The sequence below is a fragment of the Ziziphus jujuba genome, chromosome 11, assembly GCF_031755915.1.
Source record: "Ziziphus jujuba cultivar Dongzao chromosome 11, ASM3175591v1".
Lineage (NCBI taxonomy): Eukaryota > Viridiplantae > Streptophyta > Magnoliopsida > Rosales > Rhamnaceae > Ziziphus > Ziziphus jujuba.
In genome coordinates this window covers 20,191,680-20,335,858 of record NC_083389.1, presented here as the reverse complement: position 1 = coordinate 20,335,858, position 144,179 = coordinate 20,191,680, and the positions used below count along the sequence as shown (strand labels likewise).

Here is a 144,179-nt window from a genome sequence, read left to right as displayed (position 1 = left end):
GAAATTTTGGGGAAAGGTCAGTTTTTGGTGAATCAAAGGATGGTGGTGGCAGTGAGGTAAGATGGTGGTTGAAAAGGAAAAAATCAACCAAGAAAGTTGACAGACATTGCCTTTGGAAATGGCTCGATCTCGGTGTGTCGCCTGCTATCTCATCAAGATTTTTGGTTGCCGACCCAGTTCGAGGCCAACTTCATGGTGGGGCAGCACATATGGCAAGGAGGTGGCTGTAGGTGGGATATTTTAAGGGTGGCCAAATCTCCCTTTTGCTCTCTCTTTCCTCTCTCTACTCTTTCATAGTCAGGTGGCCCAATTAAAGCCCTCCTTAGTGCCATTGTGCACTCATATGAGTGGCTCTCATGCTGACAAATGGCACATGTTAGCTAATGCCCTTAATCCCATATTTTATGCATGTTGTCCAAAAATACCTGATAAAGTCAGTCCTAGAAAAATAATTATAACTTTATAGATCCGTAACTTTTCAACCACAAGTCTAATTAAGCATATCGCTAGTCTATGCACTCATATTGATGAGTATCATACAATGGTACATAAGTAAAAGTCATAATCCATAAAAGTCAACCTTGGGCTAGCTCAATCTTCGGACCTTACTTTATTCTGATCATAGCTTTTTAATGTCGACTCTAATTTTGGTATGCTACTAGTCTACGAACTCAGATGATGTGCACTTTGCAATGTGCCCTGATTAAAGGGAATTTCCACCAGTATCAAAAAGTCAACTATGATATCCATTTGGTCAACCTCAATCAATTCGATCAAAATACGAAAAATTCCGGTAAACTTTCGTACAGGGTGCCAAAACATCTAACATACTGAATCCTAATGAGTTCAAAATATCTGCATTATGTATCCTAGACGACTACTTTATGCATCATTTATTTATGTTTGAATTATATAACTCGATCAAAATAAAATACATCGGATATATAGAAACCAAACAAGGTTTAAATTATCTAAACTAAGTATTCCAAACAACTACCTCACATATTGTTCATTTTCCCCTAAATTATATAATGTGGAAGAAATATTAACAATGTGGTATATAGAACCCAAACAGGTTCAAATCATTTAGGTATATATGCTAGATGATTACTTGATGTATTATTCATTGAACAAGATATATCTGGTATAAACTGGAGTTCAAATCATCTAGGCTATGTATACTGGATGGCTAAATATATTGTTGAAGCAATCATTTTCTCCAATATACCAACCGATTACTTCATATATTATTCGTTTACATCGTGATTACATAATCTAGATGAAAAAAGATACATTCTATATATAGAATTCGGATGAGTTCAAACTATCAAGGTTATGTACTTCAGATGATTACATATATTGTTGAAATAATTATTTTTTCCAATATATAAAACCTAGATCTGTTCAAAACATTCAACGAAGAAAAACAAAACAAAAATTAAAAGAAAAATGGAATAAAAAAATACAAAGAAAACAAGTAAATCAATAAAAAAAAAAGATAATTACTTACTTATATTTTCAGGGTTAAAATGAATGATTTGCTTATTATGTTTGTGTATTCTTTTTCTTCTTTATCATTAAGCTTCATTCTCTCCATTGCTAAAGTTTATTATTTTTCCTAAAACTTTATTGTAGTGTACATAGTAATTTATTTTTATTCTTTTTTATCTACTCAAATGTATCTATGGCCTTTTAACAAAAGATATTTTTTGAATATTAAGAAGTAACTAAAATACGGTATGGTTATTAAATTTCGTAGTATAAATAAAATTATCCTATCTGTTTTGATGTAAACTTAATCTCATTATTAATGGAAAAGATGTTGAGTAGATAAAAAGAAAAGGGCTACAGCAATTGATAGTCAGTTTTGATGTTAACTTGTCTCATTATTAAATGGAAAAGATGCAGAGTAGATAAAAAGAAAAGGGCTACAGCCTCTAACATTTAGTTTTGTTGATATGGTTTGTCACTAATTATTAGGTGCCACACAATCAACATGAATATATATGACACAATACACTAGAGTCCGAATCCAATAATTTTTTTTATTTATAAAATATCCAATGATTTTATTAGGTTATAAAAGATAGATGAAAATCGTTGTCATATATTTCATTATTCATGTATTAATTTGTTATCTAACAACGCATATTTCTTAATCATGTTTTGAGAGATATTTAACTTAGCAAATTTGTAGGAGTAGAAACAAACAGTGTCAAGAGGTGTAGTGACTAGTATGTGTTTACCAAGTTCTACAAACGAAACACCTTTCGGTGTCCAAAAATTATAATTTTGCACCAAGTTAATATAAAGTAATTATAAACCTCACCCGAAACATTAAAAATAGGTCAAAGGTTATAAGTTCACCCTCATAAAAGGAAACTTAAAAGTGAGACAAATAGCGCTCCCAACTCGAAGGAGCAAAAACTGAAGGATACCATGAGATATCCCCTGAACATGCAAGTCGACGTGTTTGAACCAATATTTTCGACATTAAAAAAATGAAAAATATAAAGAAGGGATCGGAGGTTTTATCCAACATGGAATGGAACGTAAAAGCAAATTGGGTTTTACAAATTTGATGAAGTCACTTTATCAAACCCCTTTGTGGGTAATGTCTTGTAAAGTTTTGGCCCGCAATGTCTATTGCAAAATAATGCCATGTCCCTTTCTCGAAATAATAGAAGAAGGTGATGAACATGCCCAACCTTCTAGTCCTGTGGTGGAGTGGGTGAGTCGTGTCCACCATATTACAGGTTCGAGAAGAGGCAGGCACAAATCAACCAGAAGAAGGTGATGAACATTTATGACCTGTTTTTCTTGCTGAAAGACGTACATTTATGACCTTGTCTCTTCTTTGAGGGGACCTTTATGTGATCTTTTCTCTCCATTATTATTGCCTTTTTCATCTCAGCTGAAAAGTTTGTCATTTCCATTTTTTGTTTTTTGTTTTTTGTTTTTTTGGGGGATAAAGTGGACATAAGTATCCTTAGCTGTATATTCAATTGAAATTTTAAAAGATTTTTATGGATGGGAAAAGTTTGAGTGAATGCAATATAAATTTTTAAAGACTATGTAATAAAATTGAAGTATTCAATATAAATTTTTAAAGACTATAAGAATATTGAGGTATTTAATATAAATTTTTAAAAAAATTTTAAAATATATATATATATATATAGATATATATATATATATATATATAATTATGAAATATTGAATTAAGACATTTTAAAAATTTATAAAAGTTAGTGTATTCAAAATGATAACAACTTTTATAGATTTTTCTAAATCCTATCTTTTATAGATTTTTACCTTAATAAAATGATATATTTGCTTTAAAAATTTTCCACCCTTTACCCCCAAAACTTTTATAAAATTTTGAAGACTTTTTTAAATAACTCCCATTGAAATTAATTACATATTATTTTTCAAATCTTCTCTCTCCCTATTATGCTTAAATACCGTATAGGACTTTGATGATTGCATTCAACTTTATTTTTTTATTTTTTTTCTTGTGTCTTTTCTATCTCATGTGAAAGAAAACTACATGAATTGGAAAATTTTCCTTTTACTTTTTTGTTTTTGATCTTGGTTTGATATTGTTATGGCAACAATTTACTCATAGTACCAATTAAATTTTAATAAACTTGTAATAAAAAAATATATATTAAAACATGAGGTAATTCAATATATTGTTGAAATTTTATAAAATCATTATAAATTTCTACTACTGGTTGTTTTCGTAAATAAATTTTCCTTCTTGATATGATTTATTTATTTATTTTTCTGTTTTATAAGAAAATTTTTATTGATATAAGAACCCCAAAAAAAAAAAAAATCTTCAAATCTTTTAAAAATGAAATCTATAATGTTCCATAAAAGTTTTTCCTAATTTTGTAAACTCTAATAAAGTTTAGTGAAATTATAAATATAAACTCTATAAAAGTTTTTTAAAATCTTGTAAACTTTATAACAGTCCATAAAAATTTATAAAACTCTGCAAACTTTAGTCACTTAAAAAATTTACAAAAGCCTATTAAAATACATATTAAATACACCATCCTAATTATTGTTTAGGAAAAAAATTCGGCAACCTCTACAGATTTTATCAAAATACACGTACTTTAAAATTTTAAAAACCAACGCTTAAAATTAGTTTGCATTGATGTAGCTTTTGAAAGAATCAATTTAGTTATAGTGAAGAAAGATTCACTTAAATGTTCGGTAAATAGAGCTTCAAAATTGTTATAAATTTTAATAACAAACATTTAAGCTAGGGGTGGAAACAAAGCGATCCAAACCGATCAAACAAAACTAAATTAGTTTGATTTGTGGTTTATGGTAAGTTTGATTTGGTTCGGATAATTTTCAACGCAAACAAAATTGAACAAAATTGACTATATATATATATATATAAAATAATTTTTTAATATGTTTATCATAATTAACTATATTTTTATATTTTAAAATTATTTAAAGATATTAATAATGATAAATTCAAATTATTAAAAATATTATTAGTTTTGAAAAAATTATAAACAAAATTTTAAAAAAATTATTAAAAATTAGAAATATTAAAAAATTTAGAAAATATTAAAATTATAAGTTAACCAAATCGAATTGAATCAATTCGGTTTGATTTACTTTTTGCCATTAGTTTAGTTCCATTCAATTTGAAAAAACAAAAAAACAGATCTAACTGAACCAAGCATTTGATAAATTAAAGTGCATAATTGTTGTAAAGCATATAATGGTTAAAAAGGACTTGTTTCCTTAATAATATTATTATAATAATATCGTAAGGCTTTTTTTTTATTTTTATGACTATATATATGTAATATTATTAATAAGTGCTCATTTAACACAATATTATTTTATTCACCACAATTATATTAAAGGGGAAAAGTATTTTATGTATCAAAATTAATTTACTATAATATTAGAAATTAAAAAAATATATTCGCTTTATTGGAAGTTAAGTGACAGACACTGACCCCCATCAATTTATTTTTTCTTTTAATAAAAATTTAATATCTCTTACTTTTCTTTCTTACAATACCGTTAGTGCCGCTCCTCATTTTCGTTTTTACTTGAAAAAGGTTCTTCTAAGTTCCTTCTTATTACATTTTTTTCAATATTATTTAAGTTGATGGGATAGTTTCAATTTAGTTGATATATTTAATAATTAATTTATTATTTAAGTGTTTTTAGGTCATCTTTTGTTAATTTTTTTTCTTCATTTCCTTTTCTTTTTCAGATTTGTTAATTGTATAATTTTATTTTGGCTCAAAAAGTTTTTTTTTTCCATTAACAATTGTTTATGTGTTATTATTTAAGATAATAATTTAAAGTTATTCACAAAAAATAATTTATTGCTTCAATATATAGTACCCTCTCTGAAATTTTTTTCTTGATTATCCACTGGTGATAGACAGTCTAAGAAGCTAAAATTTGCTTCTCAATGTCAGATTTTCAAAACATCCAAATTCTTGAAGAGGTAGAATTTTTTTTTTTTTCTCTAATTTAACTAGACCTCTTAAACCTTTTAGATTTGGAATATCATCATTTACCACCTTAAAGTTGATTTTTGATTAAACTAACTTTTCTTTTTTTTTTTTTTTGGGTAATGTCTGACTAAACTAACTTATAAATGATCTATTGCAGTGTTTTATTGCTATCAAACTTCAAAAGATAAAATTTTTCCTTTAAAAAAAATTGATTTTTTTTTTTTTTTTGGTGATAACATATATAAATCATCTTCTTTCTAAGACCAAAATTTTCATATGCCAGACATTAATTTGAAAAGATACTAATCTTATTCACTTCCTACTTAATGAAGTTCAAGAAATACTCTGTTCCACTTCTTACTTTTTTGGAAGACCTTTTCGATGATATTAAGCTGATTTCACTTATTGAAGTTACACATTTAAATTCTCTATTTTCCCCTTCTTCTTTTTTTGGGGCAACAAAAAAAATTACCTAAGACATTTTTTTTTAATTTTTTTTACTTTTCTGTATTCGTCCCTGGACCTTAAGACCTATACTTGACATTTTGGCCCACCAGCCTTAATATCACATTTATTGAGTTATATATAATGCATTGCAATTTTAGTTAGTAATTTTATATAAATATATATATAGATATATGTTCAAAATAATATATATAGATATATACACACACAATTATACTCAAATTAGAATTTTAGAATTTTTTTTTTCAATTTTTAATTACATCATAAATTTAAAATAATATTTATTAATTATCAAATTCCGATAAAATTTAATTTTTTTAAATGATATTTTAATATATTAACAGATTTATATTTTAGCATTTTTAAATTTAAAGCATAATATTTAATATCATCCTAGAGCAATTACAAGAATACTTAATACTAAAATTTTCAGATCTTCTTTTTTTGAATTTGAATATATATATATATATATATATATATAAAATCAGATAACAACATGAGGTCCAAATAATTTTCCGAAAGATAGGTTGTAACCAGGATTGAACTTGAAGTTGTAGCTCTAAATACCATGTTAAAGCGTCAGTGTATTAATTTCCCAAAAAACTAAAACTTACAAGAAATGGGTTTATAATGATTTATATACTTTATTAGTTGGTACTGTTTGTAGGAAACGCTCTCTAATTGAAATGGTAAGTATACTTTAATGAAGATCTATAATTATTTTAGGCTCTCATTTTTTTTTAAAATGTTAATTACATCTAGATAAACAACAGGAAAAGAGATTTCCCCATTATCATGAGCCATGGATATCAAAACTGTAGTAATTCTTAAATATAAGTGTCAGACAAATTCAATCTACTACAAACCTTTGGAAACTTCAGTTAGATTGAGGGATAAAAAGAAAATAGAGGGAAAAAAAAAAAAAGAATTTTAATTTGTTTTAGTTGGGAAAGTTATTGTCCATAAAGGCACATGAATGTGTTAGCATTTTAAGTTAATATGGATGTAAATTATGGATTTTTTCCTGATAAGGTATTGGGAATTTAAATTCTCTAGAAAAGTAAAAAAAAAATTTATTTGAATAGTTTTTTAAAAGAGAAATTTATGAATCCCATGAAAAAATAAATATCACAATATGAAAAACTGAAATGGAAAATAGATCCTTTCAAAGAAGTGTCATTTTAAAATTCTTTAGAGATTTGATTTTATTTATTTATTTTAAATATAATTTTATCTTTTAATTTTAATTATAAATTTATTTAATTACTTATAAATTTTATTTTTTTTTATTTAAAAAATAAAATACCTACAGTTTTTTTTTTTTTTCATATTTATCATCGCTATAAATAGGTTTTCGTTAGACTTAATATCACTGATATACTCATTTTGAGGCAAATTAATTATTTTTTATATTTTAATATTTTTTATATAATGATGATACTGTTAAGACTCGATATCACTCTGAGTGATCATACCAAATAATATGTTCATGGTAGAAAAAAGTGAACAGCACTCCCTCCTTTCCTCACTCTTACGCCCCCTTCCCTTTTCCCTACTCTCTTAAAAATAAATAAATAAATTTAGAATGTTTATGGTAGAAAGAAGAAGAATATGTACGGTTAATTGATATTCAACGTGAACAGAGGCCCCTCCCTTGTCCCCACTCTTCCGCCCCCTTCCCCTTTCCCCATTCTCTCAACAAAAAGAAAGAAAAGAAAAAAGGAATGGAGCAGAAGAACCTTCCAACGTGAACCCATCTCCTCCATCCCTTTTCCTTTCCCACTCTCCAAAACACATAATAATAATAATAAATAAAGAAGAATTTTGTTTATTGGTTATTGAATAGCGTGTAGACATGAAATGTCAATCTGATTTCTTTCATACGGGATATTTTTCCCTTTTTTCATCTTTTGTTTTTTTCTCTTATTTGTTTTATTTTTATTTTGTTATCTTTGCTAGAATTATATGTATAACTAAACATATTTTTTGTGTTATAACGGTGCATTTAAACATGACAAGATTAATGTAATCGAAGATAAAAAAGATAATTTTAATGGTAGAGGATTTTAGATTTTTATTTGGTTATTAATGTCTTATATGTATATTTTTTAAATTCAATAACTTAGACAATTTTAATTTATAGGATTGATTAAGTTGGTTCATATATGTGTTTTTTTTTTTTTTTTTTTAGATCAAACTTATATATGCTTTAATGATTTAATCATGGATACATATTATTTTTTATTTTTTATTTTATTTTAATTATTCATATTGTTGATATCATATAATTTATAGCAATATATTTTTTATTTATTATTTTTTTATATTAGGATATTTTGCTATTATTTTTTATTTTGAAATATAATTTATGAGATGCCATATTATGGGTTGCAATTAAGATTATTTATAAAAATATTATTTATATATTTTAGTTGAAAGAAATCATATACTTTAAAATATAATTACAATAAAAAAAAATAATATGATTTTATACATATATATAACTTTGAAGGTATTTTAATAATTTATATTATTTTTCTTTTTGTTTTTGTCGTATTATCCAAATAATATTAAAGGAAAAAAGTAAAAATTGTATTAGAATTTGTATAATTAACCAAATACTATAAAAAAAATTCCAAAAAAATTATTTTCAGAAAAACTGATTCCCAAAAATCAATTTCCTTCAATTATTTTCTTTTTTACCAAATACTCCATAAAAATAAATACAAAGTAAAACCAGATGTCAATCTTTGTATAACAGTGATGAATATCCCCGACAGCCACATCTAGAATTGAAGGAAAACTGATGAACTAGTCCTTGCCTTGATCAACGTCTAATTTTGCTCAAATAACTCAATAACATATATTATGAAGCTGTTTCAAATATTCTATTTCTTGCTTTTGATGCCTGCAATAACCATATAGATCAATAATTAATTATTATTTGTTTTTATATGCTTCAATATAGTATTTTATAGGTTGATGATATAAATAAAAACAAACAAAATAAAAAATTAAAAAAATACCTGTTTTGGCCAATTGGTGAGACTTGTTCTGAGAGCAAGCAAGCCAACTTGCACCGTAGATCCTGTGACCAAACCAATCCAAAGACCTTTCCCTTTTAAATGTACAACGAAAGCCAATACAGCACCCAGTGGGGTTCCAACCAAGTAATATGCTCCAAGATTTACAAAGGCTCCAACATTTTGCCACCCTGTTCCTCTTGCAACCCCTGTTTCAAATTACACATGAATTATGGTTTAGACAAAGATTTTTTTTTTCCCCCTCTTTTTTTGGAAAGTTTAGAGGGAGATTAAAAACACACACCCATATCTCATAAATTAAATTAAATAAAGAGTTAATAACACTTTAACCTTGAAATATCATAAATCTTGAGTTTTGTCCCCTACACTATATAAACCCTCCTTTTTCTCTTAAAATATAATTTCGATTTCTTCAAACTTTGCAATTTTCGCTAATAAATTTGATAAGAAACCAGTGGTAAAAACTGTATAAAAATGAAATATAATTGTTTTAAAATAAAGTTGTTTTTGGTAAATATTGTTTTTAAATAGAGTTAAAGAGTAATATATAGTTAATTTCATCAAATTTATTTATTAAATGCGCTAATATAGACTAATAGATTGGAGTTCACAAAATATTAATAATAGTAATAATAATAATAATAATAATTTAGAATTAATAATGCAAGAATTTTTATAGTTTAGAAGATAAAACATAAATCAGCACCAGTATTTTCAACGGGACAGTGTGTTTGATGATGAAAGTGGAGAAAGACTTACCTGAGAGTACAGCTTGTAGGCCATCCATTATAATTGAGAGGGAGATCAAAGGACCCATATCACCAACATGATCTACAACCTTCCTCTCGTTGCTGAATGCATATCCCAAAACGTGGCGACAAATGAAGAGAGTTGAACTTACTATCACAATCTCCACAACAGCAAGTAACATCACAGCAAACACTGCCACTTTTGCTGCCTCTGAATTCCCACCTCCTAATTCATTTGAAACACGAGTGCTGCAGATATTTACCAAATTATATTTTGCAAACAGACAGATATTAGAATATACACAACTTTTTTCACTTTGTCCCGGATATTTTAAAGCCCCACTTATTACATCATAGAACTATTACTTTTCAGTCTAATCATGCATTTTAACAGATAAACTTGATAAAATAGCATGCATTACTAAGTTTTCCATATCTATTAAGAATTGCATTATTGGACTAAATTGACAAAAAAGTAATAATCCAGGGGGTGTAATTTAAGGAATTTTGTAGTATTGGAGGCAAAGTGAAAAAAGGGAGATACAATATCTTATAGAAAAATTGTCTATAATTAATGAAAATTACCTTGCTGTGGCCCCAAATCCGTACGGTACGAAGGAATGCAAGTAGGTGATTGAAAAGCTGTTCAAAATTATGGTGATGAAATTTAGAAGCATTCTACTTTAATTTCTCAAATTTCATTAACTGCATGTTAATATTGTAGAAATTTCAATAAAAGAAGTAATGAAGCATACCATATTGAAATAACTGAAGTCTCTAGTTTGGGATTTGGAAGAAGCCCAGCAAGCAAAATGATAACCTCATATGACCACCATTCAAGACTATTGATTGAGTTTGTCCCCATATGCAAAACAAAATAAATATATAAATAAGGAAAATTATTTAAGAATGTAGTTCATTAATATTATTTGTCATATATACTATATCTATGAATTATTTGTTATTTTTTTATTTTTTATTTTTTCACAACTTTGAGGGAGAAAGGATTTTTATCCAAATTGAGGTTTGATCTTAGATTTTGATGTCTATTTTCAATAATTTTACCATTACACCAAACTTAAGAGTACATCTCTTGTGATTCTTTGGTAAATTATAACTTTGTTTATGGATTTTTCTTTTTTTCTTTTTTTAATAAAAATGAAACTAAAAATGCTTTTGGTAAGAACTATCTTTTTTAGCCATTTTAGTTTATAAAAATGATAAAGGAAGAAAAGAGATTGTCTTATAGGACAAAATAAAAAATGAAAAAGAAAAGTAGAGTTTTTTATATATAAATTAAAAGAAAAGAATTTGGTTGATTTTTAAAACCATTAGATGTGGTTTTCAATGTAATATATCTAGTGTTATTTTTTTGGTATTACTTTTTTCCCACAAATTATAGTCTTCCTCATTCTTCTCTTTTTTCCTTTTTTGTAAATTAAAAAAAAACCATAAAAACTACAAATGCAAAATATTTACTAAACGATTAAGTTCTTTAATATTTCATTTTTTCCTATTTTTTGAAACCTCATAAAAAAAACAAAAGCAAAAACAAAAACAAGAATTCACATTTTCTTACCAAACCATCAAAGCCGAAGGAATACCGAACCGAAAGAACTCCTTGATTTTCAAGAAAACCTCCATTGAAAAAACAGGTCGAGTTTTTTCACAAGCTGAAGAAAACTTGATGTAGAATCCAAGCAAAATGACATTGATCCAATAAGATATATTAATGGCTAATGCCGCTCCCGTAATTTCTAATTCCAATTTAAAAACCAAGACCCAACAAAGAGGTATATGTAAACACAGAGCTGCTAATGTGCTATACAACATTGGAAGTATCAAGCTCTGGGTTTGTAGATAGCGAATCAAAGATTGAAGAATTGCATAGCAAAATAGGTTAGGGATGAGATAAATTGAATATTTTTGTGCTACTACTGAAATCGAGTGGTCTTGGCCCATCAGAATCAGTATTTTGTCTGTAAAAATCCATATAATTGAAATTGGAAAACAGACAAAAATGAGAGAGATAATGGATGTGTAAGTATAAATTCCAAGTTTATGATACTGTTCTGCCCCATATGCTTGTCCACATAGCGTCTCCAATCCATTTGCTAATCCAAGCTGCGTGACAAAAAATGTTCATTTTATCATCAGGATTGAATAATATCTATATATATATATATATAGATATAATTTCCTTAATTTCATAAAAATTATTATACTTGTAGTCATTAAGTCATTACATGATAATGAAAATTACTGAAATAATAAAACTTTATGCAGTTCATAAGCAACAGTGGTGGATCTTAGTGTACTGTTACTTAGATATGAGACTCATAAAAATAATTCAATAATGTCAACTTTTTGTGACACAGTGAATGGAAATATTCCATAAATCTAAGGAATAAAAGCTGCGGAGTCCTTTTATAGCATCAAAAGTACACAGCATTGGAATTATCCATCCTAAGGAAAAAATACAACCAATAATTCAAACACGCATATTCGATTCATATAATCTTTTTTCTTAAACTCTTATTGACGCAAGTAAATGAATTTGAGAGCAATTAAATCTCATCAAAGTTTTCTTTTATTCTATAATTATGAACTATTACTAATTCTATATATATACATTTATATATATATATATATATATACAGAAGTTCCAAGAATAATGACTATTGTGCAAATGAAATATTAACATGCATCTAATTGATCCGATGAGGAAATAAAGAAGGAAATTTACAAGAAAGCTGAAACCAGTAACACTAGTGAAAGAGTTAGCCATGGAGGCTCCAGAAAGTGCGAGTTGGTCGATGTGTCCAACCATCATAACTGCAACAACTCGAAAGAGGTAATGCATCACCATCAGTCCCACCATTGGAGCTGCCATGAAGCTCACCTTCTTCAGCTCCTTGGCAAACTCACTAATTCTCCAATTTCCTACCAAATTTGCCATTACAATTCTCTCCAAGACCAGTACTATACTCCAATCCAATCTCCTTATTGCGTACCTCTTATCTTTTTTATAATAAAAAGATGCATGACAAGAGAGGTCATCTCTTAATCTGAATGAAAGATTCGCTCAATGAAAGAGAAATGCAAAGAAAAGAAAATTAAAGTGCTTCATTTTTCACTTTTTTTTTTTTCTTTTCTTACTGTCCGATTATTTTCTTATCTCTAGTCTTGCTTTGCTATCAAATGGAATTGCTTTTCGTAATCAATTATGATGCATGGATGTATGATTTTTTGTTTTGGTGGGTGGATCTTCCACCGTTGATCTCATCCACAGAGTTTGTCGTATCCTACTGTATGAGTGCGCTATCAAGGCTAAGGGGAAAAAAAATAAATAAAAAGAAAAAAAGAAAAAAAGAAGAAGAAGATAATCTTATGTTATTTTGAAATTAGTTCTATTCTATACTAATAATTAATCTGTTTCAACCAGTTGTAAATGTGCAGTCCATTCTAATAAGTCCAAACTCAGTGGACATTAGTTTGATTGATAAGTTACTTCAGAACAAGACAAAATCCACTAGGATACTATCTTGGCCAAGCTATGAATATTGTACATATATACCATCTTCATAGGCCGGTTGTTGGTGTTTCTTACCACAGGGCTACCTCACGGTTTGTATCAATATTATATATTTTAAACTAAATTTCAAGCTTTATTCTAATGTATTTAAAATTAGTTACTACAAGTAAGATATGGTAGGGAATTCTTTGGGAATGTCCACGAGAAATAATCTTGAATTTCGAATATCTCCATTTCGAATTTGGCATGTCAAAAAAAATTATGGAAAAATACAATATATATCTATATATATAACTAGCTAATTAGCACACCACATATTGGGGCAATTTAATTAATGGAAAATCTTTTTTTTTTTTTTAATATCTTTGGATCCTTAGAAAACAGTTCAACGACAAAATCTATGTTTTTTTTATAACGATTCCAAATTGAAATTCTTATATCCCAAAAATCAAAAAAAAAGAAAGGAATATATATATACTAACGGTGCAGAGAGAGACTGAAAATTCATATCCAAAAAATCAAAAAAGAAAAGAATATATATATGCTAACGGTTCAGAGAGAGACTGAAAATTCATATCCCAAAAATCAAAAAAGAAAAGTATATATATCTACTAACGGTGTAGATAGAGACTGAAAATTCATATCCCAAAATCTCAAAAGAAAAGAATATATAACGGTGCAGAGAGAGACTAAGAACTCACAATAAATTTTAAATGGCCCCATGTTATAGAGAGAGAGAGAGAGAGAGAGAGAGAAACTAATACGTATATCCTAATAATATCAAGGTCATGTTTTAATTAAATTTATGCGATTAAGAATCTGGATGACCATATTTATCATATCTTAATCTAACAGTCGTACCAAATACTCCTATCTAGATATTGCTTAGACCCACCTAAGATATTGTCTCCAATTGATCATAACCACCGGACAAAGACAATATCTGTAAACCGTGAAATTTTGGAATATTTTGTAATACTACTTAATTAGTGTTATCTAACACAAAATTGCGTTAAAAAATTGCAAACTGAAATTTAAAAAAAAAAAAAAAAAGTGCATATATAATATTCATATTGGTTAAAGATTATAGAGCTTATATAAATGAAAAGGAAAATAGTGTATAATAAGAAGAGAAATTTAATTACAAGAAGGGTGAAACCAGTAACACTGGTGAAAGACGTAGCCATGGAGACCCCAGCGAGAGATAGTTCGTCAAGGTGACCAACCATCATGACCGAAATGAAACGAATTAGGTAATGGCTAACCATGAGCGCCACCATTGGAGCTCCCATGAAGCTCACCCTTTTTAGCTCCTTCACTAACACACTGCTTTTCCATTTTCCCTTCATTGATGCAAAATTCATTTTGTTTAATTCTGATCTCCAATCTTCCATTTACCTTCATATTTATAAACATATATATGTATAATAGAGGTAGAGATAAAGTCAGAGCTAAAGAAGAGTAGTTTTGATGGTCAAAAAAATACATCCCCGGTTTGTTTGAGTTATCTTCTCAAGATATATGGGTGCATATTTAGTGCAGATGGGGACGAGAGTGTGACGGTTAAAATTGAAATTAATGGCTTTCAGTCATAGGTGGCAAGTTTCCTCTTCTCTTCACTTAAGGCGGTAATAAAGCTTTTCATCCTTTAAGCCAATTTATTTGACCAAGGAAGTGGAAAGGACAGCAAGCATCAACTGTTGACAGCTTGCATAAGAGTTCAAATTTCTTTTCAACTATTCCACCGCCTCTTTCTACCGCCCGACAGACTATATATATGTGCATCTCATTTTAGAAGAAGATTGATCCCGATTTTGGTGTGAGAAAAATATAGAAAACAAAAGAGAAATAGGAGTGTTAGAGAGAGAATTATTTCTCCTAAATATTTGTTTTTTCTTTGTTAGAGAGAATGTGTTTTTCTTCTAGTATAAAAAAGAATATTGTTAATTATGCTATTTTTATTTTAAAGATAAATTATTTTATTTTTTTATTATAATAAAATCCTTCTACAATTGTCAATTATTTTATATATATTATTTGAATAATTTTACATACAAATTTCTCATTTTTCATTTCCATTTCAGCTATAATTGTGTACTTTGTACCTTAATTTCCTAACAAGTGGTATCAGAGTTTCGGGTTTATAGTCGATTTTTTTTTGTGTGAGTCAGATCGTGGAAAAGAGGCATCTGCAACAATGATATTGCAGCTGCGGTTCTTGAAGAAGAAAGTCGGCGCAAAAGTAAAGAAGATAGATCGGGAAGCTCACAACAAGTTGAAGCTTTGACGATGATAAAAGGGAGATCAATGGAACGTAGCCCCAATGGGAGTCAAAATCAGAGTAGATCAAAATCCAGAAGTAAGAAGAATGTCAAATGTCATTACTGTGGCAAGAAAAGGCACTACAAAATGGAGTGTTCGCATCTCAAGAAGAATGAAGAGGCAAAAGAAAAGGTGCTAAGTCATCAAAAGTTCAAGGTTGTGTGGCAAGTACCTCAGATGATGGTGAAATCTTATACAGCGAAGCAACAATAGTTACTGAAGGCAGAAGAAAATTCGCTGATGTCTGGCTTATGGACTCCGAAGTAACATGGCATATGACACCCCGGAGAGAATGGTTCCACCAATATGAACCTATCTCAGGAGGATCTGTGTTTATGGGAGATGATCATACCTTGGAGATCGCTGGTATTGGTACCATCAAACTGAAGATGTATGATGGCACGGTTCGCACCATCCAGAAGGTATGGCACGTGAAAGGCTTAAAGAAAACTCTATTGTTTTTAGGACAATTAGATAATAGTGGGTGCAAAATCCATATTCAAAATGGGATCATGAAAATAGTTAAAGACTCGTCTGTGGTGATGAAAGCGGAAAAGATAAACACTACAAGAAGGAGAAGCATCTACAGCATCAACAAATTCTACAAAAGAATCAACGATGATGTGGCACCGTAAGCTTGGCCACATGTCGGAATGAGGTTTGATGATTCTTGCTGAACAAAAGCTTCTTCCAGGAAAAAGGTTTCATTACCATTTTGTGAGTATTGTGTTATTAGTAAATAGCACAGATTAAAGTTTGACAGTTCTAATGCTAAAAGCAAAGCTATCCTAGAGTTAATCCACTCCGATGTTTGGCAATCACCAGTTCTGTCCCTAGGAGGTGCAAGGTACTTTGTATATTTTATTGATGATTACTCGAGGAGATGTTGGGTGTATCCAATCAAAAGGAAAGCGGATGTATTTTCCATTTTCAAAATATTCAAAGCGCGGGTAGAACTTGAATCTAAAAAGAAAATCAAGTGTTTGAGGACAGATAATGGAGGAGAATGTACTGGTGCAGAATTTGATATTTTCTGTCAACAAGTAGGAATCAAGAGACAGTTCACGGTAGCGTACACTCCACAACAATATGGGGTAGCAGAGCGGATGAACAGAACCTTGTTAGAACGGACAAGAGCGATGTTGAGAATTACAGGGATGGCCAAGTTATTTTGGGCAGAAGTAGTTAAGACCGCCTGTTATGTGATCAATTAGTCACCATCAACCGCAACTGATTTAAAAATGCTTATAGAAATGTGGACTGGTAAGCCAGCTAATAATCACTTACATATATTTGGAAGTCCTATTTATGTTATGTACAACTCCCAAGAAACATTAAAGCTGGATCCAAAATCCAGAAAATATATTTTCTTAGGGTATATTGATGGAGTTAAGGGATACCGCCTGTGGGATGCCACTGCCCATAAGGTGATAATCAGCAGAGATGTGATATTTAAAGAAGATAAAATACAAGAAAATAAAAATGATAGCACTTTGAGAGAAAAACTAGAGACTACTATGGTTTAAGTTAAAGAAAGGCAAGAACCAAATTTTTTGGACTCTTCTAAAGTAGCACCGGAGCACAAAGAGCAAGAGCAAGTTGAGTTTGCAACTCCAAAAGTTCAACGTTCGACTAGGGAGAGAAAAGAACCAGCTTGGCACTCAGAATATATTATGGAGGGGAATGTTGCATATTGACTTCTAATAGAAGATGGAGAGCCATCAACGTTCCAGAAGGCTACAACAAGCCCAGAAGCTTCTTTGTGGATGGCAGCAATGCAAGAAGAAATTGAAGCTCTCCATAAAAATAAAACATGGGATCTTGTTGTACTACCATAAGGAAGGAAAGCTATCGGCAACAAATGGGTTTATAAGATCAAACGAGATAGCAATGACCAAGTGGAGAGGTATCGTGCTAGATTGGTAGTGAAAGGATTTGCTCAGAAAGAAGGTATTGATTTCAATGAGATATTCTCTCCTGTTATTCGACTTACAACGGTTTGAGTGGTCCTGGCGATGTGTGCTACATTTGACTTGTATTTGGAGTAGTTGTATGTCAAAACTGCATTTTTTCATGGAAAACTTGAAGAAGAGATTTGCATGCTCCAACTAGAAGGTTTTAAAGACAAAGGAAAAGAGAACTTGGTTTGCAGGTTGAAAAATCTCTATATAGTGTAAAACAGGTGCTGGGATGTTGGTATAAAAGATTTGATTCCTTCATCATGAATCTTGGATACAACAGACTTAGTTCAGATCCTTGTGCTTACTACAAGAGATTTGGTGGTGGTGATTTTATTATTTTGCTACTGTATGTTGACGATATGTTGGTAGCAGGCCCCAATAAAGATCGCATTAAAGACTTGAAGGCACAATTGGTTAAGGAGTTTGAAATGAAGGAGTTGGGACTGGCAAACAAGATTCTAGAGATGCAAATCTACCGAAATAGAAACAATAGGAAGATATGGCTTTCTTAGAAGAATTACTTAAAGAAAATTTTGCAGCATTTCAACATGCAAAATTGTAAGCCAATTCTTACTCCTCTTCCTATTAATTTCAAGTTATCCTTAAGTATGAGTCCTAGCAACAAAAAAGAAAGGATGGAAATGTCTTGAGTATTGTATGCATCAGTAGTGGGTAGTTTAATGTTCGCTATGGTATGTACAAGATAAAAAATTGCACAAGCAATGGGAACGGTTAGTCGGTACATGACGAATCCTGGTAGAGAGCATTGGAATGCTGTGAAGAGGATCTTAAGAAATGTGAAGGGCACCTTAAATGCTGCATTATGTTATGGAAGATCAGACTTTACTGTTAGAGACTATGCTGATTCAAATTATGCAGGTGATCTTGATAAAGGCAAGTCCACCATGGGATATGTGTTTACAATTGCTGGAGGAACTGTAAGCTGCGTTTCAAAACTACAGTCTGTCTGTCGTGACTATGTCTACAATGGAAGTAGAATATATCGCAACTTTGCAAGCTAGCAAAGAGGCAATTTGGTTGTAAATGGTACTGGAGGAGCTTGGACACAAACAAGAGAAGATAACTCTGTTTTGTGATAGTCAAAGCGTTTTGCATTTAGCAAAGAATCCAACATACCACTCGAAGACAAAACACATAAGAGTTTCATTTCACTTCGTTCATGAGAAGGTGGAAGAAGAAAGTGTAGATCTACAGAAAATCCATACTAGAGACAACCTGGTAGATTTTCTAACAAAGTCAATCAATACTGACAAGTTTATGTGGTGTAGATCCTTCATTGACCTAGTAGAAACATAAGCAAGCATGGAAATAAAATGACAAGTAGAAAGGATAGCATGTTATAGCAAAAGTGACTTTAAGTGGGAGATATGTGGCGGTTAAAGCCACTCTTTGGTTCTTAATGTAGAAATTGACTTGATCAAAGAATGTGAAAAATGTAGAGTTTTCTAGCTGTGATTGACAAGTCAAAATTGCCAATGGAGCATTAATGGCTTTCACACATAGGTGGCAAGTTTCCTCTTCTCTTCACTAAGGCGGTAATAAAGCTTTGTATCCTTCAAGCCAATTTATTTGACTAAGGAAGTGAAAAATATAGCAAGCATCAACTGTTGACAGCTTGCATGAGAGTTCAAATTTCTTTTTAACTATTCCACCGCCTCTTTCTACCGCCTTACACACTATATATATGTGCATCTCATTTTAGAAGAAGATTGATCCTGATTTTGGTGTGAGAAAAATATAAAAAACAAAAGAGAGAGAGGAGAGTATTATAGAGAGAATTATAAAGGGATTTTCTCCTAAATATTTGTGTCTTTTCTTTGTTAGAAAGAGTGTGTTTTCTCCTCGTATAAGAGAAAAAATATTGTCAATTGTGCTCTCCTTATTTTAAAGAGAAATTATTTTATTCTTTTATTATAATAAAATCTTTGTACAATTACCAATTATTTTGTGTATATTATTTACATATTTTTACATTTAAATTTTTTATTTTTCATTTCCACTTCGGTTGCCATTGTGTGTTATGTATCTCAATTTCCTAGTAAAGGGCGATGTCAAAAAGTTCCTAAGTGCAGGTGTCATACATATTGATACTGTCCTCATTATTAATTGATTGTTGTTCAAAACTTTGGCCTGTGTACGTTATCGATCGGATCAATTTTTGTATTTTGTAATGCTTGCATTATTAATACTAGGTTGGACATGGCACAAACATCCACGCATGGTCAATATCTCATATAGAATACAATATAAGGTTTTTTTTTTTTAATATTTTATATGTATATAAATTCTGAAATAAATATCACAAAAATATAAGGGAAATATTTTATTTAAATCCCCTTAATTTTATCCTAATTAAAATTAGATTCGTAATTTTGGAAAAAATTATTATTAACGTTTACCAGTTTTTACAGTTAATTTTAACAATTAAAACTCAAAAAATATATTTTATAATATTTTTAATTATAAAATATTAATTTTTAATTTCTTTTTTATTTTTAACTATTAAAATTAATTAATAAAAACTGGAATCTTTCATGACAGATAAAAAAAGAAAAAAAAATTAAAAGGAGATTAAATACGGTTTTTTAAAAGTATGGATTTAAGAGTAATTATGAAAAAAATCAAAGAAAATTGAAATGAAATTTGTTCATGTCTTCGGAGAGAATTGAGATTTGTTGTTGTGGGCAAATACATAATTATCTAGTAATAGGTCTTTCACAACGAAACCCACCGATACAGTAATGATATTTAATTATGAAGATTAGCTGAGTAGCTGACCCTGTTAGTCCATTCTTGCAAACGTGCGAAATTTTTTGCATTAACAAATTTACAAATTTACAAATTTATATTATTATTTTTTAGAAGTGGTCTAAAAATTCCAAACCCTTTCTAACACAAAGGCAGTGGGTGTGTGATGATTCACTGCAAATTTGTTTAAAAAGGCTTTGAAAACTGTTCACGTTCCTCATAAATAAATTTGCAAGTTTGCATTATTGGTTAGCAAAGCCCTAAAAATTTTGGTATCCAATCTAAACAAATCTGCAAGTTTGCAATTCCGTCTTTTAGAAGGGGTTTGAAAATTTTCATACTCCTTATAAAAGCATTTACAAGTTTTCAATTTAGTTTTTAGAAAGTGTCAGAAAATTCTGGCACCCTTTTTAGAAAATATTTATAAGTTTGCAATAGTCAGGGGTTTACTTGGCAGAAATGGTACAAAAGTCGTTAAAATTATCAGTTTTTCAAAAAATGGCTAAATTTCAATTTTACCTCTAAAATGTGGTTAGGACATGCAATTTTCGTTAATTAGTAGTATTATTATTAGCATTAATTGTAATTTAATATTTTTAATTTTAAAGAAATTGTACCTTTGAATTTTAAAATTTAAAACCTTATAATTTAGATTTTCAAATTTTAATTTGTTGTATTTTGTCCAATTTGACTTTTTGATTAAGGATTGTTACTACTCAATCCCACTTAACCAATGTTAAAATGCAATTGAATATAAAGCTGTTGCAATTTAAACCATTTAATTTAAATTTGTTACAATTTAAACCTTCTAGTTTTATAAAAAAATTTATTTTAATACTTTTTAATTTAAATCTGCATTAACAGTTATTCACTAGAAATTTTTATTGGACCAAATTAATTACAATAACCGAAATTTGGAGGGTCCAAATACAATTCATCAAAACAAAATGGTATGAAATTTCCATTAAGCTAGTTATTCTTTTGGAGTAAGATTTTAAAAGATTGATTTAATTTTTTAGTAAAACAAAAGAAAAAGAAAAAAAAGCGATAAATTAGATGCTCACACGATCTTGTACACGTTGGTATATATTGGACTCCACCAATTGAAAAACCAAACAAAGGGTGTGCGTATAGCGGTCATTGACCACTCATACTATGGTGGACAATTAATCACATGAAATATAAATTAATTTACAATGGTGCACAGTATAAAAAAAATTGTAAACCTTATAAAATAATTTTTGAATATTCATAGTCAATTATGGATGATCGGTTTCATCGCATTATTCATGCATAAAAAGTGGCATATAAGTTTTCTACTTTTGAATTATTCAAAAAAAAGTTCTATACTTTTTTTTTTTAAAAAAAGAAAAGAAAAACTATATTGAATGGTTGTTGCATATAAGTTTTCAACTTTTGAATTATTTAAAAAAAAAAAATTTTACTTTTTTAAAAAAAGAAGAAAAGCTATATTTAATGGTTATACCATATGCAACGCTAAAATAAAATAAAATATATGGATATCATGAAAGGGTTAATAATTGTCCAATTAATATTTAATGGTCATCTCCAGTATTTCCCCGGCTTCTATCAGACAGGAAGTCCAACTGCAGATGGAGCAAAGAACTTTGACATGGGTGAAGGTCGTATCCATCCCATATTCATATATTTGGATGCTTAAATATATTTATTTTAATAAATATAAATAAATAATAAATATAAAATATATTTTTAAAATATAATATTTTCATTCTTTTCTTTTTTTTTTCCCCTTGTGTTATGGAAATGGGGACCAATCCCAAAACAAATGGGATATAAATTAAAGGGTGGGTCAGGATAGGAGCAACTCCGGCTTGCCCTACTCATATATTATAATATCATTTAAAAAAGAATTTAAAAAAAAAAAAAAGGTCTCCATTAAACAGTTGAGCCCTAGTCTGAATTATACATAAATATAAGAATAAAACAAAATTATAAAAAAAAAAAAAAAAAAAAACAAAATTAAAGTTGAGCCTTGGCCCAATGGTGACCCGTTTAGGATAAAAAAATATAATAGATTTATTTAGCACAAAAGTTTCACTTTTTTCAAAATTAGGTAATTTCTGACAACATTTTAATTGGTAATAACAGAAAGTCACAATTGGACTTTCTTCCAATCAGTAAAACTTTGGACCTTACAATAAATTGCGTCTCGGGCTGAGCAAAAGCAATGCACAGCGAGCTACTTTATTTGACTGTCTTAGTCTTTTCCCTTTTTTTTAAAATAATAATAATAATAATAAAAACGTAAAGAAGGAAACTTTGTTTTGGTTGTCTTCTTCTTTTTCTTTGTTTTTTTCTTTTTTGTTAAGTCTTTGTTTGACTGTCTTATATAGTAAAGAACAGACCCGAGTCAGTCTTATGAATTATTTGTTCCACCATATTTCCTTCGTCAGCAAATCTTGAATGACCAAAAGAAGGAACAAATCTTCTCTTTCATCGATAATATTGTAACTTTATTCATAAAAAAATAAAAAATATAATAAAAACAAAGAGAAAAAGAAAAACAATATTGCAATTTCAACAACACACATGCTTTAAAATTATATATAGTTTGAAGTTTTGTGTACAGAAATTACACTAAAGAGCTTCATCTGTTTTATGGATTTTGCACAAATGTCCTTGCTTTTAAGCATTATAAAAACATTTTCTCATATTGTAACCTTTTTTTTTTAAATATATGTATAGCTTTATCTTTATTTGGGTCGTTTTATTCAAAAATATTAATAAACAATTTCACTAGTAATATAATGGGGTCACCTTATAATGCACAAACATTTGAAATTTGGGATGAAGATCTTCACCCATAGTTTATCTTCATTCATGTTCAACTAGTGATAGACACCTATTTCATTTAAAAATAAAATAAAGAAGTTATTATTATTATTATTATTTTTTAAATAAGGTAACATTGCATCAATAATTAATGGAAGTTGACCGGAAAAAAGAGATAAAAATAAAATCCTTATTCTAAAATTTTCCTTGTAAATTGTTTTCATTTGAATACAATCAATGAAAGGGCAATCGATTATTTTACTTATAAGAAAAAAGTTGGGACAAACTGCAAAATTCAAGATAAATAATTCTTTCATATATATTTATTTATTTATTTTTTTTTTCGATCCAGAAGGTATATAAAGGTACATATTTATGCAGAATAAGGAAACAAAATCAATTAATTCGTAGAATCATTCTATCAATTAATCTATGATCAACTAGTCTCACACACCAATCACTCATTAAAGTAAACGATTATTTATAACAATTAATATTGACACCTCATGCTGACACTCCCCCTCAAGTTGGAACATAAATCTATCATGCCTAACTTGTCAATAGAGACACTAAACATTTTTCTAGATAAAGCATTTGTAAGTAGATATGTTCATTGGTCTTCTGACTTAACAAATGAAAATTGAATAATTTTTTAATCCAGATTCTATTTGATGAAGTTACAATCAGCTTCCACATGTTTAGTACGACCATGTTGTATTGGATTGTATGCAATTTAAATGGCTATCTTATTATCATAATGCAAATCCATTAGCTTTCGATATTTAAATCCCAAATCTTTCAAAATATTCTTAGCCTAAAATAATTCACATACATCATGAGCCATGCCTTAAAACTCCACTTTTGTGCTGGATCTTGCTATAACCTTAAGCTTTTTGTTCTTCAGGTGACTAAGTTCCTTTAACAAATGTGAAGTATTTAGATATGGATAGTCTGTCAATTTGATTTCTTGCCCAATCAAAATCCATATATCTTGCAATATCCAAAACATCACTCTTGGAAAATAACAAACTTTTTTTTTTTCTAGAGCATTCATCAAATACCTTAGGATTCAATACACATCATTCCTATGTTCTTCACTTCATGCATGCATGAACTAGCCTACTACACTTACTGCAAAAGCTATATTCGGCCGTATGTGTGATAAGTAGATTAGTCTTCCAACTAATCATTGATAAGGACCCTTATTTGTAGGAAAATGATCCAGATATTTCCCAAGTCTGTGATTCATTCCATGGGAGTCTCTACTGATTTACAATCTAGCATCTCAGTTTCAGTTAGAAAATTTAACATGTGTTTCCTTTGTGACAAGGCAATTCCACGTTTTGATTTTGCAACTTTAATCCCTAAGAAGTATTTTAATTGACCAAGATCTTTCATTTCAAATGTGGTGGCTAAATATTCTTGCAATGCCTTCATTTCATTTGGATCATCACCTGTCAAAACCATGTCATCTACATACATAATTAAAGCTGCTACCTTTTCGACTTAAGTTTTATAAATAGAGTATGATTTGAATTACTCTATTTATAACCAAGCACTTTCATTGTCTTTAAAAATCTCCCAAACCAAACTTTTGGTGATTGTTTTAGCCCGTATTAAAACTTCTTCAACTTATAACTTTACCTTTACTTGAGGGTCCACATTTACTTCTTAATAGTAGGTCCATGTATACTTTTTCTTCTAAATCCCCATCAAGAAATCATTTTTCACATTGAATTGTTGCAAAGGGCAATCTTGATTAGCTGCTAACAATATAAGAATCTGCATTGTATTAATCTTAGCCACTAGATCAAACTCTCTTGATAATCTACTCCATGTCTCTGTGTACATCCTTTTGCAAGTGTTCTTTTATAAAGCCTCTGTTTCTTCATTCATTGCACTTTCCAACTCCGAATCTGTCAATGCATCCTGCACACTTCAAGGAATATTCATAAAGGATAATTGATTAACAGTAAAGCATCCGATTCAAATAACTTATGACTAGACACATGGTTGCTAATTGGATATTTAGTCTTGGCTTTAAGGTCAGGTTCGTTATGTTTCTTTGGTACTCCTTTGTCTGATCTTTGTGGGTATCTAGATGCTATGTCTTCTACATCCAATTGTCTTTTTTTCTTTCGAGTAATGGCAGAAGCTCCTAAGTAGTGTTCTTTTATAAATCCTCTGTTTCTTCATTCATTGCACTTTCCAACTTCGAATCTGCCAATGCATCCTCACACTTCAAGGAATATGCATAAAGGATAACTGATTAACAGTAAAGCGTTCGATTCAAATAACCTATGACTAGACACATGGTTACTAATTGGATATTTAGTCTTGGCTTTGAGGTCATGTTTGTAATTTTTCTTTGGTACTCCTTTGTTTGACATTTGTGGGTATCTAGGTGTTATGTCTTCTACAGATAAAGTTAAACTATCAGACTCATTAATAATGGGATTTAAAATTATCTTGTGATAAACATTCTGGATTGAATATTTAATTACCATAGTAGACACAAAAAACTTTAGTGCTGAACAGAGGATTTAGGACCATCAAATTCAATGATGTCAAGAGCATCGAATTTGGGATATTTAGATCTATCACTAACGCCACATTCATCTAATGGTGCATGGTGAGATTCGGGTTCATCCAACGGTACATTGCTGGATTCAGGTCCTCCATACTTCCTACCATGCCAAATTCGTTTAGTGAAGCACCATTTTCATTAAGTGGAACATTGCTGGATTCAAGAACATCCAGCAAAACATTTCTAAATTCAAGGCCTTTGGATTTCCCTAACCTTTCATTTATTTCATCTAATTCCATAGACCCATCACCACCATTCAACATGCTTTCTTCGCCATAACTCTCCCCCTAAATTGGAGACTTAGAAACTCCCAATGAATGGTAAGGCTCCAATTTATGAAAAGAAACATCCAGTGTTACATGTATCTTTGGATAATAGCATCTATGCCCCTTTTGAAAAATAGAATACCTAACAAAGGCACAATTTTCGGAATATGGATCCAACTTACTTTGTTGACTTTTAGGGATATAGACATGCACAATACAACCTAATACACTGGTTTAAGATAAGGTAGATGAGGAATGGAAAGTAAGGGTTGTATCTTTTTTTGTAGCATTTGGAAATCAATTGCTCTTGATGGAGTCCAGTTAATGAGAGGTATAGCAGATTTTGCAGCTTTTCCCTAATAATACCAAGCCATGCTCATATTAAATAAAGAAGCATGAACAACCTTTAATATCTATTGATTCTTCATTTCTACTAATCCATTATGAATCAGAGTATAAGTGCAAGAGATTTGATGACGAATCCCATGACTGCTTAAAAGCTCGCTTAGGGATACATCACAAATTCTCTACTACCATCAAACTGAAAAACTTGAATTTGCTTATGGTATTGAGTGGAAACTATACTATGGAAATCCTGAAAAACTGTGCACACATCACTCTTATTTTTAAGAAAAGACATTTAAGTAATCTGGGTACATCCATCAATAAAAGTAATAAAATATCACTTAACAAAAAAAGAAAAAAAATTTACAAAGCCTCAAACATCAGAATGAATAACCAAAAAAGGTTCAGAACATTTATCAAAGCTTGGTAATATGAAATTTGGTGGCTTTTAGCCAATTTACAAACTTCGCACTTAAAATCTGAATCATTTACATCCAAAAACATATATGGTTGCAATTTCTTAAGACATCCAAATGATAAATGTCTTAATCAATAATGCCATAACCATATTTTCTCTCGAGCTTTGTTTACTTCATTAGTCTGACTTGCCTAACATATCTTCAATCCTCCATTCTCCACTGAATCTAGATGGTAAAGTTTTTCTTATCTAAGACTATAACTAAGAGTCTTTTTGGTTAAAATGTCTTGAAAAACAACATATGAAAGTAAAAATGTTATAATACATGATAGTTTCGATGTATTTGGCTAACAGACAACAAATTATATTCAAGAAACTAAACAACAAGGACAGTATCTAAAAGGATGATAACACACTCTTCAGTAATCAAAGAGGTACTACCATTGACCATGGACATGATAGACTAATAAGAGGTAAAAATGGACTGTAACTGACTTGAGTCTCTAGTCATATGATCTGATGCACTTATATCAATAATCCATGCACTATTCTTTTAATTTATAGAAAAAATAGATGCTCTTCCAATGATACTTAGATAAGTAACATTCTCTATGGGGTATGACAATTCATCTTTGATAGTAGCTATAACAACCTTTCTTGTTATGTGTTTTTGAGCTTTCTTGGTGAAATCCCACCAATCAAGATAGCCAATAATCATGGCATTGCTGTTTTGAATGATCTGTTTCACCATAATGAGAACATGCTAGGCCACTTGATTTTCCAGTTTGGTTTTTTTAAGCTCTATATCTAATTTTGTTGCAGGCACTAATGTGCATCTCCTTGAGTTAAGACTATAATGAGTAATTGGTCGCATCAAGAGTGATCCTAATCAGTAATACAGAATTATCTTTGATAAATAATAATTTGTGATGGATTGGCTGTTACAATGAAAGTGGTCTTTTGAGAATCAACGATTGGAATTCTGGATGAGTGAATATGTAGCAAATATGATTTATTCAAGGTACAAACTTTAGAGTTCAACCTTCAATTCAAGATACAAACTTCAAATTAAAAAAAGTGGTTTGCAAAATATGTCCTTTAGGATCAAACGCTTGCTTTAATACCATGAAGAAATTCAAGATAAATAATGTTTTTCTAATATGTTTACTCTTTTCCATCCAGGATGTTTATAAAGGTACATATTCATACAGATTCAGGAAACAAAATAAATTAATTACAAATAAATATTCCAAGAATCATTTTATCAATTAATCTATGATCAACAAATCTCACACACTAATAACTCCCAAAAATAAACAAATTATTTACAATAATTAACATTGACACCTCATGCTAACACAAAACAATAACCTTGGCAGCATCAAGCTCAAGCTCTAGGACACCATACCTAGCTACTCTCATCTGTAGAGGCCGTCCTTTTCTTGAGTCTCCAATCAACAAAAAACTAATCAAGAGTATATAAAAGAAAGGGAAGAAAAGGCAACAAAACAACAAATCACTATATGGTGATTAGAGCACACTTTCTAAGTAAAGAAAACACTAACACAAGGATTAAAAAAAAAAAGAAAAAGTCTGCTAAAGGCATGGGAAAGAGCACTGGAAAAGAAAAGATTAGCTTCCTGTACATATAGGAATAAAACTAGCAGAATGAAAGAAAAGTTCCATCTGAAGGGTCAAAAGTGATAAAAAAAAGTTATTAATTTATATAGTATAGATCCTAATGAAACTATATGTAAGACACCTTAACCATGCCACTTAAGTCGAGCATAATTAATGTGACTACCATTTACTAACATACAAAAATGTGAAAATTTTTAAAACTTCATTAAAAATAAATAAATCCTATTCAAAAACCCTAAGCTTGAATAAAAATCAATATTCAAAAATATAGAAATCAATATTCAAAAATATACCTTAAGTAAATTCCAAAAAATAACTTAAACAAATTTAAAACATTACCTACAAAATAGTAAATCTATTTAAAAACCTAAACAAACTAATAGGAGTTCATCCTTAAGCAACTTATTTTCTAACAAAAAATTTATCATCTAGAAGTTCTTAAGTGTTTTGGACATACTCAGACAATCCATTAAACGAACCAATAAAGCTTACTGATTGTTATCACTAAAAGATAACATATAAAGGGTGAGTTTACAAGTAAACTTCATAATTTTCTAAGCTATGAAGAATAGCAAAAACTCAAATTCATAATCCACACTTATACATACGTCATAATCCATATCTTATAATCCATAAATCATTAACGTACTTAATAGTTGGCTTCCATATTGATTTACAAAAAAAAAAAAAGTACCTTATGTTTGAAACATGACAATATAGATAATATCCACATAGCTTAACATATATATCTCATCCGAGAAAAAAATTATATCAATAATACTTAATAGGATATATTAACGTAAAAAGCATATCAAACGTAAAGTTGGATTTTCAGTGCGCATGAATTATATATTTAGGTGTAGAGCACCATGGTCATCCATGAACAACTGAGACACAATATCAAAACTTCGTATCTTGTGCTCAATTCAATTTTAATAACATAGTTCACTTTTATTCACATAAATTTCATAAACAACGGTTATAAAGAGAATAATTAGGTAAAACTTAACAGTGTTGAATGGAACTTAATAAAATTAAAGTAAATGTAGTTGAGGTTCTCTACAAAAATATTTAGACCTATATTAGCACAAAAACATACTTAATTATATTTTAAAAGCTCAAAATAAAATATGGGAAAGATGTTTCTACATCGAACATGTGGCAATTAAACATCAATTACTCTCTTAATATACATGACCCAGACCTAATAATTTACCACAAACTAATAGAGTTATGGAGAACTAACATACAAAATTTGAAGAATTTAGGTGTTTAATTGACCCAATAAAAATAATAAACAAAATTGGTTCTAACCCTATTATAAATTTTAGCAGATTTACCTAGATTGTAAAATTTATCAAAAATTGAGTATAAGTCCAAAAGATATGAAATCAATTTTTAAATTTTCCTCAGAATGTCTAGATTATGCTTAAAATTTCAGATCAAAACTGAATATATATGCATATCAAAGAGATAATTCAACATCAGTTATTCAAGTTTAGTGTTTTTTCCAATTTTTTAGAAAGTCACTTAAGTTCCAAAAATCATATGTAATTCTGTAAAATCCAAATTCAGTGATACCTCGCTCAAAAGAAAGATTTTGAAGTCTATTTTTGAAAAATAATTTACCAAGAGGTCAAACAGCGTGTTAACTAAATCAAAACCCAAGTTTACATATTTGGTATAGATTTGCTAATAGCTTAGAAATATCATTTTAGAAAATTCATAACTAATTATAGAAATATTGTTTCAAGTGATTCAACTTGGACAATGTTCAAAAGTTCATTAATGAGTCTAATTTCTAGGATAAATCCCATTTTGAGAAAACATTTCCATTAAGGTTGAAATAGGGTTTGTAATGTGTTTTATTCGGGTGAGACAAAAAACTGTTTTTATACTTAAACTTTGAATCTAACCAAGAAAAACTTTATAAATAGCATATAGAGATCATCATTTATCAATTTATAAGTTCATATGAACCATAACTCGACATAAGTACACATATTAACCATATAATAATTCTAATCGATACATGACAAACAAGGTCACAAACATAACAACATATTTTAATGTTCTGCATAGAAAAGAAAGCTACCTTAATTTTGCCCATAAATAAAAAAATCCCTTCCAAGTCTTGATTTACAACTAAAAGAAACAAATAATAGAAACCTAAAAAAAAAAAAAAAGAAAAACTTTATTTCTATACTAGATTAAAATATCTAGAACCAAGCTAAGAGAAGATTTTACCTTGGTCTTTCAAAAGCCTTCAAGCTTTTCTAACCTTCACTTAGAAGCCCTCGAGAAGCTATCGTTATTTCTTTGTTTTCTCTTCTATGAAGTCTCTCTTTATTCCCTTTTAGGTTGTACTTTGATAATAAGAAATGATACTATCATAAACCTTAAATACTCCTTGCGATTTCTAGAAAGCTAAATCAATTAATGTTAGGAAAAGATAATTAAAAGAAAATAATTGATATCCCCCTCTATATAATCTTATCCTAACTAATTAAATAAAAGCTGAAAACAAAAATCCTTTTCCATTCAAAATTCATCCACCCTAATACCCACATACCCATGGATCCTTCAAAACCAAAACCACCTCTAAATCCATCAAATCAGGTATATTCGTTAGCTTAAACATGCACTCACTAAAACCTTCATAATTTTCTCTAGAAAACTTAAAAAATTGATCTGTTAAATTCTTTGAAAAGCTTATTTCCAAGCTTTTCATTCATAACTTATGGGTTCTTAGTTCCTCTTGTAGCCTTCTAGAGAAAATCATAAAGTTGACCAATCTGCAAGGCTTAATCTTGCACTACTCTTAATGCTTACTTAGCAGTCAAGTTATTAATCTATCTATTATAGTTAGCCACTTAGCGCTCCTTTGCACCTCAATAAATCTAATTTCTATAATCACAAAAATATTTTATAAATAATCAAATAAAAAATAAAAAGACCATCATACCTTTACTATGTGTCAAATAGATAAGGACGAACTAGTCTTTTCACACAATCATACACAAAAATCCTAATTTAGTAATTAATATTAAATAAATTTAATGATTTTTGTTTTACAACCTACAAGGATGGCGGGTCTCACGCTATACACATTTTTCTATAATGTATAGTATCTTATAAGTTTATCCATTTATTAATTTAGTATGTTGGCCTCAAGTTGGGACCAACCTAAAAACAATATTTAATCAAGATTATAGTGTAATACTATTGATTGTGCTATTCCATGTTAGCCTACTAGCTTTTACTTGTATTAGTGTAGTACTATTAGTTTTTTTATCTTATTAGTTTATTATTGATTATCCTATTCCACCTATTGCCCCATCTTTGTTAATTGATAAGTTATTTTTCCACAGTTCCCCCAAAAGAAAAAAAAAAAAAACTATAAACAATTTCTTTATACATTTGTTGGAATTTTTTTACTTCCAAAGTTTTAAAATGGGCTTTAACTTTGGTGTTAGAATTTTTTGAATGAATTGTTAGTTTTGGTTTTTATTTTGGCTGTTATAAGTTTTAAAGGTTAGGTTTTATAGCTTGTTTTAGGAAAAAAGGCTTTTGTAACCCCTTGTATCTAGATCCTATATATATGTCCATTTGCCTTCTATTTGAGACCAAGAAAACAAAAAATACTCAAGATATCCCTAGTATTCCTAGCCATTAGTGTGATAGAGTAAATATACAATTTCAAATTCGAAAGTAAAAGTTTCTGAAGGTGCACAATTTCATAATTCTTGTAAATTCGTTATATCCTTGAAGACAAATGCTGTAAAAACACTTGCACCGTGTAAGGTGAATTTGTCTTAAGGATGCTATGGAACACAAGCTTCAAATCAATCTCTATGAATTTCTTCTTGCATATACCAGGTTCCTACAATATGTATTTGTAATCTTATTTGTAATCTTATTGATACATTTTTTTTATCTCGTTCGACTTTTATGAAATAAAATAAGTATCTTTATCTGTTCAATATTATTTTTCTGCACTTTAATTTTAATTTTTTTAACATTCTTAAGATAAAATAATCATTCCTACATGAAGGTTGAATAGATAAAAATATTTTTATACCATTTTATTTATTAGAAGAAAATTTGTTGTAATTTTTTCAAAGTTTTTATTCGAGGTTTTAGCTGTTGATATGCTTTTTGTGATAATTTTATTTTATCATTTTTTATTTAGCACCTTTATTTTTTTATGTTCGGGCCTAGTGATTTAATTTCTGACCGATATACTTTACTAGAATTTTTTAACTTTCTGTTCATTAGCTTCATTTATGCATATAGATATTTATTTTATCCGTTGCCATGTCAATTTATTATGTTTTAAATCATATGTATTTTTCTTTTTTATATGTTATACTTTTTATACTAGTTTTTGTTGTAGGTTGATTTGTTTACCTTTTGTCTTGTATAATATTTTACCTGATTATTAGTTCAATTTCTCAATTGGTGTCACACTAATAAACCCAGACTTCATACATCAATTTTTGAAAAGAAAAAATTCCTTCCAAAAAGTTAAAACCTAGGTATATTTGTATGTCATTTATCTTAAAAGAATAGAATTAATTTTGGAGTTGAATTTGGCCTAAAATTTGCCCCTTTTTTTTGGAACAAAGTTTCATAAAACTTGGTAAATATATTTTAAAGGCATGTTTTAACCAAATTGACCACAAATTTAGATTTTCCATGTCAAAACAAAGAAAAAGGGACTTGTCGGTATGAAAACAATGGTTGGAATAGTGAGAAAAGGTTGTTTTTCAACTGGGTTTGCAACCTACCAACTAAGAAACCAGGTCAACCCATGAGCTAGTTAGAGGTTGAAAATGGCAAGAATTGGGCGGGGTTGTGAGGGTTAGGCCTGGGTCTGGGTCTAGGCTTAACTGAGCTAGGCTAAAGAAAGAGATGCGGGAAAGTTGCTAGCTCGGCAACTAGGCTCCTAGCATTGGGCCTTAGCTTTTTGGGCCTAAGTCAGCTGATGCAAGAATGCTAATTGTTGACATTAGCATGTTGACGTTAGCATGATGATTCAACATGAAAAAATAATGACAATTAATGCAAATGCTACTTCTAAAGAGACAACAATTGTCCCTAGGGCAAGTACCAACTCCTAAAACTGTGGCATAATGCCTAGTTTGTTGTGACGATTCCTGTGAACCATCAAAAGAAACCGAAGAAATTCAATGGATTGAATTTCAAAAGTTAGCAATAGAAGATGATGTTCTACTTGACCACCTTGAACCTTGCAAGGTTCTTGGCTAATGACGATCAAATAATAAATGGATGATATGTAAAATCAACTCATATGTGCACAAATTATTTTTAAGTAATAAAAATGGAAAAATAGGGTTATCGTACTTAGGGCACGTTTGTACTCAGTATTAGATTATATTGGATTGTATTTATATGAATTGTATTGTATTGGATTGTACTAAAATGTATTATATTATATATATGCTATGTTTGGTGCTAGATTGTATAAAATAATATAGTGTTTGGTACAACAGTGTATTGTCTTGTATTATTTTTTATTATTTTTTACTTTATAAATTATTGCTATTTAAAAAAATACATTACAAAAATATCTTATATTCCTCTTTCCATATTATTTTCATTTTTGAAAAAATAAAATATTACTTTTAAAAAAACATAAAAATTACTAAATTAGCAATTAAACAAAAACAAAAGTCTTTCCTCATATATAATAATTAATATCTCCAATATATATTACATATCAAACAACATATAATTAGTTAAATATTTTTGTAACTATGTTCATAACTATTGCTCCTACAATGCATCCAATAAGAAAGATTTTCCATCCACTGTAATTATTTTCATAAATTGGATGAGATTGATCATTCTCATTTATGCATATATTTGAAAGAGCCTCTCTTTGATGTTGAAGATATAATATATACTCTTCCTGAGCTGCTTGAAATGAAGAATATGATTTATATAAGTTTCCTTTGAATCCATTAACTTGTTTTTGACATTCAGGTCATGAATGATAAATTTCTGTCTTTCGACCTTTAAAAACAACATAAACTGTTGCATGGGCCATATACAATCTATAAATATAGAAAAAAAAATTGTATGTTATCATATAAATCAATTTAATATATATATGTATCTATAATTATAATAACACAACATAATAATAGTCTACATAAATTTTCAAACATATCTCATTCAATCATAACGCCAAACCACATAAAATCAAATAAAAGTTAACATAGTCCAAACTAAACACAAAACACTCTAACAAATAAGGTTCACACAATCTAAATTGTAGCTAAATAAAGTTCATAGAATGTAACCATAAAGTAATACAATAAAGTTAGTCATCCAAGCTTGATGAATCTCTTCTTAATTGGCTAAGTAACCTCCTCACAAACATCTCCGTAATGGGACCATGAGTGGACCTAAACATAGTAAGATAATGAGGTTTCCGTACTATGATACCAAATACATCTAATTGATCCTCAATAGATAGTCCCACATCTTTTAATTCATTAGAAATATCATATCTATCTTCATGACCTTTCACGAGGGTATCTGCTATCACCTTCAATTGATCAATAGATTTGTCAAACATTTGCTGAAATGAAGTCAATGGAACGTCCTCTGTATTGCTGGAACTTGCTCTCTCTTTTTTGTTTTATGGGTTGAAGTAGCAGTTGAGTTATTTTGCATAGAAGTTGGAGAGCTTTCTTCCATATCAACAACATTTATGTTATCATTTTCTCTATTAACCTCATCAACTATATCAATGGGAGTTTCAGTTGCCTTTCCAGTTGTTCTATATTTTCCAAAGACATTGACCAATCTATCAAATATAAGAAATTATTTTCCTATCCATCCTTCAACATTCTTATTATGCTACAACACAAAAAACTAAAATTAATTATATTGTTATACTATAAATATTATATCAAATAAATTTTTCTATAGCTTTAAGTTAAACCTAAACAGAATTATCCCACTCATCATTGCTATCCACCTCAACGCTTTTGAGCACATCATTCCATGCAAACCCACTTGAATTAAGCATGTCAAAAATAATTCCATATTGTTTCTTCCAATGTGTCAATCTTGAATCTATATAATGATTAGCTTTTATCCCTGAACCAGGAAATTGTGCTTTCAAAGCCTTCTCAACACAAGTCATTGATCCAGGTTTGAAAGATCCATTGTCACATCGAAATTCAGATGCTGCTACATCTTCAAGTATAGATAATAAAGCATCTTCTTCAATCCTACTCCATGACCATCTTGATTTTGATTGACTACTTTGTCCCATCATTCATATATATATATATATATATGCATATTAATAATTTCCATCACATTTACAACAAATCATAGATAAGCAAATAAACAAGTACAAACATCAATTTGACTAATATACAAGAATAGTAAAAATATACATAATGTTAAAATATCAAACAATCTTTCCATTACTACATGTCAAACATTGAGAAATACAAGTTAATGTTGCCTATTCCCTCTCCACTTTTCATACATTTGACTTGATAAGTTGTCCCTCCAAGTTGACCATTCATTTGAAGATTCAATTGTACTAATTGTACCTAATCCTTCACTTTCTTCATTTTCCAAATTTCTACCATTCATATTTGCTTCACTTTCATTGGATTGGTAAACATTTCACCTCTAATAAGGTTATGTAACAAGTAACATCAGTAATTATTCGGCATTAAGTTTTGATAAGGTAAAACATTAGACTCCTTAAAATGCCCCATCGCATCTTAAGCAATCCAAAACATCTTTCTATAACATTCCTTGTTAAAGCATGTTTCATATTAAAGTACTCCATAGGATTAAGAGGCTAACCACCCTCTTTCCATTCCGATAAATGATATTGAGTTCCTCTATAAAGTACAAGAAATCCCTCCCCATTTGTGTACCCACCATCAACAAGGTAATAGTTTCCTATATTATGAAGAAATGCATTAGTTTCTACATGCGTTTTTTTATTTTATTACTCAATCACTTAAATTACATAAATCTTTATATACATGTGGGGACTCTTAACCCATTCGGCCTAGTTACTGCATCCCGAAGTACTCTAGAATCAGAAGTAGAACCTTCCCAACCTGGTAAAACAAATATAAACTTCATGTCACGTGAACAAACCCCTAGAACATTGGTGCAATTTCTCCTTTTCTGGTTCGAAAACTTGGTTTATCATGTTTAGACACACGAACCTTAATATAAGTTTCATCCAATGCGCCCAAACAATTCTATGGAAAATATAAATAATTAATATAAAATAATATAGTGCAAATATGTTAAAAATTTTCTACACTTTTATTTGCTTACCTTAAACCATCTCCATCAATCATTGGTATAATTTTCAGGAACTGATTCTAGAACATGAAATAATTTACTTTGCAGCCGTAAGACACCATGTAATATAGATTTGAAATACCTACTAATTGTTTCTCCCAATCTCTTAAATCTATTGCTAACTGTACGATTTTTCACATGGTGAGCAAGTATATGTAAAAACATACACACTTACTCCTCTAAGGATACTATACCATCTTTTTTTATCCTTCCATCACTACAAAGTAGCTCACATAATATTCCAAAAGTTCTTCTATCCACTCGGAGTTCATTTACACATTCCAAATCACTATTGCCTATTATAGTATCTAAATAATTCAATCTTGTCTCATGCCTAACAAAACTTTGGTCTCTAAGCATATGATTGTTATAATGCGTTTGTCTTCTCTTTAGTATCCACAACATCATCATTAACATTAAACCCATCATGTGTAAATGCCACACTCTTATGATAAGAAACCCAAATACTTTTTTTTGATCCATATCTATCCATAAGAAAAATAAAAGTAAATTAATATTATTTATTTATTCTAAATTAAAGGTCAAAGCTAAAGTAAATCATAAATAAATCAATATTATTTATATTTTCTAAACTAAAGAGCAAAATTAAAGTAAATTATATATAAACTAAATCATAAATCACACACATCACATAAATCACTTTCTCATTGGCCCAAAGCACCCTTTCACTCTCCCTTTGACCCAATTCACACTCCTTTTGGCCCAAGGCACCCATTCGTTCTCCACTTTCTCTTTGGCCCAAAGCACCCATTCACTCTCCCTTTGGCCTAATTCATACTCCTTTTTGGCCCAAGGCACCTATTTACTCTCCACTTTCTGTTTGGCCAAAAGCACACCCATTCACTCTCCCTCACATGGCACCATTCACCCTCTGTCTCTCTCTCTCTCTCTCTCTCTCACACACACATATATGGCAGAAGGCATAATTCATTGATTATTGTGTTTTTCTTTTTCTTTTTTTTTTTCAATTTTCTGATAATTTCATTCATTTGAAAAGAAGGATAGAAGATGTAAGTGAAATAGTTAGTTTAAAAATAGAGAAGAGAAGAGATAAGAAAAAAAATATGTTAATAACATTCTTTTTCCTTAAGTATTATGGAATTATATTTTTCTTACATTCCATTAAATTTCAAACACTGATAGAAGAAGCAATTGGTCTCCATTAAGAAAAAAGAAAAAAGAAAAAACAAGTGTCAAACAGTTAAAAGGAACGAAATGACCAGCTCACATGAGAATTAAAGTGAGTGGGTCATAATGCTTTGCAATTGCAAGTCTTCTCTCTCTCACACACACACACGGGTCATAATGCTTTGCAATCGCAAGTCTTCTCTCTCTCTCTCTCTCTCTCTCTCTCTCTCTCTCTCTCTCTCTCTCACACACACACACACACACACAAGCACACACGGCATAAAGCCAAGTAAACAAGCCACTCTCACACACGGTAGAACTTGGCAAAGTAAGGAATTGTCATAGACAATTTATCAAACAACTTGCATGTAGTATTAAACAATTGCTATCACTCACATTAAATGCTTTTCTTCTTCCCAATAGATACAAAAGACAATAAGAAATAATAAAATACAATTGAAACAATAATAAAAGCAATGCTTTAATTTTCTTTTACGGTTATGTAAGGGAAAAAAAGAAAAAAAACACCGTGGTTGCAACCAACCCAGTCGGCAAAAGGAAAAGAAACACATATGATCAGCAGCTGCCCATGAAGAAAGGAAGAAAATGAGAAGACTTACTTGCAATCGACGTGAGATAGATCACGAATAGTCTTGCTACAAATCAAAAGAAGGAAAAAATTTAAGATTAGAGTGAGAAAAAAAAATTCAAAAACGTCTTTTGAAGATAGAAAAAAAATGGGGTGAAATTGGTGAAGAGAAATTCAAATATAGATGAGATTTGAGAAAAAAAATTAATACAAGGAAAAAAAAAAGAATCCAAAAATACAGATTGAGTGAAGGAAAAAAAATGGAGAAGACTTACCAGAGATAGAGAGGGAGAAGAAGCGTAGATGGAGAAAAAGCTGTGTCATGTTTTTTGAAGATAGAAAAAAAAATTTTGGCTGAAATTGGTGAGGAGAGATTGCATATAGATGAGATTTGAGAAAAAAAAAATTAATACAAGGAGAAAAAAAAAGAATCCAAAAATACAGATTGATTGAAAGGAAAAAAAATGGAGAAGACTTACCAGAGGGAGAAGCGGCGTAGATGGAGAAAAAGCTGTAGGCTATGAAAGGAAAAAGAAAAAAGCACGGAAGATAGATAAAATGTGAGAAAGCAAAATAATACAAGGAAAAAAAAAAGAACAGATTGATTGAAGAGAGAAAAAAGAATGGAGAAGACTTACCAAAGGCAGAGAACAATGGAGGAGGAGAAGCGGTGTAGATATATCGTTTTGAGCGTTGTATTAGATAATACAAGGAAAAAGCTTTGTATTAAGTTATATAAGGGAAAAACCCAGAAGGGTATTACATAATACAATACCCTTCACGTGTCTCTGTCACCAAACACTGTATTATATAATATATTATATCCCAATACATCCTAATACAGCCTACTAAACATGCCTTTAAGGAATTAATCGCTAAGGACTAAAGATAATTAAGTTTTGGTAATATTTAAACTAGCAATTAAGATGACAATTGAAAATTAATTAAACTAAAGCAAGTAGTTTCCACTCACATTGATAATGATCACATAACCTGATTTATTCCTTCTGACCTATAAATTAAATCATACAAATTCATTAAGCATGGATTAAACGAAAAATATGGCATGAGGCATAATTATTTTTCAATCAATTATGCATTCATGTAAATCATTGTAGTTCCATAATATTATTCTTTTTTCAAGCTCAAATATTATTAAAATAATTCATTTTTTCCGGCCTATGAAGGCATCAAAATAATTAAACGTTTATAGTTAAAGCTACGTCATAGCTCTAGCTATAAAAATTAATTCATGACAAAAATAGATTCAATATCCATAATTATTAAAAGAAACAAGGATCACTATTAAAAAGATAAGAGGAAAGAATAAATACAAGTGAAGAAATACTCTAAAAGCTCTCCAAGCAAACCTACATCTATGTCTTCTCCAAGCTATCCAATTGATCTCCCAACATTTTAAAACTCTAAAAATTTAAAATCTTTAAGAAACTTAAAAAACTCCCAATATTTAGTCTGTTTCTATTCACATCTCCTAAAAGCTCCTAAATAACTCTCTAAACTTATATGTCTTCCTTCAATGAGGTGGGCCTATATATATAGAGGACCTTGAAAATCTTTTTTTCTCTCTATTTTTAATATAGGACTCTTGCAAAATACCTTTTTTAGACCATCAAAAAAGTTGGACGAATTTCATATGTAAAATGAAATTTTCTTGATATTATTTGCACCCAACAACTTTCCTTTTTAATTCCTTTTAGAATAAATGTTAACTAGTGTAATATACCCGTAATGAAGCATGTGACATACCATGTACCTCATTAATAATAAATTAACCAATTATAATCACATGTAATGTTGGCCTTCGGATTGCCTCGATTTCCTCTCTTGATCAATGATGTAGATTTAATTAGAATTTTCCTTTTATAAATTCCAAACTGCAAACGACTATATATTTTTTTCTTGCATCTCGGAATCCAACATAATGTGATGTTTGAAACTGTCATATCACCTCAACTATGAGATTCCCAATGGAATTTTTATGGAATCGTCAAGGAATCTTTTTTGGAATCTTTAATAATTTTCTCAATGGTTGGTCCGTTTGAGCTCAAATCTTGGTTTCCACCATAATTCGATCCAATGAATCATTTTATGATTGTTTTCTTAAAATTCTTCCCCCTTCACCTTGATTTAAAAAAATATATAATTAAGTATTTTTCCATAACAAATTAACACAAACTAACAAATACTCAGCTTTATGACATAAAGTCATCAATATTTTAGACCTAACAAGTACCTTCAAATTTAAGATTTGCTAGTCCTTAGCAAAGAATGAAGAATAAGAAATTAATTTTTTTTAAAGAACATAAGATATTTTAATGGGGTGTCTCAACGATTGCATAACATATCAATTCTCAAATGGTTTCAAAATAATTATATAACCCAGTACCTTATTTTTCATCCAATATATATGATACTTCGATTGTTTGCATGCGAAAATCAATTTATACACTCAATATCATTCATTTGAATAAATCTACAAGAATTAGAGAGCAATAATAAAATATAAACTACCATACGCTTGATTTAATTATCACTCTCCACTAATGTAGGCTAATGCACTATCTTGAATCATTAGGACTTTATGGCTTCTATTGTTAAGGCTAATAAGTATGGCTAAAAGAAGGAAAGGAAAGGATATAATAAATCAAAAAAAGAAAGCTAAAATTAAATATCAATGAATAAATTACTTATTAATCTCAAGAAAACGTAATCCTCAAGATAATCTCTAGGAAGACCTTGATTTTGAACAATTTTTATGTGTATCGGAGATCTGCAAGAACCTTATATCTAGTTCATTGTTGAATAAACATGGATTGCACATGGTGTGTCAAAGTTGTGTTGTCTAAGTCAAAAATGTTTGTGGAACAAGGATATGTGTCCAATGAATTATTTAAGTTAATTGTTCTGACTGCAAAGCCTAAAGTTATGAATAAAGCAAATTTTTCTTCCATTTATTTACTTGAGTCTTCTTCTTTTATGATTCTCTAAGGAGATTAATTAATTTGAATCATATTCTCACATTCTAAATTAATTCTAGACATAAGTCTGGGACTTATGTTAAGGCTCAAATGATGAGATTATCATATTTTGTTAGTATGTTTTTTTTAAAAAGTAAAAGACTTATCTTTTAATGTAGGAAGCAGGTAAGCCTCTCCGCTGGCTTTATAAAAATAAACGTACAATGTTTTTTTATCTGATACTCCTATTCCAAATTACTTAAAGGAATATTGAACCTTTAGATTTAATTCGTAATGATATATGTGATTTAAAGTTTGCACCAACGAGGGGTGACGATACATATTTTATTACTTTTGTCAACGATAACACAAAATACTGCCATATGTATTTGCTAAAGAGTAAGGATGAAATTATAGAGAAATTTATTCTATATAAAATTGAATTTGAGAATCAACTCAACAAAAAGATTAAGTCAATTTGGAGTAATCGAGGTGGTGAGTATGTAACACCAATTGGTGAATACTATGCAGAACATGGAATTAAACATGAGGTAAAGCCACTTTATTCACCATAATCAAATTGTCTGGATGAAAGGAAAAATCTTACCTTGAATGAAAGGATGAAGGCAATGTTAAAAAGTTCTGGATTACCTCATAACATGTGGGGAAAGCCATTATATCGACGAATTACCTTTTAAATAAAGTACCCCATAAGAGAGAATAAAAGACACCATATGAGCTATGGAAAGGAAGACAACCATCAAATAAATGCCTATGAATATGGGAGTGTTTTACAAAGTGGCCATATCTACATCAAAGAAGGTGAAAATAGGTTCGAAAATCATTGATTGCGTTTTCATTGGCTATGTGCAAAGTGTAGTGCCCATCTTTTTCTTATGTATAAGTTTGAAATACTTTATATACACCAAAATATGATAATGAAATCAGGTAATGCGTCATTCTTTGAACATGTTTTTCCATGTAAGTCTGAAAAGGGACCAAGTGCATTGAAATGAACATATGAGACTATGAGTGAAGATATTCAAATGAAGAACAAGAACAAGAACAAGAGGTTAAGGATGAACTTAGAAGCAGCAAAAGGATAAGGACAAGAAAAATCTTTTGGTCTAGATTTTCTAACTATTTATTGGAAGGCGAATCTTAAAACTTCAAAAAGGCTATGAACTCTTTTGAAGGTCCCTTGTAGATAGAGGCCATTAAGAGTAAAATTAATACCATCTTGCAAAATCATACTTGGAAACTTGTGGATTTTCCTTTAGGTAGTAAACCACTAGAATATAAATGGATTTTCAAAAGGAAAATTAAAGTAGATGGAACAATTGATAAGTATAAAGATAGACTTGTAATTAAGGGTTATAAGCAATGAGATGTCTTAATTACTTTGATACATATTCTCCTACGATGAGAATAAATTCAATAAGGTTGGTACTTGTAATTGCCTCTTTGCAATTTCTTAATATCCATCAAATGGATGTAAAGACTGCATTTCTTTATGGAGATTTAGATGAATAGATCTACATGTAGCAACTTGAGGATTTTGCTGTTCCAGAGCAAAAAAAGAAAGTCTGTCAATTAATAAAATTCATGTATGGCCTAAAACAAGCATTAAAATAATGGCATCAAAAGTTTGATAGTGCTATGTTGGTTTAAAATTAATTAGTGTAATAGAAAATGGCAAGCCATTTTATGTCTATACATTAATGACATACTCAATGTTAGTAATGATGACAAGATGATGAAATCAACCAAGACTATGTTGAGCTTGAGGTTTAACATGAAAAATATGGAATTTGCTGATGCGATGCTAAAGGTTAGAAAAATCTTATGAACCCTTGATGGACTAGTTTTTAGTCAATCATATTACATAGACAAAATATTCTAGAAATTCAGTGAAAAGGATTCTGGTGTGACTAGAACACCTTTAGATGTAAATCACTGGTGGCAAAAAATAAAGGTGAGGGTGTATCTGAAGTGGAGTATTCTAAGGTAATTAGAAGCTTGATGTACATAATAAATTGTATAAGACCAAAAATAGCCTACAAAATTAGTAAGCTGAGTATAATCCTAATGATGATCACAAGAAATTAATCATAAAAGCATTGAGATACTTGCATTATATTTGTGATTATAGGTTGCACTATATTAAATAGCCAACTGTTTTAAAATGATACATTGATGCAAATTGGATATCTGATACTAAAAACCCAAAGTCTACAACTGGATATATATTCACACTGGCAGGTGTCTTGTCATGAAAGTCCTAAAAATAAATAGTTATAGCTAGATCCATTTTAGAATCTGAATTCATAATTTTGGATAAATATGGTGAAAAGGCATAATGGTTATGTCATTTCTTAGAGCATATTCTAAAGTGGCCAAAGCTTGTGCCTGCAATAAGCATTTATTTTGATAGTTAATTAAGTCTAGACACATATGACATAGACACAATACCATTAGACAACTAATCTCAATTCGAGTTATATATATTTACTATGTAAAATTAAAGGATAACAATGTAGATATGCTAATCAAAGGGTTAAATAGAAAACTAATTGAGAAGTCATCAAGGGGAATAAAACTAAAGCCCATAAAATAGAAATGTCTATACAATTGAAACCTAGCCTAGTTGATCGGACATCTAAAGATAAGGGTTCAAAGGGACAACCTAATTATGAAGATGAGTTTGGATCACTATGGAGGATCAACGTCTTGTCCATTCCTACGATGAAACATTGATATCTATTGGGAAATGTTAAGTTATGCATTTATTGATTCTTATGTATTAGGAAAACCGAACGATGTAATGCGAGTTACTTTTTAATAAGAAATCACCTATATTATAGAGAAAATGAGCCATTTCAAATGAGAATTAAATAGGGCACAACCACAAAGATGTTCATAACCAAAACGAACGTAACAGTGAGAATTAAAATGTGCCAAGAAAGATTCCTATATGAGGTATATCATCATTTGCACAGATAATAGAATGGTTCAAGGATATTGCATCTTCCATTTAGTCAGTAAAGTAGGAAAAGGTTCAAAGAGTAACATCTACCTACTCTAGCAAGCTCCAACTATAGAACTCTATCACAAATGTCGAGCATCATGTACTTTAGTTAATTCATTCATGTAAGGGATTGCTGGAATTTATAATTTCCAAAGTTTTAAAATGGGCTTTGATTTTGGAGTTACAATTTTTTGAATGAATTTTCAGTTTAGTTTTTAATTCGACTTTTATAACTTTCAAAGGCTAAGTTTGATTGCTTCTTTATTATTTAAAAAAAGATTTGTAACCCTTGTATCTAGAGAATATATATGTGTCCATCTGCCTTTGTGTTTGAGACTAAGAAAAAAAAAATAGAAGAAAATACTCAAAATATCTCTAATATTCCTAGACATTAGTGTGATAAAATAAATGTACGATTTCAAGTTCAAAAGAGAGAGTTTTTGTAAGTGTATAATTTCATAACTCTAATAGATTCATTGTATCATGGGAGACAAATGTTGTAGGAACACTTGCAATGTGTGGGGCAAATTTGTCTTAAGGATGTTGTGGAACGTTGGTCACGAATCCTCTTTGTAGAGTTCTTTTAATATGTACCAGGTTATTAAATTTTATCTTATTGGTATATGTTTTTTTCTTGTTTTGTTTATATAAAATAAAATACATATCTTTACATGTTCAATAATATTTTTACATATTTTTGTTTCTGTGTTTTTTTTTTTTAAACAACATTACCAATGATTTTATACAAATTATATATATGTATACACACATATATATATAAAGTTATATATACACTTTATACATTTTTTTCATAATACCTAAGTGAAAAAGTTTCTTGAACCTCTCTAAAAGAAAATTCTTTTAGCTCCTAAGATTTAAAAATTTATCAATTACCTCCAAGGTTTAAATAATTATCATTTATCACTTTTAGAGTTGATTTTTGAGTAAATTGATTTATGAAAAGTTTTAGTTGACCCTTCAATGTCAAAATAAACATAAAAATCGTATTTTAATCATTTTTCTTATTTAACAATATATATTAAAAATATTATTTATTTGTCTTTCTATTTATATTGTTAATCACTGTATAAATGTAATATTTGGTAAATGATATTTTTTAAAATACATTATTATAAAGCAAAACATTATTGACCTCCTTTTAAATTTATTATAGTTATATATGAACCTCAGCAACATTGTTTTTCATTACCCCATTTATCTTCTATCTCTGCTAGTCAAAAACAACAATTAAGCATTCATGTGGCAAAGTTGTTTTGAATATAGCTTTTGCAGTCAAGCTCTCGTCAGTAAATCTTTTTTAAAATGAGCTTTTTTTCTAGAAGATATTGACTATTTGGTTGTCAATTAAAAAAGTGTTGTAAATATTAAATTGGGTATTTGGCAACATAACTTAAAAGTGCTTTTGACTTAAAACTCTACAACATTAGTTTTTATTATAATAATAGCATATATATATATATATATATATTTTGTAAACAATATATATTAGAAAAATGTATCATCTATAAAAATTAACATTAATAAAATTAATTTGGTAAAAAGAGTTGTTTATGATTTGTATTATTTAAATTTTGTTGATTAGATGTTATTTATATGGTTTTGAAAATATATTTTAACTCATCATCATATAATATATATTTGACACTTTTATATATAAAGAGCATAATAACAGAAGTAAAACAGATGCGTATCATATTAGTCTTTCATAAATTCGTTAAGTTATTAAAATAATGAATATATATATATATATATATATACATACATATATATATATATGTATGTATATATATATATATATTTATATATATAGAAAATTTGCTATACGATCACACTCATCATTCATCACATGTTCATATAAAACACTATAATTATTTGCTTCATCAACTTCTTCATCTCCATTCATTTATTCTCCTGTAGGTAGTAGCTTCCCATCAATACCATAAAGGCTAAATTTTTTATCTATGGTAGCATGAATCTTTATGAAGTTATGTAGAGCCATTAAAGCAAGCACAATTTCTACTTGCTTTTCAGAAGGAAAACTTGGCATTTGACGCAATATTTTCCATCTATTTTCCCAAACACAAAAAGTTATTTCAATTGTATAACTTAACTATGAATGTGCATGATTAAATACTTCTTTATGTCCCCCTTGAAAGACCAGCACGTCTAAAATTAGAAAGATGATATCACTCACCTTTATATGGTCCTAAATAACCCTTCATATAAGGATATCCAACATCAACTAAATAATATTTACCTACATTAAAGAAAAATAGTCAAATTAAATAATTTTTTCAAAATATAAAAGTAAATAAATAAATTAGATATGAAAATATAAATCATAATATAAATGACAATTTTTTAATCACAAACCTCTTGGTGGATGATGAAAATGTAATGTTTCTCTATGAAAAGCTTCTAAGAAAATACATGTATCATGAGCAGTGCCATCCCATCTAGCCCGTGCAAATGTGAAGCATATGTTAAAATTACACACGGCCATCACATTTTGTGTAGGAGTGCCTTTCCTTCCAATATATGGTATTTGATTTGCTTTAGGAACCACAACTGGTATATGTGCCCTATCAATTGCTCTAATACAATCCTTAAAATATGGCCAATATCTTTTGTCATCCTTAATTTTTTTTTTTTTTGGGAACTGTTTTAAATTACGGAGCACTAGGTTTTAAGAAATCAATTGCCATATGTGAAATAACATCTAGCACAACTTCAAACAATCTAGATATAGTTTCACTTGAATGTTAAAATCTCTTTTGAACCATTCTATTACCAAGTCCATAGCCTAAAATTATTTAAAAGATAACTATTGTTTCTATTAAATTTATATTTTTTCCATTGTTTAATCCATAAGATTGATTCAACAATTTACACAATTTCATAAATACATGTTTTTCCATTCTAAATTGTTAGTGACACCTATCCTCATGATCATTTAATATTTCCATCACAAACTTCCATCCCGTATAAAAAGATGTCCTACATGGTTCTTTCACATAATATTTAATAAAATGATCTATAGTTAATACTACTCTTGCAACTATCATATCCAAAAGTTCTTCTTCAACTTCACTATCATCATCATGATATTCAGAATCACTATTAGAATCATTACTAGAAGATGTCATATCTATATCAACAAGTATGCTAAAACATGTAAGATAAACATTTAGAATTTATAAACTTAAAACATTTTAAGATTGTAGTATAAAAATTAAATATATAAATTCAGAATAATTAAATGTATATGCAACCAAAGTAAAAACATTACATCAAGGAAATAACATAAATTTTTAGAAAATACATAAATCAATTTGAAGATCCAAATCATTAAGGGCAACAAACATTTGCCTATTCTCCTTCCTAAGAAATAGTTTTGTAGCAGCCATAAAAAGTTCACTTCCTCTCTCAATTCCTAGTATATTATGTAGCATGCTAAGTACTTAAAGAATATTACAACCAAGATCATCTTTATTTCTATTCTCAAGTGCAATACATATGTCATCTAATCGTTTTGATAATTTTGCTGCAGCTCTACTTCTAGTGTCATTATTTTGTTCCTTTCCTTTTCTTTCCCCTATCTTGTGTGGAAACTCCAAGCACAGAATTTGATACGTCAAATTCTTTACCAATGTCCTCAATTCCTTCAGTAAAATTTAAATCATCAATAAAGTTCATATCTAAACCATCATATATACCAAAATCATTTACTCTTTCCCTAAATGATCCATCACCAACATCATTTGGTACATATCCTGAAGAAGGTGCCCAAGCTCCCTCTCCTGTAGCAGCAACATCTTTAAACAATATATCCCACTGGTCAACAAATTTTCAACCTTTGGTTCGAAATGTTGATGCTTCAGAATTTTCCTACAATAATATTAAGTCATATACATGTCATGATATAAATTAAATCTAAACTTATAATATATTTAAACACTAAACAATAAACTGTTAAACATCACCTTCAATTTTGTCTCCCACCATTGGTCACTAACAGAAATTGTTTGTTTCAATGGATTCCACCCTATATCAAATTCATGATTTTAAAATTTTTCCAAAGCTACCAATCTTTTTTCATTGCATCCCAATTATTTTTTAATTGCTTGTAATCATAATTCTTACTAGTTACTTGAGCAAATTTGCTAATGACATTTTTCCATCCAGCCTTATTAAAGTGCCCTGTTGGTCAATTTCCAGCTAATGTCTAATTCACACAAATTTTGATAAATGACTCAAGAGTAAAATCATTCCAATCTGTTTTTGTCTTTTTCTTCCCATTACCACCTCATTGAGTTTGTTGAGTTGGATTTGACATTTTCTACTAAATTGAATAATTAAAATAAATTAAACTTTAGCAGTCAAAAAAACAAACACAAATTTAAAAAGAATGGTGTAAACCATGACAATAGAAAATTAATAATAGCATTGTATGTATGCACCAGACAGCTAATTTATTTATTAGCAAACTATGAGAAGGTAAAAAACTAACTTCAAATCAAACTAAGTGCCAAATCAATCTAAACTCAATTACTCAACTTTATATTTACTCTAAAATGCATCCTTTTCTAGTCCCACGTGAAGCCCTTAGAGACCGGACCTATCCGATATCCATCATATAATTATGTGTCTAGTTCTTTTATCGTTGCAAACTAGGTATTCACAAGAAGGATCCTTGAAAAACTAGTCTCAAATAAATCTAATAATTCAATATTTGGTGGGATGTGATAATCCACAGTATTACCAAAAAAAAAAAAAAAAAAAGAAAATGTGATGTGCCACAATACAAGTTGTTACTATTTTTATGGCTTCAACCCTAATAGATTAAGAAACTATGTTGGTATATATTCAAGTAAATAACAGTTTTAAAAAATAATTTTTTTATAGAAATATGTTTCAAAAATAGAGAATAACAAATCTGTTTCAATAATTGCCATTTTCCTTTTTTAGGTTGATTAATGCAATGGAAGAAGGGGAAACAAAAGTTAACACAAAGGGAACCAAAAGTTCACACAAAGCAAAATCAATTAATTTGTAGAAATTGTTTTTTAAAAAAAATGTATCTCTATATTCTTTGATTATTCTTTAGCTTTTCTATAAAAGTGGTTATGAGGAAACTTTTGTGGAAGAAAATGAAAAATGATCTAAAAGAGAGAAAAAGCTAAATCATTTTTCACTTAGGGTTTAATTTGGATAAATTTGATATTTTAAAAAAATAGTAAGGATAGAATTGTGAATAAAAAATATTATTAAATGATCCATTAAGCTTCTCATATAAGCTGAAAATAGAGCTTTTTAAGAAAAGTTCAAAATTTGGGTTACTCTAAAACAACTTAAAAAATTCATTTTTGGATCAACAAATACTTATTGATTTTTACCAAACAATTTTATTTTTTGACAAAAGAGCTTTTGACCTTTAAGTAGAGTTTATGGACAAAAAAAATATTCTGCCAAACAGAGGCTAAAAAGTATATGATCAACACTTCACTTCAAATAATATCATTTGACCTCTTGTAACATTTATTTAAACCAATTAATAAAAACGTATAACTAAAATAAATTTGATATCGATTTAAAAGTTAATATTGAAATAATATGAATGAACAAATTTCCTAGTATGTTTACATAATAATTTCTTTTAAGATAGAAACTTAATGAGTCTTTACTCACTTTTGATAATGGGAGGGAGCAATTTTAAGCTCCTAGTATTTATAGAAAATTTTCTCTCCATTGGAGGGTGGAAATTAACAATGCTCAAGAATGGGTTAAAATTTATGCAACAAACAAATTTATTTCTATTAGAAAGTAAGTGACGAAAAACAATTTTGCGTGGGTTTGTGTATTATAGCAAATCTTAAGAGAAATAAATGATATTACTCAAAACAAAATATCTATTGTACCCTTTGATCATTACTTTGATCTAACGACGTAGATAGGAAACAAAGGGCCAAGTCATAAAAACGATTTTATCGGGATCTATATGTATTTACAGCAAACTTTAGGGGAAGTTAATGATATTTACCCTTATTATAAAGAGAAAAAAAAGTTAATTTAATATTAAAGAAACTATTTTAAGTAGGTATGGTGATAATTATTCATATCCTAAGGAATAAATATCTTTCAAATCTCAAGTTATAAATAAACTATGGATAGATAAATGAAACTTTCCCATTTAATAATTCAATTTTTTGATATTAGAGGATTTAAAGTGCAACGAATTATATTTTAATATTTGTAAGAATATCTGCAATGGACTTTTATCTTTTGATTTTGGAATTTTCGGATACTCTTTTTGTTTTTTTTTAATCAAGAATACTTTTTTGTCAATTCCAAAAACGAAAGGAAAAAAATGGGAAAAAAAAGTTTTTTGTCAAAGAATAGATATTTGGGAGGGACACTGGGATGGAGAGGGAGAAAGTGAAGGAATGATTTTGTACATGTGTTTGTTTCTTTAGAGCTCCTCTATATTTTTCACAAAAGAAAAAAAAAATGGAGCTTCTACGTAATTTGGAATGCTAAATAATGCAAGGAACCCAAAATTTTGGTTTTTTGTTCAATAATGCAGTGAAGCCGGCTTAGTAAAACTAGTGTAAACTGAAATTCTTTTCTTGATTTATATACAGGTTATGTTCAGAACCAACCTGATGCTACTGTATTTGGTCAAAAAATGTGAAAAAAATATGTGGTTGTTAGATGAAAACAGATGGTTCCGATTATACCCTTCCTCTTCTCATTCCAAAGCTCTCTCACGTGCATTCCCTTTCTCCTGTCCTCTCCTTCCACCTTTCCTCTTCTCCTCTGCTAGAGATCTTTGAATCCTTCATCTAGAAAAATTTCTACTACTCCAGGAGTACTGACCATTGTCATTCTTTGAATGCCATGAGTATCAAATTTCCACGTCCAAAGTTGTTTCGTTTTTCTTTTCTCTGTCCAAAACACCCTTTGTCTAGTGTATCTATTTCTTAAACAAAACCCACCACCAAAGAGGGCAAAAAAAAATTAAAGTCTAAAGGTTAGTTGTTTCTCGTAACAGGTCTTTGCTCCTTTTCCATATCTTACCTTCTCCAAAATGAGTTTCCAATAGAAGTTTTTAACCCTAAGCATATATTTTCAATTCTGCAGTAGAAAACTATCAAAAATTATTAGTATGTTTCAAATAGTTTCCTCAATTCTAGGTGTTTAATTTAATTAGATGACGCTGCCATTCTTTGCCACTTAAAAAGAATTATAAATGGTCTTAGATTTACATATTATGAAAATGGTGAAGGCACCAGCGAGCAAACTTTAAAAAGTTAGATCCTTAAATACCCAATTATCAGGACATAAGGAGATGAAGAGACAAAAAACAACCAAACCACAATTACTTTGCATTACCAACATCATCAAATCAAATAAAACACCCAGAATTTTTTTTTTTTTTCTGTTTTATGAAATCACTTTCAAGGCACAATCTTAGAAGCTTTAAAGTTGAGAATTCAAAATTAAAAATATTCCTAAACTTTCTGGAACCCAATGAAGTCATGCTCTTTATGAATTCATGCTACCCAACAGAGCTTCCTCAAACCCATAATTCCTGGCATAGAGTCCATTGCCACCTCAATTTGATGCTCAACTACCAGGTCCGCATCAAAAGTGGACAACAACAATCCCAAGCCGCCCTTTTCACTTGAATTTCAATTGAACCTTTCCAATTTTTCCCCTCTTCTATGGTGGGTTTCATTTCAGAAAAATAAATAGTAAACAGACGGTGTTTTGAAGAGACAGAAAGGAAAACGAAACACCTTAAGGGAAGAAGAGGAAGGAAAGGCACGTGAGAGCTTTGGAAGAAGAAGAGGAAGGGCGTAATCTGAACCATCCGTTTTCATCTAACAGCCATACATTTTTTCACATTTTTTGACCGGATACAATAGCATCAGGTCGGCCCTGAACATAGCCTGACCCTATATATATATATATTAGTTTATTTTATTTTTATATGTAATTAAATTGAATATTTTATTTTATTTTCAAATGCATGGATTTATGAACTCTAAAATATTTTTTAACGATTTATTCTCTTTTAACATTTGGAAATATTGAATGTTAACCATTTTTTTTATTTTTACATTTTGGAGAAAATTCTTTCAGATAAATGAAAGAGAAAGGGAGAGATGGGCATGTGTATTAGTGTTATTATTATTATTTATTGTATATCGAGGACATGTATATTTATTTTGATTTTTAATTACTTTCTTTTGCACTCATTTTCCCCTAACTAACAATTAAAATTACAAAATAGTGTGTATATATATATATATTATTGTCAATTTTTTTCCTAAATTTTCTTATATATGTTTATATATTTATACATATATATAGATATTGATAAAAACAAAAATGACCATTGATTTTATCTATGTTTTTCTTATTGATTTATCTCATTCATATTTATAAATTATATTATATAAAATTTAGTTTATTTATCTTTTTGCTTTTATTAATTTTATTTTATAAAATTCTTATTTAATATTTAAATTTTGTTGATTTGTTTCTTTAGTTATTTAATTATTTATATAAGATAAATATTGAATAGAGTAAAAAAGTGAAATTTTTGTGTTAAATTAATATTTAAATTAAAGGAGTATAAATGTAATTGCAGCTGCTATGTAGGATACTCATATAAACGTATGTTTAAAGTAGGAATTGCATTTGAAATATTGAAAGTTGGGGGAATAATTTGAATTAAGGCAAACCTTAAGGATTACAGTTGAAATTAACTTTTTAATTTTTGACCTTAGCATTATATTCCTGACACCATTCACCAGCTACTCTCATGTAGGCTTACCAAAAACCCATCTTTTGTATTTATGGTACTGTATTGTCTCACATAGTATAGCTATCATGCTCAATCCTTTGTTCATGCATCAACATATCTGTGATCCAAGGAAAGAAGACTCACTTCTCTAGACTTTTCTAGAATAGTTAGAACAATTGCCCTAGTGGAAAAAAACAATCCAGCATGTCATCTCCACTCACAGCTTATGGGCAATGACTCTAGGATAAAGAGAGAAGGTTGTCACCACCTTCATTATCTCTTGACCACATTTCCAACATCCATAAACAAGACAATATTGGACTCAAAATTTGGCATATGAATGGGTAACTGTACACAATCAGTCGGACAAAGAAATGATGAGGCCCTTGTTGAAACATCTTTGTGAAATCAATAATTATGAACCTCCTTCAGTCATTATTAATTTGTGTACAGCTGAAAATTCTCTAGTAGTTATTAGTTGGAGCCCAACAAACACCCTATGTCTATGTCCTACCAAAAGAACACAATGCCTACCCATCATCCACAGAGCTTGCTAGCTCATCATCCACTCCATAGAAAAGAAAGTTTGTCATCACTGATGAAATGAGAAAAGATGGAAAGATGAACAAGGCAAGGAAATTGAAGTCCCTAACGACATAATCAAGGAAATCATGACATGATAAGATTCTCATGATCCATATGAATAAGGTGGGTGCCTTCCACTCTTGAGATGAAAATCTATCACCTAGCCATAAGCCCATTTATCCATAAAGTTATTTGTTTAGTTGTAAAAAGTATTTTGAAGTGGTGTGTTTAGCTTTTGTAGAAAGTAGATTCCCTCTGCTTTATGTTAGTCGTGTGCGCTTGAATTATTTAAGCTTTTGTAAAAGCATATTCCCTCTGCTTTATGTTTGTCATGCCTATAATCCCTCTTCTATATATAGAGGTCTCTTCAATTGTAATCGCCAAGCCTAGTTTGAAGAATAAAATATCAGTATGTTTTCCAAATATGAGTTTCTACATTTCCTTTCTCTTCCCAAAAGTCTTTCCTCATGCTTACATTAAATGTTCTTTGAGTATGAGTATTGGTCTATCCTTGCCATGGACTCCATGGATCCTAGGTATCAGAAAGTACAAGATGCTCATATGATCCAATATGGACTATGATATAGTGTGGTTCAAAGAATAGAGCCCGATGTTTACCCTAAAATGGATGAAAGTGGGATTGTTTGTGGGCAAGCTCTTTGTGTAGTTCTATGTTATAGGCCTTCTTGGTATCAGTACTTTATTCTCAGTATTTCTGAGCCTGTAAGAACACCCGTAGTGCCAGTAGTTCTGGACTTAGTAGAAGTATAAAGATTGATGAGTAAGGAAGAATCATTAATCATCGAAACTTCTTCAAACACCTCTTTAACTTCTTCAAATAGCTCTCCTAGATTCTCTTTTTTCTGCAACTGTTCTCGATCTCCTATAATCAAAGGATCCAATTTTGCAAAAATTGACCAGTTGGTAGAATACACCTATATTCCACCTGATGCTTAGATCAATGCCACCAAGTTACCCTTGTTAACCCTTACAAGTTATTCCAGAAATCAAATTATGTCCAAAAAAGTATCAGATAGTTGATTACTTCCAGGAAACCTCCTATAAAAGAGTATATATGATCTTTACAGATGAATAGCTGCATAATTCTACCCACTGAAAAAGAATAGTTCCTCAATCTTAAGATCTCATAAGATCACACAGAAGCTTGGAAGAAAGAACGATATACCCATCTACTTTCATGGATGGAGAGGTCTTCCAGTAGTAACAAGACTTACCTTACTTAATAGTATCTTTTTAAGGTATGAGCAAACAGTGATGGGGACAATGCTATCAACTCTCAACGCAGGAAGCATATAATTATCATTTTATCCTAATTTCTGTCTTTCGCTCTAAGATCCTAACCTGTCCAAATTATTGAAGGTACAGATCCAACTCACTAGTGCTAAACAAGTTGAAATAGCCTATGCATTGACTCTGCACATTAAATTGCCTTCAGATTATACAATTATGTTGTTGATCTAAGCAGACCAGGCATATATGACGATGCAATTTACATTGAAGCATAAAATCAAATCTCCCAACCATTATTCAAATCCCCTAACAGATTGTCAGGAATAAAGAAATTGATCCCTCTTAGCTAGGTAACAAATTATGAAAAGATACTGTAGTTTAACAAACCACTCCATACAATGGATTCCACTTGTAAAACTCTATCAAAAAGTATAATTAAGATCAAGTTCAAAGGCTTTGAAGAAAACTCCAACATAAGTCCAACAGGGAAGCCCATATTCCCCTCCATGGTCATCATCACTTTTACTAGAGGAATATAAATAGGATGACATTCCTATTAGCACCTTCTGGCCTAATGGAACTCACTCTTATATTGCAAAAGTTGATGGAAACTTCATATGGGATGTAGCTTTAGATATGTGTGAGTGTGGATGTGATTAATGGCTCCATGATGAAAACTCAGATGACTCTAACTATGAGAAATCTAGACGGAGAAGAAGAAGGAAAAAGAAATCTACATTACCATCTTCATGCAAGCCTCCAAAAAGAACTTACCATACAAACAATCCAGATTCTCCATGGATTGGTATACATAAGATAAAGACATTTACCAATCTACAAAAAAAAATTGAGAATCCTTATGTGGAGAGACCTGGGACTACGAAAGATGCTTATGTAGAGAGACAAGCAGACATAACCATTAGTAGTATGAAAAAATAGAAATAGAAAATTTTTGAACAAGAGATTCTTCCATGCATGATGTTCTCTTTAGGGAAGAAAAACTTATCCAACACACAAGGTTAACTCCCAACTATTTGTGTAGTCTAAAGAGATTCTCCCAAATGGATCCTGCAAACCTCTTTCTCAGGGAGAAGAAGTCTTGAATTGGCACAACTTAAACTCTCAGGCACAAAATTAAGCTTTGAAAATGATTGATATAAAGGTTGATAAGATAAAAGCACAAACTGCAATTATTGATACAAGGCTTGACTCATTCTCCACTAAAGTAAGGAAGATGCATGCCAACCTGATAACTAAGATCTCAACTCTTGACACAAATCTCAACTCTTAATACAGATCTTAGAGACATGATTGATAGACAAGATATAGGTAGAGAATTCTTTGAAAAGAACAGGAAATCAAAAGATAAAAGGTGATGTTGAAGCAAATCAATGACAATCTCAATTCTCCAAATTATACACCCTTTAAGGGTATGTCAATGTTTTCTACACCATCATACACCCCTACAACTGATTTCTCCACAATGTTTCAAATGACACATGAGCTCTTTGAAAAGCCTAAACCAAATAAAACAAGGGAGCAAGCATCTACATCTTCAAGCACACCAAAACCTTTAGTCTTACCAACATGAGATTATCAGCCAACCTTATCCTCAGCAAAGCCATCACAATTAATGGATATCATTCTTTAAATGGACATAGTTCTTGAAAAGAAGAATTTGGCATAGATACAAAAGAATCCATCACACATTCTGAAAAAAGGTTATGATATGAACAAAATCTTCATAGTTACACCTTAAGCATCAACCTCTCAAGCTCCTCCGCCTACAGATGAAACAATCATCATTAAGCCTAATGAAGAAGAAGGTGAAATGAAGTTAGGCCTAATGAAACTTCAAAGTTTACAATAAAACCAGTCCAAGGCCCAGGTTTATGTTTGATTATCTAGATTCGGCCCAAAGAAGGGATAAGGTCCATGAATTCATAGCATAGATTGGCACTTAAATGACAAGGCCCAATGCTAATCTTGAAAGTGTCTTAGAAGATTTAACATCGAGATTTGTAGGTATTTTAAGAGATCGGTTATAAAGTTTGGGTCTATATAGGTAACTCCAATTGATCAGAATTTAATTAGCAAGTGATATTTTAGGATCCATTGATGTTGAGTTTGTGTGAGACCCTAACCTCATTGTTGCCTAAATGAGAAGAGACTATTTTGACATGATATGTTGTTCAATAAAGAAAAAAGACCTCGACTTCCATTTCAAAATAATGTCCCTCGGATTCTATGTGGCATCTTTTCTACAACAATTTCAGTTAAAAGTTGTATGAATGATAGTGGCTTCAAAGGAAGGAATAAAATCCTCTACATTTGATCAAATAAACCATATAACATTTAAGGTAGCAGATAAACTTTGTGAACGGGACAAATTCTTCAAGAATTTTTTGCACAATAAGCCTTATATAAAAAAGGCTTGTTCAAATCATATTTGAAGAACAAATGCAAGAAAGAAGGATATAACTGTTTCTCTATAGGCAAGAAGAAGATATCGCACCTCAGAATCAAGATCAATAAAAGAAATCTTTCCAATAGAAAATACAAATACTTTAGACGAAAAGTAAAAGAGAATTCTTGAAGTCTATTGTATGTAACATATGTAGAAAGAAAGGATATTTCTCAATAAACTATCCGAAGAAGCAGAAGAAAGCTATTAAGGTTATACAACAATTGCAAGTCTCAATTCTTCATCCAAAAGATGTAGAGGCAGATCTTGAGTCACTGCTCTCAGAGTAGGAAGTAGTTGATGAAGATACCATCTTTGCATTTCCTGAAGAAGACAATGACACAGAGTTAGTCTTTACATCAGATATATCAGAAGATGATATACTATTTGTATATCAATCCCAGCCTTTGCTTAGCATTACTGCTATTCCATCACCGATTAAGGCAATAACATACATGGATACTGATGCACACAAGACTGCGATAGATCCTTAAATCCTGCCACCTTATGTGTGGACTCCATGTGGAGAAAAGTTCAAAGCAGTTGATGATAAAATCTTTTGCATTGAACTAATCTCAAAATAACCAATTGGCATAAAGTTTTTTCCAGACTGCACCATATGGAAAAAGATGATTAGTTTCTCACTGCTAAACAAAAACATCCTTGTTAGAATAGATGGATATTGTTAGGCAAAATATATGTTTACATTGCCACAAGGAACTAAGTATAAGAAAAAATTCAAGCCATATACTCAAATTTCAAAAATATATAGTATATAGCAACAAGTCCCCCCAGTCTTTGTGAAGGTGAAAAAAAACTCCTGATCGCATGTGCAGATGATCATAACACTTTTGATCATCCATCTCTACTTCAGAAAAATAAAAAAATTCTTCATCAAGTTTCCATTTAAAATGAATGAAGATATCAATCCAACCAAGGCTACTCATCGAGGAATGTCTCCATTAGATCTAGCCTTAGCAAAAGCTGAATATGCCTCACTCTTGCAACAAAGACTAATAAAGCTTACTTCATCTTCATGGGCATGTTAAGTATTCTACGTGGAAAAAAGATCAGAGAAGATCAAAGGAAAAAAGATATTAGTCATTGACCATAAACCTCTTGATCATTTCCTCCAACATAACAAGTTCTAGTTACTTAAGATCAATTCTTTGTTTGTTCATCAACAAGATGCTATGATCTTCTCTAAGTTTGACTTGAAAGTAAGATTTTGGCAAGTAGGCATCCACCTTAATGATAGGTAGAAGAAGGCATTCTGCATACCTAATGCCCAGTACCAATGGACAGTTCTACTATTTGGGTTGAAAGTTGCACCTTCGTTGTTCCAGATGACCATGACCAAAATTGTAGAACCTAAACTTCACATAGCCATAATCTCCATTGATGATATTCTTTTGTTCTCAAAAATAGAAAGAAGCCCACAATGAGTTGTTGAACAAATTTTACGACATAGTTTCATCTTATGGAATTATGTTGTCAAAGCCCAACATCCATATTGGCGAGGCCTTAATAGATTTTTTGGGTGTGTATCTCGCAAAAGAAAAGATTGTACCAGGAACCCACATAACAAAAAAGCTACTTAACTTCCCAAATGAAATCTTGGTCAAAAGAAAATCCAACAATTTTTAGGAATTGTAAATTATATCAAAGATTTTATTCCCAGTGTTTCAAAATGAACAAGCAAGCCATCACTGCTTTTGAAAAAGAACTCTTTGTCATGGAGAGCAGAACAGACACTAGCTGTAAAGAAGCTAGAAGAAGTGGCTCAAAACCTTCCACTTCTAAAGATTCATGGAAAAGGCAAAACAATACTCCAGACTGATGCTAGCAACCTTTATTGGGGTGTGATTCTGATTGAGGAAGATGAGATTGGACAACAACACTACTGTGGTCATACAAGTGGTCATCTCAAACCATCCTAGCAATATAATCATTCTATCTACAAGGAGATTTTAGCAGTTAAGAATGTGATTAAGAAATTTCAATTCCATTTGATTGGCTATAAGTTTCTGATTAAGATGGACAACTCCTTATTACCAAGGATAATGGAGTTTAAAAAAGGCCTTACCTATTGCTCAACTTTTGAGATTAAAGGAATGCTTTTCGAGGTATGATTATGAGGTAAAGTATATAAAAAAAGTACATGAAAAGCTCATACCAGACTTACTCTTCATACCAAAACCAATCCATATAATCTCACCGGTCTCCCCCTACCACCTCATTTTTATGACTACTCCTAATTATTATTTTCCACTCCCTTAGAAAGCAAAAATTCAAAAAACATTTCCTTCTGGCCTAGAAATCCAAAATTAACCACTGAAATTTAGAGCTTTACAAAAGCTTGGCTTTTCTACTATGTTTCCCAAATAATCCAATAATTTCCTAATTGCCAAACAATTTTCATGTTTTACTTACTAATTTTTATTCTTTCTATCTTTTAATTATTAGTGAATGAGAGGAAATTCAAGCAAAGAATTAGGAAAGCAAATATAACAATAAATATTTATAGTAAAATAAAAAAAAGCATTGTTGGAAAACTTTTTAAAATTTTACTCTTTATTTATCGTTGAGGACATTCTCTTTATGGGGTGTGGTAAAGTTAGTGTGAATATAAAATTTCCTAAAAAAGTGAAATTTTTTCTTATTTGGATAATTTTGAAGATAAAGAATTTGTGAGGTCTAGTGAAACATAAATATCATAATATGGAAAACTGAGTGGTAAAGTAGATCCTACTAAAAATGTGTCATTCTAAAATTTTTTAAAAAACTGATTTTACGTATTTTTTCTATAATTAACCAAACACTATAAAAAAGATTTCAAAAAAATTCTTTTTTAGAAAATTAAATCACAAGAAACTGATTCTTAGGAATCAATTTCTTTTAATATTTTTCTTTTTACTAAATACCCCATTAGTTTAAAAATCTTTTTAAAAATGTTTATAAATTGTAATTTGCCAACAAATTTAATTGGCAAGCAAAGTTGGCCAAGTGCTATGACCATCTTACCTGCACTTATAGCCCCTTCTACCTTTTCAAATTAGAAACTTAGTAATCTCCATAAAAAAATAAAAAATAAAATCCAATTGGATGAGTAATGTACAACAAATTAATTTCACTAGAAATATACAACAAATTAGAATTTAAGAATCTAAATTATAAAATTTTAAACTACAACTTTTCCATGGTGGAAGTTAATAAATGTAATTAATTCTAAATAAAACCTTTAAAACATTTAAGAAAAAATAAAAAGTGCAAATATAAATTAGTAAATTTCATTTGCACATTTTAAAGAGATTAGGTGCTTAGTCTACTTTTCACATCTATACATATAAGTTTGTGAATTCCTCAAATTGAAAATGATTCTGTTTTACACATTTATGCATATAAGTTTGTGAATTCCAGATATTGAAAATGAAAAATTATAATAAATGATTAAAAAAAATAATAATAAAGAAAAAAAAAAAAAAAAAAAACTTGAAAGGAGGCTTATAATTGGTACTTTTCAAATAAACAGGGGTGTTGAGATTTGAAAGAAATGCTGGCAGGAAAATATAGGGTTTTGTTTTCGATTTTCTTTCCCGGACATAGGAAAGATTGGCGATTTTGATAGTAGAAACTAAAAGCTAAAAACGCTTCGGCAACCATTTTCCACTCTTCTTCTTCTTCTTCTTCTTCTATAGCTTCTCGGAGCATAGCATTTTGAATCCAAACAGGAAAAATAAAATAAAATAAAAAGGCATCCATGGAGGATGGTACTGAACCTGAGTCAAAGACATCGGCGAGTAATAAAGACATGGATGATAAATACAATGTTGAGGCCGCCGAAGCTCGAGCAAACGAGGCTCTGGTAACTGCTATATATCCTTGAGCCATCTCTGTTTCTTTTTTTCCACTCTTCGATTGGCTTTTTTCCTCTATTTATTTATTTATTTATTTTTCAATCTCATATTTTGTTCTAACGTCCCATTTAGCGTTTGCCCATTACCGAGGCCGCACCGATATACGAGCACCTTTTGACAGTGTTCCCTACAGCTGTAAGCTCTTTCTATTGCTTTGTTTATTCATATATATATATATATATATACATATTTTGGATGACCATAGTTTGTAGTAAATTATAGACATGGCCGTTTTAATTTTACGTGGTACAGTTTCTGTAGAAAGTACAATTTTGGTTTTGAGTCTTTGTATATGAAATAATTTGCATAACAATATATGGGTTCGTTTTGTTATTTGGTTTTGTCTCTTTGGTGTTACAGAGTTGAGTCTCATATATTTTTTTTTTCTGTTAAGTATTTATTTAATTTAGTGTTGGCAATATCATTGTTATCGCTAAAAAATACTGTTAATATTATATTATTTTGTAGTGATATTTTATTAGATATGCTGTTGATCTTCTGCTTGAGACCATGCAGTATTTTCTACACCACTGAGGGAAAAAAAAAAAAAAAAAGTTTGTTTCTTGGTATAGTACTTTAGGTAGTGCTAGAGCATTGGTTTTAACCCTGGAAAAATTAAAAATGTTCTTGGTATGCACTGATGAAGCGATCACCTCTTTTCCGCAGGCAAAGTATTGGAAGCAGTATGTGGAGGCACACATGGTTGTGAATAATGATGATGCCACTAAACAGATATTTAGCCGGTGTTTATTGAATTGTCTACACATTCCACTTTGGTATGTCATTTTATAGAATTGTGCTTTTAGTTTGATGAGCTATACTAGTTTCATATTGATATAGGTGTAATTTGTATGTAGATATTCATTGCACGGCATGTGTTTGATTTATTTATGTTAATTGCACAATAAGTGTTACAGAATCTATTTTTTTGTTTACCTTTTTGCACAAACTGTCAATTAAAGTAAATGAAGATACAAAGGAGAACTAACAATCCTACCTCACAGCAGTTTACATAGTGCTATAATTGGTAACATTCAGCACTTGATGTTAAAATCCATCCTTCACTTTACAAACGTAAACATTCAAATAACTTAAGCTATACTAAATTTTCCTGTTATCCATAAATATACATGCTGCATCTCTTCAAAAGACAATGGTGTAGAAGCCCAGAATGATGTACAATGCTTAATAGAATTCCACTCAAGTACCAAACCCTTCTCTTTTCCATAAAATTCCTCTTTGTTTTCTTTTTTTTTTTTTTTTGGGGGGGGGGGGGGGGGGTGAAGGGGGGGAGATAAAAATATAACCTTTTATGAAAAGAGAATGAAATTACAACATTTTCAAGAGGATGAGATTTTATAGGCGTTTTTCCATCTTGTTCATAATTGATGATCAGTACTTTTAAAGGTCTTGGGGGTAATGAAAGAGGGAATTATACTTGTAAATGTGTAATGTGGGCTTTATTTTGGACTATATGGCTGGAAATAGTGTGTCAAAAATGCAAGTTTCACAAGACGATTTGTATCTTCTCATATGAAGATTAAGATTACTGTACTTCTCCAGCTTCTAGCTTTGTAGTAATCCTGGTGGCTGAGGGAAATCGTCTCTGTTAGAATTTAGTGGCCATGCCAAATTGTGGTATAAATGAAGAGTGTCAGAAAGAAAGTTTCTTTGTAACTTATCTTGATTCTGTTTTTCTTCTTCTGTTTAAGCATAAAATGATATTTGTTAATAGCTGTCTACAGTATTCTTCTTAGCTTCATATATGCAGTTTGTCAGCTTTGTATTAGCTTAAGTTTTTGGAGTCAATGTTAACTAAAAACAGTATTAGAGCTTTATTAGCTTAACTTGGTATTGGAGCTTAGTCCTCTTTACTTAGTGGGCCTACAAGTTAGGGCTGTGTTAATAAGTTTCTGTTATATTCTATGGTAGCTTGATATACATGGTCCACTTCCTGTCTATTTAAACTTTTTGGACCACTGGTATCTTAACAATATTTCTTACTGAAATGGAAAAAAATGAAGCTGAAATGATTTAAAAAACTTCTTTTTCCCAAAAGCTTAATTAAATAAAATTATGAGTAAAATATTTAATTTTTCTTCATGAGTAGGGCAAAGCTTTCATTTTATAATTTATGGTTTACTTTCTTTTCATTTTTTCCCAGTACTTTTTATGCTAGTGTATTTCCTTCTCCTTCATGCATTGACTTTTTCTCTCTCTGCTTGCCTCCTTCTTACTCCCCCACTGATCATATATGTCTCATTTTTGCTTCTATCTACTTTATAGGCGGTGCTACATTCAATTCATTAGAAAGGTCAATGACAAGAAGGGTGTAGAGGGTCAAGAAGAAACTAAAAAAGCTTTTGATTTTATGCTCAGCTATGTTGGTCTGTCTTATCTCTATGCCTTTGGAATGATTTCTGATGTTTATCCTGTAATGTTCTGTTCTCGATTATTTTTAATTTTATTTGTTGGACATTTAAATAACAAAATTTTCTCTTGTCTGGGAAATTCTGGACAAATTTGGGAGACCTTGGATTAAATGTTATCGGGTAACAAAAGGTACGAAAACACAATTAATCCGAGATCTCCTGAACAAAATTTGTCCAGGATTTCCTGAATGAGAGAATAGCTATTTAATAAGTTTGCAAATAATTATGCTGCTTGTATAGAAGCTTTATTAACTAAAGTGGTATGTGGTTTCATCTAAAGGTTTCTGGGTGCAACCTTTTAATGAGAGGCATGTGATGTTTCAAGGCTAGTTCTAATAACTAAGCCTTAATTTGACACAATCCACGGCTATATGTATTTTTATAATTTTCAGGTTTTCTGTTTATGTGCTACTCTTTTGGCTCTTGGGTCTTACCTTGGGATATTCATGTTTGATTCTTTATAGAATTTTAAGACTTCCCCATTTAGAGTTGCAAGTCTTAATATGATTAAGAGTACTTGAGGCTTATATAAATAATATAGATTCTAAGCTTATATATGTATATACTTTTTCCAATCAATGATAACAAGTTTGAGAATACTTTTTCCAGCGATTTGGTCTTTTGTCTTTGTGAATTTTCTTCTTTTTCTTAAGAGAGATTTTCCTCGCCCATTCCATTTTTTAGGTGCTAGTGTTGTTGAGGCTTGTGTCATATGACTATCACGTAAGTGTACAGCACATTGGGGGACATTGTGCAAAACAAGTACCTAGGCCAATCTGGCATTTTACTACATGATACTTGTATGCGGTATGGCTCTTGAACTGTACCATCTTTGGTAATGAGAAACATAAGTTTTATTGGTTGTAAAGATTGACAAGATTTCAAGATAAATCATTTTGGAAACTCGAACATAGATCACCAAATTAACAAAAGAGAAGTTCAGCTTAATTGAGAAATAATAAGAAAGGGGTTTCATTAAATTTAAGTAGAGGAATCCCACAGTAATGCCAAAAATCTAATTTTATCCCAAAAGAGTAAGTTTTTGAATCCATGTCCAGAACAGCTTCCCAACCAAAAGACCCATAAAGCATCCACTGTGCAAGATCCTTCCTCAACTACTATCCAAAAACCTTTATTCTTACAAAATGACTAACAATTTCAATACTAAGGGATCACCTAAAAATGCCAGTTTTATTTAATAAATCATGCCACAGCTTCAGTCATCTCTAAATAATAAATAAAGGAACACATGGTCTTGCAATTCTCCAGACTTCCTACATGATACCACAAAAAGGAGACACTTTTTTTTGTAGCCTTCATACATACATCTATGAAGCCATGTCCACTCTACAGAAGTAAGGGCTAATAGTGATGAAAGGAACACACTAATTTCTATGATGCTTCAGTGTGAAGCTGTAGTGAGCAGCATATAATTTAATATGCTATTTGTTATAATTTTTAACTGTTATACATCTTGTAAATGTTTAATTATGCTACATGCAATGGGGTTTGATTCTATTAGATCCAATTTTTGAATTTGATTCCAGGAGCGGATATAGCATCTGGGCCTGTTTGGATGGAGTATATCAAGTTTTTAAAGTCATTGCCGGTTTGTTCTAGATCCTTTTTTGTATTCTTATTTTTGTGATAGATGATCTATATGGATTAATTAGCATAAATCATTTAATGCTTCTTTTCATCTTTCTTTTCTTTTTCTTTCTTTCTTTCTTCTTTTTCTTTTTCTTTTTGCCGTTTTGAATTCTTGCATGGTTATTTCTTATTCACATAGTAAGAATTTGCAGGCAATAAACACACAGGAAGAGTCGCTGCGGATGACTGCTGTGCGGAAAGTATACCAAAGAGCTATTGTTACTCCTACCCATCACATTGAACAACTCTGGAGAGAATATGAAAATTTTGAAAATTCTGTCAGCAGACAACTGGTAACTTTTTGGTTCATAATCAACTGTGAGTTTAGCTATTTATGTTCGTGAACTGATGTTCTTATTCCTATTTATTTGTGTGCTGGTGTTTTTATGGTTTGCATTTAAGATAAAAATCTGATGATATCCCATTAAACAGGCAAAAGGGCTTATTTCTGAATATCAACCCAAATTTAACAGTGCTCGGGCTGTCTACAGAGAGCGGAAGAAATATCTTGATGAAATTGATTGGAATATGCTTGCTATACCTCCAACTGGTTCTTACAAGGTAAATTTCTGCATTTTTTAGTTTTGGTGGTGTAATTTGTGATTACCGGCTGTAGTTGTAATTTTTAGTGGCTTCATATCTTATTTGGTTTTTATTATCAAACATGCAATCAAAGTGCATGAGTCATTTGAATTAGGTTATCCAAATGATTTAGAAGATCAAATGCTTCATGGATTAATCTTACATTTTCTGAAGTGGAAATTTCATGCCTATGTCAACTTGTGTTTATAGTAGGGGGGTTTATTGAAATGATTATCACTGGTTCTAGCCATGTTACTGATATTATTTCCTATTGCAGTAGGGATGTTAATATTGGAGGTCCATATAAGATTTATATATCAGCTCCCCCCCCCCCTTTTTTTATTTTTTTATTTTTTTTGGATCAGGAGTATAATTGTATGCATATTTTAGTTTTCATCTATAGCAGTTATGGCGGATCATTATTTCTCTTGTTACACTTGCAGGAAGAAATGCAATGGATGGCATGGAAAAAGTTGTTAGCTTTTGAAAAGTAAGCAGTGTTCATCTCTTTTAGAAGATATGCATTTGCATTGTCTCAGACAGGATTCTTTGTAAATAATGTGTTATGTACGACTATATTTTTTACCACTTCTCTTAACTAAACCTTGGTAATGTAATTTAATTTACTCACCAAAATTTATGTATAACTTAAAATGGGATCCCTTATGGGAATCGTTGTTACAAACAGTAGGGTTAGTAGCACTCCTACCTCACTGAACTATCTTGTGTTTTTCACTTTGGTCCCTGAATTACAAAAATTCTCACATTGCTTCCCTAGACGATATTTAGTGTCAGATTAGTCCAATCATGCAATTTTGGCAAATGAGTTTGACAAAATTAACCATGCATACCTTACTGCTTATACTAACTATTTTATTCTAATTTGCATGACCAATTTGGTGAAATTCATCTAACAAAATTGCATTACTGGGTTAATTTGACAAAATTTCAAAGTTAGGAGGGCAATGGAAGTCTTTTGTCATTTAGAGGGCAAAGTAAAAATACATGATAGTTTGGGAAGATAAGGGGCCAAGTAAAAACACATGATAGTTTGGGAAGATAAAGTGTAAGTAACTCTAAATGGTATTTCTTTAAACATGGCAAACTTTTGCCATTATGATAAGGTTTGTTTGAAAATGTAAAATGTTGAAAACCATTAAAAACTTACGATCATTTTACCACCACAAAGATTAAGTTAAAAAAATTAGCTAGTTAGAGAAAATTGTTGGCTGCTGCTTATGGGTAAGGGTTGTTCTTCTTTAAATGGCGATCTGTTGGATGTTGCTTGGTAATATTCTGGTCTATGAACACTACTCTCTGATCTATTTCGAAAGATTTACCGATACACCTTTAAATTCCAAAGTTTGCTCAAACCTCGTCTTATATTTTAAGATTTAAATAAACTTTCCATTGGCTTTCATTTACACTTTTTGGTGCCCTTTCCCAACATTCAATTTATATGAGGGTTTTTTTAAAATTTTTTTAATTTTTAATTTTATTTTATTTTTATTTTGAAAAGAAAACCTTTTTTTTTTTTTTTTTTTTTTTTGTAATTGAGGATGATGCAATGGTTGTGAAAGAGGCATACATGCAAAGACTGAAAAACAGGAAGGAGGTTAATGTAGGTTACTCAATTTCTATTTGGTGTCTTAGGCAGGACTAACGTTTACAAATAGGCCATGATTGAATAATTAGATTCATATTTAGATATTAATTTTTGGATTGTCATTTTCTGCCATCTGTTCTTAAATTTGCTTGAGTACCTTATTAATTTATGTGTGTCTTTTTGCATTAGAGGGAACCCACAAAGAATAGACAATGTATCGTCCAACAAACGAATAATATTCACGTATGAACAGGTAGAAAAAGATTATCATTTAAGTATTTTTCTTTGTAAGTTTATGTATATGAACTCCGATGCTTGTATTCACTTAAGTGGCTTGTTGTATTGTAAACTCCTCCATTGGTTTTCCTCTGTGGTGTAGTCAATATAACTAGTTGTATACTCAAATATGTTGCTTAAATTTTTTGGTTCAGATTGTGAAAGGAAGTTTCATGATCATTCCTACATTTTGTTTCAAATTAAGTTGTGGCCATCCTTTCAGGAATTGCCTTTTAAAGAATCTAACGGTTTTTCATTTTATCCAAACTTATGTTGGAAGGACATTCTATAAATTGGCACAATGCCAGTTTTCTTTTCTTTTCGCTTATTTGAAATGCTTTTTGATGTTTTGAGGATTCCTCATCCCCCAAAACATGTGTATTAGTATAATTAAAGTTTTGTTTCTTAACCAAAAGAAGAATGTTAATACGTGCTGAAGTTACTGCAGCATATTCTTGCATTCTGATTTGGTCGGTCCTATAACATGTACTCGTGTTAAAAATTTCTATATGCCTTTTTTGTCTTGTCATAGTAAATAAATTATTTAAATCTCCTCCTAACTTTTTGAGATTCACCCACAGTGTTTGTTCAACTATTGGACTTACCATATTCCTTCGATTTTAATTTTTCATTTGAGATCCATGTGGAGCCTTGTATCTAATTTTTGCTTTCATTTGTATACTCCAATGTTCAACCTTTTCTAGTGTCTTCAGTGAAGAAAGTAACACTGACTTGAGTTTCTAGAATAATCTAGCATTTCTGTTGGGCAGCAAGTAAAGCTAGGAACTGATGAAGAAAAGTCTTATGTTTGCAATGTGAAGAACCTAAACATAGTGGAGGAATCTAGAAGCCATGTAAGGTGGCTAAGCAACCGACATTGGCAAGTGTAAATACGAAGCTTTGGCTTCAATATTAGTAGGGCTCGCAAGTAGGCTCGTAGGAGAGTTCTCAGGCTTAGAGTAAGCTCTCGTAGATTAGGGAGTGGGCTCCTAGGAGAAGTAGAGTACTGGTGTGTGAGTATGAGAGTGGTGTCCACAGGAAAAGAGAGAATCAGAGTGGTTTATATGTGGGCCCACTTAGTGAGACCTTGGTGGGTTATTGTGGGTTGTACAAATAGTCTTGGTGCAAGTGTTTATGTGAAGTGTAAAATCGTTAGCTTAATCAAAAGTTAGTTTACCCCAAAATTAAATTCTTTACATGTGAATATTGGAATAAACAGAGTAGTTTTTTTTAAACGTAATTATTATTATTATTATTTCATTTGAAAAATGGAGTTCCTCATTTTATAATATTTTATGTCACAATTTTTCCCATAAGTAGAATCTTTTAGGAACAGTATGCTGTCCAATTCAAGATTGCTCTTGCTTTACCATCATCCAATTATATGTTATTTATGCAATGTCACTGCCTATCAATTTTTATTTATTTATTTATTTTTTCCTTTGGCTCACCGCTTTCTGTTGGTATCCAGTGTTTGATGTACTTATACCATTATCCTGATGTATGGTATGAGTATGCTACATGGCATGCAAAAAGTGGTTCCATAGATGCTGCAATTAAAGTATTTCAGAGAGCTTTGAAGGCTCTTCCTGGTAATTGCTTCTCGTCTTTTATCTAATAGGATTCTTAAGTGGTACATAATTCTCACATGTATTTTGACTATCCTGTAAACTGGTGTTCAGTGTTAGTATACTCTTGGTGTGAGGAAATTCTTACCCTTAGTATTTGGCATGATGTTGCTTATGCTTTTCACCTTGATTGTCTCTCTCATATCTTCTTAACTCTTCCTTTAAGATTCACAGATGTTAAGGTATGCTTATGCAGAGCTGGAGGAATCCCGTGGTGCAATTCAGGTAACAAAGCTTACATCTTGTTTTATTATATTATCTTTCTTGGTTCTAAAGGCTTAGATGTGTTAAGATTAATTTCTTGATTCTTAGGCTTTTAACTATCTTCTTTTCTTGCAGTCTGCAAAGAGAATATATGAGAGCCTTCTAGGGAATGGTGTCAGCACGACATCACTTGCACATATACAAGTAAATACTTGCTGAGATTGATTTTTGCACTTTTCTTTTCCTGTGTATACTGTCTTGAAGTAAAAAATGTTGTCTCGCATGTCTAAAAGTTGATGTGTTAAGAGCCTGATATATAAATATTGATTACCTCCTTCCTCCCCTCCTGGATGCGTATCTGAGTCAACCATGAGTCTGACATAGTTCTAAGCCTCTAAAAGCCTAGATCCGTTGTAAAGAGCTCAGTTTAGAGGTAGAAGATCTGAATTGAAACTGACATAGGAAGGTCTTACTTCAAAAATATAGTTCACTTTTAGAAAGGTATTAAGAGTTGTAAGATTTTTATTCTAGTTCAATAACAGGATCAAGATGTGATGGTGGGAGGGAGTAAATTTGAATTTGAATATTAGGGTGAGTACTGTTGTAAGCTGAAGCATAGTGATAGTGTTATACAGGACAGAAATAGAAATAAGAAGAAATACAAAATTCACTGGGGATCATACATAGGGGCCTTGTCATAGGCATCGACTCAGGAAGATGCATCATATGGTAAAAAGTTAGCTACTCAAGGGGTTGAAATGACTTTTTTCCTTTCACCCTCCAAAACGTTTTAAGGGATCTTTTATAAATTAATTACTTGATTCATCTATGGAAGATCTAATGTCCTTGTGTTCCCTTTCTACTTAATAGGACAAGAAAAGAAAATTATAAGGAAAAAGGGAAATCTTGGTCCAAGGCTATTCGTTGGTAGGAAATAAGATAAAACTATGACATAAAAAGTGAAATTATTACGCACATAAATTTTATAAGGATGATCTTTTCAGCAGAGAGCTAAAAGGTGTGAATTGTGATCAAGATTTCATGAACGTTGCTAATGTTTTATCTTCTTGATTTGTAGATTGAATATATAATGAACATTAGAGACATAATGCTACTATTTTCCCAGAAAATTTTGGATTGAAAGTAGAAATCTAGTGACAAATATCCACAGTTTGTTCATTGAACTTTTGTCCATTCTTTTCAAATAGCCTCATGTGGGTCCTTTGAGCTGCAGTTTATTCGCTTTCTTAGGAGGACTGAAGGAGTTGAAGCAGCTCGGAAGTACTTTCTTGATGCGCGCAAATCCCCAGATTGTACATACCATGTTTATGTTGCCTATGCAATGATGTCCTTTTGCCTTGACAAGGATCCAAAGGTTTTGACTCTTTCAAAACAAATTTAGAATTTAATATTTTGCTTACTACACAGTTCTATATGACAAAATGACATTCCTCATTTGTGGGAATCATAAATTCAGTCAGCTATCTTGATCTCTAAAGTTAAAACAGGAAGCCACTTTAATCCTCTCTATTATTTTTATTTTGTTAATTTAAGTAGGCATTCGTTTTATCACAGTTGCTAATATATATGTTTGAGGATCATGATTATAATAGAATAATAAATGTCATTAATGTTTTTTTGCTACCTTTTGCCCTCATTCAACAGTACAAGATTTGTCTCTTATACTGTGTGCATTCTTCAGAAATGTGATTTGTTCATGAACTAGATGAATATTTGATCATTTTGGCAGTGGAATATATTGTTAAGTCAATCTAAATATGTTCTTGTTTTAAATCCATGCAGATGGCACACAACATTTTCGAAGCTGGATTGAAACGGTTTATGCACGAGCCTGTCTACATTCTTGAGTGGGTTCATCTATTACCTATTTGGGAAATTATCCATATTTAAATGCTTTTTTGATGCATTTTCTAGGAAATATATCTGTGTGGCATGTCATACATGTTCGAATTTCTACTGATAGTTAGATGATCCTATAATGTAAGAGTAGATTCTGTGGGGCACCATTGCTGGGTGTCGAAGCTGGTTGTTCATTTTATATGCAATTATATATAGACCTAATAGAGCTTTCATTTATCTTGTATAATGACAGAAAATTATAGGATATGATGTTAATGGTCCTCTTTTCGGCTCTAGATTTAATCCGTTATAGTTGTCATGGTTAAGCCAAAGTCGAAACCATAACAATCAATTTGCCTTGATTTTATTTTTTGTTTTCTTCTTTTTAATCTTGGAAATTTTTAGGTCTTGGACTTCATTACATGTTTGTGAAACTGAGGCCCAGCATGTGTTCCAATACTATCAGTAGCAACAGAGAGCAGATTTAATGTTGATAGGCACTGCTATAGTTGATTAGAACATAATAATGATATCCAATACTCAGTGACCTTGAACTTGAAACCAGAATATTATCTGCCTGATAGCAATTCGTATTCAGCAAACGTCAAATATAAATATGTATATATATATATATGTATACATATATACAATTTCGCTAAAGTGGGCGAAGTTGCCCATTGAGTGTTGGGCAACACACAGTTTTGCAACATTAGGCAACATATTGCATACATTAGATTTTTGTTCAGCTTCCCACAACATGTTGCATGATGCTGCAGAATTTCAGCTTCCTGCAACATGGTGCATGATGCTGCAGAACAGTGTGTTGCCCACCACTCAGTGGGCAACTTCATAGCATGTTTGTATATTAAATATATTCTTGATAACAGGAGTAAAAGGATTTCTTAATGCTCACGTGGATGTACTGTAGTTGTCTTCTTGAGAGTACATATAGCTTGTTGAAATATCTTAAGTTATTATTATTATTTTTTTTCTTAATATCATGTTGTTGCTATTGCAGATATACAGATTTTTTGATACGTCTGAATGATGATAGGAATATCCGGGCTTTATTTGAGCGGGCACTAAGCTCACTACAACCAGACGAATCGGTTGAGGTAGACACCTATCTTGGATTTAACTGAGTCCTTTTATTTCTGAATGAGTACTCATATTGACAATATAATATATACAACTCCTTGTATATAAGCCAAGAATAGCATGTTCATTTTATGTATCAGCTAACTACTGTAAGAATATGAAATATTAGGTTGTTGTCTGATATTTCAATTTAAATGCCAATGAATGTTTGCATGGTTTTTTTGAATTAGTTTTTGATGATTACTCTGGTGGCTTTATAAGGTTTTAATTATATCATCACTTTCTATTAGTAAATGTGAGGAGTTTTATGTGTGAAGCATGTTAATAAGATTAGTTTTGGATCATTTTGGTGGGGAGGAGAAAGAAAATGCAGTTAATACTTATGGATGTGAAATTTATTGGTGGGGCATCTGCTCCTTTATGACACGTGACAAACATCAAATGGGTGTGATTTAAAGTGTTTTGTTTGGTTTGTTATGGCTTCCACATTTTTAGAATGTCTGCCTCATTTTGAAAACTAGGTTGAAAGAATTTGATGATCTATTTTTTACTTTTCAAATTGATGTAAGGTTGTAGAAGTTTTATGATGTTGCATTATAATTTTGTTCTCCTATGTATCTAGTTATTGTTATCTCCTCTGTGATATATATATATATATGTGTGTATATATGTATATAATAAGCTATAGTAAACAAAAACTTTTACCAAAGAGTTCAGTGAAATTAACAAAAAGGACAAACAGTTATCTGGTTAGCCATTTGGAATATATTGAAAATAAACACCGAATAAAATGTAGAGCACAACCTTAAAAAACAGCCTTCATCATCAGAAGTAGGTGAAAACGTAGCATTAAATATTTGTTTACAAGAAATATAAAATGATACCTCATTAAATCTCTTTCATATATGGAGAAAAATTCTTACACATCACTTTAGAAGGTGATGATGTAGAAGTGAAAAAATGATGTGCTTAATATAATTCCATACCCTCTTCCCCTTCAAAGCTCTTTTATTTTTTTAATTCAAAACCACCAACAGCAAAGCTTTAACAGAATTTTCCATTTAGATAACATTTTGAACTTATCCCTTTTTTTTTTTTTTGTTTTTTTTTTTTGGTGTTGGACTACGCAACACACTTCAGTAGAAATTGTCCATTGTTTTTTGCTCCATATGCATAGTTGAACACACTTTCTAATGAATTTATCTTTAGAATAGTGATGATAATATGGGACATAGATTCATTATTGTTACAAATCAAACACCATTAGAGGTGATACAGCTAAATTAAGTCATATTCTTTTGAGCATGTCATAAGTGGTTAATTTCTATGAGTTGTTATTTAGAAAGCCAAAAATTTGGAGTTAGGGGAAACTAATGATTTCCAAATGAAGGAAACTAGAGAACACACGAGGAAACAAGGAGTGAGAGCAATTATCTTTAACCAAAGCAGAAAAGAATACAAAATCTAGAATAGACTTTACTATAGGAGAGTCGTATAACCTTTTTTCAAATAATTTAAAAGAACTATATGTTAATAAAAGATACTCAAATGTAAATTTCCTTTTCTAGTTGAGGCTTAGCCTCATACGTTATAACACTGTGGTGGCTTTTAAATAACACATTGAAATATGTAACTACGTATTTTTTGACAACTCCCAATGTATTTATGACTGATATGTTTATTTAGCATAGTTCAAATGCCAATTCCAGTACCACTTCGTGCTTAACTGGGTAATGTGTTGATAAACTTTCTTTACAGGTTTGGAAACGGTTCACCCATTTTGAACAAACTTATGGAGATTTGGCTAGCATGTTAAAGGTAAAATTTCCTCTTTTGGGCATGATAGTTATAGTTTGGTTCTTAAAGTCTATCTCCTTGTATGTTACATTTTGTTCTTTAACCTGTTAGAGGTGTTAAATCGGAAAAAAAAAAATGTGTGAACAATAGAATTTTTTTTTTACCTCCAATGATAACTAAATCTTCTATGTATTACTGCTACTAATAACAATAATAATAATCTTAAAGGCAATTAAAATGTGAAATCATTTTCTAGCTTATAGCATGACTTAAATAACGGATTGCTAGTAATGCTTTTCAAGTAAACATTAAACCCTCAGTAGTATGAGATGATAAGATGATTGCTTCTAAAGTTTTAATTGTATTGCAACTGCCATTAAGTGATAGCTTAGAGAGAAGTTAAAAGACTAGAGAAAAATGCAAAAGATTGAGAGAGAGACGAGAGAGTTGAAGAATTGTTTGGAAATTGTTAAGGTTGTTTGTAGCATTTAACACCTGAAACTAGAAAAACGTGGATGATTGTGAGGAAATAGACCTGTGGTCAATACCTTACCAAATATCCCCAACATTCTCTGACATATCCCTGAGATTTTTCCCAATTTTCACATATTCTTCTCAATATTTGCTGATTATAGTAGGGGAAATTCCTCTCCTACCTCCGACTGTCTGTATTGTGTGATGGGAACTTATACAATTCAATTGGAATATCATTAACATTTCTAAATTTGGTATTTTATTTTCTGATGGTGGATACCTTATCATCATTAGACTGTGTAAATTCAGTTATATTAGTAAAGTTAATAATTACCAATATTATTGAACAAATGCGGTGTACGGTATGCTTGAAATTTGCTGAAATGACTATCAAAATAAAAGAATAGTACTTCTTGTTGGATTGTAGATCCTAAAGAACTTATATATTGGCACAAACTCCAAAAATTAGATCTAATGAGTATATCCAAGATTGTTCTATTGGGAGTTTTGTCCGGCATTAGGTGTTTTGCGATTCCTAATTTGGCAGTTGAAAAGATGATTCAGTTTTTTCGTGTTTGGATGGGCATTTGTGTACTCACTGGTTTCATGCTTTGGGGTTTCAGCTTTGTTGGTTGGATTGGATAAGAAGGATTTCAATGGATATATATCTTTAGTTTTTTATGGAAGGAGTAAATTTCTCTAATATGGATGTCTGGTTTGCAAGTGTCTTCCTTTTTCCTTTTTAATTTTTAAATTTTTTTTTTCTTTATTTTTTAAATTTGGATAAGAAACAAAACTTTGTTTAAGGGGGAAAAAAGTAAAAGACAAAATGCAGCTCATAGATAGAGAATGGGAAATCCTTAGAGATGATCAGCAAACCAAAGAAGTACAATAAAACTAAAACTAACAATTGCCTTAATTAGACAGTTTGGAGAGTCTATCAGTCATTTATTTTTGCATTTCCCTCTACCTTGGAATTATAAAGAAGATTTGCCTTTGTTTACCAGTTATGTAAGGTAGAAAGCTCCATGGTTTTTTTTCCATTTGTAAACGGTGCAAAATTCTGTTGCTTCTCCATGCTTTCATGAACGAAGCATGTTAGTCAAATTTAAAGCATTCTTTTATCTAGATCAGAGCTTATCTTTAGTTTCTATATGTTCTTTTTCTACTTCACTTAAGTTACTCTGTATAAACATTTTATTCATAACTTATGAGCTTTAACCTTGTTGGATTCATACAGATTGAGCAAAGAAGGAAAGAAGCACTTCTTAGAAACTTCTTCTTCCCCACTTAAAGCTACTCAGTATAAACCTTTTATTCATAACTTTTGAGCTTTAACCTTGTGGATTCATATAGGTTGAGCAAAGAAGGAAAGAAGCACTTTCTAGAAATGAAGAGGATCCATCAACTTTGGAAGTTTCATTACAAGATGTTGTAGCACGATACAGCTTCATGGATCTTTGGCCATGCTCTACTAAGGATTTGGATCATTTGGCGCGGCATGAGGTACGCTGAGTTTGATCGCTTAATTGAATAATAAAATATATTGAAAGAATGCTATGGCAGTGTAGAAAGTAGGGGGTGTTCATTGGTCGGGTTGGCCATATATTCCCCTCCCCCCCAAACAACAAGTCAACCCTAAGGCCACGTTTGGTATACATAATGAGTATTTATGATAAAATAGGAATATCTATTCATGGGAATTTTTTAAAAAAAGAAAAATTCAAGAGGAATAGTTATTCCTATTTATATGTTTGGTAACAATATTGAATTGGAAACAGGTTTAACCTTCATAAATATATATATATATATATATATATATATATTTCCAAAAATGTTCAAATTTGGTAAAAGTTAATTAAAAGTTTAATTTTGTATTTATTTGTGTTTTTACTATATGATAATCCATTTATGAAAAGAATATTTTTGAAGTTATCCATATTGGAATATAGGAATAGCAATTCTGAGATTTTTTAGAGAAATAGCTTTTTCTTTAAATGAAGGCATATCTATTTCTAAGTTCAAAAATCTACCAAAGGTAGGAAATGCTAACCCAAGAAAAGGTCGGTTTAGGGTTGAATTCAATCAGGTAGTTGACTTCGCTTGCAAAGGATATACAAGAGTATACCTAAGTTGTTTTTATTTTTATCTTTATTTTATTTATTTATTTTATTTTTTCAGATTAAGTAAAACTGAATGATAGACATGCATGAATAGCATTTGTGCAACCACATGCTGATAAGTTATCTTCGAGGGAAAATACCTGATCAGAACTACCTTTACTGCCTTTTCAGTATAGCTTCTAGGAAAATTAAAGAAGTTACGTTGACACCCCAAGTGTTTTATACTCCTTACCAAATTTATTTTCATGTCTAAAAATTACAGATTCATTTTGTATATTGTGTAACAGAACAAAATCTATTGTAAGTAAGGTCATGTTAGATTAGAGATTGCTAGAAATCCACATAATTAAGGTTATGTAGCGTGATGTTGTATAAAGTAAATACTAATAATATTACACATGTTTTTAGTATACAAATTGCCTCTATAATCCAGCTTTTGTATAGTTCTGACGTCCCATAACACTAAAATTAAGAGGACTAGGAAAAATTTTGTATTTGACTATGCATCCTTAATAAATTTGTCTCCACCTTTTTCTATGAAATGTTCTCTTCTAAATCAGCTCTTGAGATCCACTTACGAGAAGGCCCATTCTCTTTTCTTCCTTTTTTTTTTTTTTTTTTTTTTTTTTTTTTTTTTTGGTTGGTTGTTTTTGGCTTAGATCCTTATTTGAACTACTGTTTGCTACCTTTTAATAATACTCACCAACTCTAATTTCAATTTTATTCTTTTTATTTCTAATGTCTGCGGAATCTTCTTTACTCCAATACTTGACCTTACGTTTTGCATCACTTAATTTCTTAGTAAACTATATTCGCACCATCTTTCATTACTATCTTCCTTCCATTGTCAAGTGCCTTTCTAGACCTTGGATGTTGAGCCTACATCTTCTAAAATCAGAGCGATTTCCTTTTATAGGTACAAGACATGTAATAACCATCATTTAATTTTAAATATAAGATTTTGTGCTCTACTACCTCCATCCGTGTTCTGCCATAACATTTCTTCTCAAAGCTCAATACAACTTTCATTTTGACCTTACTTTCTCCTTCAAACATACCTTCTTAATCGCTCTTCACAGCCTGTAATAATACGTTATATTTGGAATTGATAGGGTCCTTAATTCTTTACATCACTCAATCAACATCTCTGTCTTACTTCCCGAAGAATATTCTGCGCCCCCGAAAGGTTCACAAGTCGTGGTTTCTCTTCACCGTAACTTCACCCACCATCATCCAATACTTTATCTCTTGAAGCACCTCTGAGGAGTAGTTTTGCTTTTGCTTCAAAGATGTATACACCATATTTATCTTTCCAATGAATATTAGAAAAACGTTTTCTAATTCCATTCTGTTTTAATAAAATATTATATGTTTCTTATTATATATATATATATATATACGATAATCTAAATCTGAAATAAAGTAAGTGATGGTTTTCCACATTGACTTGCTTGGGTAAAGAATTAAACCATTCTCTGAAGAAAAAAAAAATTGTCTATTTTGAACTTTATGAAGAGCATAATTCTTAACTACTTAAGGCTGGCCAATGGATCTGTGATATCATTTATAGACTCATCTTCTTGTGTTTGTGTAAATTATTTGAAGGGAAAAGAAAACAAGTAAATTTTTGCATTTTGGAACCTCCATTTTACTAGGTTTCAGTGTCTTTTAAAATGAATAAAATTGTCTATTTGGGATATGGGAGTTCTGCCTAGCTATGTAACAGATGCACATGTTTGTGTATGTTCAAGTCAAGGAGGTGAGGTAGGGCAAAAACAACAAGGACAAAAGTGTTGAGAAAGCATATTATTTTTGTGTTATCGAAGTATGATACTTTTATAGGCTTGAGTGGCTGGTAGAGTTCGACTTCATGTTTCAGGACCCTTAACAGTTTAAAGGACTGATGTGTCTGACTATAAATAATTTTGGAAAGTGGCTTAATTGAAATGTAAAGTTTCTTTTATAGAATTTTGTTTTGCAAATTAAATATCGATGAAAAATATACACACTTATTTTTAGTGTCTGTAATATTCTAGATGGCTGGTTGCTAATGTATACTTTTGTATTTGATTTCATTGTTGAAGCACAAGTATAATACTTGAACTGTCTTTCCACTCTTTCAGTGGCTTACTAAAAATACGGACAAGAAAGTGAAGTCAGCTATTTCCAATGGATCTGGATTTATAGGTGCTGTTACCTTGTCTAGCATTATATAAGGGATCTTTGGTATTGTTTTGTTGTTGATTGCTAAGATCTGCATTTTGTGTTGCAGACAAGGGCACAACGGGTTTAGTAAGCAATGCAACTGGGTCTACAAAGGTTATTTATCCAGATACTGCTCAAATGGTGATCTATGATCCTAGGCAAAAGCCTGGTGTGCAGTCCTTTCCTTGAAATTATTTCCTTAGTTCTTAAATGTCAATTTACCTCTGTTAAACTGAAAGGCAAAAGTGCATGATGCTATGTTGAATGGTTTCTTGGTAAATCAAATACATATTTTGGTCATTTTAGTCTCTTCAAAACATGTTCAGGAATATTGTTATTATATTACGTTGCTTATTGTCAATTGCTCGTCTTATGTTTTTTTGAGCACGACAGTACCTGCAGTTCCTGCTGGTTTAAGCACCTTGTCAAATCCCGTTGCTGCAGTGAGTGGTCAAACAACAAAGGCATTTGATGAAATATTAAAAGCAACACCACCTGCTTTGCTAGCCTTCTTAGCAAATTTGCCTGCTATTGAGGGTAATGTTCAAGATTTTCATTCTTAGTACAACCAATTTCTAAAAATTTTTATTTATGATATCAGTAAGAACTTAAGATGACAGTTTTCTTTTCAGTCTATCTCAATAAGAATTAGATTAAATAACCAAAACTATGCAACGCATCCTGATTTCCAAAATTTTTGGGCGTCTTTCTACATATAGTTAATAGAGAAGAAAACTAATGTGTCCGAGTCGTCTTCTGTAGCATGAATATTGGTTTCCATTGTTTGTCATCAAACGATGGGAATGTAATTTTAAATTTGTGGTATCAGTCAACAGAATTGTCATTTTACATGACAATTAGTCACTTGTGCTGCAGTCGAATGAAATTTTGTTCTCATTTTCCAGGTCCAACACCAGATGTGGATGTTGTATTGTCCATTTGTCTGCAGAGTGACATACCAATAGCGCAACCCGGAAAGTCTGGTTCAGCCACAACAAAATTGCCATCTGGGCCTGGTCCTAGTACAAGTGACCTCTCTGGTTCAAGCAGATCTCATCCTCTCCTGAGTGGTTCATCTTTCAAGCCTACTAGGGGAAAAAGGAAAGAAATAGATAGTATGTTTTTCCTATCACTCTTTCTAAAGTTTGTTTATTTCACTCCAGTTCCTAAGTTTCCATTGTTGTTAGTATTTATCAGATATAATGACTCAATTGTCATTATATTATACTTTCTGAACATGTAGGCTAGATTCACCTACCAATAATTTTGATAATATGCTAAACACCCAATATGTGAGCATTATTTTGTTTTTGTTGAACAATATACTGCTGGAGTTGAGATACCGTTGTGTTTCTTTTAATTGTGGGAAAAATACTGAATGTTTATATTAAGTTGGGATTTATATTGATGATAGGGCAAGATGACGATGAGACTACGACGGTTCAGAGCCAACCATTGCCAAGAGATGCTTTCAGGATACGGCAGTACCAGAAAGCAGCTAGAGGTAGCGCTTCACAAACAGGATCAGCATCATATGGAAGTGCAATTTCCGGAGATCTATCTGGTAGCACTGGCTAATTTTACATATGTATTTTGGTGTTCCCACAAGCACGCCTAGTTCCTTTTGGCTATGTTCATGTTCTAACAATTTAGGCCATTGTTTTGCTCTCTGCAGACAACTTGGTAGAGTTTCTTCTGAATGTGAAATTCATGTTATGTCCCATCATATATATGTATGCATTATGTATGCCTTTTAACTCCCAAAAACATTTGGGGAAATAGTGGTGATATTATCACTTGTATATATGTGGGGATAATGAGGCTACACATGTTCTCTGAAACTTGGTGTCGAATAATTGAAGCGAGAGTTTTAAAAGTGCATAGTCCTAATTAGAATCCAGATCCAACATGTAATATATAAGGATACAAACCATTATTTTTGGTAACAATGATTTTGAGCGGTATCCCTTTTATTTATTTTGGTTGATCCAAACATTAGGGACTTTGATTATAGATGAATGAAACTCATCGCAAATCAGAAATGAAAAAGAAAACAAGAAAAGTAGTCATGGGGAAATAAAAATGGTAAATAGAAAGAGGGATAGATGGAAAATGGTAAAATGGCTTTACAGCGTGCGTGATTAAATTTGTTGAAAACAAGAGACAGAAACAGGTTAAATTTGTTAAGGAAAAATTAAATTAACCATTTAAATCCCATGTGATTAATGTTAAATTTGATAATTTTAATTTTGTATGTGCCGTAAAACTTTTTTTAAAATAGTACTCTATAATGGAATAATTTCTATTTAGTTTATTAAAAATTGTGGTTTCAATTTCAGTAGTTATTAATAAGATTTAATAATTATTGCAAAAGATATATGATACGTTATATTTCCATTAAAAAATACTTATACAAAATTATTTGTAATGTTAATTTATTCTTTAAAGTCGTTCCAATATCTATGATTTTATGGATATATAATAATTTGTTATAATGAATACCTTTTTGTTAAATCAAAAGTATTTTTAGCTAGTCAAAATTATATTTAAATATTAACTTAAATTATTTGTAGGTCATTTCCTAATAAAAAAAGGGATTTTTCCCCCAAAAAAAAAAAAAAAAGAAAGAAAGAAAGGAAAAGAAAAAGAAACAGCTTGTTTTCATTTAAACTTTGAAACTTGTTTTACGGAATTTAGGGCGAAAAAAGCAACTTGATATTCAAAAGGATCATTTTTTCTATATTAGGTTTTTAGTTTAAAAATTAAAATATATATATATATATAATTAATATATATATATATATATATATATATATATAATTTAGCAAATTAACTGTGGATCTTACAGTGATCATTATCAATAGCAACAATTGGCAAAACTCAATTCTTTAAATTACAACACACCAACTTTTCAGTTGTATTAAAGCAGCAGATTTCAGATAAGAATATTTAATTGATTAGGAAGATAATGATCTATAAGAGTAGATTTTATATTAATTTTCAGCATTTTCTGAATTTTGGTAACAACATTTAGGCTCAGAATTTTCAATATATGTTATGCGTGGTTGGTTAATTATGGTTTTCAACATATATAGTCAAATGTAACATTATGAGTATCATTTCTTTCTTATTTAAAAAATAAATAAATAAAATGAAAGGATTGGATTTCATTTTCTTTTTTATATTAGATTGTCATTTTTTTTAATACAATTATTATTATTCGTTATTTTTAAGTATTGTCATTCTATATTTACAAATTTATATTTTATTTTGCCTAAGATTAATGTACAAACCTTTTCATGTATGAGTTGAACAATACTTTTCATTTTCCATATGTTATTTATCTCTTACATACATTCTATGTAGAAATTTAATTAATGGAAAAATAGTGAGATTGTATAAATAATCATATTTAATCTTTTTTTTGGTGAATATGTTATATTTAATCTTGACGTGATATAGTGGCATTATATATAAATCAACAGAGTACTTAAGAACCATCTCCTCCTATCAATCTCTGTTATATATATCTATATATATATGTATGATTTATAATTTATTTAGCCACATAATCCCAATATATTATTAACATGTACTGACATGTCAAAATTTAATATTAATAATTTAAAGTAAAAGTTTAATTGAACAAGTGACAACAGTTAACATATTTTATAATTCTTTTATTTAATGATGCTAACTATGTTAACATATCAACATTATATATACAGTTTTATTTGAGCAGCAATATATATAAATGTCCAGTTTTTGTTCTGTTGGATTATATTGCTAACTTTATGATAAAAAATAACAATGTGGAACAATATTTTGTTTTGTTTTGTTTTTATTTATTTATAATTATTATTATTATTATTTTGAATGATGTATGTACAAGATGAAACAAGTTGAAAGAAAAAATACATATAAAATTTATATATCTAAATATATATATATATATATATATATATATGTATATTAGAAGTTCTAGTTGCATTATTAAACAAACTCTATACAGTTTTATTATAAATTTGTATTTTTATCCCATTTAAAATTACTATTAAAAATATTTACTAATTAAATATATTTGTATTCATAAGTATAAGATTTAACATTTTAAATACGCTCAGAAATATATGATTGAATATTTTAAATATATTTAGAAGAATAAACTTAAATGTTTTTAGATATGAGTATCTCATATGTGTTTAAAAGTATATGATTGAATATTTCAAATGTATTCAAAAGTATTTGACTAAATGTCTTCATATACAAACATATCAAATATGTTTAGAAGTATGTAACTGAACATCTCATATGTGTTTGCAAGTATATGATCGAATATTTTTAGATACGTCTATAATTTTAAGATCGAACACTCTAACAAGTGCATTTTTCCATTGTGCAAATGTGTTCCAACCGAAAAGAAACCTTTGTGCAATTTCTATGCCTATCAATTTCATTCAAAAGTGTTGGAAGAATTTTTTTGAAGTGGTATTTGATTTGTAAGCAATTTGTAAAGGGAAAAGAATATATATATATCTTCTGGTTTAATTAAGACTGTATGAATTGTGAGTATTTTAGATGTTAAAAATATTGTACAAAATTATTTTATATTTTTTTATATATTTAAATGATAGTATATAAAGAACGATACTATATAGAATTTTTTTAGAATTGTGAAAGGAATTTATATATATATATATATATATATTTTTTTTTCAATACATACTTTTAGTTCCTCCATATGTTATTAGTTTTATTTATTTATTTATTTTTGCTAGTGTGGCTTTTACCCCCAGGCACCCCAATAAATGATGATCAACCTCCAAAACAAATAATAGCTTTTGATTTTCTTATTTTATTACCTTTGCAAAGAAAAGATTATATTGTATCGTATTGAAGGTATTGGAAGGTTATCATTAAAGTGAAAAGTTGATAAAACGTAATTTTGAAGTAATAAGGTTTTTAAATATTTGAAGGATGAAAAGAGGAAAATAAGTTTGAAGATAGAATTCAATGCTCCTTCTAGGCATATATTCATGGAGGTTTGATTGAAGTTTTTTTTTTTCTTATTATTTATTTTCACATCCCCTTTTTTTTTTTTTTTTAGCATTTTTATCATTTGGACTTTACATACAAGCTAGATAGAAACCTATTGATTCAAAGTGATGTATTATTTCCATATTAGTGGAGAGTTTTTGATTATGTCATAGATATGAAATTTATACTTTAGTTTTTACTCTTTAGTTAGTATGTATTTATTTAAGTGTATGATCTTGATTGTTATAATCGATTTCACATATACACTTTGAAAATAATGAATATGTTGGATGGAAAATAAGGTGTTTGATTTCATAATTACTTAGATGTATTTTTGAATTAATGATATATTCAATTTTTGAGGCACCCATATTACGTTTGCTTAGCCATAGTTTTAATGTGACTATAAAGTTTTTAAAATAGTTGTTTTCAATCCTTAGTCTTTTTACTTGCTAGAGAATAGTAAATTTAATGTGAGGGTGTGATAGGTGTGATATGTGTTCAATATTACTATTTTATAGTCTTTGTTTGTGCTTATTATTAGATATTTTCTCAGTATTTTGTGCTTAGTTAGAATAAATACCTATTGATTTTACGGATTTATTTTTTAAAGTAAAAATAAATAAATAAATAAAAACTAAAAGATGCTGTTTTAAGGCTAATTTGGATTCTTTTTAGAAGAAATATGGAGAGATAAGTTCTATGGAGCATTATTGGAGCTAAGTTGATGATTTTCTATTCTAGACATAATTTTTAGAAATTTCTTGATTTATTTTGAAGATTTAAAGGTTTAATCTCTATTGTAGTGGAAATGTTGATTTTCTACATAATAGTTAATATTTTAATCATATCTAGATCTATGGTGGAATTTTTTAATGATTATTTATGAATAATTTTCCTAAAACATTGAAAACATCTATGTAAAATTTCATTACTAGCGAACTAAGGGATAACGCTAGCGGTTATTTGAAATTAGCATATTTGCATAGATTTAATGATTTTGAAATATTACTTGATTAATGCGGGAGTTTAGTAGATGCCACGAGCAATAAATACTAAAAAGCCCTAAATAATACTTAAAAAAATATTTTTAATAGAACAATTTTAAAAAAAAAAAAATTTTAATTAAATGTTGTGTAATGAAGCTTTTGTTACTTACTTAATTTGCTTATTGTAAAATATCTGTATATATATATATATATATATATTATTGTAAAATATATGTGTATATATATATATATATATCTTTTTATAATTTATAGAAAAAGTTAGTAATAAATATTTTAAAATTATTAACATTTTAAAAATCAAATATATGAACCAATAATTAACAAAATAAAAGGAAAATATTTTTTAAAAGATTTTTACTAAAATAAAAATTTTAAATTCTGGAAAATATTTATAACTAATAAAAATATAAAAAGTTATATTTTTTCCAATGTTTTAAAAGGTAGGAAAAGGCGCTGTCTAGGCGTGATGCTTTTAGATAACGCCTCGCATAGTAGGAAAAGTTATAAAAAGATGGTCAACGCTATGTTGACTGCCTAATGTGCACCTAGGCGCTAAAATGTGCGAGCTTTTTTGTTCAAAGTTCTTTTTTTTAAGATTATTTTTTAAAAAATGTTAAAAAAAATTTCATAAGAAATTAAATAAAAAATATTGGTGAAAAATGAAATTTCTTTTAAGATTTAAGTGTTTTTTTCTTACAGAAAAAAAGGAAAAGATAATGTATAAGGATTAAGGAATTAGAGAGAAAATTTAACAAAAAAAAGGAAATAATGAAATCAAATAAAGAAATGCTCAAGTTGAAATTAAAGAGCCTGAGGAAAATGATTTTGTATCAGATGGCACGGAAGATGAGTTAGATGAAGATGTAGATATTGAATTGGAATCCGATAAAGAATTAGACAAAAGTTAGATTATGGTAATAGATAAAGCATATATTAATCTAGGAATTATTAGGTATTTGTAGGTTTGTAATATATATATTTTGAAACTAATATGTTGTTAGAAACTTGAAAAACATAAATTTTCATAAATCTATTATGATCAATTACATGTTAATTCATGTTTATTGCATATCCAAAGATAATATAAACTTATATATATATTTTGACATTTAAAATATAAATTATTTTGTTTATTTAGTAGCCTTATAATAATTAAAATAATAATATAATTATAAAATGCCTTTTCAAGCATAGGCTTCGACTAGGCACGTCTAGGCTTCTAAAGCTTAAGGCTTGATCTTGCCCTTGTGACGACTTAAGTCTTTTAAAACACTGATTTTTTCATGAAAAATCATAATCAAAAATTGAATTGAATGCTCGATTTTTTACATCCTTTTGAAACAATATAAAATAAAATAATCAATATATAAATTTAAAAATGTTGTTGTAGTGATTTTCACTAATTATTTCTGTAATTTACTCTCCCTTTCCAGAATCACGTGAGGGTTCCAAAGTTGATTTTTCCTTTTTCGTTTTTTGGGGAATTATTGTTTGGAAAGAAACTAATATCATATTCAGCTTCAGAGGGCACCATATGAGGGAAATTTAATGGTCGGATCAAAAACTGTAACCAAAACAAACTAAAGGTTTAAGAGACATTGGATTTATATAATGGAGTTCTTTTAACATTCCTGACCAAAGTTTAGCAGACAATTCAAAAGCATTTAGCCCTTGAAATTCGCAGCAGAAGCATATCACAAAAGTACATTCAATAGCGAAGAAACTAGAGAAATGTCTTAGCTAGAAGCTGGCCTTGTGCTGATGCAGGCATGACTTTGTGAACTCCAAAACAACAGAGGCTAACTCAGCTTGATGATTGGTATATTGATGATCTGCTCCTTCTATGATGTGCAGTTTGTGATTTGGTATTATCTTGGCGAACTCATATGCATCTTCAACCGGAATTATTTCATCAGCAGATCCATGAACTGTCAAGACCCTGTATGATGATATGATTAAAATGGAGATACATAATATTAATTTCCAACGAATTGCATGTCTAATGCCAAGTGACACTTAAATATGCTTACAAGCAAACAATCAGGAGAAAGAATGACCACCCCCGTTTTAGATCCAGAAAGATTGACTTGATTAATTTCTCAAAACCATAAATTGAATGGAAAGAGAAGAGACAATACCATAAAGTTTTTGAGTTTCCAATACCATAAATTTACTCAAAGAAGGGCATATCCCAGTTTTTTGAGACAACAAATTACAATCACGCAGCCACGTATCACAAAGCATCAAGAAGAAATATCTTATCAAACTTGCATTCCATGTTCATATCCTTTATTTTTCTTAACAAATGATGGTTTTGGTTGTACAGTAAATGTAAGGGAAAGAGAAAACATGTCAGAAGATTTACGATCTAATCATACTGTACTAACCTGCAATCCTTGTCAATTTGAAGACATGCAGTGTGCATATTAGTTGTTAGGCGCTCCGTCAAACTTTCCAAGGTTACACGATAGTCCACACTTCCTACAGAAATAGTGCTGGTCAAGTATGTGAGATGCAAAAATGAGTACTCTACCAAAAACACAGGAGAACAAAGATGCACATATATATGACTGATCTTATGAAATTAAAGTTGACTCGCGTGGTCACAGCCACAAATTGAGGTACATATTACCATTCTCATTTTTAACATCAATAAATCCTTCCTCCTTGATTCTTTGCATATAGTCTTCTCCCCATGTATCTCCAAAGCCTCTCTTCAGATCATAACGTCCGGAAACATTGATAACTGAATGGATATCATGATATTTAGAAGCATACACAAGCACCACATTGCCTCCTGCCAACAACACATTTAAGTGAGAAACAAACATCAACGGACACCATTCCAGTGATTGGAGCACAAGGAGACCAAGATAAATTGACAACAAAGTTTAATCATCAGCATATGTGTGGAAGAATCAAATGAACCTTTACTATGCCCAAGAATTCCACCAATTATGCGGTTTGCTCCAGAGAAATGTTGGACTACAGCATGTAAATCATCAGCCTCTTTCTGATAATTTGCAAATTCAAATGAACCTTCACTTTCTCTGAAAAGCAAATTACAAATTTAAGCCAAAGAATAATAACATGACAGAGACTGACGTTGTTCTGCAAGTCTATTTAAGTGCTTGAAAATGCACAACAAGAAGTTTAACTGAATGAAAGCGTGTGTAATACCCTATCCAACATGTTTTCTTCTTTTTTTTTTTCAAAAAAGAATAATTATTTAATTATATTCTTGATGCAGTACCATATCTAAATAAAAGAAGTAAGGGGGAGAGAGAAGAGCAAACAGCTATAAGAAAAGTACCATGGATAGATCAAGATTTCAGTAAAAATTCCATTACAATCAAGAATTTTAGACCCTGTTATGCTAGCTAGCAGTCCAAGAACTTACCCATTTCCAGAAAAGTCAAAACGGAAGGCACTAATTCCTTCATTTTCCAATGCAACTGCTATATTCACAATTAATTTTCTTTCCTGAAGGCGAAAAATAAAAGTTAAAAAAAATAAAATAAAAGAATTTCCACTGAGATCATAATAGAGCTGGAACAAACAAAAAAGCATATAGCAGTTCTTAATCAGAACAACAACCTTTGTGGCTTGCAAACCATGGCATAAGATCACAATCTCCTTAGATCCGGTTTCATGCAATAAACCCACGAGTTTTTCACCATGCTTATTTGGTACTACCACTTTCTGAGGCTTTACTGCTAAACACAAATGCAAATTTCTTGGACAAATATTAAGAGGAAAATAAATAATACTAATTGTTGAAAGGTTTGTTTGTTATTAAACGAAAGTATATATCGGCAATGAAAGTAATCCAACAGTGTACCAAATTTTACCAAATTCTGATAAATTTTGGAAGACAAATAAAGATCAAAGCTCAGTTCTTTTTTTATGTCATCGAATTGATCAACAATCAACATGAACTGTTCTTTCCACTTAGTTTATTTTATTTTTGGTTAACGCAGTTGGATCATATTTCACAAGAAATTTGGAACTGCAAACTAATTTATCAAGCAATACAAATTTATCACTTAATAGGATGCATTATATGCATATTCATTAGGATATTACTAAAAGTAGATAGCAGTTATACAAATTTATCACTTAATAAGGATGCATATGCATATTCATTAGGATATTACTAAAAATAGATAACAGTTTGCACATCAACTTAAATCCCAATTTAAGCTTACAGAAACTGCAGAGCTATCATAGTCAAACTCTACTAAATTATAAAATCTGTATCTGCAAGTAGAAAGGAAAGCATTTTTTTGGCAAATCCATATCAGATTCGAGTCAGAAAAGATTGTAGCAAAGCAGGCAGAGCAACAAGATGACAAATTTTGTAACCTGGGTTTTGTGCAGCCTGGGCCATACCCCTCAAGGTTGTTCTGGAACTGGAAACTAGGTGAATGGGATCCTTTTACAAATTAAAGAATTTATGAGCACTAAATGGAAACTGAAAACCAGGATTTCAATTACCCTAGCAAATTAAAAACCAACTTACACCAGAACCCAGTGGACTTGCCTGCTGCTCTACTTCCACTACGCCAATCACCACTGCTGAGTGCTGACAATTATCTTATGAATAAATAAATATACAGGTTTTGTTAATATCTTATGTTCTTTTTTTTTTTTTTTTTTTTTTTTTTTGGGGGGGGGGGGGTTTGCTAGTCTATAAATCTGCTAAGAATTATAACATTCATCCATGGAAAATTATTTTTAAAAAAAAATGAAAATAAAATTGGACAAGTACTTTATCTTTTGAAACTTTTTTTTATTAAAAATAAAAAATAAAAATATTTACATTATTTTTTTTAAAAAAATATTCTTAAAATCAAATATGGTTTAGTATAGTTTTTGTTACTTCATTTACTTATTGTGAAAAAATAATTATTCTTTTTTGATAATTAATAAAATAATTAGTAACAATAATATTGTTAAATCATTAACATTTTTAAAATCATATATATGCGCCAATAATTAAAAAAAATAAAAGAAAAATATTTTTGTAACAACTTTTTATTAAAAAATAATTTTAAATTTTGAAATATACATATATTTAAATATAAAAGTTATGCTTTTTCATAAAAAATCATATTTCAAATATTAAATTGAATGCTAAATTTTTAAAATTCTATTAAAAGAATATGAATTAAAAAAATAAATAAAAATGTAAATACTTTTTGGGTACATGAATTATTAAAAAATATTTCTTATATACGGAATGAAGCAAAAAGAAACTTATATGATTTTAAGAATAAAATGCTTTAAAATAATTTATATATTTTAATATTCTTTTTTTAAAAAAATTATAAATGGCAGAATAGATTAAAGATCATTTTGCAAAACCAAAGAGATCTAGGATTTGTGCCCAGTGGAAGACTAACCGTAAACAATGTTGCTATGTAATGTTGTTATGTAAGTGATGATAAATTGTATGTCACTCCTTTATAATATTGATTTTTATATATATATTTTACTATTTGTTAGTGTTTTAGAACAGCGTACACTACTTAATAGTGTTAGGTATACCATATGATATATTTACGTATTCTTTATGATACACATTATATGTTTTATTATTGTTTCTAAATTATGATTATGTTGTTTATTACCTAGTATTAAATTTATGTTTTAGTTGGTTGATGATAATTTAAATTCTTTAATTATAAAATGCTCTTTCTATAATATTATTTTGTGGTATAAATTGAATTTTGTGAAATTCTTTTAAAAAGAGAAATTTTTCAAAAGAGTAAAAAAAATATTTTGAGTGAAAAGTTCTCAAATGAAATAGCTATGTTTATATGATTATTTTATTATACTCATTGATTTTTTATATTTTTAAATTGTTCTTCTTGGCCACCATCACCTGATATGTTGCGTACATTATGTTTGACATCTTCATCATTTTTCAATATATAATCATCTTATATTTTTATCGTTGATGTTATCTCATTATTGATACATTTTTCTTTCTCGTGTATTTTGCTGATTTTATCATTTATATTGTTTTTTATTTAGTGTTAAGCTTTTAAATTTTTTTAAATCATGATGGTAGATTGATTTAATATATTTGACTTTTATATTATCATTGATTAATAATTTTGTGAAACTTCTATTAAAAATGTTTATGATATCTTATTTATAATGTAGGATTATATCCATTTTATGAGAAGAATTAAATGAATTTTCAATAACAATTCAATAAGATTTTTCTAGACGAGACCATTTTAGATGTTCGGAAAAGATTCAAAAGCGGTTGGGAAAGCATGTCAAAACCCATTAAACGATTCATTAACTTATTTTTATATATGTTAATACAATATAACTTCGATATTAATTAATTTATTAATTAATAATTTTAATATTTAAATACATAAAATAATTTTCATTCAGGTAGCACAACGCTTACCATGACCAAAGCGACCGCCTAAACACCCTAAAAGTATTTTTAAACAAATTAAAATTAATTACATAATTTAATTTAATATTTATAATATTTATATTTCTAAATAATTTTTTTAGTAATTACATTTATATTTCTAAATTTAAAATTATTCAGATAGAACGATGCTTTTAAAGCTAAAGTGTCGGTTAAATATCCTTAATTACATATAAATAAATAAATTATTTAAATATTTCTAAATACAGAATAAATTGATTATTAACTTTTTTATATTTCTAAATAATAGTTTTTATCCATAGCAAAAAATAAAAAAAATAATATTTTTTATCAATTATTTTTATATTTCAATTGGACTAACTTGGATAGTTTATATTTCATTAAAATTAACTAATTAATTTATTTTTATGTATCAAAATATAAATTATTAAATATTATTTATATAATAATATAATACAGGACACTAGTTAAGCGTCAGCTAAACAAACTTTAGACAACGCATCGAGCCACAAACGTCGTGCTTTTTCAAATAAATATATTAAAATTTATTTTAATTTAATTCATTGACAACTAATATAATTGATTTTATTATACAATTCATATCAATTTTTTTTATTATTTATGCAATTAGTTTTCTTGTAAATATTATTCCAAAAATTATTAGTTTATTTTATTTTTGAAGTTATGTTATTATTTATAAACAGTGATAATATTAGAATAATAATATTATTCACAAGTTAACAATTAGGATGACAAGTATTGATTCAAAAGCGTCACCCATTTATTTTATAGTAATTAATTTTTTTCAAAAAATAAATAATAAAAATAATAATAATTATTATTATTTTAATATCCATTTATTTATTTTGCATATAATTATATAAATGTTATTTCAAACATTAATTCAAGTGAATTTTTATTTATTTTTTTTTTTTTTGGTCTTTTGTTTAAGTTATGTCATCTATAATAAGGTGCACATCAGTTTGGACTTGGCAATTTTTAAGCAAATTCCAAACCAAATCAAATTATTCGGTTTGGTTAAGATGTCTAACCAAATTAAAACAACAAAGATGACATAAGGTAACTTTACTGAATTGACCATAGTCGATTTGGTTTGGTCAGATTGGACAATAGTGTTTGTGCAGACTAATTCTACTGCCAAATAAACCCTAAACAAGAGAACAAATAAACTTAAAAAGAATCCTTTTAAATAAAAATGAAAATTATTTAAAATTCCCCTTAATTAATGCTAAATTTTAAAATTTTAATTTTTATATAGATGAATCTCACTATTTATAATCACATCCGTTATTATTACATTTGGAAATTTTTCTCAAAAAAGAAAAAGAAAACTCATTTAAACTTGTTTACAGGGATCAATTTTTTTTTTTAAATTAAATGTTATTTGTCACTTGGTTTAACCATCACTAGTTAATGATATGCCATTTGTGATAATTTGAATGACTATTCAAAAAGATCCACTTTCGAAAAAAAAAAAAAAAAAAACCTTGAGCAAAAAATAAGTAAATAAATATAGCCAATTAACTTATGGCATCAACCATGGGTCTCATAATGATTATCAAGATTAGTGGCTGGCGACAAATAAGTAAAAGTCAAGTTTTTTAAATTACAATACACCAACTTCAACTTTATTCAACTTTATTTATTTTTTTTCTAAACATAATTAAATCAATTTCCTGTTAAACTAATGCATAATGTCAAAATACCTCTTTAATTCTTTTTTTTTATTTTGTTTAAGTATTTGATAAAATTGACTAACTAGTAATCAAATTGGTTAGATAAATAAAGACTATATGGTTAATTTAACTCGTTGATATTTATAAGATAACATTGACAAAATATTGTTTATGTTATGTTTTTTTTTTTTATCAATATTTTTTTTAAAACAAACGTCATGATTTAGAATTTTAGATATATTTTATCTATACAAGTAATCTATTTGAATATCAGTTAATCAATCTAGTCAAATTCTAAAAACATGAGTGAAAATGGAATATTTAATTTAGACCCTTTAATTTGCCCTAACTACGAATAAATCCACATTTTAGAAAATCATTATATTAATTTTTCATATGCCAATTTTTATAGTTAATTTTAAAAGTTTAAGAACAAAATGTATTTTCTTAATATTGTTCGTTTATAAAATATTAATTTTTTGTTTTAGCTGTAAAAATTAATTAATAAATCCTGACCGATGAACCCGATTTTGATAAATGTAAAAACTAAAAAAATGTTAATGATAATTTCTTTTAGAATATAATTTTAAATATAATTATGATAAAATTGAAAAGATTTAAATAAAATGTAAGTAATAGAAAAAAAAAATAGCAATTTAATATTTATTACAAATTTACAATGCAGGTCGAACTAAAATTGTTTTTTAAAAAAAAAATGTATAGGAGAATTGAGAAACTGAAAGATATGTGTATTTATTTATTTTTTAAAGTATTATAATTTATTTATTTATTATTATTTTTTTTTTTAAGCCGCTTGGCCGTCGTAAGGAACTTTCAGGATAAAAGAAAATGAAGTTTGACCGAAGAAGAGAAAAAAAAAAAAAATGTAAGAACAAGACTGGTGGAGGAGGTGTTAGGTGAGAAGATTATAAAAGCTTATTAGCTTCCATTAAGGCATTAAACCTCTTCTTCTTCTGTCTTTGTTCTCTGTAAATACAACAAGAAGAAGAAGGAAGAAGAAGATAATGGGGATCTATTCGGAGGTGATGGAAGAGATAACGTGGTACACAGGGCTTTCACCGGCGGCTTTCTTCACCATCGCCGCAATGATGGTGGTCGTCTACAAGACTGTGACCTCCATGTTCGTTTCTCCAGAAGATTTCAACAAACCTCCAGTGGCCATGTCCTTGAACGGCGACGTTTCCAGCTCCCAATTTCTCAACAACTATCTGGGTCCCAAAACCAACAACACAAATCAGCCGCCGCTCCAATTGGGAGATTTGACGGACGAGCAACTCAGAGCCTACGATGGTTCCGATCCCGATAAGCCACTCCTCATCTCCATCAAGGGTCAAATCTACGATGTTTCATCCGGAAGGTTTTCATTCAATTTCAACAAATTTTTTCTGGGTTTTTTCTTTTCTTTTTTTTTTTTTTTGAAAAAAAAAAGTTGGGTTCTTCTGGGTTCGTGATTGATCATTGATTTATGGTGGAAATCAGGAATTTCTATGGGCGTGGAGGTCCGTACGCCATGTTTGCAGGAAGGGAAGCGAGCAGAGCTTTAGCTCTTCTGTCCTTTAAACCTGATGACATTAATGGGAATCTTGAAGATCTGGGTCCTGAAGAGCTTCAGATTTTGGAAGACTGGGAGTTCAAATTCATTGAGAAATATCCCAAAGTTGGTCGGCTTCTGAATCTCCATGGGAATGAGAATGTTACTACTACTACTACTACTAGTAATGGTACAGATTAATAGTAATTTACAAAGAATGTTGTAGATACTAGAATTTTCATCTTTTGGATGATAAATGTTGTGGGATATGAAGTACTAGTAGTGGTACGTTGCGTTGGGTTGGATTGGTTTGGTTATGGTTTATGTTAACAGAGAATTAAGGAAGAAACTGGAGGGGAGATTTTGATGGCTTATCTATTGTATTTCATTTTCATTTCAAAGGAAAATATATTAACCCCTCCTTTGGTATCATTAATGCTTTTTTTTTTTTTTTTTTTTTTCATTTTTGGTTTTTGATGTAGTACTTTATAATGATATAAAATAATAATAATAATAATAAAAAGAAAAAGAAAACATAAACAGTTTTAAACAGTTTTTAATTTTTTTTTTTTTTTAACATAGTAACTAGTTTATTTGAATTCCCCCCCCCCCCCCCCAAAAAAAAAAAAAGAAAAAAAAAAAAAACACTAGTTTATGGAAATTTGTGACTAGGTGAGAAGCCACAACTATCACGCCAATTATACAATTAAAGTAAAATCTTAAAAGAAAAAATGCATTAACTAATTTAATAAATAATGATTTAAGTAGAAATTTTATTTATTTGAAAAAAAAAATTAAAAGTTTAAATTTTATTTACTGAAGTGGATGGCAAATAAACTCACCAAAAATAAATAAATAAACTCAATAAATTCAACCAACGAGGTTGCGTTGAACCCCAAAAAAAAAAAATATATATATATATATAAATAAATAAAACTTGCTTTTAAAACCTGATTCACCGCATGCACGCGCACGCACTCGCATATGCACATATATATCTATATATATTCCAACCTCAATTGGCTTTGCTATGCCTCCTTTGAACAACAAACTAATACATGATTATCAGCGTAATTTTATTTTATTTTTTTTGTTTTTTTCTTTTTGACGAATAAAAGTGTAACCTCAGTAAAAGCTTTGTCATTCTTATTTTACTTTTTCTTATAACAAAAAATAATAATAATAATAAAAAAACCAAACAAATAAGAAATAAAACGTCGAACATTAAAAATTAAAATATCATATTCTATATATCAAATTTTGGTTATGCGCAACTATATCTATATCTAGATTGTTGCTAGTTGTCCTATTGATAATCTAATTCCCGATAAAAATTGGTAAAGTTTTCCATGCCTTAAGGATCAATTGTTTATGTATTAAAAATAATATTATTGCTATAAAAAACATGTATCCTAGTTTACCTGCTCAAATTTTTGGTGATATTGCTTAACAAAGTATGGATAAAAAAAACTAGTTAGTATTCAAATTTGACACTAAAAAATAAAATATAAAAATTTCTCAATGTCAAGGTTGGGAAATCTCTATTTTTGTTTAAGCACTAAAATCTACCTCAATGCACAAATCTATAAATATATTTTGGGGAAAATATCCCACATAGACAACTCAAAAATTGTACTAACATCATAAATTGTCAAAAGTGAGGCACTGTCACCGTGCTTTGTAACGTGAGCATATTACCCTAGTCGGGGCAATAAAGTGATAGAACAAGTTGGGTATTTGATCCATTAAGCTTGGATTCGGGTTAAGCCTGCTCCTAATATCCATCTATCCCGTTGGTTAACATATGAAAGGGACCTTGCACGCCTGGTTGGAGGACCAGGTTCTAACGGATGAGATATGGGCTCTACAGTCTAATGGGCAAACCTAATTGAGCCATCACTTTTGGCTTTGGGCTTTTTTTTTTCTGCCCTATTAAATGGATCCCATTTAAGAAAATGTTATTTATATTTTTCGAAATTAAAAAAAAGAAAATGATTCTCATTTTTATTAGAAAAATTATTATCATTGCGTATATTGTCTTCTTATTCTTTAAATCAACTCAACTTTGTTTTATTGATTTATGCATTTAGTGTAAAATGGGTCTTTTAAAATGGAAACAGAAACAAGATTTTAAATAAATAAATAATAATCCTGGCTTTTTTTCCAGTTTTTAGTTTACCATATATTCATCATCAGTTATTTTAATATTTTCTTCTTCTTTTTTTTTTCCATCAAAAAATTTATTTTCTTCTTTTTTGTTTATAGATACGTTTCTTTTTTCAGTTTCTGTTATAAAATATTTTTAAAAAAGTTATAAGTTTTTCTTAACCTTTCTTTTTATTTTTATTTTTTATTTTTTTCATGTTTCTTTCACTTTTTATCCATTTGGACTTGGGAGATAAAATTAATATTTTTATCGATTTGACAACCAAAGTTTGGTGCCATTTTTTCACGCATCTCAAATATGACCATTAATGCCCCCTACACACACACACACACACACACACAGAGAAAAAGAAAAAAAAAAGAAAGTCATTAGCGTTAGGATCCTTGAATTTGCAGTTATACACCTAATTTTAATGAATTGCAAACAAGGGGATTCATTTGTATTGTTCTAATTAATCACGTCCAGAAACGCCTAATAAGTGAATTAATTATGAAACTGCCACCATGTCAGTTTTTATTTCTTTTCCTTTATGTAACATAGCATCAAAGATCCTTGTTAAGTTCAACTGAATTCTTTCACACTAATCTTTGTTGAACAAAAGTGGCCATCACAAAGACTCACATGAAAGGAGTAGGAGGAACACTTGAAGTACTTCTTGTTAATGCTCAAGGCATCAGGCACACAAATATTATTGGTAATTAGCTTAATTATTTTTGGTTTTGTAGGATCTCTAAAATTTTCTATTGTTTCTAATTTTTTTTTTTTTTTTTTTTGGGTTTTTACTTTTGTTTTTCTTTTTCTATATTTGAAACTAATTTGATTTTATTTCAGGTAGACCAGCATATTATGTCCTAATAGAGTGTGGAGCTCACATTTTTAGAAGCAAAATATCAACAGGTTTTGTTAAGTATTTTAATTGGCTTTATGTCAGATAATATTCAGAATGATGTTAATGTGTAGCTTATACAATTCTGACTGTCATGATATGCAATGCTTAAAGGTAAAGATGAAAAGGCTTGCTGGAATGAAAAGTTCACATTTGAATTACCATTCTCTGATTGGAAAAATTTAACCCATCTCAAGTTCAGAATTATGGACACAGAACTCTTCACAGACGGTGGATTTGTTGGTGACTCCATGTAATACCTCCTTAATTTTTTTTATTTTTTATTTTTGTAATGTATATATATATATAGAAATGCTTATATACAGAAATATAAATTATAAAATAATACTTTTATTCATTAGTAACTTAAATGCCTTAAAAATCCTATATGAATAAAGTTAATTATTTTTATATGGACCCGCAAAACTATTAATACTTTTTTAAATATTAGCTTTTAAAGAAATGCAAAAACAAAATAAAGATGTTCTGATTAAAAATTATGAGTAATTGTGTGTCCTTACTTCATAACTATTAATATAAATATATGTATATACTTTTAAAGAGCCTGTTTTGGTCAGAAGTAAATTTACTTTTCAATTTTTATTTTTTATTTTTAATTTGTTAAGTTGTTGAATAAAGATTTTTTATTTTTATTTTTATTTTTTTTGGCAGTAAAAACATTAAAGCACAAGGACCTAGTAAAGAATATATGTTATCTTTCTACATATATATATTATATATATATATATATATATATATATAGATAGATAGATAGGCTATTGTATGTAAAGAAGTTGCTCTATCCATATAAATTATAATTTTGTTATGTTTGCTGTTCTGATATGCAGAATTTATCTTGGTGGAATAGTTAGGGAGGGATATGAAAGAGGAACCATAGAAATAAAACCAGCACCATACAATGTGGTGCTTGAAGATGACACATACAAAGGCCAAATCAAAGTTGGGATCAAATTCACTACGAATCTAAGTATTCAGAAAGACATGCATATAATAGATACAATGGAGGAAATTGCAAAGGAAAACAAACCAAGAAAATCAATGTGTAGCAGCATTATTAACTTGTGGAGATTTCTCAGGAGCAGGTCCTTGGTGTTGTGTAAGAGAAAAGATTACAGAAAGCAGAAGAACAATTAGGGAGATCATAGTTATTAAAGTTATAATCACAATTTAAACAACAAGTACAGATTAAGAGACAAATCGCTCAAAGTATTCTAGTTTGTGAAATTTCTATTTAGTGTCATGAAATTTGATCGACTATATGCACGGGAAGTGTTAATCCTTCATCTTGGGCTTTTTACTTGAACTGCATTTAAATTGGGCTTTCTTACTCTCCTTTACGGGCTCTTACTATAGGCTTATTCACTTTTAGTTTCACAAACTAAAAAATTCTTCAGTGTCAAAGTCCGTTCCTTACATGGTGCTAGTTAGTTTATTTATTTATTTATTTATTTATTTATTTTAATTTTAAGAATAATTCACCAAATGTATGAGTTATCCTAAATCTCCTTATTCATTTACTCGAATTTATATTTTTATAGGCACAAATAAAAATGTTTTTAAATTAATAATAAATTGAATTCTTTATTATTAATTATTAATATTAATTATATTTATATTAATTATTATTTTTTTATTAAAATTTATTAAATATAATTAATATTAATAATTAATAATAAAGAATTCAATTTATTATTAATTTAATAAATTAATAAATTGAATTAATAATAAATAAATAAAAATACTTCTGAATTGAGGTCGACGGATCTTCTCAATTGACTCCTATATGGATAATACACATTCCAGTTGACCGACTAATTCTAATTGTTTCGAAGCAATCCACAGAGCGGTTCGTCCTATTCAGATATTCACGACCAAGAAGTACTGGATTCTCTTTCGACTGAAACTATCCATTTCATTTTACATGGTACTTAGTTGAATACACAATTTACAAAAACAACTTTCTATAAATTCCATAATACCTAAATCACCCAAATCCATGCACTTTCAACAGTCACACATTGATTAATTATGCCAAAAAGTTGTTTTACTACATACCGTCAAACATTCATGCAGCACAACATACGTGAAGATGTTCAATTGGATATTACCGAATATCTTAAATGCACCTTTGATAGTAATTTTATACTTAAATAAATTGAAATTATATATAAAAAAAAATAAAAATATGACTGCATTTTATTTGGTAGGATAATTAGAATTTTTTTTTTTATGTACATATATATAAGGAGAGATAATTAATCTATTCAAATTATATCATTTATCTGTTAAATGAGGTTGATTTAGTTGATTTACAATTGAAAATTTGTGGATTCTAAATACCATATAAGAGGAAAATTATTGTAAAATATTCAAAAAATTATGTCCCATATCTTATATTAAGAGATATGTCAATATGATAAAGGCTGATTACAACAGCCGAAAATTCTACAAACCATGGTATCTTCGCTCTAAAATGAAAAGCATTTTATACAATGGTGGATAAACTACTAATAAAATAACAATGGTGATCAGTTTTACTGTGTTGCCTAGCATGAATAACAAATCATATACAGGCACAGCTTGTTAAAAAGTTTCATTGTATACATAATTTAACTTAGCCACATTTCCAGAATGAATATTTCACCAGTTATTTGAATTATTTGGGATTTTAAATCGACTATTAAACATGCCTGTAAGACCAATTATAGTTGCGCAATATTAACTTAGATTACTAAATTTATTTGCCAAAAATTTAAATACTATATTTTGATATGTATCCTACTACCTATATTGATAGATATCTAAAATTTGATTAATAACAAATTTGATGCTTGTTTGATAATTTTTATGCTCTTAGTTGTTTGAGAAATGAAGCATGCATATCAATCCCAACTATAATAGTCATTTATAATGACAAAAAGAAAAACGTTTTTTAAACTCACTTTATCAACAATATAAAATGATTTTTATTTTGTTCTCTCTTTCTTTTCTTTTTCTTTGCCCCCCCTCAAACTTAATCTTCTAGCTAGATTTTTTTAACCTTGTAGTGAGTGTGAAGTCTAACTATCAATTAAACCACAAACCAATTATACACAACTAACCGATTTCATGTCCAACTTTGCTACAAATCGGCACTACAATTCCTGACTAACTAATTATACACAATTAAACTGAAACTTTTAAGAAAAAATTGAAAACCAAAAATATAAACATTGTTCGAGGGGTGAGTCACCATAACAGTAGTCATAGTTGAGTATATGTATTTTTTATTTATTCTATAATTTTCAATTCAACAAAATACAAACTTCAAAACCAAACACACAACTAGACTATGTACATCCATGCAAAAATTATACCATATATATAGTGAGATATATATATATATATATATACACACACATATTTGTCATAATATGTGTCTGATCCTCATTATAATGTGCATATCTCATTCAGGTAATATGTTACACAACAAAATTATTATGTAACATGTTATCTTATATGAAAAGCGTTTTTCATGCTAAGGATTTGAATCGTGTATATATATATATATATATATTATGATGTTCTTATTGAGAACGCTATACTAAAGTTGAAGTCCAAAACAGCCTACATAACTGATAGCCATCTACAAGCACTTGTGGGTTGTTAATAGCTAGACTTTATTTTAGTTCAAGATTGTGAATAAGAATATATATATACAATCAAATGGCTTTTATTAGATTAATAGTTTTATCATGAAAATTTTCTTTTTCAGCTCTTTGATCATTTTAAGGATTCATTTTTTTTAAATTAAATTTGAATATGTCATTAAATCTAAATTAGGTCATTTATTAATATTCCAAATTTTCAATCCTTAAAAGTGATCTAAAATTTTTCTAGAAGATCTAGTGTTAAAAATATTAAATTGATCTAATGTAAATGTGACTTTATATTTCTATAATATATATATATATATATATATATAAATATCTTACATAGTCATGTTCTTATCAAATTAATATGATGGTTTACTATAATGGCTTATTATTTATTGTCATTTATGTCTATTTAGAGTTCACCTTACCCAAATAGGGTTTTGAATAATCTATATATGGTTAATAATTGAATTTTAAATTTTATCTTTTGATATGATCTAAAGGCTTATAATTGAAAATTTGATGGTAAAACCGTTAGATCAACATATATATATATATATATATGATAATTGATATCTTGTAAATTATCTCCTTGTTAATCCCAACAGGCATGGTAATATGAACAATAAAAATTAGATCTATATTGATTAATTTACTTGGTTTACATGATAATGTTTCAATTTAGTTTTTTTATTTTTTCAATATTATAATACTAATAAAGGAAAGTAAACCCTTAAGAGCAGCTATTTAGATAAACACGAGAGAAAGTGGATCCCATTTTTATTGTCCCCGTCACCATGTCTTTAAAAATGATCTTGAAGTGGTTAGGCTCAAATCAAGTTTTTAATATTAAAACTAAAAATCAAAACTTTCATTTTTGGTATTTGAATCACATTAAAGGTTAATATTTGAAATTATATTTTTTTTAATCACCAAGTCTCGATAAAAATTACTTTTCCAAAATAAGGTTTTATTATATCATTAAATAAGGCATTTGTCATTACTTTTAAAAGCATATTTGGCTTACAGAAGAATTTTTCATTAAATATAGTGTTTGGTAAACCTATATAAATTCTTTTATAATCTACCATCTTCAAATGCTAGATCTGAGTAACATTTAGGGGTAACTACTCATATTCATTTTCTAGTATAATCAGAATTTCAAAATTAAAATTACTATTATATCCTTCAACTAATAATAAAATTCCTTTTAAACCATTTAAATATAGTAATAATATATATATATACATAAGGAAATGATCATTCATATCTATTTAGGTCATCATATAGAATTAAAATAGTTATGTTTTATATTTTTTTATTTTTTTTTATCAAACGCTCAAATTCTAATTTTGTAACTTTTAGCAACATTAAAAAAATAATTTATCTAACACAAATCAAATAGTCAAAAAAACCAATTGTTGTTTTAATAATTTACAGCAACTCCAAACCAAGCATAAAACTATATTGGACCATTTTTATTTTTAATTTTTACTTCTTAATGTAATTCAATGGATAATAAATGAAAACTTGATATTAAAACCATCACATTATCTTGATATGAGTCCGACTCAAGCTTATAGTTCCGATGATTATCAATTTTTATATGTATATATACAAATCTAATCTGTTGGAAACTATCTTTTAATTTGTCTTAGGAGACATAAAGATGTTAGCAGTAAAAATAAGCTCACATGGATTATTTCATTTGGTTTTATATGTTAATCTTTTCTAATAAAAAAAAAAAGAATAATAATACTAAAAACTTAACATGGGAAAGTGAACATTTAAATGTAAGTATTTAAATTTTTATGAGATCATTTGGCTCCCATTTTTAGTATATATCAATATGTCATACAAGATAAGTTAGGAGACAGTTTCGAGAGAGCATTTTTGTATATATATATATATATATATATATACGTATATATATGTGCATATTTATAAATATATACAACCATTAATATCAGTTTGACCTAATCGTTTATTTTTAGGAGTTTTCATTTATCGGCTCTTAGGTCTCTTTAATAGCTAATATTAAATAAATGCATTAATTGTCCTTTAATCTATATAGGGTTCATTTTGTTCAAAATAAATTTTTATTCCACTACTTTCATATTATAGCATTAATGAACTTTTGAAAAACGATCCAATCCAAAGGTTGATGCTCATGCGAACAAAACTATATATATATATATATATATATATATATATCAATTAGATTCAAATCATGTATTAATATAATAAAATCTCTCTATAATCATTCTGTTAGGACCAAATTATTTTATTACTACGAGGAGGTTATAACCTAATAGGGTTGTAATTAAAAATATTTTGGCTCAATAAGAAGGTTTTCTTGCTTGCAAATTATTATATACCAACAAATTTATAGATGTTATAACAACTCTAAGAACTTTATATAAATATTTTATGTTATGTTGAACTTTGAATGCAATATACCATGCATTGTTTTACAATATTATTAATTATTATTATGTGAAGACAAAATTTCTCAACATCGGACTTAAAAAATCATAACTTATTACAATATAGAATTTATTTTTATTTATAATTAACCCAAGTTGGAATCAAACTTTTTTATAACTAGATTAAGGTTATTCCAATAAAGTATATCATTATAAAGATGTTTTAGCATATCAAAACTTTTTTTTTTAATTCTTAAATTGTAAATAAAAATTTAATATGCCATTAAATTTATATTTGACTATTTTTAAATTTTAAAATTTAATTATTAATGTGATTTAAAGGTATTAAAGAAAATCTGATATTAAAACTATTAAATTTTTGTAGTGTATGTTTTGACTTATATTATATATATATATATATATATATGTATGTATCAACATATATGCATGTAAAGCCCACGATTAGGCATTGTTTAAATTATATATTGTAATTATGTTATAGAGTTGGTGTCGGTGAGGTTCATGCAATTATTAAGAAAGTAACGTTTGACCTCCAATTAATTTATAAATAATCAACCTTATCAAACAATCATAAGCATCAAACAATCATAAGGCAAAGCATGAACAATTAGCGCCACTGGCTCACTAAATGCCTGGCACGTCTTTATGACATTATTTCAATATATATATATATATATATATTTCCTAAATTTTAGAGACTAACAAAAGCTAGCTCTCATTACCCAAAAATAAAAAAATAAATAAAATAAAAATAAAAAAGACAAAAGCTAGCTCTGCAAGTCATCCAATTATTTCTATGGGCTTTTTTCACACGTTCACTTCTAAGCTAACCTCCGACCAAGCTAACTACTACTTTGTATCAAATTCCCACATGCAACTATAATTTTCATTTTCATTTTCTATCTTCGTCTTCTTCTTTTTTATTTCGTTTTTTTTTTTCTGATAATATTAAATATACCATGATTTTTTTATGGACTACATCATAATGCAATGAAAAAAAAAAAGACTAAAGTAAATGATGAATTAATATTTATGGATGATATCATATTTCGTTTAGTTACAATAATTGTTTTATTTGTAAAAACAAAATCAATGTTGTTCATCAAGCACAATTACACATAATATTAAAAAAGAAGGCACAATTATATATTAATAGATCAAATTTCAAATTTTGAAAACATAATTTGTCAAGTATATGTTGACCAATCTTAGAAGAAACAACGAGATGATAATTCTCTTTAACTACTAATATGAAGAACTCAATAATTGGTGTGGGTCAAACTTTTACCAATGGTTATAGGTATTCCATACTATCACCATCACCATTAATTTGGAGACAATCTCATTTGTTATTGATTGATACTAATTTCTTTGTATAATTTAAAATTAAAAATAAATTAATAAAATATTCCTACCCAAACTTAAATTGCTAATTGATTATTTTTAATTGAAAAATAATTATAAAAATAATCAAAATAATATTCAATATATTTTCATGATAATTTTCTTTAATAGTATAACATTTGAGTGAATTTAGAAAAACTTGAATCTTGAAATTTTGAGATTCATCTGCACTTCACGGTTTTGTGCATTTAGATCTAGAAAAATTTTGTGACATATTTTTCCTTAAAAGTAATCATATAGTATATTAATTTTGGATAGGCATGTTTTATTAATTTGTTTATTCTTAATTCGAAATTATACAAGGAAATAAGTATCAAAAATTACGGAAAAGATTGTTTCCAAATCAATGATGAGAGCATTGAATAACTATAGCCGTTAGATTAAAAAAATAATAATGTGACACAATTTGGTGAATCCAAAATGAGATTCTCCAAGGGAAATAGACCGGATCATTCTCCTCTTGAAGGCCTTTTTTTTTAAAAAAAAAAAAAAAAAAAATCTAAAATAAAAAATGATGTTTCTAAAACTCTTCCCCCACGCATATAATATTCACAACCATATAAAATAATCTCACATAGACTAATATATATATATATATATATAGATAAATTAGGTAATAAGACTAATATATATCTAATATCCAACTAAGTTGCACTCTGCATGTCCTATCATGTCCATAGTTTACTTTTAAAGAGCAACCGCATCATTTCAATTTTCTCTGTTTCCATACCAAAATCCTACCGTTTTTTGCTTCTGGATTTTTCTTGTTTAATCTGGTGGGCTAGCTAAAGAAGAAGAAGACCGGAAGATTGAAAGACCATTAAGACTCATTTTCGATTCCATGTTCATGGTGATATAAAGGTCATTCAAAGAAAGCTTTTTCTTTTTCAGAAAGAAAAGTTTCAGGGGCTAAAAGAAAATGTTTAGGAGGGAACTGTTTCAAATTATCTTCAACCGGCTTCAATTCTCCAAAATTCAAATCTAAACCATTAAAAGGTAACGTAAAGATAGTTAGAAGACCGTTAGCTTTTTTTTCTTTTTTTTCAAAATCAAACCCTTGGCTTCAAATTTTCATTTTTTTTTTTTCCCTATATAAGAAATATATTTTTCCCAAGATTTGCTTTATTAGAGAAAAACTTTAGCAGCATAAATTCAGTGAATTATTATAGTTTTTTTCTGAGCAAGATAACTACTTCTGAGAAACCCCTTTTTCTTTTATGTCCCAAAAAAAATAAATAATAAAGAAAGAAAGAAAAAGCAGTGCTTTTGTTGGAAAATTGTCAGTTCTAGAACATAAGCTGTTTGGGTCCCAAGTCTCTGACTCTTGGTGATTGTAGTCCCACAAAATTAGTATGTTTAGAATAGTAAGCATGAAAGTTATGAATTCTTAGAGCCCCACTAACCAAATGTTTATGAGTTTGTTTATTTTTCATGATTATTTTGCAGGTTTTTTTTAAAGAATTAGGACCCAAAAAAACAGTTTCGACTGAAAAATGGACAATTTATCAAACCCAGATGAAAATTATGATCTGGGTTATCAACCTTCACCTTCTTCTTTGGACCAGAATGATCAATCAACCACAGAAACTCCTGGATATTCTACAATGAGTGGTGATTCTTTCGTCTATTGCCGGACAAATTCAGAGACGTCTGCTTTCTGTGAAACCATTTCTGATCAAAGCTGTTCTGGTGAAGCTTCTCCTTCATGTTGGCCAGACTTGAAATCTGGAGTTCATAACCAAGCTGTTCTTACCAGATTAGGAATGAAGCAGCATAAGAATGTCATCGCTGACGATAAATCTGATGATCAAGAAGCATTAGATGCAGGTTGGTTTTTTTATATATACCTGGTTTTTGTTCTGGAAATTCATTTTCTTGATCACCACTGCAAACCAATTGTAAGTTTAGGCAGTAATAAGAATTTGAACTGACTTTTTTGAGTGTTAAGCATCCATGGCAGAGCTTGAGCTAATGAAGGAAAGGTTTTCGAAACTTTTGCTTGGGGAAGACATGTCTGGCAGTGGGAAAGGAGTTTGCACGGCAGTTACAATTTCAAATGCAATAACCAACCTCTATGGTAAATTAAAATTTTTTTTTTTCCTTTTTTTTTTTTAGTGTTTTTTAGTTTGACATCTGGGTTTGGGATTTTTTTTTTTTTAAGCAACTGTATTTGGGCAAAATTTGAGGTTGGAGCCTCTGAATCCTGAGAAGAAAGTTATGTGGAAGAGAGAAATGGATTGCCTTCTATCTGTTTGTGATTACATCGTAGAATTCGTCCCAGCCAAATCACAAAATTTACAGGATGGCACAGCCGTAGAGGTGAAATATCAATGATTTATGAGAGGAAGTTTATTGGTTTTATCATTGCTATCTTTGTCTGATTTTGTTTAACGGGATTTTATTGGTCTTTCAGGTTATGGCAAGCAGACCAAGATTGGATATTTATATAAACCTTCCAGCTTTGAGAAAGCTAGACACTATGCTTATTGTAAGACACTTGTGTACCAAGAAATTTTACATTCTATTCCTGGAGCATAGAAGCTCTATTTTCTTAAAAATGCTAACTGCATGATTTGTTTGATAGGAAATACTGGATAGTTTCCAAGATACAGAGTTCTGGTATGCAGAACATGGAAGCATGTCATCGAATTCAACCCGTTTGGGATCATTCAGGAGGATTGTTCAAGTTCAGAGAACAGAAGAGAAATGGTGGTTGCCAGTCCCATGTGTTCCTCCAGAAGGCCTTTCTGAGAAGTCGAGGAAACACTTGCGACACAAACGTGACTGCGCCAATCAAATTCATAAAGCGGCAATGGCTATCAATAGTAGTATTCTGGCAGAGATGGAAATACCAGAATCATATATAGCAACTCTACCAAAGGTTAGCCATTCTTGATCAACAAAAAGTTTGTTACTTCAAAATTTATCAAAACATTGAACTATATTTTTCGCCTATATCTGCAAGTACCTATTTAGGATTTCAGTTCATTACTGTTTCAAGAAATGAATTTTAGTGAAAGCCTTAAGACTTCTTATCAAATACTTTCAACAACGTCATGACAACAAATAATCACCATTATAACCGAGCCTAACGTATAGTTTTACAAAATAATTCTATGCTCAGAGTGGAAAAGCATGTCTAGGGGATTCAATATACCGGTATATGCAGACAGCAGAAAAGTTCTCTCCTGACCATCTCCTAGAATGTCTCAATATAGCATCTGAACTTGAAGCACTAGAACTTGCAGACAGAGTTGAAGCTTCAATGTATACATGGAGAAGAAAAGCATGCATGAGTCATTCAAAATCCTCATGGGACATGGTAAAAGATCTCATGTCTGATACTGACAGAAGCGACAAAAATCATATTTTGGCAGAGAGAGCAGAGAGTTTGTTGTTCTGTTTGAAGCAGAAATATCCTGAGCTTTCACAAACATCCTTGGACACATGCAAGATTCAGTACAATAAGGTAAGCCTTTATAATCATCTTTATGGTTCCACATCAAGCATGGGAAAATTTCTATCATTTTTTGAAAATGGATTTCTCATATTGATCATGACTGGTATGGTTTTGGTCTTTTGTTTGCAGGATGTGGGGCAAGCAATACTAGAGAGCTACTCAAGAGTTTTGGAAGGTTTAGCATTCAACATTGTTGCATGGATTGATGATGTTGTTTTTGTAGATAGAACTATAAGAGACCAAGATCATTAGCGATTTCTCAAAAAGAGGGACAAAAAGAGGGATACATCTTAATCCCAACTCAGATCTCTTCCTGTTCTACCTAAATTGTTAGTCTTTAATATGTTTTTTAGGTACCACTTTTAAGGTTTTTAAGCATGAAACGTTACAAAATCATCAATTAGGTTTGGAACTTTAAGGTCTGAATACTTGGGAAGAAAAATTCATCCTTTCTAGTAATTGTGTATGTATAATTGGAAGTTATTTGTGCAAGACTTTATGTTTTATTTTTGTTGAGCATCCTAGCGGGCAATATTTTCTGAGTGGGAAATTTGTTTCTCCAGCAACCAGCAACCGACAATTTGCATGTTAAACTACGCTCCTCATGAAATATGGCAGTTTTTATGTCATAAGTTCCATTGTCGAATGGGGCCCAATATTAAAAAAGTAAAACTAGGAAATAGGAAGTAGATAAAGGGTACAAACTTATGCTTAGCCTGATGTTTGTCCAAGGAAGATCGGCTTGGACTTTCTTAAATACAAGGTAAAATAGGAAAAATCCTAATAATACACATTCCTTTTCAAATTTCTTTGAAAGATTAAGGTCGATTTTACCAATAATATTTAATATATTCGAGTGCAATTCTACATTAAATTCAAGGTATTAATCAAGATTAACACTTTACTAATCGTTTTCTTGAAATATATAACTATTTATTAGGGAAATCAGAATTTTATATCCCTTGCATCTTCCTTATGGTTCAGTATTGGTTATATATCTCTTAAATTATATCGAAGTTTTCCTTTTAAAAGCAAATATATATAATATAAATTTGTCCATTGACACCTACATAATATTCGCCAAAATTCAGAGGCTCACACTCCCTCAAATTTTTCAGTATTTCAATTTGTCCAACTTAACCCTTGAATCCTTGATACAATAGAAGATGAAGACTAAACAACACAACAATAACAGAGTTGCGGAGTCCAAATTATTTGCTAAAATGCACATAAACCCACACGAAGAGACGCAGAATTTACACATCATTTGGAAAACAAAAAAATAACACAACTAAAAGAAGCAACAGTTCTATCACTACTCTGCAACAGAAAAACAATGTCAAATTCATTTACAGCTTTACGTTTACAGAGCAAAACGCAAAACCCATCAATATCACTTTTGTACACCCAGAACATTAACATCAATAACTGCCTTGCAATGTAGAACTCCTATCGGCTTGAATCATATTCCAAAGAGGAATACAAACAACCACAATAGCATTTCATTTTCCAAGTAAAGAGCAAGCCACCAACTCGTTTCAAAAATCATCATGCCAAAAAAACATCATAACAGAATGTCAAAATGCATACTAAGTAGTTACGTCATCTCACATGACGAATCCAAAACAATAACCGACGCAGAGTTCCATCATACCCTGTTAAGTGTTGCTCTCTAAGAGCTACCTTATACCTGTATTCCACAATTGCTGGAAACACATGATTTTGTCTGCAAAGATTTCACTGAATACAGATTCAATGACTTCTTCCCAATTCCAAAGAATTAAAACTGGTTTCCATCAATCAGTCCAAACAATACATATCCATAAATTACTTTAACTCATCAAAGCAACAGAACTTTGAGCCAAAATGGATAGTAACACTGTTAGAGTACATTAACTGTACATATATCATCACCAACTCATGTGACACTCCATTGTAGATTTCTCTTTGAATTCAAAAGACAACTAGATCAATCCATCCCAAATATAGGCCATTATGACTTCAGACACTAATATACATGAACATGACAGACGACCAAAATCACAAAACCAGTGCCACTGGTAAATGATGATTAATGAAATCAAGAACACCCCCCCCCAAAAAAAAAAAAGAAGAAAGAAAAAGGATGAAATGAAGAAATAGAGCTTCCTCCTCAACAAAAAATAAAAATAAAAATCGATTTAATGTCCAAAAATAAGCTGCAGCACTTGGGCAAATCTAATATTCTCCATCCTTTCCTACGCATCCACCAATAGTCATCAATTATTCAAACTAATACTCCTAAAATAAAAGCATATAAAGAGATTGAAATAAATAAATAAAGAATAGAAAGGAACAAAAAGAAATACATTTGAAATGAAAGCATATAAAAGAACACATTATAGTTCATACGCTTGAGTGAAAGCAAATGCAACTGCAGTAAGCCATACAAGTATATAATATGCAAATTAGATATACATGTACAAACATGTGTACATGCATGCGCATGCAGTTGGAGAATGAGCAATATGCAATCAAAAGTGACAAAGGAACAGTACAGACAATTCTTGACATTTTTACTCAGACCAATTGGTAAAGTTGAACAATTATCTCTATATTTACAACAAACCTCTAAACTGCACAAAGGGCACAGCTTAAATAGGGGGTAATCAAATTCAAAGGGTTAGTAGTCAAGCAGGCCCGGGATCAGGTTGGATGGGCTTTGTGAAAACATCATCTTCACATCTTTTCACAAGGACTCCCCTGCCCCCCCAAAAAAATTTCCCTGTCAACAGCTCCTCTGTTGTCGAAGGACAGAACGCATGCAAACGGCAGTGATCTTGATGCCAATTATGGACAACAAATGAAACATTAGATTACCTGCTGAGGGGCATGCTTAATCCAGAAAAAATCCATAGTGAAGTCAACTTAATTCAACTGTCATCGTCCACAGCACCAATGTATGTGAGGTCTTTACGTCTAACCCTTACAGCCCCTTTAAGCCAACTAGATGCTCGAAGATTGGCATTGTCACCACTGCCAATCAGGGCACTGTTACTTGATGACAGACCTGATCCTGCACCATCTTCTAGAAGCATCCATGGGTCAATATCCAAATCATAATCCTGCAAAGGCAATAGCCTGGACTTCCCTGGTACATTGGTTACTGTTCGTGCCAAAGCAAACTGGTTCCTCTGTGATGCAGAGTAAGACCCAGTGACCGAGATGCTAGCTTGAAGAGAAGCAACAGCAGCATTTGGAATGGAAGGTGGCTGGCAAGTAACAGAGCACCGGACAGAAGGTAGAAGTACAGGCATTGCAGTTTGGATACGCCATCGAATTGAGTCAGGGAGCTGCATGCGGTCTAAGTCATTCTGCATTCACAAAGAAGTATTATAAAACCAGAAAGACCATTTACCTAGATACAAAATATAATTTCAACTTTTTAATGAAATTTTTCAATTTACTCAGGTATTTCAAGATTGAAATCAAATAGCCTGACCAAACACACAGTGCATAAAGACAATGACTGATAGGACAATAAGAAAAATATAAAAGGAACCTAAAGCTTTCCTCCCTTTCTACTTGTTTCAAACTGGTATTCAAGTGGATAAAAATTTTGAAGTAACCAGAAAATGCATTGGATATGTTTTAATGGAATACTTGATTATGGAATATTTTACACTTTGCACACATATCTAAACTGACAGTATTATGCTTAGGATTTTGCATTTAACATCTACAAAACATTAATTGACATCATTTTATGGGGGAAAGCAAGGGGAAAAGAGGTTTTCATGGGAGGTTTTCATGTATACACGAATCAAATTTGTAGTCACGTTATCTAAACGACATTCCATGGAATTTTCCTTCCGCAAATTAGGAGAGAATTCATTCCAAATTTGATGATTTTCTAAGTACTATCTTTTTTTAGCCCCTTCCTAAGGGCAGGGTTGGGATAAGTGATAGTTGAAAATGAATAAACCCAAGGTAGGTTTAGGGTAATTTATCAAAACCAATAGCAACATATTTAACAAATCAACAGACAGTGATGAAACCTGCAAATTCTCTGCTAATTCACGATCAAATGCAGAAAGGTCCTTTGCAAAGTCATTGGCTGCCTTGGAAGAACACTTCATCCGCAGCCAACTCGGCCGACAACTGCTTAACAATCCATGCAGAACCAACAATAACCGATCAAACAGACTTTCACCAGACAATACGGCCATGGCAGCAGAAGCAGCTTCTGTTGAAGATTCTGCCTCCCTCTTGGACAGAGAACTTTGTGCAGGATTGAACGACAAGTCTTCGTCCTCATGAACAACTCGATTTCCAAGAAGACGAAGTATGACAGAGGCAAGTGTTTGCCTCATGTTCCTCCCTGATGGCTCCCTGAATAGATTTAACCAACAATATTCAATTATGATGCCACATTTTTACTATATTGCAACCATAATGTCCCAGTTCTATTGAATTAATAGCAAATCGTCATACCATACACTTCGTGATAGAAAAACAAATCAAAAATTGCAACACTCTCAATAAGGTTACTAAAGAATTATGAAACATTCTGTTCCTTTTAAGCATAAGCCACATGTTTATCATTTAAAAGAAATTTTCTTGGCTAACTTTTTCTGATGCTGACTTACAGAAGCACATAGGATGCATCAAAAGTAAAATAAAAAAGGATGAATTTTGCAATAAACTAGAACCCGATATATATGTGAAAAATCCTCAAACCACAAGAGATGTCCATGTAATTTACCCACAAAGTAATTAGGTAACCAACCTTAACTGAATATAATACGAAAGTAAGTCTGCAGCAACAAAAGCATACAGACACATGCAAAAAATAGACAATAATAAAAACACTAAACATTAAAACAGAAATAGCATAATTACCCATCTGCACAAATTATGGGAAGTAATCTCAGGAGTAATTGCAATCGCAATAACATAGAAGCTCGTAAAGCTGCAGGGGAGGGTGGTGCAGAATCAGCCGTCACTGCTGTGCGTCTAGCCAATCCAGGACTTCCGCCCTTAATACTCTTGCGGTTATTTCCTTTGTTTGTTGGACCTTCAATTCCAGAAGAAGATGGTCCTGCTTGCTTATTTATCCCACGAGTAACAGCATTCAGATGTTGCTCAATGTTGCTCAACTGTTTGATCAAATCATTAGCAAAGGTATTGCGTGAGTCATCAGAGCTTTGATCTATGCAAGGAAGAAGTAATTCAACGAAAGCCCTCTCCGTCACATGCTGCTGTGTGATATTGAAACTTTCTGTATCACATGCTTGATTGGACCCTTTTCCAGACCTTTTTGACTCAAGTCCCTCTTCAACAACCTCTCCTTCTTCAAGGGAATTCATCTCAAATTTCTTTCTGTCTTCCTTGTTTGTTGCAGAATCAAAATCAGAATTACACCACCCCCAAGGCTTCCAAAATTGAGCCTTAGTTGAAAGACCTTTATTTTCAGCAATGTTAATGAGCCGCTGCCTAATGGTTTTTCGTCCAAAGAGAACGTCAAGACCAGCCAGGAACCATTTAGCCTGCAACAACATAGAATCCTCTAGTGATCTCCCAAAATGATGAACCACATCAGAAAACAGGGGTGCGGCATCAGGTCTAACTAACAACCTAGTGAGTATTATCTCAATAAAATTGTTCTCATTCTCAGATGCAGCTCTATCAGGACTAGGTGAGGAAGAACGTATGGCATCCATTAGTGAAATATCAGGGCTCTCAAGTTTTTCAACGAGGGCTTGTTCATTCAAAAGAAGTCTGAGCTCTACCCACTGCCAATGGAACTTTGCAGGTTGCAGGCTATCCAAAACATGTACAAGCTTATCTAAAAGTTTTGTCCCACCTTCCGCATACTGAGTAATGGATTCACCATGCCCAGAGATCCGATTTCCATCATCCTGCATTAACATACCGTGTGGCATTTTACAATCGATGATAGCATTGAGAAAAAGCCTTGCACGTAGTGGAACAAAAGCCCTGGATTTTAAATGCAAGTCGGAACCATTCAACTCTAGCATCGCTGCAAAGTCAGCATCACTATTATCTGCAGCTACAAGATCGTAAAGACCCTGGCTATCCCTCAAACACACATCCCGGAAAGGCAGATGCTTTATGGCATCACCCATAGCCATTGTCAAATATTGAAATAATTGATTAATATCTTCACGGATAGCAAGGCTAGAGTTGAGAATGAATGGCCTCCATAGAATGAAGGCAAATATTGAATATGCAGGTGGAAATACCAATCCAAGTGGAAGCATTCTCTGCATCCTTGAAAGAGCTACTATGGATGGCTCACCCACAAGTTCCACAACCAATCCATCACAAACAGTCCTGCAATTCCCAACAAGCAGCCTGAACCAATGAACATAAACTTCAATCAAGCTATCCATCTTAAAAGCCCCAATTGAACGTGCACTACCATTAGAATTGGATCTTATACTCCGTATGAACTGAATTATGTCCATCCCCTCCTTTAATCTGCACAAACTTACCATTCTCTCCAGGCTGGTAACACCATGAACAATTGCCCCTACTACAAGTGCAGACAAAGCAGCTGCAACTCTTGTTACTCTTCCAAGAGCTGCCTTTGTAGAATTATTCAACGTTTCACCAGCCATGTTAGTGCTCAAATCATGGGAGTCAGGAGATACCTGAAATTGACTTCGGGATGCCTTTCCTGGGGTAAAGACTGTAGCAAGAGCTGAAGAAGCTTCTGTTGCAAGGGCTACCTCAAATACACGGGTTTGGCGATCTCCAAGAGCTTCCTTAAGTAGGCATAGGCAACTTAAATGGATGCGCAATATGCGTCTAGCAAAGTTCAAAGAATCCGTAGTAGATGGAAAATTTGAATAGCCACTGCCCGCCCTAAAATCGGGCAATTTTCCTATAGTTGGCCCTATGTTACCAATGATGGCAGATATAGCAGAAGACACCAAAGATGGATCCCCTTCTTGAGCAGCACCACCTGTCTGCCTAATGCAGTCCATTAGTTCTGAAATTATCTTTTGAGCTATCTGATAGCCATCATCCCACTTTTCTGTGGTTGAAACCTTTTGTGTCCCAGCTGCAAAGAGCTTTCTTTCTTTTCCAAAAAAAGAATGAAGGATATCCTCAACATTTATGTTCCTTTGAACTATCTCTCTCATGTTCATACCCACTCTAGACAACCGACCACCAGTACTAATCTTTTGGCGGAAAAAGTCATCGAGATTTTCAACCCCTGCAGGAACCCCAAGAGGAAAACCTAGCTCCCCATCAACTGATCGTCCAGATTCAAGTTCTGAAAGCAGTCTTTTATCACATGTTGCCTTAAAATTTTTCTCCCATTCAATGACACTGACCACATTGCCATATCTCTTCAATAAATAACGAGCATAACCAAAGACTGCTGAACCTGATACTCTTCCACTGGCAGTCATAACTGCAGCAGCACGATGCATTGCAGCTGATAAGGCTTCTGGAATAAGATCTGCTGTAATAAGTATGTTCTCAAACCTGAACCAATTTCATTGTTAGGATACATGATATACATAACTTCACCTAAAATGCCACACTCAAGAAAGAGTAACAGGAATCAAGAGAACACAACCAAAATAATGGACAAAAGGAAATGACATGCACATAAGACCAGCATTGTTAAAAAGAAGATACAAGTAAGATCCAATAAAGTATATGTTAAATATTACATGTATCTCCAGGCAACATCATCCATAAGCCAGAGTGAAGAAGAAAAGAAAACTAAATCACTTCATGAAAGAATATATTAAAAGTAATTAGATGGCTCACAAGAAAAGAAATGAGTAATCATTGATTATTGAGAAGAAAGTTCTGTAAACTTGCAAAACATAAATTGTGGACACAAAAGGAGTAAACACTGTCAAATAGGAATAAGAGAAACACAAGGTTACTAGATGGTTTTGGTGCTGTCTTCTGCTGAAGTTATAACATTCAAAGTAAGACTTAAAATAGCATATGATGGACACATGCAATTTGGCTTACCATTTAAGTTCCAAAACACATTAAAACATTAATGGGAATACCTAAAAAGGTCCAGTTTAGTTTTACAATTTCTTGAAAAGGGAACATTGAGGAAAGAGGTAAAGAATCACATGGGAACGTATAAAAAGCTACAAAATCATATACTTGGGAAAATGCAACAAGGGATGAACAAATCTCATAAACTAGGCCCTTAATATTTTACAAATGTAGATTTAACAATTATATTTTACTTTAAGAAAATTTATCAAGGAAGAGTAAACAAGGAAACTATTTAGAAGCTTGACAAAAAATTTGGAAAAAAAAAAAATGATAAAAGACAGAGCAAGTCATACAACAGAAAGGCATCAAGTGCAGAGTTGAACCTTATTTAAAAAATTAAAATCAGCAAACTGTGAAGGTAAAATACCTAGAATGTGTTTGGAACTTAAATAGCAGAGAAGTGGAATGAGGAAAGAAATGTCTTGAACTTTCTCTTGGGGAATGGAATGATAAGTAGAGGAAGAGTTGGTAACTAATATTGTTAAAGTAGTTTGCACACATGCTTCAGACAATGCATAAACAATATCCCTCATTTCTATTAAGATTCAAAGCATCCAAAATGGGGTAGTTTTAAAAGCTTATCCTTAGCATTTTCTCTCATTTTTCTCCTCATCAAAACTGACCATGCAACGATCCACTAAAATATACAAACAAACAAAAGCACGTGCATATAATTTCATTGTTCAAGAAAAATTTTCTTTTTCTAGATACAAGTATATAAAGATAGAATAAGCACCTTCGCAGGGATGATATTAAAAATGTCTCCCCCACTTCACAGGCATGGTTTTCCACATTTCTTGGCAGTGGGAGGATGTTCCTTCCACTGTGGATAGTAGAACTGGCACTACTAAGCACCTTTGGTGACAACCAAAGGAGAAATTTGACAGCTGAAACTAAATCATTTGAAACATCCATCAAATACAGTATTGCAGAGAGTTCATCCTCACCAAGCTTCCAGCGCACAATACTCCTATCATCAACAGGAGTGAAAGTTCTACCAAACTGGCCAACCTTAGGTATTGCTTTTCCAGTCTCCTCAACAAGCTGCCTAATGACAGTCATCAGCCACACTGTAACAGTCCTTTTCTCTACAAAGCGCAACCTCTTCAACGCTTTCCCGATTGATACAATATCTACATTATGGTTGGCTTTGATTCCTTCAACTGACTTGGAAGTTTCTCCTTCCACTCCAGTTCTGTGATGAGGGCAGCTTACCTTATTATCGCAAACATGACTGGTAGATGCACCCTGGCTACCCTCAATCCTAGAAGCTGCTAATTGCGAAAGACTTTGAGTTTTGCGCACCCCTTTTGTCCTATTCCTAGGGGCCTGTTTAGTTGACTTAAGTGGCGGCTCAACCTTCAAAGACTCTGAAGATTTAGGCCCCTTCTTCACCCACCATGTATCCTCCTCCTCTGACACAATTGGAGAATGTCCCTGAAGGCATGAGCTTCTTTCTTCACCCAATTTTTGTCTCTTTGTTTTTCTACATTCATCACACCCTGGTGTGCCTTCTCCCATATCCATCTTGTTAAAGAATGATACAGGAGGCTTCTTATTACTTCCTTGGAATTCATCCAATCCTGAATCTGTGGATGTGGATGAACTTTTTGGAAGCTGCAAGAATACAGAGATTGCTTCCTTTAGTTCCTCAACATCGGCATCACTTTTAACATTCTTACCAGGCAACAAGTCAGATGATGATGATAAAGATTTCCACTGATCAACTGTAGCTGGGGAAGCACCAGCCTTTCCAGTGGTCGGGTAAAGCTTTCGCTTCTGACCTGATATACTTGTATTATTCATATTTTTATTTAAACTGCAAAGAAGCCCTCTAAGAACTAGCCGGCGCTCATTACAATAAATATGCATGGCCTCCAAAAGTTGTGGTCCTTCAGCAATACCTGCTTCTTCCAATGCATCACGCATACAGAGCCCAGGCAATTGCTTCAAGATTCGGTAGTGCCTCCTTTGTCTATCTGCCTCAACTGCTGGCCCATTTATTTCCATTATTCCACTAACTATTAGCTGCCTTACATAAGCCTGGGGGTAAAAAATCCCAGCACGAATAAGTTCCACTATGAGTAGCTGAAGGCGTTTGAAGCCTTCTCGTTTGCATGCTTCATGCTGATCAATCCAACACACTAGAATATCATGTAAAGGACCAGGACTCTCAAATACGTTTGGCGACTTTAGACTTCGTTGATCCACATTTTTTGCATTACTTTTTGAATCATAGAAATTTCCCATGGAATTCCTGGTAGAAAAACTATTCTGCTGACCGGACCCTTTTGCAACATTAACTCCAACAGGAGTCTCACTCTTGCACCGAGGTGAACTTTGCAAATCTCTTAATTTCAACTTCAAAATCCGAATTGCAACATATACCTGAGAAAAATCTTTTCTTCCAGTGAATTTCTGCTCTTGAGGGGGCACAGTTCGAAAATCCCTATAATCACATGTTGCCCACTCACAAAGAAAAAATACAGAGCAAATAAACGACAAACTCACAGTCCCAATCCACTTCAATGATGATCTTAAGCATGGGCTGACTTCTCTAATCCAGCGATCATTAACAGTTCCTTCACATAAATCTTCAAAGAGAAATTTATAAGCCCCTCTAACATCTCCATGCACAAGAGATTTATCCAAAGCCTGTACAGCTTTAGCCACACTATAACCTGGATAGCCTGGGCTTGCAGCCTTTGCAAGATTATCAGTGCGTTTCTGAATTGATGAAACAACGTGATCAAAGGCCAAGGATTGATATTGAGCATCAAGACCTTTACTTCGGAACAGAGATGCAACTTCCAATGAACCATTTTTAAATTTTCTCACATCTTCAGATGACTTTGACAAACTCCCATCAGTTACTACATGAGAAATTACAGAGGATGGTAAAGGAAAGCAATCTAAACCTACAAAGGTATCAGGTACAGCCAGTATTAAATATCGAAGCATCTCAACCAGAGCAGCGGTTGTATATGCCCTACGGGAGTTATCTACAAGGTCCGATCCCCCTGGTGATGGTTCTCGTATGAAACGAACAGCTATTCCCACAAGATTACGCACATAAGTTTGAGATAGAACAACTGTTTCTAAAACACCATATATGATAGGCAATAGCAACTGCACAACCTCAAGCAATTCTTTTTCCTGACCAGAATGAAAATTTTACATTTCAGAACCCCAAGGAGCAAACAAAAATATCAGAAGCAATGATAATATTTCTTTTAACTTTAAAGCTCATTAAAGCTATTTTTAACTAGAGGAGCTAGTTTAAACAGATAGAGGCAAAGGCATTACCTGCAGTTGAATGAGAACCCAATCAATGATGAGAGAAGGAAGGAGCAGCCCTTCAGCATGATGCCATTGCAAAAGCCGCACCACATACCACCACTTAAAATGTAGAGACGGTTCCTCGCCATCAAGTCCTGCTGAGTTGGGATCACCTCTTTGTTGCACAGAGCCAGCATAAAACATTTGGGGAGATCGATCTCTGCTGTGTGAAGTAGACTGGAAATTATTTCTCGAGAAAAATTCATCCAGGAGGTACTGCAAGTAATCAATAACATCTTTTGTCCACAACTCTGTGCGAGACAACTGACTTTTATCAGATGCCCCAGAAGTAACACCAGCAGAACTAGGTCGAACCTGCAAAATGCATTCATAATCTGCTACCTTCCTATAAAAAAAAAAAAAATGGCTAACAGCAGCAAGAGGAGGAAACCAGTAATAATACTGGCCTTTCACAAATTCATACCTGATTAAGGTAAGTTACTTTGATAAACCAGGTTGCTCTAAGCAATGGAACATTATTCCTTACAAGAACTTCAAAAAGAGCTTTCTTTCTATACCCATGAGGAACAAGATCAGCCAGGGAACGCAACCGCTTGTGCTGTTGTGATAAACCCTGAGATTTTAGAAGAAAATGGGAATTAAGATGAAACATTTAGGAAGAAAAAGTAGAACTCCTCGAGTCATGTCCTAAAATCCTATGCCATAGTTTTCATAACTAAATGTCTCTTCTCCAGTGGGTATGACCAACCCAGACAACTAAGCTCATGTATGGTTCTTTTCTATGAGTTTTAGAATAGTTTATCTGAGGTCAGGAACTTACTCCAGAATTCTAAAATTCTCATTATTGGGTGATTACATGTAGCTATAACATGCCATGCATTATCTTAATATATTGACTCTTTAAGCACTTGATACTTTAGCAATACTGGTTAAAGCAGTAATGAACAGCAGCCAGTAGAATTATCTAATTATTGTAATAAAGAACCTTATACAAGAAAATTACTTTTAATATAAAATATTAGAGCCTGTTCAGGGAACAAAAGGACTACCTCAATCCATTTCTTGCGAAAGTCTTCACCACAAGGCCTTTGTTCAGGAAAAACCCCTGGCTTAGTTAATAGTGAACCAGCCAGAGGAACACCATAAACTTGACCCGCCTGCCAAGGTTAGAAAAAAAAATTTTTATAAAAGAAGTAAACACAGCCATTTATCAAACACAAAAGATATACGTAATATAAAAGCTTAATGCATTCTTTGGAAAAGATGAACGTACACAGGCATCAAAATACTAGAGAAAAAAATATGTGCCTAACCTTTCGCTTCTGAGCACGAGATTCATTTATAGCCCTGAGACATTTTCTGATAGCCTGCACGGGAAAGGAAGAAAAACAAACATCTTGCAACTTAAAATCTTTATCAATACAGGACACTTGAACCTAGAAAAGGAACAAGAACTCATTAAAAGTACCATAAAACAAGACACCTACTACTACTCTAAAACTAAGAGATTTACCTCTTTGCACTTGAAAACAACTGGCTTGGTAAACGATGGAGCCTGAGTAAGTGATATCTCTCTAGCTTCCTGGCACATTAAGCACAAAATCAAGTTAAATAATTACTTATTGTGGATAATATAATGAGAATAAACCAGCAATTAAAAAGCAGGATGACATATACATAAATATAGCTCTGGATAAATATAAAAGAAAAACAAATCAAGGGATATATAAAAGGTCAAAAAAATATCATTCAAAACTAAAACTTCTAAACTTTTAATTATAAAATTCTTAAACAACAAATACCAAAACCAAATTCAAGGAAGACCATATATCAACCTTTAAGATCCCAATAACATCACTGATTAAAAAAAAAAAAAAAAAAATGATGGTAAAATATTTTCTTTTAAATGTTAAAATATAAAAATTTAAAAGGAAATATTCAATATAATACCAGTAGTTATATTCCATAAAAACTAGCCATTGGAGTTTGTTTCTAGTGGCTAGCACTTAGTTCCATCGATTCTAACCAATGTCAACATCGATATATTCATTGATAATTCCATAATTTGGGCCAGCATATATCTACAGCATAGACATTTTCCATACTTTCCATATATAAAAAGCTACAAATTAGGAATAACATTTTTCAAATCAATGATGCATGCTAAGGCTACATATATCTCCTAAAGTATAGTTGATAATAGAAGAGTACATCAAGGCCTTCAACAGTCTCCCTGTATCCTGATTGCACATATTCTTTGGTGAGAGTCTCTTCTGGACAATTTGGAGTTTGCGGGTGAAAGTCGGGTGGCCCAAGTCTGAAATGAAAATATTGACAAAATGCTAAGAAGTTGAGAGCCATAGTCAGAAATGTAGCCATATTGAAAGCAAATTACATGAATATTTTGCAAAGACTACCGTGAATTCAAAGATTCTTTGTCACACTTCAATTTGTAAGGTGTTAAAGGAGATGGCCGCCTGCACAATATGAAGGCAAACAGCCAATCTGTCAGTATAAATGTTAAACAATCACAACTTGAGGATATTATTTGTTGGTAATGCTAATAAGATCAATCTACCTCAGCACTGTAAGAAACAAAATAGATAAATATAGGACCAATGTGTCAGAAATTTTGATACAGCATAAAAGTAACCAATAACATATTCCATAATGACCAAAGAAGTAATGAACTCCACTATTTGCCACATTCAATCACATTATATAGGGCATGTACATTAAGTAAATTTTAAAAAATACACACTTAGACATGAAATGACTGATAATAACCAAATTAATAGAAAACAATTATGATATCCAAACAAACAAATAGTAAGACAACCAAAAAAGTTACATGAGATATTCAACAATTCTACCATTCATATACGATAGATAAACTATTATTATAAATTATCAGAATATCAATCATGTAATGGCCCAAAAAGAATTGGAAGGGGATAGGGGGTAGGAGTAGGTCTTATAAAGGAGTTCATTTTTGAAACCCATTTACCTAGAATTCAATGAGAAGTTAGCAGGCAGTGAAGCTGAATCTGCTCGGCCAGTATCCCTAGCTGATGCCCCACCAATTGCACTATTATTAACTGCACCAGTGCAGCCAGCAGCATGATACCTTTGCATTTCTTCCAACTATCATCAGCATACTGCCCCCAGCATTGAACTGCTACAAGAAGCAGGAAAAACTAGGCTGCATTTAAGAAGCAGGGTTTCCATGTCAAGCCTGTCTAAATCTAGTAAACAAAATCAAATCAATCAAAATATATCAAGATCATTTAGCAAGGTCAGGGTCACATTTAATGCAGCATGCATGGATTTATCATAGATTTTATGCATGAATGGCTATATCAAATTTGATGCTTCAATAGATTTCAGTCAACAGCAGCAGAATGCAAATAGCATCTACCACGACAAAAGGATTATATATTGATTACTGAGAATTGGAATGGGAACCACTGCACAGGATATGTCGCATCGAATGCAAGCCCTATGTACTGTGAGATGGAGCATAAATGTAAAACACCAATTAACTCACGAAAACGTTGGGAGGAAATGTAGGAGCACATAGCAAAAGCTCAATAGTTGTACAAACAACAAATATTTCATGTCCAGAAGTGCAACTCAAATGGAGAAATTACATTGTTTTACCTTATTATAATCTACATAAATAATAAGTTTAAAAGGCGAGTGTCCAAAGTTTTTAAGATACTTTAAATTTAAAGTTAAAAAACCGGACATCTACAGCAAAAATGATTCTTTGGTCCCTTCAATAAACATTACATGATACTATGAGCCGCAATATGAAGAAAATGGCACATATGCATAATAAACTAGAGATTCTTGATACAAATTTAATAGTATAAGTTCATAATATCTAGCTTTTAAAACAGATTTACAAGACAAAAAACAAATGCAAAATAATGAACCCATTTTCATTCGTTTGTGTCTAATGGAAAATAAAAATGCTCTTATGGACTAGAAAACCTTGAGATGGAACAGAAAATATCAGCTTGTTAGTTGCCAAAAAGCTATTACCATAACAAATTTAAACACAAATGAGTCAATAAATTTTCATCTAAAATAACAGAAAATGAAAATCGAAGATATCAGAGTTGGTATATGTAATACGATTTCAAATACATATCCTAATTCATAACCCAAATAGCAAAAATTACGACAAACTAAAACATCATTTTGATCCAAAACACTTACTATAAAACCCATTAAAAAGCACCCAATATTTCAAATTTTTCCCACCAAACCAAAACAAAATAGCTCAAATGAGTGGAAAACCTCAAAAGCACTAAAATTTCGAAAACCACGAAACCAACCAATACCAAACCCCAAGGAAACAGAACAGCCCAAATCCGATAGAAAACAAAGAATTCCAAAACACAATAAATCCCAGCCATATCCCAGATAATATAGAACACAAATCCTAATACCCAATTCGAATCTAATACCAAAAAACAGAAAAATACCACGAATTGAAGCACGAACCAAAGCTAGGGTTTTAAACAAATCCTGATTCCGAGGTTCGGAGGTGACACGCGAGCTACCGTGAAGCTCCAGATTGGGAATTGAGCAGAAAGTGGGGCTTAGGGTTTTGACCGCAAATATGCCGAAAAGTATTAAAAAAATAATAATATTAAAAAAAAAACAAAATAAAAAGGCAGAAACTTGGGGGAGAAAAATGGGAAGTAAGACTGAGATTGTGAGCATATACAAAGGGAGATTTGGGATTTGGAAGAGAGAAAGATAAAATCTTGGAGAGAGAAAGAGAGAGACAGAGACAGAGGGATTGAAGAATGAGGAGGCGAAGAAGGGTCTCGGGCCTTGGGCTTTGACTCTTTTAGCTTTGGCTGATGATGACGATGATGCCTCTGTTGCTTCCTGTGTTAGAATTAAAAGCAAACGCTTATTGGGGGCGATCTAGTTTTTCTACTACATCTATATATTTTTTTTCTTTTTGAAGTATACTGCATTTATATTTTGATGACAAAGTATTTCAAAAAAATAATTTATATCCACTATTCTTTATGAATGTATCTATTTGATTTTCCATTTTTAGCCTCCTGTTTATTTTTATATTGTTGTTGTTACCTTACATAAGATAGTCGTTTTTGTCGTGGGTAAAATGGGGATATAAATTATATTAATATGGTTCTACTATGATGGTATTATCTAGATCAGTTTGCATTGGATGGTAAAAATATTAACTTTCTTACATAATCATAACAAATGTTTATTTTGTTTCCTTTTGAATGTTTGAATTTTGATACAAAATTTTTGAGGTAAAACAAAAATAAGGAAAAGACTACTATGTGTAACATACATTATCGTAAACAAATATTGCTTAGAGTCGATGCCTTTGGCAATCTTTTTTTTTTTTTTTTTTTTGCTGTTTTTTTCCTTCTCTAACAAAATATTTTGCATGCTTTGTTATACAAATATTTCACTACTTTTAACCTATGATTGCATGTCACAAAAATTAATATCCTAAAATTTAATGAAAAAAGTCTTACAATTAGTTGCCACATTGTTGTATTGATTCCATCTATTATTGCTACAAGTTTAGAAATCCATATTATCAAGTACATGAAAGTTAGGATACAATGCAATCCATTTGATGGAATGCATGCATGTAAAAGATTCATCTTTTATGAAAGTATTTTTCTATAAATAGATTCGATATAATCTTTTGTCATTTATTTTGAACTTTAATAATTTACTCAATATTGCCAAGTTACTAACCAATGTGTCATCATCCTATTGCTTCTAATCCCTTTATAAGAGCTTCATACCATTAACGTTTCTAATTTAGAAACATTGTAGGCATTCTAATTATAGATAGGATTCATTTAAATAATAGGAAAAAAAAAGACCATTTTGGGATAAAAAGAATTTTTTTTCCTATAATATTTAGGGTTTTAGAATAGGTGAACAACTTTTCCTTCGGCGTTATATGATTAGTTGGAAATTATTAAATTTTGAGGAATTGTTATGTGAACTATTGATATTTAGTGTTTGATTCATAACTAAAAAAAATAAAAATTAAATATAAGTAACAAATTATGTATGTAAAAATAAAGGTAGGGCCATTGTTTAAACAAAAAAAAAAGTTTAAAACTAATTTTCTACATGCCATGTTTATATCATGAATCTTTGTGGCACGACTATCGTTGCTTGAAAAATCGTTCATCCTGCTAGAAACCTTGTTTTTTATAATACTTTTGTAAGATGTTTTCTTATAATATGAGGCATGGCCCACATGTGACCACTATTTAATAGAATTAAATATTGTTTTATTAATATTTTGTTATATATAAAATTAAACAATTTGATATATATCTAATAAATATTTGTTGGGTTAATTTATAATATTGCATCTAAGATATTACAAATGATATTATCAATTTCAAAAACACCTTATCAAAAAAGAAAATAACATAGAGAACTAAAATTAATATGCACAAATCAACGTGTGAATTAATATTATTATTATTTTTGATAAATTTTAAACATTTTTAAAAAAACCAAGAAGAGAGAAAAAGTAAAGAGAGAGAGAGAGAGAGAGAGAGAGAGAGAGAGAGAGAGAGTATATTGTTCAGGAGGAATTGGCACTCTTTCTTCGTCTTCACAAATAACACACATCTCAAATAGTATAGAGAGAGAGAGAGAGAGAGAGAGAAAGAGTAGTGAATAATGCAAATATATAGACAGAACAAATTGGAATTTTAGTAAAAGCTTATGGGTTTTTTGATAACTTTAGAGGGTTTGAAAATTTGTAACAGTAATTAGTGTTTTGATTTTTACATATAGCTATAGAAGTTGGGTTTTATAATAGGTGAACATTTCTTAGGCTCTATTTGATTTGTAAATAAATTACTAAATTTTTATATGAAATTTTGATATATAATATTTGATTCACAATAGAAAAATATAAACATTAAATGTAATTAAAAATTATAAATAGAAAAATATAAAAATTAAATGCAATTAAAAAATTGTGTATACTATAAATGTAAGACCATTATTTAATGGAAAAAAAAGTATAAAACTAATTTTCTAGGTGCCATGTTTACGATCTATTGTAGAACTTTATAACACAGTTATCACTGCTTAAGATACCATTCATCCTATAAGAAATCAGTTTTTTTATGATATTTCTATAAAATCTTGCCATCGAGTCTATGTTGGCTAAAAGAAGATATCTTTAAATATCTATAAAATCTTTATCTTTGATCTCCAAGGATGTTGTTGCCTCACAAATCAATGATAAGTTGCTCCTAGAAAAATTGCTCCATTATAATGAATGAAATTATTAACAAAGTATGGAAACTTCGTAGGAGATTTGCTATTGAGAGTTATGTGAAAAGTTTAATAAATTTAGGTGCTGTTTGTTTTACTTTTCTTAAAGTTAAATAGATATAATTAGATACTGATGTTAAATAAGATTTAACACAAAAATCAATAAGGATATGTTTGTTTGTTTGTTTGTTTGTTTTGTTTTGTTTTTTTTTTTTTGTAGAAAAAAATCCATCAGAAATAAAAACATATTAATAATGAAGCTTTAACTCCTACCTTAAAGGAGGATTTTGTCCACGAGGACGAGCTTTCTGGGTCGGAAAAGGAAGTGTTTACCCTCGCCCCACACTCAAAATGAAAGCGAAAGGATAACCAAGATGAAGCCCTAAGTAAGAATTGTTAAAGACATTATTACCCTTAATAGATAAGCCTTTTTTTTTTACATATTGATTTTTTTTTTATTAACAAACTCTTTTTACAATTACAAAAAAACTCTTACACACTCATTCTTTACATACAACCATTTAAACAAAAATAGAATATAAAATTACTTTATAAAATATTCTTACTATTTTAATACCCTAGATTCATACGCTCCCCAACCAAGCCACAAATACATTTTTTCTACAAATCCTTCACAATTTAAACACCATTCAATATAAATTGATAGTCGTGTTTGGGTAAATAATCCGAAAGATTTTGGGCAAAATTAATGGTGATGAAACTCTTTGGAATTTTTCTTTCCGATCAAAACACTTTCGGACAAAATTGATAGTCACAAAAAGTTCGCCAAATTGTTTAACCATGAGATTCTAAACATATTTAAATTGTTTGGTTTGTATACTTATGAACATATTCAAATTTTGTTTAGTCCTATATTTCTGATTTTTTTTTAAAAAAAAAATTATATTTAGCCCATTTGATTCTATGCTTTTGGACAACATTGAAGATATTTGGTTGTACACTTCTGAATAATTATAAAGTATTTAGTTCTAAATTAGGAAATAAATGATGAAATATAGCAAATCACAACCCCAAAAAAATGGATGTAAGTAACATGTTGTTCTAGTTGTACGTCGTTGGCAAACAACCAAAGAAATAAATTATAAAACAAAATAAATCATTGCAGAACCAGAAAAGATAAAATAAATATATCTTACTCTTTCATGTTTTTGAGCATTCATGATTTGTATAACAATTTTGTATGTAACCCCATTTACATTGGAGTATGAATTAGGTAGAGATATTTGAGAGGAAGAATAAGAGTGCATAAAGATGTTCAAAAAGATATTAAATGCCCTTAGTAGAAATTTTAAATGATGGTGAAAATGTAAATTTCAAATGGGACTATATGGAATTTATTTAATAGTGTGATTAGAAACTCTCTTTTTATATTAAATTAATAGATCCATCCAATTTTATTGTTAGAAGTTCCATTTAATTATAAGGCTAATATTGTTAACAAGTTAATGCCTCTTCTCTTTTTTGATTTCTCTACCTTTTCTTTGGGTTCATTTTCCTTTTCAAGAAAAATTTTCCAAGAAAATTACAGGCTTTTTTAGGCATTTGTATAATAATTATCCATCATGAAGAAAAACAAAACAGCAAATTTTTTTCTCGAGAGATTCTTTTCGCACTTTTAAATTCACTATATACAGTCCCAAAAATATTAAATTTACCTAAAAGCCATTTCATATTCCTTCTTTTTATTTTTTTATTTATTATTCTCTACCACCACCATATTTCCTGTAGTTTTGCCATTTCTATATGCTTTACCTGCAAGATAACTTGCTCTCTGGAAAAATCCCACCTTTGAACTAGACCTGTTCTTTAGATATGTGATATTGGGCTTCCATCTATCTATCAATCAATCTTTCAAAACCTTGCTCCAAAAGTTTCTCAAACCATTCCAGATTGGTTAAGATTATCATTGAAGGTTGCACGAATAGAGCGAATAGAGAGAGGAAGAAGCAAAAGGTGGTGGTGGTAGAGCATGTAATAAAAAAATAGTTTGAAAAACTATTAAAATGAAGGAAAAAAGAAAACAGAAATCACCATCAATAGAGCATAAAGAGTCTCACATCACTGACAACTCTTCCTTTATCATGTAATATCTTTAACAGGTAAAGGAGAAAAGAGGTTTTAAAAGGGAAAAAAATCTAGATAAAAAAAAAAGATAGATAAAAGGGTGGTTTAGGAAATAAAAAATTTGGGGACTATATAAAGATCTTTTGGTATCGTATATAGAACTTCTTTTTCTTTTTCTAGTGAGAAAATTTTCTTTAAATACTCAATTAGTAAAAATTCGAATTCAATTCCTTCTATCATAAACCCTATGTCCTACAAAATATCCTAAATTTCTAACATCAAATTTATCCATTGTATACAACCATAAATTCCAAAAATTAAAAAAATAAAATAAAAAAAAGGAAAGAGAAACAAATCTAAGAAATCCCACCTAGATCAATCTAGTTAATTATAGGAGAAATAAAGGGCAACAATGGCTCCAATGAAACCAAAGAAAGGCACAATGTCATCACTGTTGAAGGTAGAACACATGGCAGGAAGTGGATCTGAAACACGTGAACGTGCGCCCGCGAGAGAGAGAGAGAGAGAGAGAGAGAGAGACTTCTTTTATTTATGGTGTTGGTCATAAAAAGATCAACATTGGAGGCTAAGTTGAGTGAGCGTGCTTTTTTTTGGAGGGGGGGGGGGGAGAGAGAGAGAGAGAGAACAAGCAAAAGTAAACAAAAATAGAAAAGCACCTAAACATAAGTGAAAAATGAAATATTTTATCTTTTTTATTTAAGATAAAAATGTATTATATTAAGTATTATGTTAAAAAAAAAACAAGTATAAAATATCTTATAATTTAAAAAAAGTTCTATTAAAATATAAGTGAAAAAAACAAATAGCCTTTTACTTTTCAAGAAAAGAAAAAGAGTATTTTTTGTAGGGGATCATGGTCTCTAAATGGAGTCCATTTTGATTTTGAATGAATGGCCAAATGATAAATCATTGAGTGAAGTGGACAAATCATTAAATGAATGTAACAATTCTTATAAAATAAAATACTTTTGTTCTACAAATTTGACTAGATTTGACCAACTAGACTGTATGTAGGTCAAATTTAACTTTTTGTATGGTCAATGTTGGTTTAATCTATATATTATTATGTTTAGCTCATTGATATAAGTTCATAGATTAACAACATATATAATTTTGGATCATGATTTAAAAGATATGAATCTTTTATAGGATGTTTTATTTTTATAATAAAAGTACCTTTAGTTGTGTTATTTTTACAAGGACATATATTTGCATATAAATATATATGTATCTATATATATATATATATATATTCAAGGGTATATTGGTATATATATATGTTCATTTGTATGCCTTTACATGAGTGAAAGAACATTAAAATACCCAAATAATCCACAAAAAGACACCTTAAGCCATCAAAACCACAACTTCCTTTTTCCTATGCACATAGACGACGACAACATATCATCACTCTACAATCTGGCCAAATTGCCCAAAACCAATCACATTCTTTCTCATCACCCTTGCCACTAAATTACCCACCCATTGGTTAACCTACCAATGAAATTTCTCAACCTAAAACATCTCCATGGCTGGGATCAGCCAAAAATGTTAGCGGGGTTGTTGTGCACCAATCACCAAATTTTGGCCAATTTCAGGTCATATGACCTCCCTAATCAAGTTAATTTGGAGCTCTTGAATCCGAATATGATCTCCATTTTGTTTAATCCCAAGCTATTTGAGATATATTGATTTAAGTTTGGCAAAATTTTCCATTCTATTTTCTGAATACTATTGGCAGCATCATGTTACCCATCCCATAGGCTTTCCATTCATAAATAGTTTGCCCATTATAAGTGAGTTTTGAATAATAATCCAATATTGGTCAATTTATGTAAATTCCTAATAAAATTGAATTGTAATTGGATAATCTAGGATTAAATTGATTTGGTAATGTATTCCTAGAAGTTAGTAGGATCCATTAGACGATTCAATTTCATAAAATTGGCTTTTAGGTGGAAAACCCCAATTTTGGATGCCAGATCCAATACGGTGGAATGTAATTGAACTACTCAACGTTAAATTTTTATAATCCCTAAAATGATAGAATTGACTTTAGAACTTTTGGAGTGCACCAATATATTTAAATAAATTTTTGGAAGCATAAATAATATTTTTGTATATTTTAGGCATTGTACGAAACTTGATGGTAATCTTGTAGTTAAGTATGAGTGGAAAGCGTTTGAAAATATTTTGGGCATGCTTAAATGTTAATTTCATGATTTTGGAATCCACACTTAAATTTTGAGTAATTATAATTATATTATAAAAATAAATGTTATCATTTCATGTTATTTTTGATAAGATTTTAAATCATCTTAAAACTCTAAAATGCTCATGGGAAAACTTTTAAATATTGCCACTTAAATATTTTGGATATTTGAGCTCATAGTTTAGTCGAATTGCTATTACTTGAATGTTATAAATGAAAATGATTGATTGAAAATAGTAAAATGTAACAGTATTATTTGATAAATTTTGTACATGAGATGTGGGATTATGATATGTTAGCTTATCTGGTATTTGGAATCTTATTATTTAAATTGTTCCGATATTTAAATATATGTTCTTGTCAAAATTGTTACTTATTTGATTTTATGGGATGGGAAATATTAATTTGTATGAAATGTTGATGAGACTGAGATTTAAAATTGTAGAATATATATATTTATTTATATGGGTCAAATGGATAAATAGTGATATTAGGTATGATGAGTTTGGTGTATCATATAGTCCTAGTGCGTATATTAGATATTGGATATCGGATACGATCATTATACATATATTATCATTATTTACTATAGAAAGTGTTGATGAGGTATTGCCATGGTGCCTTTAGAACTCTAAAGGGTTATCATGAGTTTTCCCCCTCCCCCACTAACTTGTGGTGCCTTTGGATGCTGAGGTGAGGAACACATGACAGCGCTTGATATATACTATGATACATAGGGTTATGTATTCATAGATTGATAATTATAAAGATGATTTAATTGTAGAATTAATTATGTTTCGTAGTAAATAAATATGATGGGTTATTTAATTTTTTTTTCTCCAATAATATCAATATGGTTTACATTTGAATATGATATTTTATGTACATGGTTAATTATGCTTTTGGCTTATTTAACAGTTTATATTAAAGTGGTTTTAAAAGTTGATTAAGTCATAATATATCGAATTTTATTTATTAAACATTTAGGCTTATGAATATGGATTTTGTGAAAGAACTTTCAAATGGTAGCTTTTAATGAGAAAAAGCATGAGGTTTTGAGATAAAAGAATTTCAAAAGATAAACAACAATATTTTCTTATATTACTTAATCAACTCACTGAGATATCCTTATTTCAAATTTTATAATTTTAAATCTATATCTCTAGGTCCAGGAATTAGCAAACAATTTACCTCACATATCACTTATCGTTATGTACTTTTCATAGTAGCAGCTCTATTTATTGTAATGATGCTTATCCTCATTTTTATCTAGACTTATGCGATCGTTTGTATAACTATATTTATAATCATTCTTATAATGTTTGATGTAAAGTATAGATACAATACAATAGTGACCATAGTATGTATGTGTAATAATGGTTTGCAATGTGATGGATTGTATTAACTGTTGTTTTGGACTTGCATGCCGTTTATGACCTTATTTTTATATGTTGAGATGTTATTTTATATTGCATATATTTATTGTTCATGGTTTGAGGGAGGTTCCATTAGATTTTCCCTAAGGATTGTCCAATGGGATTTTCCCATATAGGAACATCCGAGGTTCTTAGTAGGATTCTCGAGTAGGTCCTGTCAATAAATTGGTTTTTATTAAAAATATTTACTTAAGAGGTAGAGATATATGTTAAATAAAATATAAACAAATTTAAAATATCAATAACAATAAATAAATCAACAAATTTAGTAAAATATAACAAAAATATAGATGGTGAAAACTAGATTGAAGCACACAATAATGTGGTTTTAAAGAATATATGCCCCCCATTTGCACTAGATTATCAAATATATTCTTCTCTAGAGATAAAACGATCATTTAGGAATTTTTTGGTGCAACTAAAGACTTCTTGCAAACCTTTAACTATCTATAATGCTAAAAAATATTATAAAATATAAAATAACATAATTGATACAAAAAAATGTATACATCTTCAAATTATGTCACATGCAATGGTGAAAATATTAGTATCGATAAAAATATCAATAAAATTATGAAAACTATAAATATTTAACGTTGACTATAAATTTTTGCATATGGGAGATTTAATATAGTAAAATAATGTTAAAAAATTGATAATTAGAATAATATGATAATAAAAAATGTATAAATTTTAAAAAGTATTGTAAATAAGAAAATGCAATGTTTGTTAGCACCAAAATATAGAAAATTTAATAAATAATATTAAGATACATAAAATTATCAAATATAATTTATAATGCATCATCAATACCAAAAAATCTCATTCGTGCTTCAAATTGATGATTATTGTAAAGATCTGTCCCTTGAAATTACTTAGAGTTTGAATTTTTTTTTTTTTTAATTTGATCAAGGTTGATCAAATTTAACCGAATTGGACTTTTAAGTGGGTTCAAGTTTTCTTTGGAAATGGATTTTAGCTTTGAATCTTACACTATAATGTAGAGCTCATCGATATGAGTTCGTAAACTAGTGGCATGCTCAATTCCCTATTACGGTTAGAAAGTTATGATTGTGAGAAGTTTTTAAACATCAGTATTATAGCAGTTTCCAAATTAATTTCAAATTTTTATCTCTTATTGGACTAAGGCTCTATATACATTGGAAACCATGCTTTTATAAAACAAATTGAAAAATAGCTAAAAGTCTGAACCACCCTTTAGACCCACAACCCACACATGAAAATAGGGTTGACCCAGATCCATTAACCCCCATCATCAGACTATCATTGATTGAGCAATTTTTTGACCACGACAAGCTACGCACATGGGCCAAAATGAGACGCCACTTGCCAGTGAATCCACTCCAATTTTTTGGCTGGTCATCCTTTGGATGTACCTAAATCGGGCTAATAAAGTCGGCGGCAATGACCAATCAAGTTTCCCATGGGTTGGCCATTTTTCAGCCATTTTAGTCTATCTTAGACGCCCATCAATCCTATTTCGAACCCTCTAAGCTCAAATCCGACTATCTGTTTGTCAAAATTTATCATGGTTTGAGAGATCCATTAATATCAAGTTTGATCAAATTTTTCTATGTATTTTTTATCTCTAGCGAGACTTTTGGATGAAAATGAGTACATTAATGCATTTCTTACCTCATGGACTTTTTGCAATATAAAGTTTATAAAATTTGGATATCATTTGATAATTGTTTTCATTTTTTGATTAATTAGTTTAATACCGAACAAAATTGGACTGTATTTGGATAAAATTGGACAAATTGGACAAAATTGAAGTTGGATTAGTGTAACTAGGGTTTAGTAGGACCCAATAGAAGATTTCATTTAAACACATTGACCCCTGGGTGAAAAACCCCAATTTTAGATGTTGGATATTTAAGATTCACAGTATAATTGGATGGTTTAGTATCCAATTTTAAAAATTTTAGAATTATTAAAGTTATTTTGGGACATTGGTATGCACCCAATGACTTTAGTTTAATTTTTAGAATTTAAGAAATATTTTATTATTATTTTAGGTATCGAGACTGATATTGGAGATGCTCCGATGGAGGAGTTGATTTGAGCTATAATCTGTGAGTAAACTTTATTTTCTGAAATAGTTTTGGAAATTATATTTTTGATTTCATATGATATATAAATGATCTAATTATTATTATTATTTAAGTTATATGCTTTATTACATGCTTTAAAAGGAATGGTTTAATATAAATAAATTTTAGTATATGGCTATATATATATGGATATTATTTGATAAATTTTATAAATATTTTATATTAAAAGTTGGATATAGGGTTGTGAATTATTGTATACCATACTGTATCACAGATATGGATTTGTTTGATTATGATCACACACGTTTATTTGACTATCTCCTGCTTGTTCATGTGATTTTTTAGGTTGGATAGAAGGTCCCAGTTATGATGCCTCTGGAATGCTGTGGGTTGCATTAATAATTTTTTCTTCCTTGACAGTCGACAACACACTAGGATGATAGTTGTGGTCATGCATTAAGTTATGATATACAAGAATATTAATAGATGCACTAAGGATATGATATATATTTATATATTTTTTATTTTTGATATTTATGAATTATGATTCATAAAAATATTATTTTATTAATAAAAGGATGGATAGTATTTTATTTAATTTCTTTATCCTGTGATTTATGAAATTGTTATGCTTTGCGAATGATCATAGATTTTGTTTAAACTGTTTCTTACAACAAAAAAAACATTCAAAGAGTAAAAATGAGGTCTTAAGAGAAAAGATTTTTAAGAATAATAATTATTTTCATAATATTTTACATATTTACTTACTGAACTCGTCTCGTAGTTTTATATTTTTAAACTATTCCCTCATACCTTAGTAGATAGGTTACGTACATTAGGTCCATATATTTTTATTATTTGTGTGTTATTTCGTTGCTAATGATTATTATTTTCTTTTGACTCTAATGATAGTAAATATTCTTTTTTTTTTTTTTCTGATTTTGATGTATTCATTTGTATTCCTGAATTGCTCTGGTGGCTTAATTTAATATGACTATTTTATTATCTTTGATTATTAATTTTGTGAGATTTTTATTAAAAATGCTTATGATATCTTATCTGTATTATTGGCTTATATCTAATTAATAAGGAGGTCCCACTAAATTCTCAATATCGATTCAGTGGGGTTTCCCTAGGCGGCCCCCTCTCGAGTGTCCGGAAAAGGCCCTAGTGCGATCTTGTCAATCATATTGAAATGTTTAGGAAATAAAACAATAGGTATTAGAACTCATCATATTAGAAAAATTCTTCATTGAAGATATGCCAAACATATATTTCTTTATTAATTTCAGTCAACTGTCCACTTAGAGGGTAATGTTAATTTACCCAAGAAAGAGTATAGTATTCAGAAAACTAAAGACAGCAACATCTTAATTATTATAACGATTATGTGATCATATTTGACCAATTAGATACACAATTGAAATCTCAGAATTTTTATATTAAGATCTAACTCGTGTACTTAAACTCATTGTATCTAAAGAATTAGATAACCTTCCTCAAGTTAATTAATCATAGAAATTCCATAGTGCATCAATGAACTAATGCCTACTAGTTGAGCACTATGATTAAAATCCTATATGGCTTGTGTGTCTTGATCTTAATAACTAAATGGATTTAATGGTTGTTGACATGGTTCTTGATAATATGTTCCAGCCCAATCTCTACCTTTATTATATTTTCCTTTTCCATCGCTACTATAACTATAACCTCCATCATCATCATCATCATCATCAACAGCGTCATCATAATCTTTGTTCTCATATGCATTTGGTTGCACATAATTGCCACTAAGTGTTTCTTAACAATGACTAAATAGCCTAATTGAAGGATTTATTACTACTTTAATTGAATTATTAATCTCATTCTCACTACTCATAACTTCTTTAGTAATAGCATTTTCAATATTTATCACCACTTGTAAAGCATACATTGCAACTTAAGGAACTGGATTACCTTCATCATCATTTAAGTATGATTTCTTAATCCATTGGCTAATAGGAATATGTTCATCTTCACCAGGCAGCTCCAGTTTCAAGAAGATCCAAATAATCTAAATCTAGTTATGGCTTATTTGCCAATTCCATGTCAGGAATCCATAATTTTATATTATAATAGCAAAAAACTTGTTTTTGAAGTTTTTCATATGGGAGCTCATTTTGTTGTTTTGTATGTATAAAAACAAATGTACTATAATTACGCCCTCATGCAGATAATGATGTAGTTTGTGCCAAAATATGCATTGCCAGTTTTTTTATTGTTGAAGTGCTATTTTCATACATAGTCCACCATTCAACTATGTATTTCAATATTATAAATCAAAATTTATTAAACTTTAAATATTCAGCATATGATTTTTCTATAATTATTAACAAATGTATTCAAATATACATATCGGGTACGATCTATGCCCAGGCTACACTTGCTACACGATCACTAAATGTTTTTATGCATTTCCAAAGCATGTTATCCATATTTAATTACACAAAATTATTAAAAACTTTATTAATATGTTAGTTTGATTTAAGAAAAAATATGTTACTTCATTTCCAAATTGAGATATACAATCTGAACTTGGATCCAACAATACAAAAATATCATATACAGCTTGTGTAAGATCTAGATCAGTATTAATCCCTTCTCTATACGAGAATCGTGGGTTTAGAATGTATGTTACAAAAAAATTTAAAAATTGAAGCTAATATATAATTTATTTGATAAAATAAACATTAATCACAAGTCATTGACATAAAGTTACTAATTATATAGAGGGTATGAGTTAATGTACAATCTCATCGAACATTGATAATATCCATTACCCACTACATTCCTCTTTGGTTGCTAATCGCATCTTTTATTTTTTAAAAATAATCATACAATATTGGCATTGTGGGGATGAATTCAGCATCAATAATTTGCAGAACAGTATATAATGGCTTATGTAAATTAATAATATGAGCAACATAATCTAAAAAGTGATTATCAATAGCAAGTTTCTCTATTTCCTTACCCACTTTTGTTCAACTCAATTGGTGTTCAACCCATACATTATTGGTAAAGACTTATTTTAGAGAAGATTATTTTTTAGGAGACTATTTAAAACAGTATCTTTTCGAAAGAGGAGGCTTAAGAGATTCTGTAAGGGGTTGGCAAGTATTCTCCCTACTCTTCTCTTTTTCTACCCCCTCTCTCTCTCTCTCTCTCTCTCTCTCTCTAACTCTCTGTAGCAAAGAGGAAAAGAATGGAGAAGGGAATTGATCTCGTAGTGCTAAGTGGAGGGAAGAGGGTAAATTTATAATTTCATCAAATATTGAATGAGAAATGATAAATTGCCCCCACCTTAATTGCTAATTTTAACTTCCTCAAAGGCATTCTCATCCTTTCTTGCATCTTCTTAGTAGTTTACTTCAATATCCTTTGCTCTTTTAACTTCATGTCTCAAACCCAAGTATGAAATTGACCATTCTTAATCATAGATACTAAATTATCCGATATTAAATCTTTATTGGCCCAAATTAACAAAAATTTAAATTTGTACTTATAACTCATGGTCAAATTAGTACTTTAAAACAAGTGAAAATAAATTTCCAATATTTAAAGGATTTCTATTGCTAACACATTTCTAATTTGAACTCATAAACAATTTAATTATCGAATTTGAAATTTGGGATATTAAAATGATGATGGACTAGAGCATGGGATTCACCATATACTACTTCAATTTAAATAATTATGTATAAAATCTAAGGCAGCATTGGAAGAGGCATAGATTCAGTTTCTACAATGCAAGCAATAAGGTATTGAGATATATGAATATGGTAAATAGATATAATGATTGGTCATATAAATTGATGCTTTGCTTTTGAGGAAGGATTTATGCTATATCTTCATTATACTTTCCCACCGTTCCTTCCTCTTTAAGATACCTTTTTCCTAGAATTTCATCCCCTTTAAGTTGCTTTTCACTCCTAATTCAATGGCATGAACTTGTTCTTCTTGATTTGCATTGCCTTGTTCCTTTGAGTAATAGTTCAAAAGTTGTTGAATTTGTAATCCAACCGTTGTAAATGATGTTTTTTGGGCGATACTATTTCTTAGATTGCTAAAAGTGTCGTTTAAGGTTCAAAATAAGCAATATTATATTTACATTATCAATTATTTACGATGCCAGGTTTTGCGTCGTCCATTTCTACAATAAGGTAGGCTAGGTAACCCACTAGATTATTCTTATACATATACATATATCATAAATCTAATATTATTGTTGCCATATTTATGCTTGGTATATTATATAAGCCCAAAAATCATCATCAAGCTTCACTTCCCAATCCTTTTGGCTAATGTGAATTGTTTTTCCAAGGTTTTGTTTTACTTCCTGGTTGCACACTTCGGATTGTCTGTTTGTTTGAGGATGGTATACTAGAGCTACCTTATGCCTCACTCCACATTTGATTAAGAAAGCATTGAAGATCTTATTACAAAATTCGATTCCTTCATCATTAATGATCTTATTATTTGTAACTGCATTATCATGTATAGGTAAACCTACAACTGAAATTTATTGACATGTGAATTATGTGTTCTTATATTTATTTTTTGAGGGATATTTTGTCTATCTCTACAAAGTGAGATAAAGTAAAGGGGTAATCTTAAACTAAGATGGAAACATAAGCTTAATAAAATAGTGGAACTTATGATAAAACTCTTTTTTTGATGGTTTCTTTGATTAGAACTTTTATTTTCCTTTTTTGTTGATCTAACAAAGACAAAACTCTTTGAAAATCATTTATTGTTATTCAAAGTTTGATCATATGTAGCATCCTATTATATATTTTTTTTTCTTATGATATCCTACATATACTCTGGACTTGTTGGTTTGATACTTGATTTTAAACTAGATGGTATTGTTAATTAAAAATGTTATCACTTCTAATATAATGATAACAACAACAACAATAATGATAATAATAACAATAATAATAATTACAATGTATGTAATGCCAACCTCACCAATAATTCATAATCTTGCTAATGATGTATATTTGTTTTTTATGGGAATAAGAAACTAGAAAAAAAATAGAAAAAATGAAGAAAACCATTATTTGCAATAACTAATGAAGAAGGACATCTTCTAGCTATGTATCTGGTTGTGACATAACAGTTTTATTTCTAAAGTTTGAATAACTACAAATTTTTTTAGGGAAAAAAATAAAAACACATGTTTTTCTAAAATATCAGCACAAACAATCATTCTCTTTTTGGGTTTACATTTATCCAAAAATCATATGGTACAAAATTGGGCTTAGCAATGTTTTTGAAAACCTTTATATAATTTTACTTTTAAAAAAAGAAAAATAAAGAAAAAGAAAAAAGAAGAAGAAGAAGATTACTTTTTAAATAAGAGAATAGGGTTTAAGCCGACGGTGACGAGAGTGGAGAGTTGGTCTTAGGTTTAGTGGGCTCGCATTAGAAAATCTGCTTGCTTATTCACTATGAAACCCACTGCAAAAATTAATAATAATAATTATTATAACTAATAGTAATAATAATAATAATAATAATTAAAAAAATATTAATTTCTTTCAGGTACCCTTTCTCTACCAATTTTTTTTCTCTCTACTTTCGTGCTTGGTTTTATTGTTGTCTCTTTCGATTTGATAATCAACTTCTCTTACTAATAATCTGATTAGCCATTTGGCCTTCTATGATTTTCTTCGCTTTCCCACCCAAAAATAAATTAAATTAAATAAGGATATTTGTTTGTGAGAATGCTGCCTCATGAACTTTCTTTGTTGCCTGCATTGTTCGTTTATTCTCGTCACTGACTTATCAGAAAAAGTTTTATTTTTTTTAAAGGTTTATAAGAGAGAACTGGCTTGTTGGGAAGGATAAAACTCTGTGTAATGGTAAAGAACTAGCAACTGGGAAACATTGCACGCCAACTATTAGACAAATTGTCATATGAAAACTAATTTTTGTTAATTGTCACTGGTACCGCATAGTACGACTAGTGATGATAGTTTTTGTTGCTAGTTACTAGTTTATGGTATTGCCATATTTATTAATGAATGGCAATTAATATCTTAAATTTAAGTTATGAAAGCTTTTAACCTTTTGCATTTGCATTATTGACTTTCTTTATTTATGCATAAGTGCATATCTCATCTATGGGTAAAACCCAGAAATGAAATTTATTGAAATGTGAATTACATATGCTTATATTTATTTATTTATTTATTTTTGTGATACTTTGTCCCTTTTTGCAGACAATGCAAGATAAAGTAAAAGGGTAATCTTAACTTTAGAGGGTGGATCCAGCTTGGAAACATAAACTTAATAAAAAATGGAAATTATAACCTTTTTTAATGTCGAGAATGGAAACTATGATTAAAGTTGTATTAGATTCATGGCCTTTGATCCTAATACACCGACTCCAAATCACATATGACAGGTAGAAATGTTGTCAAATCGTGAATCGAAACATGAATCATTTTGTTAAAATTGTGAAATGTGTATTGAAACGAAACATTTATTGTAAGATACACTCAAGAATTTTGAATTGGAACAATGTATTGTAAAGCGAAACGTATTAAATCGAGTCACAAATGGTATTCATTAATTTGTATAATTTATAATACTAATATATCTAATATCGAGTCAAATCTACCCATAAAAATAATAATAATAACAATAATAAATTATAGTAATATCAATCTATCATTTATCAATCCAAATATGATTATTAATTCTAAATTCAACATCTAAATTTTAAAATATTGGCTACATCTATAAAATAAAATTTTAATGAATACTATTTTTTGAAAAAATAAAAAAAGAAAAATCTAATTAATTATAAGTAGTAAATTATAAATAATGTCAATTTTCAAATTCAAAGGAATTGATATCATCATCCCTCAAGTCATCTCCACTCTCCATATAATGGTCTTGTGCTTCTTCATCATCATTATCATTTTCTCCAATATCAACTATTTGTTTTCCCTTATCTTTACTGGTAAGATCTCTTAGACCTTCAAATAAATAAATATATATGTTGCCATGTTAATGATTATTTTACAAAAAATAATATACGTAAATTGTTTATATATTACAATTACCTCTTTTTCTTTTTTTGTTGTTTTCTTCTTCTTTAAGTTCAAAACATTCATTGCCTTCCATCTAAATTCTATCATCAGATAATTACTGAATCTTCTTTTTCAGTAATCCACTCATCATCAGGCTCTCAATATGATATGCAAATAGGATCATAGGACTTATCTTCTAATACTTTTTTCTTATATCTTGTCTCTAATTGAATATTGTACTTTACAAAAAACAAGTGCATTTAATCTTTGTTGTTCTAAACGATTTCTTCTCTTTGAGTGCACATATTCAAAAAAATAATAATAATGTCTAAACTACATCATATATAACATTTATTAAAGTACCATACCTTATCAGATGTACTCCAATTTCTTTCACATCCAGTGGCACTACAAGTTAAACTAAAAATTCTAATGGCAAGATTTTGAAGCTTTTTACAACTTCCACCAAATGACTCCCATCATAAAGCAGTAAAACTAAAAATAAATAAATTTAATGTATAATTTAATTTATATAATCTAAATGTAACTAAATTTAAGATTTTACCTGGTTGCTTTTTATTTCTCATTTGAATAGTTATATACGTACCAAACATATTTTCTGCCTTTCGATATTACTCCAGCTGTTTATCAATTTTAAGCTTTAAATCTGGTTCTAGACACATTTTTTGTATTACCTCATAAAGGCCAACTTTTACTTTATAATCCGCATCAAATTTAGGAGAATATTGAAATGCACACTTCAATTCAAATATAGAAATTAATTAAAGTAGAAGAATGATTAAAAATAATTAATTAAGTCATAAAAATATTATATTTAAATATTTAATAACTAGACTAATATATAAAAAAAATTAATAAATCATTAAGAAAATAGGCTGTTGCATGAAGTGGTTTATGAAGTTGTAATGCCCATCTTTCATCAATGATGTCTCATAGAGGGATGGAATGTCAGGACTTGTCCAAAATCCTTCACTGGAAACCTAGATAAGCTTTGATCCCAGGAAAACATCACCGAACCTTCCAATGAAAAATCCAGCAGCATCTCCTCTAAGGGTAGGACTTACCACAAAATTTCCTGCACAGATATTACACTTCTAACAAAATCCCCTTATTCCTCCCACTTACTACAATTTATTCCATAAATTTGCAACACTTTAAAATTAACAGAGAACCAGTGTAATATTATAAATAAATGTCCAATGTAGTATACAAAGCCTTATAAAATTTCTAAGTGTAAGAATTAATACAACATGAAGTAGAAAGAAATATTACAAGATAGAAATAAAGGAAAGAAAGACTTCTTGGACTTC

At 30.1% G+C, this 144,179-nt stretch overlaps 7 protein-coding genes and 1 long non-coding RNA gene across 17 annotated transcripts; 4 read left to right on the top strand and 4 right to left on the bottom strand.

Annotated features, from left to right (window-relative positions):
* Positions 1–8,619: 8,619 nt before the first annotated feature.
* LOC107433050 (protein DETOXIFICATION 12-like) lies at positions 8,620–14,768 on the bottom strand. Of its 2 annotated transcripts, none has more exons than XM_016044289.4 (7): positions 14,449–14,768; positions 11,348–11,892; positions 10,524–10,610; positions 10,354–10,410; positions 9,779–10,017; positions 9,002–9,207; positions 8,620–8,883 (listed from the first exon to the last, which is right to left on the bottom strand). In XM_016044289.4, the coding sequence occupies exons 1-7, from the start codon at positions 14,695–14,697 to the stop codon at positions 8,842–8,844; spliced, it is 1,425 nt and encodes a 474-aa protein (XP_015899775.3). In that variant the 5' UTR covers positions 14,698–14,768; the 3' UTR covers positions 8,620–8,841. The 2 variants fall into 2 exon arrangements, with proteins under 2 accessions (XP_015899775.3, XP_015899776.2); XM_016044290.4 differs by lacking the exon at positions 14,449–14,768 and adding an exon at positions 12,515–13,287.
* Positions 14,769–38,323: 23,555 nt separating this feature from the next.
* LOC132799997 (uncharacterized) lies at positions 38,324–39,253 on the bottom strand. Its single transcript, XR_009634940.1, has 4 exons — positions 39,182–39,253; positions 39,023–39,061; positions 38,819–38,858; positions 38,324–38,610 (listed from the first exon to the last, which is right to left on the bottom strand). It is a non-coding gene; the product is annotated as an uncharacterized LOC132799997 (long non-coding RNA).
* Positions 39,254–61,194: 21,941 nt separating this feature from the next.
* LOC107433036 (cleavage stimulation factor subunit 77) lies at positions 61,195–81,511 on the top strand. 3 transcript variants are annotated; one of them, XM_048465250.2, is made up of 22 exons: positions 61,195–61,547; positions 61,672–61,734; positions 62,266–62,375; positions 63,886–63,986; positions 65,579–65,640; positions 65,834–65,974; positions 66,114–66,242; positions 66,707–66,753; positions 68,059–68,122; positions 69,617–69,737; positions 69,940–69,998; positions 70,113–70,181; positions 71,212–71,352; positions 71,781–71,845; positions 72,856–72,952; positions 74,694–74,753; positions 76,563–76,712; positions 79,453–79,516; positions 79,602–79,703; positions 79,928–80,071; positions 80,440–80,649; positions 80,949–81,511. In XM_048465250.2, exons 1-22 carry the CDS (start codon positions 61,443–61,445, stop codon positions 81,110–81,112), a joined length of 2,268 nt encoding a protein of 755 aa, XP_048321207.2. In that variant the 5' UTR covers positions 61,195–61,442; the 3' UTR covers positions 81,113–81,511. The 3 variants fall into 3 exon arrangements, with proteins under 3 accessions (XP_048321207.2, XP_048321209.2, XP_048321210.2); XM_048465252.2 differs by lacking the exons at positions 61,195–61,547; positions 61,672–61,734; positions 63,886–63,986 and having other exon boundaries at positions 62,273–62,375; XM_048465253.2 differs by lacking the exons at positions 61,195–61,547; positions 61,672–61,734; positions 62,266–62,375; positions 63,886–63,986 and adding an exon at positions 64,010–64,033.
* A 5,635-nt stretch (positions 81,512–87,146) lies between these two features.
* LOC107433034 (uncharacterized) lies at positions 87,147–90,243 on the bottom strand. Of its 4 annotated transcripts, none has more exons than XM_048466202.2 (8): positions 90,104–90,243; positions 89,947–90,016; positions 89,179–89,297; positions 88,982–89,064; positions 88,510–88,631; positions 88,214–88,378; positions 87,969–88,062; positions 87,147–87,520 (listed from the first exon to the last, which is right to left on the bottom strand). In XM_048466202.2, the coding sequence occupies exons 2-8, from the start codon at positions 89,969–89,971 to the stop codon at positions 87,322–87,324; spliced, it is 807 nt and encodes a 268-aa protein (XP_048322159.2). In that variant the 5' UTR covers positions 89,972–90,016; positions 90,104–90,243; the 3' UTR covers positions 87,147–87,321. The 4 variants fall into 4 exon arrangements, with proteins under 4 accessions (XP_048322159.2, XP_048322161.2, XP_048322162.2 ...); XM_048466204.2 differs by having other exon boundaries at positions 89,179–89,294; XM_048466205.2 differs by having other exon boundaries at positions 89,179–89,294; positions 90,125–90,206.
* A 4,314-nt stretch (positions 90,244–94,557) lies between these two features.
* On the top strand, positions 94,558–95,683 carry LOC125419445 (membrane steroid-binding protein 2-like). Its single transcript, XM_048465444.2, has 2 exons — positions 94,558–95,077; positions 95,200–95,683. Exons 1-2 carry the CDS (start codon positions 94,725–94,727, stop codon positions 95,450–95,452), a joined length of 606 nt encoding a protein of 201 aa, XP_048321401.2. The 5' UTR covers positions 94,558–94,724; the 3' UTR covers positions 95,453–95,683.
* A 2,356-nt stretch (positions 95,684–98,039) lies between these two features.
* On the top strand, positions 98,040–99,459 carry LOC107433033 (elicitor-responsive protein 3). Its single transcript, XM_016044271.2, has 4 exons — positions 98,040–98,112; positions 98,250–98,315; positions 98,419–98,557; positions 99,153–99,459. Exons 1-4 carry the CDS (start codon positions 98,040–98,042, stop codon positions 99,457–99,459), a joined length of 585 nt encoding a protein of 194 aa, XP_015899757.2.
* A 6,986-nt stretch (positions 99,460–106,445) lies between these two features.
* Positions 106,446–109,777, top strand: LOC107433032 (rop guanine nucleotide exchange factor 3). Of its 2 annotated transcripts, none has more exons than XM_048464716.2 (8): positions 106,446–106,807; positions 107,258–107,638; positions 107,772–107,888; positions 107,973–108,130; positions 108,225–108,299; positions 108,396–108,692; positions 108,936–109,280; positions 109,401–109,777. In XM_048464716.2, exons 2-8 carry the CDS (start codon positions 107,305–107,307, stop codon positions 109,521–109,523), a joined length of 1,449 nt encoding a protein of 482 aa, XP_048320673.1. In that variant the 5' UTR covers positions 106,446–106,807; positions 107,258–107,304; the 3' UTR covers positions 109,524–109,777. The 2 variants fall into 2 exon arrangements, with proteins under 2 accessions (XP_048320673.1, XP_048320672.1); XM_048464715.2 differs by having other exon boundaries at positions 106,447–106,807; positions 107,760–107,888.
* A 2,028-nt stretch (positions 109,778–111,805) lies between these two features.
* LOC107433042 (mediator of RNA polymerase II transcription subunit 12) lies at positions 111,806–125,594 on the bottom strand. Of its 3 annotated transcripts, none has more exons than XM_048465490.2 (13): positions 125,108–125,594; positions 123,622–123,859; positions 123,032–123,091; positions 122,826–122,931; positions 122,128–122,196; positions 121,928–121,981; positions 121,664–121,771; positions 121,078–121,227; positions 120,621–120,968; positions 118,051–120,470; positions 114,153–116,771; positions 113,309–113,642; positions 111,806–112,624 (listed from the first exon to the last, which is right to left on the bottom strand). In XM_048465490.2, exons 2-13 carry the CDS (start codon positions 123,747–123,749, stop codon positions 112,184–112,186), a joined length of 6,837 nt encoding a protein of 2,278 aa, XP_048321447.2. In that variant the 5' UTR covers positions 123,750–123,859; positions 125,108–125,594; the 3' UTR covers positions 111,806–112,183. The 3 variants fall into 3 exon arrangements, with proteins under 3 accessions (XP_048321447.2, XP_015899766.4, XP_048321446.2); XM_016044280.4 differs by having other exon boundaries at positions 123,622–123,816; XM_048465489.2 differs by having other exon boundaries at positions 123,622–123,816; positions 125,127–125,594.
* Positions 125,595–144,179: the final 18,585 nt, after the last annotated feature.

What these genes read in the sequence shown, in the direction of transcription:
- LOC107433050 (XM_016044289.4), bottom strand. Translation starts at nt 14,697, where the DNA reads ATGGAAGATTGGAGATCAGAATTAAACAAAATGAATTTTGCATCAATG. An exon ending in GGATTTGGGGCCACAGCAAG is followed by an intron (nt 10,018 to 10,353) that starts GTAATTTTCATT and finishes AAATATCTGCAG; the next exon opens with CACTCGTGTTTCAAATGAAT. An exon ending in CCTACAAGCTGTACTCTCAG is followed by an intron (nt 9,208 to 9,778) that starts GTAAGTCTTTCT and finishes AATTTGAAACAG; the next exon opens with GGGTTGCAAGAGGAACAGGG.
- LOC107433036 (XM_048465250.2), top strand. Translation starts at nt 61,443, where the DNA reads ATGGAGGATGGTACTGAACCTGAGTCAAAGACATCGGCGAGTAATAAA. An exon ending in ATTCTGTCAGCAGACAACTG is followed by an intron (nt 65,975 to 66,113) that starts GTAACTTTTTGG and finishes CCCATTAAACAG; the next exon opens with GCAAAAGGGCTTATTTCTGA. An exon ending in TGATCCTAGGCAAAAGCCTG is followed by an intron (nt 79,704 to 79,927) that starts GTGTGCAGTCCT and finishes TGAGCACGACAG; the next exon opens with TACCTGCAGTTCCTGCTGGT.
- LOC107433034 (XM_048466202.2), bottom strand. Translation starts at nt 89,971, where the DNA reads ATGGCCCAGGCTGCACAAAACCCAG. An exon ending in ATGGTTTGCAAGCCACAAAG is followed by an intron (nt 89,065 to 89,178) that starts GTTGTTGTTCTG and finishes TTTCGCCTTCAG; the next exon opens with GAAAGAAAATTAATTGTGAA. An exon ending in CAAATTGACAAGGATTGCAG is followed by an intron (nt 87,521 to 87,968) that starts GTTAGTACAGTA and finishes ATCATCATACAG; the next exon opens with GGTCTTGACAGTTCATGGAT.
- LOC125419445 (XM_048465444.2), top strand. Translation starts at nt 94,725, where the DNA reads ATGGGGATCTATTCGGAGGTGATGGAAGAGATAACGTGGTACACAGGG. An exon ending in TACGATGTTTCATCCGGAAG is followed by an intron (nt 95,078 to 95,199) that starts GTTTTCATTCAA and finishes GGTGGAAATCAG; the next exon opens with GAATTTCTATGGGCGTGGAG.
- LOC107433033 (XM_016044271.2), top strand. Translation starts at nt 98,040, where the DNA reads ATGAAAGGAGTAGGAGGAACACTTGAAGTACTTCTTGTTAATGCTCAA. An exon ending in CAGGCACACAAATATTATTG is followed by an intron (nt 98,113 to 98,249) that starts GTAATTAGCTTA and finishes ATTTTATTTCAG; the next exon opens with GTAGACCAGCATATTATGTC. An exon ending in TAGAAGCAAAATATCAACAG is followed by an intron (nt 98,316 to 98,418) that starts GTTTTGTTAAGT and finishes CAATGCTTAAAG; the next exon opens with GTAAAGATGAAAAGGCTTGC.
- LOC107433032 (XM_048464715.2), top strand. Translation starts at nt 107,305, where the DNA reads ATGGACAATTTATCAAACCCAGATGAAAATTATGATCTGGGTTATCAA. An exon ending in TCAAGAAGCATTAGATGCAG is followed by an intron (nt 107,639 to 107,759) that starts GTTGGTTTTTTT and finishes TTGAGTGTTAAG; the next exon opens with CATCCATGGCAGAGCTTGAG. An exon ending in AGGATGGCACAGCCGTAGAG is followed by an intron (nt 108,131 to 108,224) that starts GTGAAATATCAA and finishes TTGGTCTTTCAG; the next exon opens with GTTATGGCAAGCAGACCAAG.
- LOC107433042 (XM_048465490.2), bottom strand. Translation starts at nt 123,749, where the DNA reads ATGCAAAGGTATCATGCTGCTGGCTGCACTGGTGCAGTTAATAATAGT. An exon ending in TTGTTTTCAAGTGCAAAGAG is followed by an intron (nt 121,982 to 122,127) that starts GTAAATCTCTTA and finishes TTTCCCGTGCAG; the next exon opens with GCTATCAGAAAATGTCTCAG. An exon ending in TTAATATCATCCCTGCGAAG is followed by an intron (nt 116,772 to 118,050) that starts GTGCTTATTCTA and finishes AAATTGGTTCAG; the next exon opens with GTTTGAGAACATACTTATTA.